The following is a 118,876-nucleotide window of genomic DNA, read 5'->3' as shown; positions in this document are numbered from 1 at the left end:
TACTGATACTTCCAATATCAGACCATCGATATCCATCCAACCAAATATAATAACAATAATAATAATAATAATAATAATAATAATAATAATAATAATAATAATAATAATAATAATTAACTGTGTGATTATAAAAAAAACAAAGCACTTAAATAAATATTATTATTATTACAATTATAATTTTAATAGAAATCAAGCAGAGTGGCAGAGAGAAAAAGTGAGAGAGAAGAGAGTGTGTGAGAGAGATTGCAGGTGAATTTCGTGCATCTGTGCCATAATAAAGCTGTTGATGTTTACTCCTTGTGCCATTTATTGTTATATTTCTCATTTTAACATTTCTCTTTCCCAGTTTGCTAAATTGATCCATGGCACATTTATCAAAATTGCCCATCTACATTAACAATTACATATGCGGCATTTAGCAGACGCCCTTTTCCAGAGCGACATATAAAAAAGTGCTTTAAGTCTCTAACTCTAACTAGCCCATCTGTACCTATTGAACTAAATAAAAATAATACTTGGTCTTTTGCCAATCTTGGACTGTCCACTCATTCAGGCTGATTCTGTGTCCATGATCTCGCCAGTTTCCTGTTCTTGACATAAGGGAATGGAACCAGATGTGGTGTTCTGCTGTTGTACCTCATCCACCTGAATGTTTGCTCATAACAGTTGCAAAGCATGCTTATTTGAGTTACTACAGACTTCCTGTCAGCTCAGAGCAGTCTGGTCACCCTCATAACCTCATTAAGGTGTCCCATGTTGTAATTTACAATTAATTTAAATTATAGTACTGGAGCCCAGTTCTGTTGAGCTTGAACTGAAAGTAGGGGGCGGTATGCTCCTCAATTTAACCCCTGATTATCATTCGGAAGTGTTGAGTTTGTGCAGCACATCAATAGATTACACCCAGATACACTATCCGTGCAAAAGACACTTGACTTTCCCAGACTGTAACCACCATGTCGGATGCACATAACTCTTTTTTTGTGCGGTAACATAAGTTCACTCAAAGTAGGAAACCAAAATCTGTTCCAGCAAAAGATATGAAGATATGGTTTACATGGGCTGAACTGGAAGATCTTGAGTTGCCTGCTATAGAGCTCTGACTTCCACCTTATTGAACACATTTGGGATGGTTGTGAATGCTGACAGCACCCCAGGCCTCCTCACCTCACCTTGATCAGTACGTGAATTTACTAACACCATTGTGTCTGATTCTGCAAAAATCTTAACAAACACACTCCAAAATCTTGTGGAACATCTTTCCGAACATCTTTTCCGAAGGTTATCATAACAGCAAATGGGGACAAAATGTGGAACGGGATGTTAAAAAAGAACATACAGATCTTATGGATAGGTGTCTACAAAATTCTGGCCCTTATAGCATATTCCAGATGAGAACATAGGAGCATAGGAACACTTATTCATACTAAGAAAGGGCAACAAAGTAAATGTTTCGGACTTATATCTCACACCGAGTTGCTTCTGTAGTCTATAAATATTGGAATTCCTGTTTAGCAAAAAAACCCAAATTACTATCACTTCAAGAAACATAAACAAAAGTCTAAGTCGACCTTCAACATCACTGGGACATCTTTGTTTTGTTTAAACTAATGGGGAAAAAGTGGTTGCTTACCAAACCCAGCTGCATCTTGTCAGAGTCAGCTGTTTCTGAAGTCATTCTTTCATCCTGGAAACATGGGATTGAATACAGCTTTAAATTCAACAATAGCACTTCAGTGCTATCGACTCGTCCCTCCTTCTCTCAGGGTAAGAGTTAGGTATACAAGACTCTTTTCTGTTCTGGCACAGAGGTGGTAAAATAAACCTCCCCTAGATGTCTGAACATCTGGGTCAATACCTATCTTTAAAAGATGGGTGAAGGCCTACCTTTTCCTTTAAAACTTAAACAGAGCTTTTTTTTCCCAGTTTGTTTGATATCTTTATGTTTTTATTTTTTTAACATTTGCTATTATTCCTCTCAAAAGAGTTTGGGCTGATGGTATCCTAAGTCTGTAACCTAGCGAACCAGTGTTGATTTATTCATCGTCAGAAAATCAAAGCACTTTTCTACGTCTCTTTAGATAAGAGCATCTGCTAAATACTGCAAATGTAAATGTGACAATATGTCAATTTTTCTTTCCCACAAAACACTTTTTGTAACTTGATTTTTTTGTCCAATCCTACCATACTTCGGTGCTGTACTGTAAAATTAGCATGCATCTCATTTAGTTAGGCAAGAGACTCTCTTGCCTCTAAAGCTCTCTATTTTGTAGAAGAGAGACCAAAGGGAATCCTCCCCGTCTGTCTGTCAGATAAATGGCATAATTAAAGTATCAAGGCTGATGAGTTTGCTTCGCCAGAAGGTCACGAAAGACGCTTTTTTACCAGGCACTGTTTTCTGCTCTGCTATCTTCAAAACACTATTGAGTGCACTTAACGTCTGCAAACTGCACAAACACGAAAGGTGATCCACCCTTGCAGTGCCAAGGAAGGTTGTTCCTGTCAGTGCCTTTCATTACACAACTCCAGAGCTGACATCAGGAAATGACGGGTACTAGAACCTCCCTCCTTCCCCAGGGAAGGCTGAGGAGGGGGGGATTAAATATTAATCCTTTAACTTTTTGCCGACCTTGAAGAACGGGCTAGTGCATAAAATGGCAAAAGTGTCGATGGAGGATTCAGTGCCAGCGTGTTTTCTCTCGGTGCTCAAAATAGACTGAAGATACTGACAGTTGAATGCAGTCATGCTTCTGAATAGAGCAAATGAATTGGTTCCTAGCGGAAAATTTTCCCTGGTTTACAAAAAAAAAATGACACCAAATATAGCCTGTAATGGAGGAGCTTGTGCTCAGTTACTTAAGTCACAAGGCTGCAGTCGAGCTGAAACATTTAGTTCGTCTCAAATGCAAGTCCATTAACTGCTCGTTCAACCCTCCTCCCCTTCACCTTCCCCCCAAACTAATCTTAGACAGCGTCTGCACGTGTGAAGAAGTAAAGAGCAGTTTCTGGAGGAGAGAAAACGTCAGGCCATCTGCGGTTTTCAGGAGGAACAAGCTAAGTGGCCTAATTGCGCTTTGATTGAATTGGAGACCTTGTAAAAGCCCTGGATTTCTGATGGTACATGATGGAGCTGGAGACAGGGTCAAGTGTCAGTGTGACCACACACCTTACTGAGCAATGCTGCAGTACACTCAACACCATTACACATCCAATCCCATTGGCTTTTAGTCCATTATCATATCACGAACCCTGTGCCTTCCCTTAGGCATCTCTGTGTTTACTGTTAAGCCCTTGGAGTGTGGAATAACAGAAGCTCAGATGATGATTTAAAAAAAAGAATAAAAAAGAAGCAGGCGTTATTTACGAGCAAGAATAACGATGCGTTCCTGCATTCTGACGTGTGTCTAGTGAGGAAAGCGTAGATGTTGTTGCGAGCACCTTTTAAAACGTTCAGGCGGCTTCAGCTTTCTGCCAGTGGGTATTTTGGAAAATCACAGGTTCTGCAGCAAGAGGCAACACGGGCGGTGTGCAGGGACTGTGTGGGTGGAGGAAGGGACGGGTGGGGGTACATGAAAGGCAGAAATCTAAAATGTGTGTGACAAATATGTCCACTGTGTTGCCTTGGTTTCCCTCTGGGAGAATCCAGGATCTAAGAACAATCTCAGGCATATTTATAGCAGTAGAGATGTGAGCATGAAAGCATGACATGTAATAACAGGCATAGACATCTTGTTTTAGATCTGGTTTTATTTTATTTTTGATTTCTTCTTTTGTGTCTGTGCAGCCAGCAAGAGAAAGCTTGGACATTCATTTATTAATTTGCCTTTTTTTTTTTTAACCAAACTTATTAGAAGGCAAGGCAGCACTGCCTGCCAATGATCTCATGCAAGCTAGAATTTAATATTTTTATATAAACCTAAATAATATACATTTTCACCTAATGCAAGAGTTTATATTTCTGGTAATTGCGCTTCTTTCTAGAAATCAATGGTTATAAAAATATATACGTATATTTGCCAATAGAACAAGAACATGAAGTAAATAAAGAAATTAGTAAAAATGTCTACAAATAAGCAAATTATCTATTGGATTCATCAGTGCTACTACATCCACTTAATTTACAAATGTTTGTGGACACCTGATCATAATTTTTTTTAACATCCCATTTCACAATCAGTCTCCATTTTCAGTTATAATAACCTTGTAGTTTAAGCCACCCAATGGCCCAAAGATGGAATCCACTGGCATGGGTGAAGGTATGCTGTGTGTCAGTCTTTCTTGCGCTGCTGTAAAAGATTACTGAAATGGATTGCAATTTGTTACATGAATCTGATTTTTTACCTCGAATCCGACTCCAAATTGTAATAAAAATTTAACTTGAATATATCTAATTAAAGCTGATCACCTTTTTGGTTGTATTTCTTCTTTAATTTTAATAGATGGTTCTAAGTGTTCCATCTTTTCAATTAATCATTCATTATGGACCCGGAGTCGCTTAGAGCCTTGTGCTTGTCTAACTATATCTGCTCACTGAGGCAAATTGCCAAGTCTGAATATTAGTCAGAGGTTATAACCTTTTTAAGTATGCCACTCAATGCTTGCTAATGAATAAAGAATAGTTGATTTAGCCACTTTGTTATAACTTGCTAAGTGTCACTACACCTGCTCATGGACACAATATCGCCAGTCTGAATCTTAATCAGAGGATATAACTGTAACCTAATATTCTTTAAGAAGTCGCTCAGTCCTTGTTCATGCATAACAAAACTTTGTTATAACTTGCTAAATCAGTGATAGTAAGAAATCAGAAGGTCCCAGACATTGTGCTATATGTTCCATCCGTTCATTAACCTTCGGTATGTACTGTCCTGGTCATAGATTTGCGTTAATACCAGACTACATAATCTATAAGATATAAATGATTTTAGGAAATTTTGGGGTTGATCAAGAATTTGACATTTATTTGCTAGGCAAATATCAATAAAGAAATTTCAAATCTAAAACAGATAATAGTGAAAAGTTACACAACATGATCAGCCTAAAACCAAATAGTTTAGCAATGCAGTTTACAAAAGAATTGTAAGAGTCACTGTACCTGGCAATAGAGACACACAGAGACTGTGTGGGAAGTTCTGACTACAGAATGATTTCCTAAGTGTTTCACCAAATTTCCTTAAATACCATCATAAACACTCGTAAAATTCAAAGTAATAAATGCTTTGCAACCCCTTTATTGGGACATGAGGTGACCTAAAAACCAAATACCACCTAGAGTAAAAAACCAACACCTGATAAAGATCTTCTCCAGGACAACTCTCATATCAGAAGTAGAGAATCTTTTCCTCAACCTGAGATCCTTATTTTTTGTCTGTTTTACCTGAGATGATATTTCCAATCACATTGAGACCTTTAAAATGATACCAAACATGTAAAGGTAACATTCAAGGCGTTCCTAAATTGTAATAATTACAGTATGAAATTATATAGTAGCTTAAATTTCAAGAACTTCCAAGTCACCTCTCCATGACCCAGCCATATCCCCAGGAGGGAAAGAGGGGGGATCAAGGATGGGTGAGAAGGCAGCTGAACAAATGGCTTTCTCTCCTCAGATTAAAGAGATCTCCTCTCCTCAGGTCCAGCCTCATTAAGATGCATGGCAGTTCTCAGGGTCTGACCTCATGGAGAGATCTGACATCCCTACAACCTCCACTCTTCTGGGAAGATCTTCCACTAGATTCTGGAGTGTTCCTGTGGAGATTTGTGCTCATTCAGCCACAGGAGCATTTGAAAAATCAGGTACTGATGAAGGTGAGGAGGCCTGGGGTGCAGTCAGCATTCACATTCAGTCCAATGGTGTTCAATAGGGTTGAGGTCAGTACTCTATAGCAGGTGACTAATGATCCACTCCAACCCATGTAATGCAGATCTTCATGGAGTTTTCTTTTTTGTCCATATACTGTATGTATATATATTTTTTTCTTCAGTTTGAATGTATTTATTTTTATTGTTTTACAGCACAGATCAGGTGTAAAAGTCCTGTACTGTGATGTTTTCTTTTTGTGACAAATAAAATATTAACCTTAGGACTAGAAAAAAAATTAGGTAAATTTGACTACATCTTTTTCTAAAGGAGTCATTTTTGGCAGCATGCAGTGAGAATCTCACTTTCAGAGCCACTTGTTTATCTCTCTGATTTGCTTACATGTCACATCTACAGCAGTCCTGCATCATAAGTCGGCTTGGTAGTGGTTAAGCAATCAGTGTGGCACATTAATCTAATTAGAGCCAAAGAGCACCAGTTTCCTGAAGTGGTCCATGTCCTCAATTAAACCGTATAAAAGGCGTCGAAAAGACAGCAGACATGAACAAAGTCACTGTGAAAGTCAAGAGATGAAGAACATAAAGAACATAGTGGCATTTATTGAAATAGCCAATCCAGACCACCTGCCATTCCACTGTAAATGTTCAAATATCTGTCACTTAGGGATTAAATCAGCTGGAAAATCTTTTTTTTTTTTTTTGCTTTTAGCATTTCTGATAAGCTCTTCCTTTGCCATTTAGGGAGGAAGGAAGGCCCTAGTGGAGAAAAAAAAGGTCATTTAAATTCCATCTGCATCACGCAGTTGCCCTGCTCCCATCAAAAATTTTTTGCTCCCTGCACAGATACACTATCACCATGAAAATCTCAGCCTTTGGTGCTGACAGCAGGGTGCACACTGACTTTTTTCCCAGCCAGCTAGATCTCTGTGTGATGGCCTTTTCTCACCAGCCAACTCTATTTCCCTGCTGGTCCAGAAGCTCTGGCCAACCACATCAGCCAAAACACATGGAACTGCACAGCAAAAAAAAAAAGCTCCCTCCATAATTTACTACCGATCAGGGAATTACAGCTAAGAATAAAATAATAAACATGACTTCCTCTTAATTCTTTCTGAATCCATGAGAACCAGAAAAGAACAAAACAATTATAACCCACATCAAGACCATTATTTATTTTTAAACTGAGGAAAGAGATTTGTAGTTTAAACTAAAATCTCACATGGACATCACACTGAACATAAGGTTCTGATTAGTATTTCCACCACACTCCTATTACACAAACGAGAAGTACTACAGCGTTGTTGAAGCCTTACATCAGAATTTATTTACTTTCTGTAATCCCACTATGACAAAATCACAGTACAGGAAATTACAGGTTTATATCAACACTATTGTTTCTATAGTAATGGATCATTCACAGCGATTTATTCGTCATTTTCCACTAGGAAATGTTTGATTTTGTGCAGTGAACGTCTGCAGGGTGAAAAACATTGCAGATTCTTGCTTGTGTTCCATACTCACATCACTCAATCCTTAATTTCTTCTCAATAATCACATGACCCACACATTTAATGGCCTAATTAAAAACTCTAGTGTATGAACTAATACATACACACAGACATACACTGATCAGGCATAACATTATGACCACCTGCCTTATATTGTGTTGGTCCCCCTTTTGCTGCCCAAACAGTTCTGACCCATCGAGCATTAACAGCATTAACTTCTGCAGCAGTTTGAGCTACAGGAGCTCGTCTGTTGAAGGGACCAGCCTTCGCTCCCGCCGTGCATCAGTGAGCCTCGGCCGCCCATGACCCTGTCGCCGGTTCACCATTTCTTCCTTGGACCACTTTTGAGAGATACTGACCACTGCAGACCAGGAACATCACACTATCTCTCTAAAGATAATGTGGTCAAGCAATTGAAATATCACGATTAATCACAACCACATTATCTGCTCTAAATGTACCTTAAATTACTTTTTTTAATACTCTAATCAACATGGCCATGGACAAAATATGGATACTTAATGCAAATGCATGTTTATTAATAATGAAACTCAGAGCATGTTAAAAGTATGTGTGTAAATGTTTTAAGGTAATTATGGTATTTTTGATTATGTAAATCAGGAACCCAAACTGAGCTTTTGTTTCCACACGGGCAGGTTTAAAAGCCGATTTTGAGACTTGGTGAATCAGTAAAACAAAATGTTTAGTAATTAAATAATTTTTTGGGGGGAAATTTACTCATTAAAAAAAAAATATATATATATAAAAAATCTGATCTTAAAGGACATTGTGATTAAATTGTTGCAGGTTTTAATTTCGACTTTATATAATTTTTTTTTTAGTAAAAATGATTAAACAGAAATGTGCGCTGCTTTAACCACGCCTTTATAAAAATTTGTGCAGTTAAAATATATAATCGTTATATATTAATATAAATTCGTTTTAACAGTACAAATCAAATCTTTTTTGTTGAAATTACCATGTGATACTAATTTATTAAAACTGCCCCAAGACTTCCAGCAGCAAAAAAAAATTGTAAATGGTCTACAAAGAAAAAACAACCACAATGAGGCATGAACTTGTACAACATTTACTTGCTGAAATACAGGTCACAAAAACATGGCATCTCTGTATAAATGACGGTGCACAAGTTAGTCATTTTACAGATGAAGTCCGTTTGGTTCTGTACGATACAGCAGTAGTCCGTATAGCATTAGAGACCATCTTTATCTCCATCTTCCAGAAAGATGCTGCAATTTCACTCAAAAAAAAAATTAAAAATTACAATAATTACAGCAGCATTTCCACTCTAATTACAGACAAGATGAAGAAAAAAAAGGCAAAAATTCCCAAAGAAAATATACAAGCTCCGGTATGTACACAGCAAATAAACAGGCTAGATAGAAAATGTGGGACAGATCGGACCTGACTCATCATGAGTTGAGACACGAAAGAGATTTGTAGAATCCATCGTGAATTACAATACAGCGCCGAGAGAGAGATTAATTTACCACAATCGAAATGTCAGACAGATTAAGCAAGTCACAGATCTGGTGCTCGTAATCAAGCCATGTTCTAGTCAGCGAGAACAACTCCCCCACAACATGGAGTTGGCACAGTTGCAGCTGTAATGGTAATAATTATACAAAGAATTTAAAAAAAGAAAGAAAATAAAATAAATAAAAATATGTTTGAGCACAGGTCCGGCCTGCACCAGACTGTCTGGTGTTCAGTAATAAAACAAATTTAAAAAAAAGTAAAGGAGAGCAGTTGTCAAACTGTACCAGCTCCCTCTGCTGATTGTACAGGGGCAAGTACTGAGTGAACTGGGAGAGGATTGCGGGTGGGGAACAGGAACACACCGAATAAACAGCAGAAGGGGAAGACAAAGTAAAGTTCTTGAACAGGGTGGAAGGGGCACCGGGTTCAGTTTAACCCACATGGTTAGTGAGAAAATGACACATTGAGGACGCATCCTCCAAGTGAAAAACAACACAGTGCAAGAAAACTGGATCTCGTGACTGAAGAAGTGAGAAGGCGGAGGGGACGAAGAAAGGTTTAACACAAATACTAATCTAACATGGTGCCCAGCAAGAGGGGTGTGGGTGTGGAAAGAACATAGATGAGCAGAGCAGTCTTTGTTGCTGCTGCCTCTGGGACAGACGACAACCACCTGAAGATCTAATCGCACAAATACATGACGCAACAAGACGGTTTCCAAGAACCAAGAGAAAAGGAAGGCCATTCGTCATAAATGCTACTCAACTATATATACACACACACACACACACACACAACACAGTTCATCAAAACAGGAGTCTGATTAACAAAAAAAGAAAAAGGGGATTTTTTTTTTTTTTTTGCTTTGTGAGGTACTTGCGGTCTTGAAAAAGAAAACTTAAAAAATGTAAATAAAAAATGTAAATAAGTTGAAAATTAAAAAAAAAAAAAAGGAAATAAAATAATTTACAAGCGCAATGAAAATTCATTCACAAACAAAACCTCCCGCTGACGGAACAGAACAGGATATTAGGATGGATTTCCACACGTCCTTCACAGCCAGCCAGAGGGGCTAACCAATGTCACAGATGAGCGAAGGGGTTTAAAAGATGCGTTTCCGTTTCAGGTAGGAGTCAGCGTAGTGACCCCCGAGGCCCTGAGAATGCTGGCCTACGTAACCACCCTCTGGACTGGGCTCTGGAGACGGAATCAGCCTCGAGAAGAGACGCTTCTGTCCTCCTACAGGAGTCTAAAGCAGGAAGAAGAGAGACTGAGTGCACATAAAGACATCACCTGAGGGTATTAATCATTTGTGGCTCGAGGATGGTGCAGATTCTGAAAGCTAACGTACCTTGATTCCACTTCCAGGAGCAGCAGAGAAAACACTGGAGTGAGACATGGGAGGCATTCCAACAGCCTGCTCAAGCAGCGAAAGGAAAAAAATTTAGCAATAAGGCGTCATTACTTATGCTTATGATTTACACGCTTCTTTCTCCTATAGAAACAGTGAGGTACAAGGCTGATGGTATTGGCAGCTAATCAATAAACAAGGCGTCACTCTGCAACTGGTGGAGTCCCCGCCTACATGCTTTAAGATCTAAACATCATTACAATAATGCAGTTCTTTACCTTATTGAGCTGAGTGGAGGGCACGGTGCCAGGGGCACCAAATCCAAAGTAGGAGGAGCCAGGAGGGCTAGATAGGTAAGGAAAGGAAGACGTTCTCTCATTGAGGGCCCCATGTCTCGAGTGCTGCAAAGAACGAGGAGACGTTAATCTCTAAACTACAGCATATTCTACATCATTATATCACTGCTGTGCTGGGACTAACGTTTTATTCTGTAAATTTGCTCTGTAACCACAATAGATGGAACACGAGTTCGAGGCACTGACAATTTTTCCAGTTTCTGGTGGTTTGTCATTATGAGAGCGGCCTCTAGAGGCGAATCACTGACGCCACGTGCACGTTTGTTTTTACATGTGAGACAACACACTGCATGGAGAGCGCTACTATACTTATTAGGTGGTGGCTCAGTGGTTAAGGCATTGGAAGGTCACAGGTCCAAATCCCACCACCACTGAGCTGCTACTGCTAGGGCCTTGACCTTCCACTGCACAGTTGTAAGTCGCTCTGGATAAGCGCGTCTGCCAGATTCCTTAAATGTTATTTATATTTTGTTATATTTATTAATTAATAAACTCATTCATTTCGTTTCACACATTCTCATGATCCAGTACACTTTTATTTTTGTGATGTTCAGTACTATTTAACACAGAGTGGGTGTTCGTTGATTATCGTTTAAATCGGCAAATGCGATCCAACCTAGCTATCGGTAAAAATCCATGATCGACTCGACCTCTACAGAACACCACTCGTGAAAAAACCCTTGCCAACACATCCCTGTTGTACATGCACATAATGCTCTCGTGCTACTGCGGCTGTTATAAGGCTCAGTACTCGAGAGCAATCGAATCGAATGCAACAGAGGTGAAATATTTCCAACACCAAGCCATGAAGATTAAAGTACAACGCTTTATAAAATCAGGAAGCTTTTCAAACATTTCCAGATGAGCAGGACAGCTGGTTACACACTGAAAATTTCTGCTACAGATCTATTTCAAATGGTCAGAACTCTGATCAGAAATGCCTGTCAAGACAAAGCTGATAATCTAAAACGTGCGTTTATATATAATACACAAACCAGGTCAGTCACTTCAGGTATGGATCCAGTTATTAAATATTTTTTTAAAAGAAAAACACGATAACTAATGTGGTGAAGCTTTCGATATGGAAACTGTCAGTCGTAATATGAACTACTGTTTATAGCCATTCTGACAGCTCCTCTTATCACTTGCATCTCGTAACAGAAGTCACATTTAATATATTTCTTGCAGATAAACAGGATGTTGAATTTGCATTGCAAAAGCACCACACTGTTTTCTCCTTTCAATTACAGCACACCAAGTACTGCTTCATTCGTTACTCACTCGATGATTAGCTCCGACTCTATAACATCATGAGCACGAATTTCTATCCGTACTCAACACCAAGATCTGAGATAAATGGACTATAGCCTGAGGCAGTTTTAACCACCGGAGGTCAAAAATAAGGGCAGTCACCATTTGTTAATTACCACTTTCTATTTTTACCACATTTAATTATTCAGCTTGGTCTATGGCAGACTAGCGCATTCATCTAACTCAGCAGTGCATTTATCTAACGTCCGCGCTTGATGCAGGAATCGCCGGCACAGAAGCTGGGATAAGGTTGTCCCTTTTCAACCAAACATGGGGACTATATTCGCCGTTATGCTGTGGAGCTGGCTAATGAAGCGTACAGACTAGCTCAGCAAAAACATATGAATTATATATAAATCACAGCTGTGATGTTATTCGCAGAAGCACACTTGTGCTTTGGTGCTTAGGCAGGATATTATTAAATATAAAAATCATAAAGCTGGCACTAATAATATTTGCATATAAACAAGGACTTAAAGTAATTCAGTGGTTTTGGCTAAGCGGTTTACGCAATTTTAGACTGGATCTGACTCATTAGCAACATCATAATGAGCCCATGAGGCTAGAGATAAGCACACCACATTCAAATATAAATGCATAAACTCGGAGCAAATAAACACATTTAAACTGAGACCAGATACCGACAAAAAACAAATTAATAAATACAACCAGACAGTGGGGGTCCACTTTCTTTTAGTTTGTCATCCTTTCTAATCCCCCCCCCCCCCAACATCAATCCGGACTGAATGAATGACGCAAAGCCATACCGTTGCTCCATAATCCAGATGTCCTGTGCTGTTCATAGTCTCCAGCTGCTCATAGAGGTGAGAGAGGGGGTCCTGTAGGTCACAAATTGGGTGGAAAACATTATTACAGGCATTATGTGCATGCAAGTCCACACCAGGGTGCTGTGATGCGACGAGACACGCCAATGTGGATTACTGCACAGTCTGGAACGTGGTAATCTGCTTATGTTACGACAAAATGACTGTTGAACGAACAACACTAAATATATTAACAGACTTAACGTTGTGGAACGTCGGAGACAAGCAAGATGCTGTTCTCATTTCCTTTATAGACACTTTTTTAATGTTTATTAGGATTAAATTATGGAGCGCCTGCTGTCCAAGTCGCTGTGCATGAGCTGTTTCTATAGATGGATGCAATGTATAAGAAAGAACAAATAACCCATGTTTATGGTACAGTCAGAATTACTTTCCATACTGTGTAGAAATAAGGCAAAAAAACCTCTTGACCAATCAAAGTAAAGTATTCAATTCAAGTTATGCTGACCTGGTGAACCCCTGTTAACTCGTATGAGTCTTGGCAGCGCAGGTTATAATTATAGTTGATGCTCTGGAGAGGCCGCTGGTTAGCCATTCCACCTAGCACTGGTCTCTTCCTGTACGGATGAGGCCTGGAGTTGGCTACACACACAAATGCAATATTGACATTTAAAAACGTTTAAGGGTCACAGAAGAGAGGAGAAATAAACAATGGCATAGCTTACCAGAAGATGGAAATATACTGGGTGCATTCAGAAAGGGGTTTGGGGAGACTCCAATTTCTTTGGGTGGCTCTCCTAATAAAGATGCCTTCACAGAAAATGGAAGTGATGAAAAGCCTTTGATCGAACTCCACAGTATGTAATAATCACAGTTTATATGCAAACAAAGTATTAATCTTATCAATACTACTATTAATTAATTTGGCATTTAAACAGACATTTGTTTCATTATTCTACAGATGGTAAATATTAAAGGTCGACCGATTCAATGACACAGAGTTGTCTGCTGGAACTATTGGCTAAAATCCATATCGATAGTTTTTCCGGCCTGCTGTCATTACAAGAGTGGCCTCTACAGGCGAATCACTGACATCGCGTGCTGTTTGCTTTTAAACGAGTGCTGCACAAAGTGTGCAATATAAATAATTTATTCATTATATTTCTATTATATTCATATTTATTACTTTTTACCCATTTGTGATTCTATTTTTTTATTTTTAGGTTCAGAACTATTTTACATGGAGTGTTTTTAACCCAGTGTCCATATAAAAAAAAATAATAATAAAAAAAATCAGTTGATTAATCAGTTCTCTGCAAATACAAGCAAACATAGCTATCAGTAAAATCCACTATTAGTCGACCTCCAACAAATATACTCGCTACGTTTAACATTTTATATTAGCAGAGCTACAAAAGGAAAAGACCACTGGATGCTTCTCATTTCGATTCTATTCCGAGCTCTACTTTGTGTTAGTTCCAACATATCACCCAGTCAAAAGAGTCTTAAGGAAAGGGATATGACGACATCAAAATTCTACTTGTACAATTAAGTAGTACACTTTGTTTAAATCACAGCATCTGATGCTTAAACTTCTGAAAGAAATCTCTCACCGATGTTATTGTGGACACATCTCCTCCCAGCACACTGCCGAGAAGTGGAATGCCTTGTAGTGTAGGAGACGGGTTTGTGGGAAAATTATTTGCCGTAGTTGTGGATTCTGGCTCCCTTCCTAGTGTCCGTCCCAGGGATGGCGGCTTTATGGGGCCCATAGGCTCAGTCTGCATGCCCAAGCCAGGAGCCAGGGCACCTGTGTCAGACAGAACAGACAGAATTAACACCACTGCCACAGGCAGAAGAAAACATTTTTGTAACAAACAAAAATATTATGCACGGCCCAAAATCAAAGCAAAATGGTTAATACGTTTTCCATACCGTGAGATAGATCTCCCAGCATGTTAACGCCATGTTGAAGAGGAAGCGCAGCCATAGGATTTTCACCAAGCAGTCCTGTCTGCTAAACAACAAAACAACGGCAAAAAAAAGCACATTAGCATCTACGAACAGAGACGAAGTGCAAAAAACTAAAATGACACTACAAAGTGCACCAAACACTCAACAACAAAAGAAACTTGTGTGTGGTGCATCTTGTATCAGTACTTAATAAAGTGCGCCTCTGTTTGCAAGCAATCAGCATTTTCTCTCATCACACTTGACTGCAAAATTCCAGTGCTGCTTTTTGATGCAAAACGTGATTAAGAAAACTAAACCCAGTTTTGAATCAACATAACATTCAAGTGTGTTGCAAATAAATCAGGGCATTTAGCATAAAGAATAGTTTCAGTGCTGTGACTACACCTTTGCTTTCACTTGTTCAGCCAAAAAAAATTAATGAATCCTTGAATCTGATTAATCCAGAGGTTGTGTGTTAAATCTTTAGAACAGTCCGAGTTGTAAATACAAACACGAATATAATTGCGACGTCACCTAATGAGACTCTATTAAAGAAAAATTGTTGAATAGTTGATCTGGGATTTAGAGAAGGAGTCTCAAGTAGCAGCATTTTGCAAAATTTCACATAGATCTTTGGATATTATGGAAAGAAGTCTATCGTTTCTGGTTTCCAGTTAAATAAGACAGAAATGAAAAGAAAGCGAGAGGAACAGGAAGGGGTTGGGGGATAAACTGTCTTTCTACAACATTAAATCCAACTATAAAGTGGTAAATTGTGTGATGCACCGTTCATTAATTAATTAAAACATTACAATTAGTGGCAAATTGGAGCGGTATGGGGGAAACAAAACAAACAAACAAAAACTACCGAGTGTGATTATAGAGTATAAAAATAATCCACTGAAATTATTGAGCTTCAAGCTGTTTATGTTGAAAAGTTTATATTATCCTAATAGAAGGAGGGTTCCCCCCCCCCCCCCCCCCCACATCACAAGACTTTACACTTCAATTTCACAGCCATAACTAGGATAAATGATGCTTAGAACGCCTGAGGGTAGGCTGTGTCTGAGTTTATGAAGATGGGTCTCTATCCAGGCAATTCATTACTGCATATAAAAGGTCTACCTGTTACAAATGTTGAGATCATCATATAAGGATGTCCCTGTCTCTAACTAGTAAGCCACACCACAATCTCACACAGCACCACTCACACAGGGTGGTAGACGGCTTTCTGTACTGTGCAGTACCTGTGCCCAGAGAAGGGGGTTTCCTAGAAAGGCTTGCTAGGGAGAATAGGAGAGTAAGGACTAATGAAACTATAATAAAAAGAGCAACATGGATCATAAGAGGCAACAAATTAAAATGAATGAGTTAAGAAGAATAGACAGTAGTGTCCAATATTATTGAATACCTGCTGGACTTGGTTCTGAAGCAGAAGCTGCACCAGAGCAGCAGAGAGCGTGGGGTTGGCCAGCAGAGACATCGCCGGTGCTGCACCTAGCAGACCTACACACACACACACACACACACAGACCTTTACGACAGGATCTTCATATGATGAGCATATATACATCTAAAGAACATTCATCAGGATCAGTACCTTGTTTGTGTCCCTGATTAAAAGGGGTCAGCAGCATTTTCATGGTCGCCGGGTTGCTCAAACTAGAAAGTATTTGCATGGCACTGGGTTCAGGAAGGAGACCCTTCCCTCGGTTTATAGCCTATATCGAGAAAAAAAATAAAAATTATGAGAGTCGATAAAATCGGGGAAGAAAAAAAAAAAAAAAATAGCAAGGTTGAATTATTGCACAAAAAGAGACCATACCAAAGTCTGAGCAGCTATAAGCGCTGCCAGCATGCTCCTGCCTGGAGGTCCTGGAGCACAAAAGGACACACGAATATGGCTACCTCCAACCAGCCTTCCGTCAGTTAACTGCTGCACCTCTTCAGACATCTCTGGTGTGGAGTACTCCAAAATGGCAAACCGCCGAAAACTGCCATCTTGTCCTTGAGCAAGCTGAGAAAACACAACGTGCACACAAACACGTAAACCACGAAAAAATACAAAAAAAAACAAAAAAAAAAACGCACTTTCACCTACCAGCTGAAAGAAAAAGTTGGGTTTGCTAATGAATTGTGCGATCATGCTAACTTGTGATGGGAGTGAACGAAGGCAGCACATGAATCAATGTAGACCATACAAAAAAAAAAAAAATTTATAATAATAAATAAGTGAAATTTTAAATTTTGCCAGATTTCTCTGATATTTCATCATAAGAACCTTTCATTTTTTAAAACATTTAGAGAATTTGAATTGAACTTTCTTTAACCGAGCCACAAGCACAAGCCAGTGCACACTTAGTGCCGGTCCCAAGCCCAGGAAAATGGGAAGGCTGCGTTAAAAACAACATGAAATGTGCCAAATCAAAAATGCGGATCCCAAACCTAAATCCCATACAGGGTCGCTCCAGGCCCGAGTTACCAATGACCGCTACAGGTATTGTTAACCAACAGGGTACCGGTAGAAATTGGGCTACTGTTGGCCAAAGGAGGAGAGGAGGAAGACTGCTACAAAAAGGGAAAGGAGAAGTGTAGGAGATTGGAGGTCTGGATAGGCACTTTAAATGTTGGTACTATGACTGTTAAAAGGGAGAGATAGCAGATATGATGGAGCAGAGAAACAGTAGACATGTGTGTTCAGGAGATCAAGTGGAAAGGGAGTAAGGCCACGAACATTGAAGGTGGCTTTAAACTGGTCCATCATGGTGTGGATGGAAAGAGAAATGGTGTAGGGGTGATCCTGAAGGAAGAGTTTAGTAATAGGTTTTGGATAGGGTAATTAACATGAAGCTGGAAGTTGAAGGGGTGATGATAAATGCCATCAGTGCTTCTGCGCCACAAGTGGGTTGTGAGATTGAGGAGAAGGAAGAATTCTGGAGTGAATTAGATGAAGTGGTGAATAGTGAACCTAAGAAAGAAAGAAGTGATTGGGGCAGACTTCAATGGTCATGTTGGTGAAGGGAACAGAAGTGATGAAAAGGTGATGGTAGAGAGGAAGGTGATATAAATGCATATTTTAAGAAGGAGGATCATAGGGTGATGTATTATAGTGAAGGAAGGTGCACACAGGTGGACTATGTTCTATGTAGGAGATGCAAGCTGAAGGAGATTTGAGACTAAGGTGTTGGCAGGGGACAGTGTAGCTAGACAGCATTAGATGGTGGTCTGTCGAATGGTTTTGGAAGTAAAGAAGAAGAGGAGGAGAGTGAAGACTGAAAGAAGAATAAGATGGCGGAAACTGAAGGAGTAAGACTGTAGTGTGAGATTCATGGAAGAGGTCAGACTGGGGCTCAGTGGTGGTGAAGAGGTGCTGGATGATTGGGCATCTACTGCAGAAGTGAAGAAAAGAGTGGAGGCAGGGTGAAGTGGGTGGAGAGGAGTGATAGCAGGAGTGATTTGTGAAGGAAGGGTATTTGAGTGAAAGCAAATGTTTGTAGCACTGTGGTGAGACCTGCGATGTTGTATGGTTTAGAGACAGTGGCATGGATGTGGTAAAGGAAGACATGCAGGTAGGTTTAAAAGAGGCAGCTGTAGAGAACAGTAGTATGGAGACGGATGATCTGCAATGGCGACCACTAATGGGAGCAGCCGAAACAAGCAGAATTAAACTAACTCATTATTGGTAACATTTTTGATACAAAAAAAAAAAAAAGGTTAAAGATGTCTACAGATATTAGATATACATTTATTTTATTTTAAGCCTTTTATTAGGAAATAAAAAAATATATGCCTTAATTCAAGATGTAACTGTTCCTCTCAAACTACTAACATTTTTTATGGTCAGAAATAAAGTTCAAATCACAGCAGGCATGAAGCCATACATGCTTTTCAGTGTGCGTTGTGAAAACATGAAAAGGCAGGCTGTGCTTTCCCGTTCCAGAAAGAGCCATGGGCCAGTGGGCCTGCTGACTGACAGCACTCCGCACAGTCAGCTGATCATCTCTGTACAAACTATCAGCACTCATTACCATAGAAACTGAGAACAGCCTCTGAAAAAGCAGGGTAAAGGTTACGGCCCTTCTAGCAACGAGAGAGATCATAATTACGAATAAACAGAAAAGAGAGGGAGCGTGTTAACGTCAGGATTATATAAGGGGCTGTGATCCAGAACAAAAACTGCCAGATGCCAATGTACCTTCACCTCTGAAAGGTCACCATTAGCTGGAGAAAAATCTAATTCAGGCTATGAAGGGCTCTAGAAAACGATAAAGCTGATTTCTACTTAAGGTCGCAACTCCTGAGCTCTGATGGAGGGGGATTAAGAATTACGCTGGAACACCTCATCTTCAAGTTCAGCAAGTGGCGTCTAATCAGTATAACTGCTCACAGCATAGAGCAGTACGTCTGGTGTTTAAATTAATTATATACACTTACGTGTTACATCAAACACTGATTATACAGTACACCTTTGTGTGGAAAAAAAACATGGAAGCGTCCATGGTTTTAACACCATTTTTTAACTTAAAGCATTTAGGTAAAAAGTTAATAAAAATAATGCCATTTCAAACATTCAGACTCCCTCCTTAAGAATAAAGAAAGACCTGTAAGTGTATTTGCATGGTCAATTAGCACCTATTAATAATGAGGAACCAAAATGTTAAGGGGAGGAGGGTGAAATATGACCTCATCCAACCAGTTTCAATGAAGCTCTGCTGGTCCATTTTTTTGTAATATTTTAAAATACCAATTTTTCCCCATTCTAACCTGACAGAAGATGGGCTCAGGCAGGTCAGCCATGGTGTGCAGCAGATCCTGAGCAGTCAGAAGACTGTTGGGAAGGCGGTCCACACAGAGACAGCGCGAGTGCAGCATGGGATAAGTCAACGAACCCACTTCGGTCCAGTGCACGTACAGCATTCGCGAGCCGAGCTGTTTGCCCAACAGCTCTGATTTAGCCCGGGCGGCCGAGTCCTTTTTCATGTATTCCACGAAGCCGTAGCCCTTGGAGTGGCCCGTGTGTGCACTGTGTACCAAAAAGCAGCGCTCCAAGTTGCCAAAGGGCCGCACCAGCTCCTCGAACTGCTGCTGGGTGAAGGCCCGTGGGAGGTTGGCAATACACAGCAGGGCATCTGTAGGCTGCAGCTGCACGGAGATCTCCCGTTCACGCAGCACTTGCTGGTGGAACTCCTTGATTGCGCCCTGGGCCTGCTCGCCATTCAGCAGAGTAACAAAAGCTATAAGAAAACATCAAACGTGCACAGAAGACATGAGCGTTAGGATCTACTGAGTGGAGATGGCTACAAATGCCACAGCTCCAGGTTTAAGCAAATATGCTAGGTTTATAAAGGGACTGTGAATAACAAATGACTTGCCTGTTCCTTTGTATTTGTCCACAAAGCAGTACTTCAGATCATAATTTCTTAATAACTCGTGCACCTCCTAGGGACAAAAAAAGCAAAAGCAAAAAGTGATTATAAAGTTGATGCAGAGCATGAACTAGTGTGTACAGGTGCAGCACATCTGGTTTAAAAGGATCGGCATGATCTCATGTGGTCTTTAGGTAGGACCGAATGTCAAATGCCGGCACAAATCAAAGAAAAATAAATAAATCAAGAGACTGAGAAGACCAATACTGTTCCCTTCTTTGGATTCACCACTGAAACGACAGCTAACAGTATGAAGCATATATCAAAATAAGGGGGAATCTAATTTGCTTATGTTAATATATAAAGAGACAATTTAAAAACAATTTCATTTAACTCTATTTTATTTACAAAATCATTTGATTCAACTCAAAGTATTAGCCCAAACAGTGACAGAGCCAGACTTTGATAGTGTGGGTTTATTGTGATTAAGGCTATAAAAATGTATTTAAAAAATGCTTGTTAATTATATTTTAAGCCAGATGTTAAGGCTTTGTGTAAAAAAAAAAAGTTGGGGGGGGGGGGGGGGAAACTGCTTCAGTCGAGCACTTTCCTTTAACTGGACCTGAAACTTGTTGTTAAAGCGCTTTTGGCCCTTTGTCAACCCAGGAGTGCGCGTGCCCCTAGGCGCGTTCACGAACAAGCCTGCGTGCACGTACAGCCAATCAGGACTCTATATATTTAAATTAGATTATATATTGAACGTGAATATTAACATTTCTGAAAGTCTCAAAAAGACTTCCCCCTTTTTTAAAGCCTCATTGAGTTGTGATTTTGCACCATCTAGGAGTCTCTGTGAAATATTTAACACACCCTAGACAGATTTTGTAATTGAGAAAGCAGCCATATGGATTCAAATACCGGTTTATTCAGCACTCGGGAGCGCGCACGCACACAGATTTGTGAAAGACGAGAACGCGCACCAGAATAGTAACGAGGCGTTAGCTAGTTTGGCTTTAAATATTCTTTCGTTTGTGTGGGAAATTAGAGTTCCGGTGGTCAAAGAATCGTTTGTCAAGCTGTTATGAAACTTTAAATAAAATTTTAGTCGTATTCAGAGGCTTTATTTTTTGCTGCCTAGCTGATGTCGCTAACTCGCTGTAGAATAGTACAGGGGGGTCGTTATTAAACCAGTTTTATTGGAGGTTACTTGCCTGATTGCTGATATCAGCGGGGAGGTTTTTAATGATGATTTTGCGGCGGTTGTAAAACTCTCTCCGAGTTCTCTCCAGCCGACTGGCCACCTCCTCGGGACTCAGGACTGTCAGCTCGTCCTCAGCCCTGCGTTGATACTCGCTCCCGGGTGGAGGCGACCCTCCGTCGTACTGCTCAGTTTCGGACTTCTTTTCGGCAACCCAGTTTTCGGCCTCGGCTTGACCATGGCGCTCAAAAAGCGCACGGTTGGAAACGCTAGAAACGGCGCAGCGCTGCTCTTCCTCTCCTCCTCTGCTAACGGACACGGCGGCCGCCATCGCTCCGTGTGTGTGTGGAAGTCTGGCTTAGAGTTGCTGCGCTCGCTCTCGGCAGTTTAAACAATACACGCGTGCGACAAACTCGGCTGCTGATTGGCTGCCCAGGGAACTGGTTCCACTACAGCGTCCGAGGCGGGGCTAAGCGGGTCACGTGATTATTTGAAATCAGCAACGAGTAGGTCTGTAAGGATTCTGTGGTACTTCCGCTAAGCCAGTAACCTAACCGGAAGCCCAGTTAATTTCATACATAGATCAATAAAGAGTATTAATATCAAAACAAAATCTTATCACCAGTGTAAAGTATTTACTATACTGAATTATTTTAAGTATTTTTTTAAATTTATCAATTATTTATACTTTGTACTATTTTTTATATTATTTATATATTTGTACTTTGATGTTCAACACTGAAAAATAAAATACTTATTTAAAATTTATTATAAAATTATAGAGAAATAAATATATTGATCTAATGAATATAGTTAAATGTAACTAGTATTTCCTAATCAGATAATTTCCCCCTAATATTAAACATTTATTTCTACAAAAAAGCAAAACTGTATTAAAAAAAAAAAAAAAAATCTTAAAATGAGTAATGTCCAGAAATAGGTTCCAAGATATTCTCTTCGGTTTACAATAAACTCATAATACTACTTGCTAAAATTACAGTAACGAGAAAGTTGCAGTAACGAGAAAATTGTACCTTTTACACCTTACATGTTTATTTAGACCTTAAAAAGTACTACACATCATTAAGTTTTTTTCATGTTTTACTTTCACACAGCAAGGAAAGTAGCATTAATATCAATTACATAGGTTCAGTTTTGCATCTAACATTCATCACTGCACAATGAAATAAATAAAAATAAAAAACAAACATGTTTATGGCCTAACAAAGACGTGTGTATGAATGCAAGTCAGACATCACTGTTATCTCTCTAGAAGTCTTGAGTTCCATCTAATTTCACAGTGCTCTAGGAAAGTTGAGTTATACTTTACAATCATTGAATCATATACATAAAAAAAGATAAATGGAAAAAAAAATGAATGGAAAATATGGCAACTTACAGGTCCTGAATATAATTGAATATGATGATTTTAAGACAAAACATCACTGTGGTTAAAAAATAAAAAAAATAAAAAATCTAGCAATATAAGTCAATGGTCTTCAACATTTTCCAGGTCAAGGACCCCTTAGGTGATAGAGAGATGGGGCAGGGAACCATGAAAAAAAAATGTGAGACATAGCCACTAATATTAATAGAAACCAAGCATATTACGTTAGTTATATTATGTGAAGACAGTTAGAACAATGTTGTACATGCAATAGTTTCTGTATATTTTCATGTTTTCATACATATTTGAAAAGTTGTATTTTATTTTAATAGATTTGCAGGTGGACTATTATACATTTACATGAACTTCAGCTTTAATTTTAGAACCTAATATTGAATTTTACTGTCAGGTAGACAATTTTACATTTACATGATATCTAAGTTTAATAGAACTTTAATGCAATAATTATATATTTTTAAATTAAATATTTAATCTTTTATGTTTTTCCCCATGTTTGTTCATTTATTTTTTTTCAAAAACTATATTATACAACATTAATTAGCAGTTCCTCTGCAGTACTGCTTTGGACCACCTGTTGAAGACTCATGATCTAAGTAATAACATTTATTCCTCCCCCCCACAAAAACAAGATTTTCTAAAATCATTTACTGTTTAAAAATGGAGAAAAAATGTTTGCAAATGTTTGGAGAAAAAACTGACTTGCATATCGGTGACTTTGTTCGTTGGAGTATTATTAATCGGACAGACAATTCTCCTTTGCATTTAAGTATTATCAGTGATTTCAGGTCACAACAAAAATAGTACCCTTAGATTATTATTATATGATCTATATGGATTTCTATAGTACATAACATTTACCAACTTAAAACCTTTCAAAGGTTTGAGAAACAGACTTTCAATTAGGCCATGTTGGTGTGTATACTCCATCCATCCATCCATCCATCCATCCGTCCATTTGTCCATCCATCCATCCATCCATCCATCCATCCATCCATCCATCCTTTTTAATCACAATTAATCTCTAAGCATTCTATATAATGCTGGAATCCACTGACTATTACGTGTAGAATTACTCATTTTATAAAAGAGGAAAATAAATACAATAAAAAAAAAAAAGCTTTTAGCATAGATTAACCTTTCACAAAACCAATAACTAATAAGGTGCAGAGAGGCAAAGCCATTAAGCCCTTTTACAACATATTACTGACTTTGGTTTATATTTGCATTTACATTTAAGTTTGTAATAAAAAGAAAAGAGGTGACAATAAAGAAAAAATAGAAGAAAAATAGTCTTTATATACTTTCTGTATATCGGTTTAAGGCAGAGCAGTAAATCATAAAAATAAACATTTAAAATACCAGTAATGTATCTATTTACAACAATTAGTCACAGCAAGATATAAAGTTTCATCGCTGTACTAACTTTAGTAAACACTCAATTTCTTTAACAAAAAAAAAAAAAAAAAAAAAAACATCGACCAAAAAGTGCTTAAGGATCGGAGCGGCCTGACTTGTTACTAGAACACTTAAGCAATGCCTGTTTTAGAGCCATAGCTGTCAATCTGCTCACATCATCAAGAAATGGCATAAATATCTTTGTAAACGTGGTCAGCGATGGTTAATCTGAGCAAGTCGCAAAGCAGGCTCCTCATAGGTACGACGAATTTCCTCCAAAGACTCTGCCAAGGACTGGAATGTTGGACGCTGCGCTGGTGTAAAGTGCCAGCACTGCTCCATCAACATGTACACCTAAAATTAGAACAAGGCATGTAGTTAGTACAGTGTCTGAGATGATCAGCAGAGCCGGCTTGGTAACGTGCTTTTGGAAAGGTTCACGCTACCTCGTGTGGACAGTCCCGAGGGGACGGCAGCCGCCTGTGTTTCTCCAAGAGGCTAATCAATTTCATTACAGTCATCTGACCTTGAACCATCCCCATCATGTCGTTATATTTCTGTAGCAAGAGCAACAAATTGTGTACAATTATCACACTATTTAATAGTATACAGCAGGTAAAATAAGCATTGACTATTTTTCGCAGTAAATATTAAAGTTCTATTGACAAATGTTTACCAGATGTTGGTAACAACCCATGCAACCATACAGGTCCATAAATTATGTATAATAATGTCAAATGACACAGAAATGTATTTTAAAGTTCGTGCAAAAGCCTTTGTTGGTAATGAGGGCTTCACGACGCCTCGTGTATGGAGAAATTAAGAGCACGCATCGCTCAGGCGTGATTTTGGCCCATTGTTCTTCACACACATTCTTCAAACCTTGAAAGTTCCGTGTGCCTCTTCTATGAACTCTGATCTTTAGTTCCTTCCATAGATTTTTAATGGGAAGTCAGGTGATTGGCTGAGCTACTCTAGCAGCTTTATTTTCTGTCACTGAAATCATTTGAAAGTTTTCTTGACTGTGTGTTTGGGATCGATGTCTCGCCCAAATGATCATCATCCTGGTTGATGGCAGCAGATTTTAATCAAGAATGTCTCGGTAAATTTTTCTAGTCATCCTTCCTTCAATTATATGAAGTTCATCAGTACCTTATGCTGAAAAACAGCCCCACACAATTATGTTCCCACCTCCAAACTTCACTGTTGGTATGGTGTTTTTGGGGTGATGTGCAGTGCCATTTCTCCTCCAAACATGGTGTATATTATGGCATCCAAAGAGTTAAATTTTGGTCCCATCTGACCAGACTATATCCTCCCAGTATTTCACAGGCTTGTCCAAATGTTGTGCGGTCAACTATAAACAAGCTTCAGCATGCTTTTTCTTCAGAAATGGAGTGGTGCGTGGTGAGCGTGCACACAGGCCATGACAGTAGAGTGCATTACTAATTGTACCTGCTAATTCCAGGTCTTTCTAAAGCTCTCCACAAGCGGCCCTCGGCTCTTGGACAACATTTCTGAGAATTTTTTTCGCTCCTTTGTCAGAAATCTTGCGTGGAGCACCTGGTTGAGGCCGATTTATGGTGAAATTTGTAACCTTTATACAGGCCATTAGTTGAGACTGAACCAGCTAATATTAATTTGCACTGACATGGGGCAGGATTGCCTTCTAATTACTAATTGATTTCAGCTGGTGTCTTGAGTTTCCAGGCTTTTTTTTTCCACCTCCCTTTCTTCATGTGTGCAATACTTTTTCCGTGTGTCATTTCACATGATTTGGATTGGATTGCATAGGTTGTTACCAACATCTTGTAGAAACCTAATGTCGATAGCACCTTTAGAAATATATTTACTGAGAAAAATGGTGACGTGTTCAATGCTTATTATATACAAGTATAATACACAACAAATCCTCTGCACAAGTATACAAATACTGTATAAGAAACAATAATTATGATGATAATGATCATTATTGGTGTTAATAGTAGTAATTATTATTAAAACAGAGACGGAGATAGAATAGTTTCTGACCGCAGGTGGACTTTGACGATGGTCACAGCGTGTCAGGATCTCATACAGCGTTACACCGAAAGACCAGACATCCGAAGAAAAGGAAAACTTGCTTTCTTTCAGACACTCGATGGCATACCTAAAAATAAGGTGAAAATACAACAATCAGAACAATCAAGAATGTGGTATATTCTGGTACATTCACAAATTTCACAAAATGTAGAATATCTAGAGTTAATTCAGTCTGCTCATGAATTCATATAGTGTTTGGACAAGTCTTAAAGGAGATACTCTGCAGGCAGGATACTCCATGCCTCCTGACTAATTAAGATGTTCCTGGGGAAAAATACTCCCTTTTTAGCTCATATTGATGCGTCTGTGTCTCAATGAAGTCATTATTTTATACTGTGAGAATTACAAGCGTTGTGGGTAAAATCCTGGTAGAAACGGGAGAAGTTCATGTCAAAACCAGGACTTTCGAGTTTAAATTTAAAGAGCAAATTTCAAGGAGTGGAAACTGTATTTATTTTTCGACATACTCCCCTGCTACATTTATACACTTATCCCAGCGTTTCACTAATGACTGGAAAGATTTGGCATAGAAAAATTAGTCTGTATACCTGAACCTTCCTAGGACAGCCTGCTTTACTTCATCATCAGTGCTGAAACGCTGACCTTCAAAGAACTTTTTAAGTGTCCAAATGGGCCTTCAACTCAGTGCGCGAACTTTTCGAAAATACAGAGGTTTCTGAATGACTGTGTTCACCATTCCCACATAGACAGATTTGTCTCTCGTCGACTATCCAGGATCAGGTGTTCCACATGCTGAATGTTCACAGGAATGAATGTTGTGGGCTGGGAACCAGAAACGACCAGGATCGTCACAGACGGACATCTTTGAAACCTTTACACCATTCGAATGTCCTACTGCGGCTGAGCGTCTCAATACTGTCCTGTGCTTGATGTCTTCTGTAGATATGCGTGGGTCTTACTCTTTGTTCAACAGAAGTCAGCACACACTGTTCCATGCATGCAATAACACTGTTTTCTGCCTACTTGATAACCGTTCTGTGGACTGGCCCACGACATGTGTACCGCCTATCAGTAGTAGGACAAACTAGCCTGTAGTACTTATCCTGTAGTACCGCCATTTTTATACCTGCAAAATTAAAAGTCCCAGTTAGACTTGAACACCACTCTTTAAAAGAGAAACCTGAATAACCCAGAAGGTGGTGGTTTGGTGGTTAAAGGTTCTGGGTTATTGATTGGAAGGTCAGAGTTCAAGTCCCAGTATCGCCAAGCTGCCACTCTTAGGCCCTTTAACCCTCTGTGCTCCAGGGACATCGCTGGGATATATAAAGAATTTCACTGTGCTTTAGGATACATGTGACAAGTAAAAGCCTCTTTCTAGTGTATTGACCTTTAATTAAAATGTGGTCTTTTCTGGCTTCTCAATTTCTCTCTGGTCTATTTTCATTTTGGGTAGCAACATTACCCACAGTGCAAAAAACGTAAACCCCAAGCTTGCACACAAATTCAAGGCTGGCTCAGGATAATACCTTACAGTTGGCAGGCTACAGCGATCAGTTGAACAGTTCTGGATCTTGATCAATGATCTGGTGCTGGGTGCAGTGCTGGGATTTCAACTCACATCCTTTGCAACAGTGGCTCAGTGACAAACACAGAGTACTGGTTTCCTGACCACAAGGTTTATAGATTCCCAGGAATACCAGGTGTGCGATGCATAATTCACACTATAGCTGGCAAAATCTCAGATCTTTTTGTGCTGGAGTGTACTGCTTCCATCACCTAGTGCTCACCTTTTTTTCCTCAACTGTACACTCTACTGTTGCTTACAGTGCTGCCAATACACTACAGGACAGGTCGCTATTTCAGTCCCCTCCTTACACCATGATCATTGTGTGATAATCCTTATTTCTCTTTCTCTGTCGCTCCTCTACTCTCCTTCTCTCCTGTTAAACATGCTCCTGAGGTTCCATTGACCAGTGTTCCTATCCCTTTCCTAGTTTTTGGATCTGAGAGATTCAATTCCCTACATCTGGATGGAGTTCTCTTGAACTGGAGACTCACTCTGTGCAGCTGAGTGTGGTTCCACAAGAACAGGCTAAAAATCCATGAAGTTACTGAGCAACTCAAAACGAACGGACATTCTTATAAGGTTTCTTCCTTATACCATTTTAGGAAGTTTTTCCTTGTCACAATCGCTACTGGCTTGCTCATTGTGGATCAACGTAGGGAGCAAACTAAGGCAATAAACAACTTTATCTTTGTAAAGGTCAAACATTTGCTACTGCTCCTTTGGATTTTTTAGCACTAAGACACTAGAAATTTGGTAGTGAGAAAAAAAGCTCTCCATCTCTTGATCTAAGGCAACTAATAGTGATTTCGAACTACAGATAGTTCCCAAACTTACAATGGAGATGCGTTCCGATAATTCTATTGTAACCTAAAGGTCGAGACATTGCCCAGGCTACCAAAGAGTCTTAAAGAAGGTTAATTAGTATGGAGTAAACTGTAATTTGTAAATAGTTTAACAAATTATGGTACATAATTGAGCAAAAAAGAGCAATTTACATTACCATACCGTATAAGATTTACAGTGAGTGTGTATATATATATGTATGTATGTATGTATGTATGTATGTATGTATGTATGTATGTATGTATGTATGTATGTAGCAGGCATGTGGACGAAGTGGAGGGTGAAGACTATTATACTTTTACTGCATCCTAAGTCGAACCTTTGTAACTCTGGGTCCATATGCTTGGGATCATTTACAGATTTTCTCCTATTAAATGACACCGTAACTGCGGTAACTATTTAGTAAGTGTTGTACAAACTTCTCATAGGTGACAAACAAAAATGCAACTCCATCCGACAACCAAAAATCACAAGCGTTTGAAGGAAAAAAACAACAACATTCCATGTGCCTCAGAGTTAAGTTTTCCTCAAGATGAACATAAATCCTCTCTAACTAACCAGAATACAGGGCTGTCTCCATCCTCCCGAACCCGGTAATACACCTCGCCCTCAGGAATGTACTTAGTCAAGCCGAAGTCACCGATCTTCACCACTCCCTCATTCTCCAACAGAACGTTGCGAGCAGCCAAATCCCGATGGATGTATCGTTTCGTGTGCAGGTAATCCATTCCCTATTGAGAAACAAGCAAACTCTTTAATCCATGCGATTTCCCTGATGAACCAGTGAACACACACAGAACGTCTTTGATTACCTGGCAGATCTGTTGGGCGAAGAGCAGATTCTGTGTGAATCCCAGGCGGTGTTTGGGTAAGTAATCGCGAAGGCTGCCCAATGGAAGGTACTCCATGATTAGTTGGACCACCTGACCACCTGAAATATCATAATAACTCGAGATCATACAAAAGAACAACCGGCAATCATCCGAAACAGCGAGCTTGAGTCATTCTTCTCGAAGAACAATATCATTAATAGAATATGTACAAGCCATTAGATTGGAAGGGAATGAGTTGGAGAGCTGAAGAACTCACCCAGTTCAGTGCAGCAGCCTTTATACTTGACAATGTTGTTATGGTAGAGAGATTTGAGGATTTCAATCTCCTTCATCCAAGAGTCGTGGAGGTGATTGCCCCCTTCTTGCTTGAGGGTCTTCACTGCCACATACTCTCCAGTGCCATCGTTAGCAGGGTCATACACGTACAGCATCACTTTACCAAAATGGCCCTGAAAAAAAGAATGAGAGAGAAATTGAGACAAAAAAATTGTATAGGAAAACCAGGATCTTCAGCACAACTTTAGACAGAAGCAAACTAACCTCTCCCAGGTCTCGGATCTTCTTCAGGTGCCGCTTAAGGAAAATACTGGGATCTCTGTCTGGAAGTGCCTCACAGTCAGAAGAAATGTCTGGGTCTGTTAGTAATAAGCAAAACCATTAATGTTTACTGGTGTCAGGTCCTAATGAAATGGACTAATCACTGGTAATGCTGTAAAAAAAAAGTGAGGGGAAAGAGAGCTCACTCTTTATCTGTATTTCTGTTAGTTCCCGTAGAATAGTCCGGAATGAAGGCCTAGCTGCTGACTCATAAGTGAGACACATGCTGATAAAGCTGGCCAGCTCCTGAGATGAAGGGACTGCCAGGCGGCTTTGGGTTTCATAGAAACGCTCTTTCTGTTGGAGGGCGGTTAATGCAGTGTTTTATGTCATTTCACTTTCAAACAGTAAGTGGATTGCACATCATTTAGACCGATGGTGTACCTCAGGCAAAGTACTGCCACTCATGACCAGATCTCCATTGTTGCAGATTTCCAGCAGCGTGGCTCCAAAGCCCCACTTATCCGCAGCACTGCCTATTACAGATCCGCAAGGCACACACTCTGGTGCGATCCACGGGATGCGCTCCACCCGTTCTACAAAGTGGAACACGCGAACGCAAATCAACCCAATGATCACAAAACAGACAAGATGCCTTCGGCGCTGCACCACTCTGTGACCTTATTAAAGGTAAAAAAGCAGGAGGAAGTAAACACAACCACCAGGAAGTGGTTAACATTAGGCTTCCTGTTTCACCACTGACTATGAACTCAGATAAAATACACACAGATATCCGAGAGAAACATTTTAAAGAGGGAAAAAAAAGGTTCACGACTGTCCAGATTATCGTTTTTGCTCCGAGTCTTTAATCAAAGTTGTAATAATCAGTTTTGCAATAAATAAACTATACAAATAGCCTGGAAAATAGGCATAGGATGGAAATTGTGTGTGGGATGAGAAAGGAGCTTTGAAATACAAACCTTGGTATGCCAGAAAGTAGCTTTTTATTTTCATTACATATTTATTTTACAACGAGCAAACAACACGTGACGATGCAAAGGCAAAACTGCCTGAAATGACTTGAGGGCAAAAACCTTTAGAAAAACCAGACTCCAAAAAAAACGCCATTCTGGATGAGATACATAATATCTTCTTGTCGATTTGTTATTTATTTACTGTCTATACCCCCCCCCCCCACACACACACACACACACACACACACACGCACCATATGGTCAAAAGTATTGGGACTCCTGACTTTTCCAGCCATATGTGGTTCTTCCCCCAAAATGGTATCACAAAGTTGGAGGATCATAATTGTATAGGGTCTATTTAAAAGAGATGGCATCAAAATTTCCCTTTAAAAAAATCCTAAACCTGTCCCAGCACAACGATGCCCCTGTGCACAGCCAGCTCGCGAAAGATATATTTTACATGGTTTAAAGTGGAATATCTTGAGTAGCCTGCTATAGAGATCTGACCCTCAACCCATCTGATCACCACTTGTATTAATTGGTACAATGACTGCACCCCAGGCCTCCTACCTGATTTTACTAACACCCTCAAGCACAAAACCGTACATTCACACTCCAAAATCTAGTGGAACATAGGGACTAAATGTGGAATGGAATTTTCACTCTTACACAATATTATACCATAAAGTCATATAGTAAAGTGTTCTTATTCAAAAAGATGTTCAGCAACAAGTTGTGATGTCCTGTACCTCCACGTGAGAGTGCAGTAAGAGCGATGCCCGGGTCGCTCAGCTTCACGAACGGAAATGTGCCCTCCTCCAGACCCTTGCGAGCAACCAGAATATTCTTCGCACACACATTTCCATGAACCAAGCGTTTCGTTTCCTAAAGGCAAAGACATTTGTTTATTTAGGAATATGGTGGTTTAGAACTCAACTGATCGATTCTATAACATAATATGAACTGTTTTATTCTCACAAGATAACAGAGTGCACTGGCCAGCTGTTTGGCCACTGTAAACTTCCACTGAGGAGTCACACGAGCCTTCTCTTTGTGCAGGAAGACATCTAATGGGCCAAACTCGACAAACTCCTCCACCATGATGTCTGTTCGAACACAAAGATGCTCCAGATGTAAGTGAACTGAACTGCATTTATATATAAATAACTAAAGAAATATAATATTGGACAGACAATAAAAACATTAGCGCAGTTAGAGAACCGTGAGAACGAAACAGGTGCGTTAGCAAAAGAGGAAATCCCAAATAAGCTCGCGACTCACTCTCAGATCCTTTGACTGAAACACCATGCACAAAAACCAGGTGAGAGTGAGACACCTGACTCATGAGGCTAGCAGTTTCAAAGAATGCCTGCAAAACAGAAGTCAATATAAGTATTTATCATATTATTTTAATGGGTTTAATCATCATACGATAACCGGAGTTCGTAATGAGACATCATCTCTCACCAGCGCTATGTCCTTGTGGCTCTGATCCAGGATCTTCAGAACCACACGAATGCCTTTTTCATTGGTGTGATTGTTGTTCCACTCGTCCTCATCGTCTTCCACTCCGCTGCGCACCAACAAGCGACCAGAGTATATGTTGGTCCGGGTGCCACGGCCTAAGTGCTGTTCCTGAATATTAAAACGAGATTAAATGAAATTACCGACATGTAAAAATGCCGTGACAAAGTTAAAGCAGCATTTAAAAGGACGTCTGGGTGAAGCTAACCTGTATTAGCTCCTTGTCTTTAATTTGATGGAATCTCAGTTGGCTTAGATTGAAGCTTTCACAGGTTGAAGGCTTGGTCTTGTTCGTGTCCTGTCTAATCACTAGGAGGTTTGACAGCTCTGAAACCATGCAAAGATGAGAAAGATCATGAACAAGAAAAAGATGCGCATTATTCTTCAGGAGATATCAGAAATATTCTTAGCTGGAAATGTTTGCTTTATTTGGATCCCACTGTACTGCTTCCCACACATGGCTGGTACTTTGGTGTGTTGCCCAGGACGTTATTGATGACCAGCCAAGTATATTTTGTCCCATTTAAAACCCATTTTATTTAGTAATCTGAGAACTGTTGGAGAAATCGACATACATTGTGTCTAATTTGGCAGTGGCATGAATACAGCTCAGGATCTGGGGGTAATAAGTCCAGGGGGCTGCTAATATTATTGCACTCCTACTTCTTGAACACAAGCAAATTAACAAGTCATCATCAACAAAGTAAGCTTGCTCTAAAAACAGTAGCATGGGTGATCTACAGGCCTGATATATAAATTAAATAGCACATAAGACATCCTGCTACACCTTTTAATCAGCGCATTATCACGAAACGATCGACGAAATAAATTCTAATCAATAACGGCTTCCTTTTGCAAACACTTTCAGCTGAACAGAAACTGACACAGGAGATGTGAGACTGAGTCTAACTGCATATATTAATCTTACTAAAAATATCTGTAAACATACAAGAAAGGGCATCGGAAAAAAAAAAACATCTTCCAACCGTCAGTACATCTAAACAGGTAGATTTCATATTGTATACCATCGAACTTTCCAGAATATAATCAACTCTTTAAATCACCTGCAGGTCTGGGCAGGCAGCACTTCTTCACAGTGAAGCAGTCTTGGCCAGACTTAAGCACAAAGGTCTTCAGGCTGTCAGTGAGCTCTTTCACATTCGAGAACTCTCGGTCCCAGCCCTCTAGAGTAAACACAGAGCCTTTCTGCACGATCCTGAACTGCTTATGTGTTTGAGCCTGTCCATCCTAGAGATACAAATGTTCAGACAGAGTATTAGAATCCAGAGGCTTATTTATAAACGTACAATAATATTATATGAATGCACCAAAAAGATCATGGTCTCAGCATTATAATGTTTTGGATGAAGAGCCTTTTTAAGTTTCAGTACTCATTCAGCAAAAGTCTACAGTACTAATCATACAAAAGAGATATATATATATATATATATATATATATATATATATATATATACATACATACACACAGTGGTACCTTGACATACGAGTGCTCTTGCATAAGAGTTTTTTGACATACAAGCGGTCACTCGGTCGATTTTTTGCTTTGATACGCGAGCGAAAACTTGACATACGAGCTCGAGACGCCGCTGCTAGATGAGTTTTCCCTCCGCCTCTGCTTATTGCCGCTACACCCCCCCCCCACCCCACCCCGCACACTCACTCACTCACAAACACACACACACACACACACACACACACCCCCACCGGCGTTTTCGTTAGCTCAAGTCGTCTCATCCCCAAGGAAAATACACTGAATAAAACCTTATTATATCTTTACATTCTCTTTTATTATGTTTTTATACAATATTTGTCATTTATAAATACATTTTTCTCATTTAAAAACACGTAACAAAAATAACTGGGGTGGCATTTTGGGGGCTGGAACGGATTAATTCAATTAATTTCAATGGGGAAATTTGCTTTGAAATACAAGCAAGGTTACGGAACGAATTAAACTCGTATGTCGAGGTACCACTGTGCGTGTGTGTGTGTGTATATATATATATATATATATATATATATATATATATATATATATATATATATATATATATATACATACATACATACATACATACATACATACATACATACACACACACACACACACATACACACACTACCAATTTGGACGTCACGACTGTGTGCTTTTGAGGAGAAAAAAAAAAGGAGCCCTCGCCACTCTTTTCGTCAACATGCATCATCGCCGTTTTCCTCGAAATGACACACCCATGTTGTAATCACATGAGCGTGACACAATCATGACGTCCTGACTGGGTATGACGCTGAATTTCCCAAACACAAAGAAAAAACTAAGCCCTTTTACTCTATGAGATCATATGCTGTGTTGACTTTTTCCTCTTAAATAACTGGGACTGTTATACTAATTTCATTGTTCATCCTTAATAATGACCTTGTACAACCTAATTTGACCTGAGGTTTGGATCACATGACACCACCAATGAAATACCAGCACAGGAAAATAAAGTCCTCCAGAGTTTATGACCAGTCATTTAGGTCCAAAATGTGAGAAATGTCTAAGATAACGAGGTTGTTTGAGTCGAATTTCGATTTGCATGACGCAGAAACATTCTGTACGGCAGAAGATTGATACAAATAATACCTCGGTCCCACTCAGAACCGCTAATATGATACGTCTGTAGTCCAGAATGCTCCAGCGAACTAAATATGCGCCGTCCTCGACATTTTCCTTCTTCAGCTTCTGCAGGACGAACTCATCGCTGCAAAGGAAGAAAAAGGAAAGAAAGAGCATGTGAGCACGGTAAAAGGAAATTTGTGCAACTCGATTATAAGAAATGTCACTCGGACACCTACAGTATTGGACCGTGAAGGCCGTTTGCCTCGCTCAGGACCACTCTGGGTGGTGCCACCTCATGGCAAAGGTAGTGGTGAGCGTCAGCCGTCAGGCGGAAGTACCCATCGAGCAGAGACACCAGAGAGCGTGCCTCAAGAGCAGATTTCAAGCGCAAGTCCTGCATGACAACACATTTGGAGACGCACCATACAATATTTCACACGAAAGTTGCCTACATCATTTTTAAAGCGAAACAAGAAGTGTGTCTCCAAAGAGGAAGTCAAAACCATAACATGGTAATTATTAAAAAATAAATAAAAAATGTATAAATATATAGCATTTAAATTCGGAAAACGGCTAAGATCATATTATTCTATAAAAAAAAAATAATAATAATAAACCATTTTCAAGTAGATCTTAATTCATTTCTTTTTTGCAATTTCTACCCTAACAGCGCAGTACCAGTATAATGTTCAGGGTCTCACCATTGCAAAGTTGTCTTGCTGGCTGATGCAGACATTTGCTCCTGTTATAGCAATGTGGGAGATATCAGGGAAGTCACAGAACACTTTCCAGCTCTCTGGAGTGGTATTGTCTTGTTGGCCAGCGTCATGCTTTTCTCGTTTCTTCTTATTCAAGTAGTCGTTTCCCATATAGCTGTTTTCCTGAGCCTGCAAATAAACCATAATTAACCGAAAAAAAAAAAAAAAAAGTGCTGAAACACTCCATGGCAACATAAAAAAACACAAAAAGTACCCTCTGGGCCTGAATCTTCCTCCATTGGATGCCAGTGTTGCCAGACACCATGACCTCGTGTGTGGGCTGAGCGCAGGTCATCTCTTCAGCAGGCTCGCTCGCTCGCGAGGCGTTGAGATACGAGCCGCTGCCGTCGCTGTCCGGCCTCAGGGTGTGGTGGAAGATGGAGAAGGTCTCGGTTCCAAAGTTGGGAGCCAGACGCTCCAGAGTGGACAAGTACTTATACATGACTTCCTGAGAGCAGAGCCTGCCCTGGCCCACTGTATGCTGCTGGAAGCTTCGCACAAAGTCGGCAAACACGCGTCGGATGCGTAACTTCGTTAGAAAGTTGTCTTGGGCGAGGTTGCGAGAGAACGAACGGGGAATACAGCGCAGGAAGCTGAAAAAGTATTTATTTATTTTTTTTTATTAGCAACATCAGCACATCAGGATCAGAATTCATTTTCCTTTACTCACCGGGGAATTACAATTGGATATCATCCTTTTACATTCAGCATGACTTAAAATAAACACATGCAAAAACTGTCTCAAGCTCACACCTGGTCTGTTTGGCCACTTCCTGTAGAGAGGTTCCATTCTGCAGAGCCTTGTGAGATAAGTGCAGCACAGCCATGCCCAAGCTCTCATTTTTAAAGCTGCTGATCTCCTGCTCACCCGACACATCATCCAGCGACATCACGTCGTTCACAAAATCACATTTTGCCTTCACCAGCGAAAAAAATAAACAACACAATAGTGATTGGAAAATATAAAAGAAATGAATTTCGAATAAAAAAGGGGGATTGCTTGGGACTGACCCAAGCCTTAATATGGAGACTCATAGTAGCAAAAAGGAGATATTACAAAAAAAACAAAAAAAAGAAATGAGGATTAACTACTAGACTTTTGAACCTCACTTGAGCAAACAGGTACTCCAGAGACACGAGCTCCAGCAGAGGTGCTGCTCCATGATCGCTCCCTGTCTGAGTTGCGTAACGCGTCACCATCGGCTCCTTCTCGTTAAGTCCATGCCAGTTCCGGAAATAGAACCTGCATATTTTAAAATACATACGTATTTGCCCAAATAGTGCTGTTAGAATATTCATCATCAAGCTCATCTCACAAAAAAATCCCACACTAACCTCATGCGGAAGTGAAGTATCAGGTTCGACTGTTTTTTTGGGTCGAATCTGTGGTTAGGACTGTACCAACAGGAGCACCCGGGGTCGTAGAGCGCAAACAGAACATGGCATACTGGTGTGATCCCTGAGAAAGACAACAAACATGCTATAAATCTTTTACGTCTCCTTAGCGACCAGACCACTCAGGTGCATGCGGACGATCTTACCGACAACTTTTGCTGCCTGGATCGAGAGTTCCTCTGCTGTCACCTCACCATCCTGGTGAGTCAGATAACAATCTCCATTTTTGGTCCAGAACAGGTAAACATGAATCCCTGACTCCTGAGGCGCCTCGCATTGCTCTGTGGACGCCCCTTTCTTTGAACTCTTGAAACATCCACGTCTAGACATCCTCCATTCGCATTCACACCTGCCAAACATAAACTCTCAGTTTATCATGTAGGGTAGAATATTTACATAAAAATCCTGTTAAAACATGAAAAAAGTTTGAACTTCCTCTTCAATGACCAAAGTCAGGGTCCAACTTGTTCACACAGGAATGTCACCTCTAGTACCTTCATAACAGCAGGGAATGTGTTTCAAGACCATCATTAAATAAACAATCACAAGAAGTGTGCTAAAATTGGTGACTTGGTGTTTTTATCTAGATTCCTGTCTATATAAGGTCTAACATCTGAAAATGCATAAGCAAACCAAGAAAAAAAAGCAAAACCGAGCCTGGAAAAGCTGCAGAGCTCAGAGACAGGATTGTGTTGAGACAAAAGATCAAGCTAGAAAAACATGCCTGCTGGATTGAAAATTTTGAAGAAAACTGCTGAGCACTGTCGAACTGTTAATCTTGGAGAAACACGGGACACATCCTAGAACTGGCTGCCTGGCCAAACCGAGCAATCAGGGGATGTGTGAGTTTAAAGGATGGTCAAGAACCTGATAGGCACTCTAGTTGCTTTCCAGCAGCTCAGGGGAAATCTGCAGAAGGTCAACCACTAACCACTGTAACACTTTACCAATCTGGGCTTTAAGGGGCAGAGGAAGCCAGACGAAAGCCTTTCCTCAGTGCAAGATCCTTACACTCTAAAATTAATACATGAACATATTGAATAATTCATTATTCTACAAAGATCTTGAGGAGGTACTTAAAACCACCAGCCTCATATTAATATTAATATTAATGTATGAATGTATTAAAGGACACTTGGATCAATAGTGTTCAAGGGTTATGGTTTAGTAGATGTTTGTGATTGGCGTGTCCGATTTCTCATATCTAATTGATGAGGAGTGCTGTTCTGCTGATGGACACCTGAATGAAACCTCAATGCTCAAGCAGTGCAAACGGAAAAGTGCATCGTGTGTATATATTGTGTACACACGATGCACGATATTATACATGATGCCATTGTGCACTAGCACTACTTCAGCATCGGTTTATACACACGCATACATATACACGCACACACTCCATATAGCAGATACACACATACATAGATACATGGACATCCACACACACATTTCCAAAGAACTTAATGGAAGGAAGTCTATGGCATCAGATTTCCCAAGCACTACCCACACTGAGGTCAAGAAAGCAGTAACGTAATTGCACTTAAAACACACTCATTGGGTGAAAGACAGCACCAGTTCCTTCCATCTTTTTCATTGATAGTCAATTTGATTTACTGTTTCAGACAAGTATAAATAACTGGGTAGAAAAATACAATCGTAAATCAAAACAAATGATATTGTGACTGGAAAAAAAAAAAAACAAGTGGAAAACTGCCATACACCCCAGAAGTCCTGTTTATGTTTGTTTAGACCTCTTGTCTTTGTTTTGTTTGTTTCTCAAGAAAAAGGAAAGTGACAGCACTTGTAAATCATTATGAATTAATATTTAAGCAGTTAACCATCCAAGTGGGCTTGAACGCCTGCACGACGGCCAAATGCAAACTCTGAATGAACTGCCGATCTTAGGGTGGAGCTTTGCATGCATGGGCAGGAATGGGTGTGGGCTCAAGGATAAAAAAAAAAAAAAGAAATCAATTTCGCTTATTCATTTCAATCAAATCTTGCATAATCTTCTGCGAAAAGTCTGCCGAGGTGAGTTGTTATTAATAAAATCAACTGAGTGAGCGGAGTAATGAAATTACTAGATTGTAGCCCTATTTGGATGGGATTAAATTATATGGGATTCTGTGGAAATGTATTATCTTACAATTGCTGCAAAATAATGCAATTCTGTGATTTTGTTTTTTGCGCCGTCCTCCATCCTTTCAGTCCAGAGCACATGCCAGTGATTTTCTATGCAGATGTCGTGTTGCGGTGGAAAATTCAAGTTCGTAGATAAAAAAAGATCCATTTGAAATCCAATCCCAAAAGGGCTATTATCTTCCTCTGGATAAACACAGGAAACAAACTTGGCGTGATCATCAGAAAGTAAAACCGTTTAGCATAGTCGAATGGGCCGGCCAGTCGTTTCTCCAAAACAACACCTTCTAATTAGAGTCGGTAAATAAAAAAAAGCAGATAGAAATAAAAACAAAAAAAAAGTATATTTCCTTTATCACTGTACTTAAGTATACATGTGCTTCATCAGAGTAGTTTCTTACTTTGAACCTCACTAGATTTTAAAGTGCAGTATCTTCCTCTTTACTCCTCTGCTTTTCAGAAATAAAAACATCCTGTTCCTCACTACTGTGAAGTACAGACATGAACTGTGTGAAATGAGAAGCTACTGCAAGACCACAAGCATAACCCAAAGGTCCTGGTGAGAATGTGTGTAGAGTAAGTGTTTTCTGACTGTGTGTCTGTAACTTTAGAAAACTCTCTCCTTATAAAAGGTCTTTTTATAATTGTTTATATATATATATATATATATATATATATATATATATATATATATATATATATATATATATATATATATATATATATATATATACAGTGAGGAAAATAAGTATTTGAACACCCTGCTATTTTGCAAGTTCTCCCACTTAGAAATCATGGAGGGGTCTGAAATTGTCATCGTAGGTGCATGTCCACTGTGAGAGACATAATCAAAAAAAAAATAATCCAGAAATCACAATATATGATTTTTTAACTATTTATTTGTATGATACAGCTGCAAATAAGTATTTGAACACCTGTCTATCAGCTGGAATTCTGACCCTCAAAGACCTGTTAGTCTGCCTTTAAAATGTCCACCTCCACTACATTTATTATCCTAAATTAGATGCACCTGTTTGAGGTTGTTAGCTGCATAAAGACACCTGTCCACCCCATACAATCAGTAAGAATCCAACTACTAACATGGCCAAGACCAAAGAGCTGTCCAAAGACACTAGAGACAAAATTGTACACCTCCACAAGGCTGGAAAGGGCTACGGGGAAATTGCCAAGCAGCTTGGTGAAAAAAGGTCCACTGTTGGAGCAATCATTAGAAAATGGAAGAAGCTAAACATGACTGTCAATCTCCCTCGGACTGGGGCTTCATGCAAGATCTCACCTCGTAGGGGCTCAATGATCCTAAGGAAGGTGAGAAATCAGCCCAGAACTACACGGGAGAAGCTGGTCAATGACCTGAAAAGAGCTGGGACCACCGTTTTCAAGGTTACTGTTGGTAATACACTAAGACGTCATGGTTTGAAATCATGCATGGCACGGAAGGTTCCCCTGCTTAAACCAGCATATGTCCAGGCACGTCTTAAGTTTGCCAATGACCTTTTGGATGATCCAGAGGAGTCATGGGAGAAAGTCATGTGGTCAGATGAGACCAAAATAGAACTTTTGGGTCATAATTCCACTAAACGTGTTTGGAGGAAGAAGAATGATGAGTACCATCCCAAGAACACCATCCCTACTGTGAAGCATGGGGGTGGTAGCATCATGCTTTGGGGGTGTTTTTCTGCACATGGGACAGGGCGACTGCACTGTATGAAGGAGAGGATGACCGGGGCCATGTATTGCGAGATTTTGGGGAACAGCCTCCTTCCCTCAGTTAGAGCATTGAAGATGGGTCGAGGCTGGGTCTTCCAACATGACAATGACCCGAAGCACACAGCCAGGATAACCAAGGAGTGGCTCTGTAAGAAGCATATCAAGGTTCTGGTGTGGCCTAGCCAGTCTCCAGACCTAAACCCAATAGAGAATCTTTGGAGGGAGCTCAAACTCCGTGTTTCTCAGCGACAGGCCAGAAACCTGACTGATCTAGAGAAGATCTGTGTGGAGGAGTGGGCCAAAATCCCTCCTGCAGTGTGTGCAAACCTGGTGAAAAACTACAGGAAACGTTTGACCTCTGTAATTGCAAACAAAGGCTACTGTACCAAATATTAACATTGACTTTCTCAGGTGTTCAAATACTTATTTGCAGCTGTTTCATACAAATAAATAGTTAAAAAATCATTTTTTAGATTAGGATTTTTTTTTTTTTAGATTATGTCTCTCACAGTGAACATGCACCTACGATGACAATTTCAGACCCCTCCATGATTTCTAAGTGGGAAAACTTGCAAAATAGCAGGGTGTTCAAATACTTATTTTCCTCACTGTATATATATATATATATATATATATATATATATATATATATATATATATATATATATATATATATATATATATATATATATATATATATATATATATATATATACACACACACACACACACCTTTATAAGGAGAGAGATTTTTTTATAGAAATATATAATTATTAGTTTTTTACTATATATATATATATATATACAGTACAGACCAAAAGTTTGGACACACCTTCTCATTCAAAGAGTTTTCTTTATTTTCATGACTATGAAAATTGTAGATTCACACTGAAGGCATCAAAACTATGAATTAACACATGTGGAATTATATATGGAATTATATACATAACAAAAAAGTGTGAAACAACTGAAAAATGTCATATTGTAGGTTCTTCAAAGTAGCCACCTTTTGCTTTGATTACTGCTTTGCACACTCTTGGCATTCTCTTGATGAGCTTCAAGAGGTAGTCACCTGAAATGTTCTTCCAACAGTCTTGAAGGAGTTCCCCGAGAGATGCTTGGCACTTGTTGGCCCTTTTGCCTTCACTCTGCGGTCCAGCTCACCCCTAAACATCTCGATTGGGTTCAGGTCCGGTGACTGTGGAGGTCAGGTCATCTGGCGCAGCACCCCATCACTCTCCTTCTTGGTCAAATAGCCCTTGATGCCTTCAGTGTGACTCTACAATTTTCATAGTCATGAAAATAAAGAAAACTCTTTGAATGAGAAGGTGTGTCCAAACTTTTGGTCTGTACTGTGTATGTGTATATATATATATATATATATATATATATATATATATATATATATATATATATATATATATATATAAAATATATATATATATATTTTTTTTTTTTTCATTGTTCTGCAGCAAGAAGAGGAAGAGGAAGAGGTAGAGAAGATTCATGGTCTGTTTACTTCATGCTGATGTTCTGACCAAATGATTTGTTCTCAAGTCCATTTAAATATTCATATTCTGCCATTTTAGGGTTGGTTTTTCTTGCCCAGGATTGTGTGTATACACGTTTATACAGTTGTATGCAAAAGTTTAGAAACCCCTGACAATGTCCCGGATTTTCATTTATAAATATTTGGGTGTTTAGATCAGCAATTTCATTTTGATCTATCTATTAACTGAAGGACATAGTAATATTTCAGTAGTGAAATGAGCTTTATTGGATTAACAGAAAATGCACAAAATGCGTCAAAAACGAAATTTAGACAGGTGGACTCTGGATTAATGTATTTTGGATTATTCCTCCTTACAAAACATCTCCAGTTTAGTTACGTAGGTTTGATGGCCGCCGAGCATGGACAGCCCGCTTCAAATCACCCCACAGATGTTCAATGACATGGTGACAGGTCTGGGGACTGGGACGGCCAGTCCAGAACATTGTACTTGTTCCTCTGCATAAATGCCTGATTTTGAGCAGTGTTTTTGGGTTGTTGTCTTGTTGAAATATCCAGCCCTGGCGTAACTTCAACTCTGTGACTGATTCCTCAACATTATTCTCAAGAATCTGCTGATATTAAGTAGAATCCATGCGACCCTTAACTTTAACCAGATTCCCAGTACTGGCACTGGCCACACCGCCCCACAGCATGATGGAACCTTGCCCAAGTGTTTTTCTTGGAACGCTGTGTTCTTATGTCACCATGTATAACGCCCCTCGTTATGACCAAATAACTCAATATTTGTTTTATCAGTCACAAATCAATTGGCCACCTCAAATACCTTTTCTCATGATGGGATGCACCTGTCTATAAAGTTCAAGGCTTAATGAGCTCACAAAACCAATTGTGTTTTCCAATTAATCAGTGCTAAGTAGTTACAGGTATTCAAATCAACAAAATGAGAAGGCTGCCCAAATTTATGCACCTGTCTAATTTCCTTTTGATGCATTTTGCGCATTTTCTGTTAATCCAATAAACCTCATTTCACTACTGAAATATTACTGTGTCCTTCAGTTATTTGATAGAGCAAAATGAAATTGCTGATCCAAACACCCAAATATTTATAAATGAAAATCATGGACATTGTCAGGGGCTCCTAAACTTTTGCATACAACTTGTATATAGGTTGTGCACATCTGACCATAAGATTATCTTTAGAAAACATCCTATTCCATATTTAATCCACATTTACATGTTATAATAATAAACTCCACTTCTCTGGGAAGATGTTCCACTAGAGATCTGTGCTTCTTCAGCCATGAGGGTGTTAGAAAGTCATGTAATGATGTTTGAGGTCTATAGTTGAGTTCTATAGCAGGAAATCTTCCACCCCAACCCATATAAACAGTATATTCATGGTCAGTAAATCACTGTCACAGTAAATTAATAACAATTAATTAATTAATGTACAATAAAAAAAAATTAATTAATGTACAAACTTAATGTATGTTATAAATGAAACTAGTAGGTATGTATCCTGTACAGTTGAGTTCCTTCAACATTGTGGTAACAGTTTTGGAAAGCACCACATATTTCTGGGAAAAGTCATGTGTCCCAATACTTTGGCCATATAGTGTGGTTCCGATAGAGCACCACTTTTACTTTCTTTTCTCAAGTAGGTTTAAAAGAAAGTGCTTTTTCCACATTTACTTGAGTGGAAATTTTACTCAAGTACAGGAATTATGTACTTCGACCACCACTGGCTTCAACTTGAGCTCGAAACATTCCCAAGTGCTCCTGGTTAAAATAGAATCTCCCAAATGTACCTGTTAAGGATTAATATATGGCTGCTTTGATTTGACTTTATTTTATATTGCATCAAAAACATTTGATCAAAATGTATAAAAATAGAACAAAACCTCAAATTCACATACCTACTAATTTGCCTACATTTACACCGTCAACTTCTTAATAACAGATAACAAGGTGTCAAGTCTCACACAGTCTCTCACCCTTCCAAAAAAAAAAAAAGAAACAAACAAAAAGAAAAGCGCTTTTGGAAGCATTTTCTAAGAAAAAAATGTTGTATGAGGAAGTGTAAGTGTACACGTAGTTCAGTATACAGCTTTACTCTGGCTCATGAGTTTTGTCTGCAATATGCACAGTGAATTAATCTGCAGTCTGTATGCTGTGGTCTAATATACAATGTTACACACCTTTTAGGTTGTGTGACAAAAAAAAGGCAAACATCTGATGTGCATCCCTGACCATTACACCCAAATGTGCTCGTTAAACATCCAATTTCAGACTCCTGCTGTTTTAATTAGGTCCACTCTTCTGGGAAGGCTTTCCACTCGATTTTGCGGTGTGACTGTGGGGATATTTTATATAGATCTAGGGTTACTGATCGGAAGTTTGGGGATTTGAGTTGCCACTTTTGGGCCCTTGAGCAAGACCCATAACCGTCTGTGCTCCAGGGGTGCTGTATCATGGCTGACCCTGAAGTCTGCCCCCAGCTTCCTAACATCAATGGAATATGCGAAGAAAGAATTTTACTGTGCTGTAATGTGACATGTGACAAGTAAATGCATCCATCCATCCATCCATCCATCCATCCATCCATCCATCCATCCATCCATCCATCCAATAATCTATCAATCTGATGTTAGGCAGGGAGGTCTGGGGTGAAGTTGTTTCAATTGTGCAATTTTCCTGCAAAACTTTTGTTGTCATTGTTCCCTATGCAAACTATATGTGAGTGTGTGTGTGTGTGTGTGCTACTCTTGTGCTCTGGATTGTACAATTGTGTACCCTACTATTCACTTTGTGGAGGTGTATAGAGAGCCTTTGTGGAGGTACAGCAAAAGTTCACTGACTGATACATTTCCATTGCAGCAGTTTGTTTGTGTGTGTGTGTGTGTGTGTGTGTGTGTGTGTGTGTGTGTGTGTGTGTGTGTGAGACAGAAAGAATAACTCCCCACACTTTTCTCCTGAACTTCGTTTTAATATCGATCATCTCTTATCCTTTCAAATTTACATCACACCAACACTTCTATTCTCAGCCGACGGTTTGTTCAGTGTATCTGAGCTGATGATGACACTACAACTTTTTTGTTCTTATAATTGACGCATTGAAAAAAGCTTAGCGTTCAGCAGATAAAGACAGGAGGAGCTTGACCGTATGATTTTGGAAAAAGAGCAAGTCTTCTGTGAGCATGTGATTTCTGGCAGCAGAGTAATAAACAAAGCTGTCGTTTGGTTTAGTTTTTTGCATGATTTGCATATGGGAAATGGCACCAGCGGAGAGAGAGGACACAGACTTCCTAGTAAAAATGACACATCGATTCAAATTAATTCCACACCACACTACAATGGAAGTATCAAGATCATCAGGAATAAATAGAATCATATGTGAGCAGGTAACACACACACGCACATGCACGCCTGTGCACGCACACACATGCACACACAGACACACGCACACGCACACGGAAGAGACTTTGTTTTAAAGCCTGGAAACACTGAGAGGGAACATTGTGTACATCTAAAAGTGTCATAATATACCATACACTAACCACAAACTACACCATACACTTACCACAAACTACAACACTAAGCAAAAACTACACCATACACTTACCACAAACTACAACACTAACCACAAACTACACCATACACTAACCACAAAGTACAACACTAACCACAAACTACACCATACACTAACCACAAACTACAACACTAACCACAAACTACACCATACACTAACCTCAAAGTACAACACTAACCACAAACTACACCATACACTAACCTCAAAGTACAACACTAACCACAAACTACACCATACACTAACCTCAAAGTACAACACTAACCACAAACTACACCATACACTAACCTCAAAGTACAACACTAACCACAAACTACACCATACACTAACCTCAAAGTACAACACTAACCACAAACTACACCATACACTAACCTCAAAGTACAACACTAAGCACAAACTACACCAAACACTTACCACAAACTACAACACTAACCACAAACTACACCATACACTAACCACAAAGTACACCATACACTAACCACAAAGTACAACACTAACCTCAAACTACAACAATAACCTTAAACTACAACACTAACCACAAAGTACACCATACACTAACCTCAAAGTACAACAATAACCTTAAACTACAATACTTAACACAAACTACACCATACACTAACCTTAAACTATAACACTTACCAAAAACTACAACACTAACCACAAACTAAAAAATATCCAAACTACAAGACTAACCACACCTAACAATAACCTCAAACTACAACACAAACCATAACCTTAAACCACAACACCAACCTTAAACTACAACACTAACCACACCTAACACCAACCTTAAACTACAACACTAACAACTACAACACTAATTACAAATTACACCTAACACTAACCACAAACTACAACTTACACTAACCACACCCAACCTTAAACTACAACACTAACACTATTCACAAACTACAACACTATCCTTAAACTACAACACAAACCTTAAACTACACCACCAACCTTAAACCACGACACAAAAACTAGGCACAACTACAACACTAACCACAACAATAACTACAACTCCAACTCATACACTAAACATAACTGCATAAATAACCACAACATACACTAACCACAACTCCAACTATACCATACATTAACCACAACTCCAACTATACCAAACACTAACCACAACTCCAACTATACCATACACTAACCACAACTCCAACTATACCATACACTAACCACAACTCCAACTATACCATACACTAACCACAACTCCAACTATACCATACACTAACCACAACTCCAACTATACCATACACTAACCACAACTCCAACTATACCATACACTAACCACAACTCCAACTATAACAAACACGAACCACAACTCCAACTATACCAAACACGAACCACAACTCCAACTATACCAAACACGAACCACAACTCCAACAAAAACATACACGAACCACAACTCCAACAAAAACATACACTAACCACAACTCCAACAAAAACATACACTAACCACAACTCCAACTATAACAAACACGAACCACAACTCCAACTATAACAAACACGAACCACAACTCCAACTATAACAAACACGAACCACAACTCCAACTATAACAAACAGGAACCACAATTTAAACACTAACCATAACATAAATAAGAACACAAACACAAACCATGACTTAGTCTGCAAGTCACTGCATTAGTGAATACTGCATGTGGTGTTATGAGCACATCTTGAGCATGATAAAGAGGTTTATCCTGAGTTCACATGCCATTTATTTGACAGACCATGAAGAAAAACTCAGACAGATAAAAACCCACTTATTGTGAGTCATCAAAAGTCATTAATTTTTTTATAATAGATGTTGTGCAAATGCACCTGGAACTGCAAGTCAGCTTCTTACTTATCTATAGACACAGCCAATTTCAATCTCCTTTCCTTTGTAATGTTCCTATTAAGTCGAGTGGATCTACACTATACAGCCAGTGGGGATGGGCATCTGGCCATCACACCCACAGTGCTTTTCTTCACAAAACTTTTGTGAAGAAAGTGGAAGTGCACGATTGCAGTGGACGTCTCTGTAGACATTCTGTAACATTCTATACCATTCACACAGCCAGCTCTATAGGCATGGCGTTATGGTGGAGTGGAAGAACCCAAATGTTCTGCTGAGGGCACTGACGGTAAACCCCAGAACACTGACTGCATCCCAGAGCTCCTCACCCTGCATCAGTGTCTGATCTCACTAAAGCTCTTGCAGCTGAATGATCACTAATCTCCTCAGCCACACTCCAAAATCTAGTGTAAAGCGTTTCACAACAGTGGAGACAATTAGAAAAGGAAACACATGCAGTTGGCAAACACAACTCTGTCAACACAACCATCTCAACACTCATTATAACCATCTCAACACAATCTCAACACAACTATCTCAAAACTAACCATTCCCATCTCAACACAACCATCATCACAACCATCTCAACACTCACCATAACCATCTTAACACAACCATCATTACAACCATCTCAACACAAACAAACAATTTCAACACTGACCATAACCATCTCAACACAATCTCAACATTCTCCATAACCATCGCACCACAAAACCATCTCAACACTCACCATAACCATCTCAACACAACTCTCAACACTAACCATTCCCATCTCAACACTCAACATAACCATCTCAACACAATCAACACAACCATCTCAACACTCACCATAACCATCGCAACACAACCATTTTAACACTCACCATAACCATCTCAACACAACCATCTCAACACTCACCATAACCATCTCAACACAACCATCTCAACACTCACTATAACCATCTCAACACAACCATCTCAACACTCACCATAACCATCGCAACACAACCCTCAACACAACCATCTCAACACTCACCACAAATCTCAACACAATCATCTCAACAGTCACCATAACCATCTCAACACTGACCATAACAATATCAACACTGACCATAACAATATCAACACTGACTATAACAATATCAACACTGACCATAACAATATCAACACTGACCATAACAATATCTATAACAATATCAACACTGACTATAACAATATCAACACTGACCATAACAATATCAACACTGACCATAACAATATCAACACTGACTATAACAATATCAACACTGACTATAACAATATCAACACTGACCATAACAATATCTACACTGACTATCTCAACACTTACCATAACCATCTCAACACTCACATCAACACAACCATATCAACACTCGTCACAAATATCTCAACACAACAATCAACACAACCATCTCAACTCTCATAGCCTCTCAGCAGCTTCTCCAGACTGAGTCCAGTTTTCTTCAGTGGAGCAGCAGTGAGGAGCAGAACGGTTACTTCCTGGTTCCCGACACCAGACTTTACTGAATCTCTGTGTGTTCGGCGACAGTGGAATAAAGGAAGATACGGAAACTGAAACTCCTCACACTTACCGTCCAACACTGCAGACTGGAGAAAAGCTGGCCAGTGATTCTGGGGGGTTTTCAGGTGTTTAGGTCACATCTCCTTCCGCCACCTGCGACTCTCTCACACTTCCGTCGTGCTGCTCAAGTCGACCCACGGGAGGGCGCGTGAGCGCACGTACGCAAACGAACTGATGTGTAAACACGCGCGACGGTATAAAAAATAAAATAAAAGTCTATAATGCTGAGTTTTTTTATGACGATAATAATAATAATAATAATAATAATAATAATAATAATAAATGTATTATTATTATTATTATTATTATTATTATTATTATTATTATTATTATTATTATTATTACTAGAAATAACACGCTGCTAAAATAAAATAAAAATCAACAGAGGCTGATACCGAAACCCTGGTAAAGTAAATCCTTGGTATTTAATCTTACCTACAGTGTGTGAGGGTGTGGGTGTAGGTTTTCATATCAATAAAAGCAGAAGCCACACCTGAGTGCACTTGCTTAATAAATCAGTCTAAGCTTTCAGTACACTCTCGAGTACATGCACCATTTAAAAAAGTTTATTTTTTTCGTTATTCTCTCTCCAAAATTTATTGTCATTCTTTCTCCAAAAGTAGCATCATATTTAACCAATGAAATACTGTATATAAGATAAGATTAAGAACGATTGATAAGAACTTAAAGCCCAGGACACAGCAGGCTGACGATCGGCTGTAGGGCCACGTCGGGTAGTTTGGCGGTAGTTTTTTTTCGGTGTGTTTACCACCGTTGGCTCTGAGTTGAGTTTGGTCTTTTAATAAAACTGTCAACTGCGATAAGCCACGTTAAGTGTTTTCCTAAATTGTCTATAGGAGAAAAAATGCTTATTATGTATTTGAACATATTTACGTTAATATTCTGGACTCATGTGCTCGTCTGTACATAGTATTATTAATTATTATTGTGTTTACAAAGTTTGGAAATGTAAAAATGCTGTCTAATCGTATTAATCCACGTTAGGTGGGGTTTTTTTTTTCCACGTTCTGCGTTTTAGAATGTACCCAAACAATAACGGAGTAAAGAGAGAACACACAGACACTTGATGTCATTCTTGCTCTTGTCTTTGCAACTTAGCAGACATTTCTGATAAAAGCTACACGAATCCAGCAGTAATGATCGTGAAATGTCATGAGATGAGATGAGATGAGATGAGATAAGATGAGATGAGCAAATCCGCATTCATCTGGGTTAAATAACCCGATCCTTTATATTTTTAGATTAGATTAGATTAGATTAAATTTTGTTGTCATTACACATGTACAAGTACAAGGCAATGAAATGCAGTTTGGGTTTAACCAGAGTGCAATAGCAGCAAGTGCAGGATATATATTGTTTACATGATTTACCTAAGTTAAATAAAATGGTATTATAGGACTATAAACACTCATTTACAGATGTATATGTACAATGAATATAATATACAGATGAATATATATGAACAATGAACATAATATACAGATGGCTATTACTATAAACAAAAATTTACGGCAGGATATGAACCGTGTACATAATATATTACTATTACTGTAAACAGAAATTTACAGCAGGATATGAACCGTGTACATAATATATTACTATTACTGTAAACAGAAATTTACAGCAGGATATGAACCGTGTACAGTATCAGTGAGGGGCAGAGTTCAGTAAAGAGACAGCTCTAGAACAAAAACTGTTCTTTAGTCGGCTGGTCCTGGTCTGGAGGCACCTGAGACGTCTGCCGGAGGCTAGAAGAGAAAACAGTCTATGGGTTGGATTAAAGGAGTCATTAAGAATGCTGCGAGCTCGACTATGGCTGGGAGTGGAGTCCCTGTGATGCGCTGGGCGGTTTTCTCCACCTGCTGCAGTGCCTTACGCTCTGCAACAGAGCAGCTCTTATACCAGACTGTGACACAGCTGGTGAGGATGCTTTCTATTGCGCAGCGGTAGAAGTTCACCAGGATATCCGAGGAAAGCTGGTTTTTCTTTAGTGTCCTCAGAAAAAAGAGGCGCTGGTGAGCATTCTTGACCAGGCTTATATGACACAGGATTCAAGAATCCTTCTCTTCATTTTCTCTGATCAACTAAATCTGTGGGCTGAAACAATTCTTAGAGTAATTAAAATTTTTTGTATCATCTGCCTCTTTCACACCAACTACCTGCATGTCTTCCTTCACCACATCCATAAACCTCCTCCTTGGCCTTCCTCTTTTCCTCCTTCCTGGTGGAAGGAGCAGCATTCTTTATACCGATATACCCCATGTCCCTCCTCTGAACATGTCCAAACCATCTCAATCTCGCCTCTCTCACCTTGTCTCTACATGCCCTGTCCCTAGAATAAACTCATCTATAATCCTGTCCATCGTCGTCACTTCCAACGAAAACCTGAGAGTATGAGAGTGTAATGTTCTCTCACACAAGCGCAGAACGTTCACGCACGGTTTGTTGTTCCAGAGGCGCCTGCCTAATAATACTGTATATAGGAGGATCAAGGTAGCAACATTCAATTTAAAATAAAAAATAAAAAAATGGCAATGCAATATTTAAAATGGAGACGTTTTTCTTTGTATATACATTTACGTTTTCTATTACCATATGTGCAAAGTACGGTGCAAAAGGAAAATGAAATTATATAATTTATGACCCAAATTAATTTAATATGTCTAACATGTCCGAGCAGAAATGGTAGAAAATGATCATTTAAATGTTATTTGAACTAAATGCATTTTGCAGTCGGATATTTGTATATACATTTCAGTGTGTATTTAAAATTGCATTCTAGTATATGTAAAAATGTAAGAGGTAAAAGGTAGCAAAATAGTTATTTGAATTGTCTTTTTTTAATGCACTTAAGCAATCTCAACTCAAAGCCAGATCATACAATGCTCAGAGAAAATGTAAAAAACTCAAAAGTGCATTTCAGACTCTCAGGTCTCAGTAAGAAGGTTAAGTGTTGAAGTTCAGTGCAGTCCAGATGGGATGGAATTGCATGATATGGATTTTCTATCTTTAGACCTCAGTGAGGATGGGTTACCACAGCATGCCCATATGCAGCTTTCAAAACTAGGACAACAAACAAGTAAGATACACCTTATCAACCAGTAGATGGCGCCAAACGCCTAATTGCAGTACACTATACATCCCTGTTTGTGTCCTGCTTTAAAACTGATTTCTTAGGTAAATATGTAAAAGTCAATATTTCATGCTAATTTTTTACAATGTTACCTGGTCAATTATTATTTAAAGTCAAACCAAACGGTGGATGATGTCTATAGGACAATGGTGCCTAAAAGCAATTTCATTACCAGACACTGAGTAATATTGATATCATGTGAATCAGACCAAAAACTCACTTTAGTACAACATTAAAACTTTTATTTAGACTGCAAATTAACATTTAAGTTTTTGTGTCTGTGTGAACATTACAGGAGAAGTGAATACGTTTGATAATCTTAGTACACTGGCAACTGTTAAGGGGTCAAGAGTTGGAGTTCTATTCTGGGCTGCAGGTGAACATATAGTTTTTAAAATTGATGTGTTGTAAGCAGGTAAAAATGGGCAAGCATAGGGATGTAAGTGACTTACGTGTCTCCTCTTCTTTCCAGCACTTCCTAGCATTTGACCTCGGCAAACCGGTGCAGTTTGATATTTTTTATGATACTTTAGCACTTATAAAATTCCAGTGGACAGCCAATTGGTACAATTTAAAGAGATTTCTTATTAAAAGCTAAAAAAAGGAAAAGAAAATTAGTGTTGATGACTAGTATTTTTAATTATTATGTCACCATATCATTATAAATCATACAATTCTTCTACTAATTTCAGCTGCTCCTATCAGGGGTCGCAGATAATCTGTCTCCATACTACTCTGTCCTCTACATCTGCCTTTTTCAAACCAATTACCTCGTCCATCAACCTGTCCATCACCACTGCAAACAAATAAAAGCTCAGAGCCGATCCTTGATGCAGTCCCACATTGAACCCGTCTGTCGTTCCTACTGCACACTTCACTGCTGTCACAATGTCCTGCACCACCCTCACATACTGTGTGTGTGTGTGTGTGTGTGTGTGTATGTATATATATATATATATATATATATATATATATATATATATATATATATATATATATATATATATATATATACACACACAGTGAGAAAAATAAGTATTTGAACACCCTGCTATTTTGCAAGTTCTCCCACTTAGAAATCATGGAGGGGTTTCTCCAGAAATCACAATGTATGATTTTTTAAAACTATTTCTTTGTATGATACAGCTGCAAATAAGTATTTGAACACCTGAGAAAGTCAATGTTAATATTTTCTACAGTAGCCTTTGTTTGCAATTACAGAGGTCAAACGTTTCCTGTAGTTTTTCACCAGGTTTGCACACACTGCAGGAGGGATTTTGGCCCACTCCTCCACACAGATCTTCTCTAGATCAGTCAGGTTTCTGGCCTGTCGCTGAGAAACACGGAGTTTGAGCTCCCTCCAAAGATTCTCTATTGGGTTTAGGTCTGGAGACTGGCTAGGCCACACCAGAACCTTGATATGCTTCTTACAGAGCCACTCCTTGGTTATCCTGGCTGTGTGCTTCGGGTCATTGTCATGTTGGAAGACCCAGCCTCGACCCATCTTCAATGCTCTAACTGAGGGAAGGAGATTGTTCCCCAAAATCTCACAATACATGGCCCCGGTCATCCTCTCCTTAATACAGTCGCCCTGTCCCATGTGCAGAAAAACACCCCCAAAGCATGATGCTACCACCCCCATGCTTCACAGTAGGGATGGTGTTCTTGGGATGGTACTCATCAATCTTCTTCCTCCAAACATGTTTAGTGGAATTATGACCCAAAAGTTCTATTTTGGTCTCATCTGACCACATGACTTTCTCCCATGACTGCTCTGGATCATCCAAATGGTCATTGGCAAACTTAAGACGTGCCTGGACATGTGCTGGTTTAAGCAGGGGAACCTTCCGTGCCATGCATGATTTCAAACCATGACGTCTTAGTGTATTACCAACAGTAACCTTGGAAACGGTGGTCCCAGCTCTTTTCAGGTCATTGACCAGCTCCTCCCGTGTAGTTCTGGGCTGATTTCTCACCTTCCTTAGGATCATTGAGACCCCACGAGGTGAGATCTTGCATGGAGCCCCAGTCCGAGGGAGATTGACAGTCATGTTTAGCTTCTTCCATTTTCTAATGATTGCTCCAACAGTGGACCTTTTTTCACCAAGCTGCTTGGCAATTTCCCCGTAGGCCTTTCCAGCCTCGTGGAGGTGTACAATTTTGTCTCTAGTCTCTTTGGACAGCTCTTTGGTGTTGGCCATGTAAGTAGTTGGATTCTTACTGATTGTATGGGGTGGACAGGTGTCTTTATGCAGCTAACGACCTCAAACAGGTGCATCTAATTTAGGATAATAAATGTAGTGGAGGTGGACATTTTAAAGGCAGACTAACAGGTCTTTGAGGGTCAGAATTCTAGCTGATAGACAGGTGTTCAAATACCATTGCAGCTGTATCATACAAATAAATAGTTTAAAAATCATATATTGTGATTTCTGGATTTTTTTTTTAGATTATGTCTCTCACAGTGGACATGCACCTACGATGACAATTTCAGACCCCTCCATAATTTCTAAGTGGGAGAACTTGCAAAATAGCAGGGTGTTCAAATACTTATTCTCCTCACTGTACATGTATACATATATTAGGGTAACGGTACACATATTCATAACGAAAAATCTTCGGTAAAGTGATATCAGTTTGGCACACACGTGATAGCAAATGCAATCCTTTTTACGTGCAGAACATAGTTAAAATCTTTTCCCTCAGGAACGTGTTAAGAGAGAGAGATAGTTAGCTTTTTTTATTTTTATTTAAACAGATAGAAAATCACTGACTTCTAAAGCATCTCCCTTTCGTAAAAAACAAAAAAACAAAAAACAGATGTCTCTTCCTGTTCTGTCTCTAGGAAGATGCAGCTCTACCTATACCATGTTAATCTGTATTCTATGTGACTCTCAGAACACGCCTCTGTCTCTGTGTTGTGATACGTCATATACATGTAACAGCAGTGGTGCTGAGAGAATGTGCTCAAGAAACAGTTTAGTGAAGAGAAATCAATTGGTTATTATTGGTCATTTTCTATAATAATAATACAATTATAGAAGCTTCACTGTTCTTAATCTGCATGCATTGGTGGGTTATTGGCTTCGTTCTGCCGATCGGTTTAATTGAACATCAGTAGGTGAAGCAGATACATTAGTCACAGTGTATTAAAACAGTGCATCTCTCTCTCTGTCTTTCTCTCTACACTCTCACAACTGGTTTGGATACAAATGTCAAATGACTGTTAATTTTTACACAGATGCAAATTATCTTGCTATCACTAATGCTGCATTCGAATGAAGTCCAAAAGGACATGACATTTGTATCACATAAAAGACGTGGTGTTTTATCTCTCAGTATATCGGTGTGGTTTGGAAACTTTGCAAATGAGATACACAGAAATAAGAAACTGCTGCTTCAGGTATAGAATGTTCAGGGTCCAACTTCTCCTTTATAGAGTGCTTAGGTTCAATTATTTACTTTCAAATACTGATAATATTTTATTAGGCTAGTGTCTTGATTGGTTATTTAATACCAGTGGAAACCTTTTATAAAAAATAATTATTGACCAGTTTTTACAGACTATAAATGGTCAGCCAGAGAATTTGATGGAACACAAATTAGTGTGAAAAAATTTTTCTAGGAATATAGCAGGAGTTATTGAGGTGACATCCTGGGAAACTGCAGTGAAAAAAGAATGCAGCAGGTAATGAAAAAGTGAAACAAAATGCTTTAGCATTTTCAAGCTGTTTTCTGTTTCTGTTCAAATCGTCATCATGTGATAATGTCTGTAATTTTTTCCATTGTTTTGAAACAAACTTGTTCTCTGTTAGCTGCATACCTTAACCACAGACCACAAACTTAGATATTTGAGTAAGAGTACAAACTCCTACATACACAAGAATGTACATTTGCACCTTACACAGTCAGATGTTTTCAAATTATATTCACCCGGCTTTTATATATATATATATATATATATATATATATATATATATATATATATATATATATATATATATATATATATATATATATATACATATATATATATATATACATATATATACATATATATATATATATATATATATATATATATATATATATATATATATATATATATATATATATAGGAATGAGGGAACAGCACTGACTATTGCACTGACTGCCTATAAAAACTTTCTACATTGCTTTGACGTTGTAAACACTTGATGAAAGAGAAAAGAATCGGTATTGCGATTCCTCTGTATGCACATTGACACACTGCGCTGACAAATAAAAACCTTGAACCTTAAATACGACACAACTAAAATAAAAAGTAACTCCTTTTACACAATTTTTTATTTTGGATTTGCTTTTAAATGTACATAAAATGTAAACTACTGCTCTATAAGACTATAATTGACAAAATTATGCAGTTCGGTGTTGTAAGAAATGATGAGGACAGCATGAAGAATGAAGGAAAAATCTATTACAGAGCAGCAGTGACAAAATACACTTCAGGTTCATTTCTTAAGAAGGATACAGGATCATTCCTGCTTAGATATTCTTTTCTGTACTGCGTGTTATGTAAATGGGATTTAGTTTTAAATGATAATTAAGTGTATGAATTGAGAAATGGCCCACATAACCCAGTGATACTATTGTCTAGCCCGATGTCTGTAAATGGTAATCAAGGTCATGTACACCTTTGGTCAATTCATTTATTTTTATAGTGCACAAAACAGCTTTACAGAGAAAAAGCAGTTATGAAGTTGTATAAAAGAGTCTATAAGCTTAGTGCTTATAAGTATATTCCTCATAATTGTAAGTTTATCCCTAGAAAAATGGTCAGAGATGGTCCTTGATGTCCCACTGCCACTCCCATATTAAGAGAGATTAAAGGTTATTCACCTACTTTTCTGCACATATTACATTACAACTACCTCTATGATATTAAGGCCATTTTGGGAGGCATAAAACCTTTATAAGGAAAGAGTTTTCTACAGTTACAGACCCACAGTGAGAGAACCCTTACTCTACACACACAAAATCTCAAAGAACCATGGGGTTACCATGCCACAGCTTCTCTTATAACTCTGTTTTCAAGTTTCAAGTGATGGTGAAGAACGGTACGTATTTCAAAAAATCTATGGAGTGAAAAGTCAGATGTCGCTCATTAAAATGTCAAAGTAAAAAAATTTCCAAACGTACACATGCTTAACAAAATGCACTTAAGTAGAAAAGCTTCGTTATTGCTGTACACATAGCTAATTAAAATACTCAGTGTAGGCTTTATTAACTTTCCTGATCTGGAATCATAATTGCAACTGAATATGTGCTGCTCTGCTCCTACAACAACTCCAACAGCTTCCCACTGCACTTCAGTTACTTCAGCTACTGAAGGTCAGCATTTATACACCAGTGTAAATTATTAAAAAAAAAGTGTGCATAAGTATGAGATAATAAAAACTGTCCTTAGTGAATTAGCAACGATTACGCCCTGATTATCCAATCCCTGAAATAAATATGAATATATATTTATACATGTAAAGGCTTTGTTGCTGCAGACTTGTATGTGAATGTTTATCGTAGTGGAGAAGACAGGCAAAAACTCATACATTTATCAGACAAGTGCTTTCCTGTCCTTATCGTTTGTTGTGATTATATCACAGCAAGGAATTTTGTAAAACAAACATTGTGCAATTGATAAAGCAGGGATGTCTGAGGAAGTTTGTCAAATGAGGTCCATTTGTAGCTTAATCTAAGGATAAAAACCTCTATGTGACATTATTCCTGCCAAAAACTGTTTGAGTCGGAGTGTTTGTGTAGAGTGTTGCCATAGCGAGCTGGCCGTGCTAGGGACATTTTAACCCAACCGGCCAATTCACATAATCTCGGTTAATAGAGAAGACATGACACAAAACAAATCTATCTCACCATACAAATGTAAAGTATTTGTAAATGCACTACTCAAGACACGATTTCAGGCTCAAATGAAGGAAGCCATTTCCTGCTCTGTTCATGCATATAGTCAGGCCAGTGAGGTTCATGCAGCTATGATGCATTAAAGTTCAAGCAACAAGTCAAAGGGGACTTTCCTCTACTGAAATACCACTGGTGTGCTGCTCTGATGAAAAGTGAGCTGAAGTAGAGTAACATGTGCTTCACTTCTAGCAACACACAATTACATTTGAGTAGATATTGCTCCCAACTGGAAAAAAATGCAAGAAAAAATTTAAGCATAGTGAGAACATTTTCCTTAACTACTGCCCCTGATTTGAATTCAAGCTTTGCAAGCTTCCCTCGAACCCTCTGCAACGTCATTAATAGCCGAAGAGGGGGGTGCTTACAATGATTGTTTTCAGTGTAAAGAAGGTTTGCTTTACTGGGGCCCCAGTCCCTTCAGGTCCCCCTTCAGTCGAACTATGGCATGGACAAGAGCAGCAATGCAAAGCAGAGCTTTTGTTAGAAGTCACAGCTCAGTTTTTGGGTTGCCAAGCAGGATCAAGTTGGAATTCCTTTCGCCTCTTCACCAGGACTGTGTAGATTTTAATCTAAAAACATGCTGCAGAATACACTGAAATGCCTTATTCTCTTCATCCTCCAAAAAGGTAAGATAACACAGTTGGATGTACACTGAAGTAGAGATGATATGCACAACTCAATATTTAATTTATAAAGAGCTTGTGTTTAGCAAAGGCAAAAACTTTTTTTTTTTCTGAACATAAAATGAATGTTCTCTGAATTCTAAGTACAGTTTAATGATTTATTAACATTCAAGTAATCAAAGATAATACATAAACTAATGTTCAATCCAGGAAATAACGTAACTTTATCTGAAGGCTGAGGGAAGGTTTTCTCCCCAGTGCAATGTTTATTTTCAGTCAGAATACTGCTAATTTAAATTTGAGGGCAACTTTGTTTGTGTTAACTCGTACACCAGTGCACTCGATGTAGAAGTTAGAAGTTATTCCAAACATTGTATGAGTGTGTACTGAGATCCTGAAAGCATGTCACAGAAAAGCACTCAAAAGACTGATGATTGGAATGTAAAAAAACCTAGAACCAAAAAAAAGACCATAAAACCAGTGCGCTCTCTCTATGTTCGTTTATTGAAATTTTATTGCAGGAACCGAATATGACATAAAATTCTACAAATAGCTTGAAGATATTTAACTGATAAAGTCAGTAGAGTATTTGGAAAACTGTATTTTTTTTAAATACAACAGAGAAAGAGAGAGACTCAGGAGGAGTTTCTAATATCAGGCTTTTGAATTTTATATATTAAAATGAGCATAATATAATAGAATACAGCATATATATATATATATATATATATATATATATATATATATATATATATATATATATATATATATATATATATATATATATATATATATATATGCTCATAAGGCAAAGAGCTACAGCAGTTTTGTCTTTTTTTGTAATTTAAAGAATAGTACATACTGTATCTTGATGTAGTTAAATCTTGCATGCAGGAGATGTTTATAAATATATATATTTCCACTGTCTTTAGCATCAGGTGATGATTGCTCTCTTGAGATTTCTCCCTCGAGAGCTGTGGTAAGGTTCGGAGAAGCAGTTTCGGTCAGCTGTATGGCGTCTCGGCCTGTGCGTGTTTTAGGATGGGAATCAGCCATCGGGGCATCATACACTCAGCGTGACCTCGCAGTCCAGTGGCAGGTGGACAGTTTGATTGATTGGATCGAGGAGCCGATCTGCTACGGGGTTTTCTTCACTGCACCCAGACAGTGTGAAGAGAAGCTCAACCTTGTTCTATACAGTATGACAAAAGACCCTGAATGTATTACTGATTAGATAATATGACTTTATGTATAAAAATAGTAGAATAGAGGTAGAGAAAATATTAATATTATCAATATATTAGAGGTAGTGAATATATTTTCGGTGTTATTGATTTGCCAGAAACTCCAGACAGCATCTCCATCAGCTTGGTGAACCACACCGGAGCCATGGTGGAAGGCAGAGAGTACCAGCTATTGTGTGAGGTACAAAACATCGCGCCAGTCCAGTACCTCACCCTGCGCTGGTACCGAGGCCAGACTGAAGTATACAATAACACATTCTCTGAGCTGTCACCTGCTACCCCGGTACAAGTGTCTTCCACCCTGCTAATCACTCCAAGCAAGGCAGAAGATGGAGCTCCATACAGTTGTGAGGCAGCACTGGAACTGGGACTAGAAGGACCTCAACCTCCCCCCAGAGTGAAATCAGAGCCTCTCAGCCTTAATGTTTATTGTAAATACATCCAGTCATTACCTACAAGCACTGTCTATAGATCAGTATTAATGTTTTTACAAGAACATTGGTAAAGATGATTTTTCCTGATTATTTTCCTTTAGACCCGCCTGAATCATTCGACCCACAGCAGGAAGTCGTCGAACTCGACGATGGCGACAAGATCATGCTCAATTGCTCAGCGGGAGGAAATCCGCCACCTATGTACAGCTGGAGCTCACTGCACCTGCAGGAGATTGATGATAATCAGCCGCTTATTACGACATCTTCCTCAGGCACTTACACCTGTACTGCATACAATTTACTGGGCAAATCGAGCAAGCAGTTCATCATCAAGCTCAAATCCAAAGGCAAGTTTTAATGATGCTCTGAACACATGAAAACATGGGAGGGTCCAGAACGGGAGTAGGCTGAACTCCCTGAAGCAGGACAATAATGACTGCAATTGTGAATTTTTCAAGATACATTTATGATAAATTTGAATGAGTTCACTGAATGAGGTTTTAAAGTTATTTTGTAATTATACTAAAATTACAGTAAAATAAATGTAAAAAAAAAAAAAAGGGGGAAAGACTAAAAATAACTAGATGATAGATAATATGGATAAAGTAAATGCTATATATTAAGGGAGAGAGACAACAGTAAAGGTTCAAGCATACATACAGTACTCTTATATACAGTAGTATGTTGGAGCATATGGAAGTCTGTAGAAAGACATGTATGGGTCTTTTCCTTTTTTCAGGTGTTTAGTTTCACATTGTGTTTTTTAACTGGATGGATTTATGCAGTTATATAGATGGGAAACGTTTACAGTAAAAAAAATATTGCTACATACAGTGTGTTGTATTCCATGTTGCCTTTGCTGTACTCACACTTTGCCCTTTCAGGTGTGAAGACTTCACCGATATCCAAAACGTGTCAGAGCACTGCTATTTTTTATTTTTTTCAGACCAACAAATCGTCCAGTTTCTTCTGTCACATACATGAATATTACATGCATGAATATTTCTAACATTGTGTGTAATGTCTGTGATACTTGATTAATGCATCAACTTGTTTAACATTTAAAATCGTATTTTTAAAATAAAAACAATCTCACACACACCTGTTTTTATCTGTTTTGTTTGGTAGAACTGGATTCACTGTTTTTTAGTGAAGCTGCTTCGGGTTTCCTAGGGTTGACTTAGATCAGGGGTCACCAACATGGTGACCACGTAGCCCGCAAGGACCACATGAGTAGCCCGCGGGCCTTTTCTAAAAATAGCTGTTTCCTACTTTGTTAAATCAAATGTTGATAATTATTATGAGAAATCATTAACATGATCAGTGTTTTCACATAGATGAATATCATTAATTATTAATAATAACATATAACTGGTAGCCCTTCACGTTAATCGGCACCCAAGAAGTAGCTCTCAGTTTCAAAAAGGTTGGTTACCCCTGAATTAGATGCTTCTTGATTCAAGGCCATTACCTAAACACTTTCCCTAAAAACGATACTTAATTTAAGGCACTTAAATCTACAGATAAAGTACAGATATTGTGTAAAAATCTGAATTAAAATAGGAAGCATCCAGCAAAAAAATATGCTCTTGTAGGTAGTTGCTTTAAAATGTATTCAAGGAGAAAAAAAAAAGATTTTAACTGATGAAATTACATCAATGTCCTCCTTTCATTTGAAAAGTAATTTTTATACCTTTTAACTTTGGATTGGCAAAAATTGTGCTATTGGAATGGATGCTAGTCGATCCTAGCATTAAACAAAAACAAGCTAGCTTAGTCAATTAAACCCAGTTAATGTTTGAATGTATAAAAAATGACCTCAACATGCGTTTTAAAATTAGATTGAAGTTTAAGATTTATTATATTTAAGCTAGTTCATAGCTCCTGAAAAATTAAAAGAGACACATCATTTTACAAGTCTTTGTTACTTTGTCTTACTGAAATGTTTTTCTGGGGTAGGGCCAGGTCTATTGGGCATCCTCAACTTCCACACTGCAGAGTAATGGATTATCAGTGTTTAAACAAACACATGAACTACAGCTGTAGTACATTATGTAGCATAAACAATATTACAACTAGTAAACAATTGTTGATTAGACTGAGAAATGTAGAGGGGGTTTTATTATTATAATTTTTTTCCAGGTCAGGAATTATGGGTTATGAGATTAAGTGTGAAGGAGTACGTTGATTTTGAGATTCTTTGCAGTATTTTTTATTGCAAATGCGCAAAAGGCAGCAGCAAACTTCAGTCCTATTGTTTGCACTTATATAGTGATATCATTCTATAGTAATACTAAGAGTAATACTATAACCCAGCCATTAGGGGGGCACAAGCCAGTGCACTCTTAGTGCCGGTCCCAAGCCCGGGTAAATGGGGAGGGTTGCGTTAGGAAGGGCATCCAGCGTAAAACATGTGCCAAATCAAATATGCGGATCACAAATGAGAATTTCATACCGGATCGGTCGAGGCCCGGGTTAACAACGACCGCCACAGGTATCGTTAGACGACAGGGTACCGGTGGAAATTGGGCTACTGTTGGCCGAAGGAGGAGAAGGAGAGGAGGAAGACGTCTACAGAGACGGCAGGAAAAGGAGCAGTGTAGGAGAGTAGAGGTTCTGGTTGGTACTTTAAATGTTGGTACTATGACGGGTAAAGGGAGAGAGGTAGCTGATATGATGGAGAGGAGAAAGGTAGATATGCTGTGTGTTCAGGAGACCAAGTGGAAAGGGAGTAAGGCCAGGAACATTGGAGGTGGATTTTAACTGTTTTATCATGGTGTGGATGGAAAGAGAAATGGTGTAGGGGTGATTCTGAAGGAAGAGTACAGTAAGAGTGTAGTGGAGGTGAAGAGAGTTTCTGATAGGGTGATGATCGTGAAGGTGGAGGTTGAAGGGATGATGATAAATGTCATCAGTGCCTATGCTCCACAAGTTGGCTGTGAGATGGAGGAGAAGGAAAGATTCTGGAGTGAATTAGATGAAGTGGTAGATGGTGTACCTAGGAAAGAACGATTGGTGATTGGGGCAGACTTTAATGGGCATGTAGGTGAAGGGAACAGAGGTGATGAGGAGGTGATGGGTAGGTATGGTTTTAAGGAGAGGAATGTGGAAGGGCAGATGGTGGCAGATTTTGCAAAAAGGATGGAAATGGCAGTGGTGAACACGTATTTTAAGAAGAAGGAGGATCATAGGGTGACGTATAAGAGTGGAGGAAGGTGCACACAGGTGGATTATGTTCTGTGTAGGAGATGCAACCTGAAGGAGATTGGAGACTGTAAGGTGTTGGCGGGGGACAGTGTAGCTAGACAGCATCGGATGGTGGTCTGTAGGATGGTTTTGGAGGCGAAGAAGAAGAGGAGGAAAGTAAGGATTGAAAGAAGAATAAGATATGGAAACTGAAGGAGGAAGAGTGTAGTGTGAGGTTCAGGGAAGAGGTCAGACAGGGGCTTGGTGGTGGTGAAGAGGTGCCGGATGATTGGGCAACTACTGCAGGAGTGATGAGGGAGGCAGCTAGAAAAGTACTTGGTGTGACATCTGGAAATAGAAAGCAAGACAAGGAGACGTGGTGGTGGAATGAGGAAGTGCAGGAGAGCATTAAGGGAAAGAGGTTGGCAAAACAGAAGTGGGATCGACAGAGTGATGAGAAAAGTAGGCAGGAGTACAAGGAGATGCGGCAGCAGGTAAAAAAGGGATGTGGCGAAAGCCAAGGAAAAGGCATATGAGGAGCTGTATAAGAGGTTGGACACTAAGGAAGGAGAAAAGGATTTATACCGATTGGCCAGGCAGAGGGACCGAGCTGGGAAGGATGTACTGCAAGTTAGAGCAATAAAGGATGGAGAGGGAAATGTGTTGACTAATGAGGAGAGTGTGTTGAGAAGATGGAGAGAGTATTTTGAGCAGCTGATGAATGAGGAAAATCAGAGAGAGAGAAGATTGGAGGATGTGGAGTTGGTGAAGCAGGATGTAGATAGGATTAGTAAGGAGGAAGTGAGAGCAGCGATTAAGAGGATGAAGAATGGAAAGTCGGTTGGACCAGATGACATACCGGTAGAAGCGTGGAGATGTTTAGGAGAGATGGCAGTGGAGTTTTTAACCAGATTGTTTACCAGAATTCTGGAAGGGGAGAGGATGCCTGAGGAATGGAGAAGGAGTGTGCTGGTACCGATCTTTAAGCATAAGGGAGATGTGCAGACCTGCAGTAACTACAGGGGAATTAAGTTGATCAGTCACACCATGAAGTTATGGGAAAGAGTAGTGGAAGCCAGGCTGAGAGAAGAGGTGACCATCTGTGAGCAACAGTATGGTTTCATGCCGAGGAAGAGCACCACAGATGCCTTATTTGCTTTGAGGATGTTGATGGAGAAGTATAGAGAAGGACAGAAGGAGCTGCATTGTGTATTTGTGGATTTAGAGAAAGCGTACGACAGGGTGCCGAGAGAGGAGTTGTGGTATTGTATGAGGAAGTCAGGTGTGTCAGAGAAGTATGTGAGGGTGGTGCAGGACATGTATGAGGACAGTGTGACGGCAGTGAAGTGTGCAGTAGGTACGACAGACTGGTTCAGGGTGAAGGTTGGACTGCATCAAGGATCGGCCCTGAGCCCTTTCCTGTTTGCAGTGGTGATGGACAGGTTGACGGACGAGGTCAGACAGGAGTCTCCCTGGACTATGATGTTTGCAGATGATATTGTGATTTGTGGTGAGAGTAGAGAGCAGGTTGAGAAGAGCCTGGAGAGGTGGAGATATGCGCTTGAGAGAAGGGGAATGAAAGTCAGTAGGAGTAAGACAGAGTACATGTGTGTGAATGAGAGGGAGGGCAGTGGAGTGATGCGGTTGCAGGGAGAAGAGGTGGAGAAGGTGGAGGAGTTCAGGTACCTGGGGTCAACAGTGCAAAGTAATGGAGAGTGTGTTAGAGAAGTAAAGAAAAGAGTGCAGGCAGGGTGGAGTGGGTGGAGAAGAGTGACAGGAGTGATTTGTGATAGTAGGGTATCTGCAAGAATGAAAGGGAAAGTTTATAGGACTGTGGTGAGACCTGCGATGTTGTATGGATTAGAGACAGTGGCATTGAGTAAAAGACAGGAGGTGGAGCTGGAGGTAGCAGAGCTGAAAATGTTAAGGTTTTCTTTGGGAGTGACGAGGATGGACAAGATTAGAAATGAGTTTATTAGAGGGACAGCACATGTAGGATGTTTTGGTGACAAGGTGAGGGAGGCGAGATTGAGATGGTTTGGACATGTGCAGAGAAGGGACATGAATTATATTGGTAGAAAAATGCTGAAGATGGAGCCACCAGGTAGGAGGAAAAGAGGAAGGCCAAGGAGGAGGTTCATGGATGTGGTGAGGGAAGACATGCAGGTAGTTGGTGTGAAAGAGGCAGATGTAGAGGACAGGGTGGTATGGAGACGGATGATCCGCTGTGGCGACTCCTAATGGGAGCAGCCGAAAGAAGAAGAAGAAGACTAAGAGTAATACTATATTCCAATCAGATGCACATACTCATATTCTCCAGCTTTTACTGTAAAACGAAGCAAGTAGTTAGTACAATGCATTATTCATTACACACACAGACAATGAAATACAATGCATTACATGTTTTTACTGTAATACAGTAAATTACAATGTACAATGTAAAATTATTTTGCTACACAAATTTCATTCATAAAGCAGCATAATATAGGATACATAATTCATATCTGCTCATTTAATTGATCATGCACAGGGCAAAAATTAAGATAAAAAACAGCACCAAAAAAATTGCTCCAGATTTCTACCACATACTAGAACACAAACGATAAAATATAGTCAAGTCAAATGTATTTCTATAGCGCTTTTCACTGATGTATATTTCTTGTCTTGATGGAGTTCAGATGTTGCTTGGAATGAATCTTCGCAGACACTGTTATTTCTTTGTAAATAAAGTTTATTTAACACAGAAATTCAGCATCTTCACGAGCCTCCTGGATCAGCTCGGAGCCGCCGTATGGATGAATCGACGACTCCCGATCCATGTCTACACACACGCTAAATAGTTTGCCCGTTCTCTGGGTCCGCCTCTTAATGTATAACAGATGTATCTCAGATGTACCAGAGCTCACTTTCCCAGACCATTCATCTAAACATATAGTGAACGGGTCAGAGGTCGTCTCCCAAGAGGACATGCATCCTGGATCATATTCTATACTTCGGCTCATACTGATTTAAGGACGACAGCCCGTCTCATTTTCCCAGTCATGGCTCTTAAGATAAACACTATGGGCCTTTCATACATTTGGCTTAAAGGAAAACATCTGGCCAGACAGTTCAGTATAGGAGCAGAGAATTATCTTCAGCTCCTTCATGAATTTCATCAGAAGAGAAATAATCTGAATTAAGGCATTCAGATACTACATATTTAAGATACTATATCACAACAGACATTGTCTCAAAACAACTTTACAGAAATCAACAGTTAAGGTGAACGGTGTGTATTTATCCCTGATGAACAGCCTTGGCGACTGTGGCAAGGAAAAACTCCCTTAGATGAGACAGTCTCATTATAATAAAAATGTGGTTCTTCGTCATTTTATGCAATTCCAGTGAATAAATGCAGTCTGTGTAAAGCTAATTTGAGTCTTTTCGCAATTGCACGAAATTAAATGACTTTTACAGCTTCGTTCTTGTGAAGTGATGCGTTTTCAAACGAAAATGTTTGTGTTAAAAAAAACTTCACAGATCAGCCATATCATTAAAACCACTAAAAGATGATGGGAAACCTTGTTAGGTCTTGTGGGCAGTGGTTAATATAAGTGGTCAAAAGTAAGACTACTGGTCAACCAGTGACAATGGCATGTTTGCCCGAGGGTCATTGATGTATGTGGGTTTACACCTGCTAGTACGCCTGCTGAAAACCCACAACAGAGCTACTGTAGCACAAATCCATAGCTGAAAGCTGGCTTTTTAAAATTATAGCCAGCATTATGATTAAATAACTGTGAGAAAAAAGAGCAAGAACACACACTGTATCACAGCTTGAGGCATTTTTATTTTGAACATAAATAAGCCGCACCTGTCTATAATGTCTACATTGAAACTAATGAACTTTACACAGGCTTTAACAAAGGACAGTGCCTGTAACACGACTTGTATCTAAACAGTAGCCTACCAAGAAAGTCATTGCTCACTGTCTTCCTCCTTCCCGTTCACAACTATTTCTCTCGGGAGTTTATCTTTTGGTATCGTCGTGCATTATCTTTTGGTATCGTCGTACCTGATTTAATATAAAGAGTTTAATTGGTTCACCTGAATCCGTTCGGCAATTTCATTGGTCTAATGTTATGGGGCTCAGTCTTTGGCTTGAAGCTTGTGAAACTGGGAAAAACCCAGGAAAAATCCATATATTAGCCGCTTCGTTGTTTAAGCCGCGGGGTTCAAAGCGTGGGAAAAAAGTAGCGGCTTATAGTCCGAAAAACACGGTATATAAAAATGCACAGTATATTTAAGGTTTCAACATACAACATACTACACTATGCAGGCAAAAGTGTGTGGACGCCTGACCATAACGTTCCAACACATCCCAAAGGTGCTCAATAGGGTTGTGATCGCATCCTTTGTAAGCCAAATCTTAATATGGTGCTCACATTATACACAGGAATGAGTTTGGAAAATAGAAAGCCATCACATCCAAAGACATACAAAAGGCCTTTAAATTTGTGAGAACAGTTCAGAGAAGAACCACACAAGTCCGGTGTCCTAATACTTTTGTCCATATAGAGTACACAAAAATAAAAATAATACATACACATAAGTACATAAGGATCAAATGTATCAATGAAGATAATCAAATGTATATGTCTAACATTTAAAAATCCGTACCGTTACACTGATTGGACAAGCGATGTACCAAGAATGTTGATATTTAGAGACATTTAATTGTGTTTCACTCTGCTTGTCCGTGATCGCTACAAACACAATTCCAACTCTAGTAACAGGTCATGATAGTGAAATGTGTAAACAATTACATACGAGATTTCAGTCAGAGAGCATTACACTCCGTCAAGTCCCTTGAGGAACTATTTTCATTGTTGGAGCAAACAAACAAAATTCCTGGCTATACTTTATAAATAATGATAATTTCTCATTTCTTGTTTGAACAATTATTTTATTAAAACAATTTTAGTCACAATGAGTCAATCAGTCCAACAGCACGTCGTCGTGTGGCTATGCTAAATTATTTACCAAAATAACAATGTGAACTAGAACTAGAAAAGGGAAATGCGTATGAAACAAATATATCAGAGATAGATCAATAAAACATAAATGAAATGAGTAAAAATGAAGGTTTCACAGAAATATTAATTCCAGTCATTAGGCAGAATGCAGGGTTTCAAACCTATGTTTGTCTAAACCTTCAGTAATTACAGTCACATTAAAAACAGACAAAAAACCTACAAAAGAAACATTTCTGAAACCATAACTCAGAAACCCTTTGCCACTCATTGCAGTATAAGATTTAGCATTGGGGTAAAGCAAACGGTCCTGGAGCACCAGAAAACAAAAGAACATGCATTCTAATTGAGCTTATTTTGAAAGTAACTCTACATCTTCCACTTTCTGATCAGCTGGAAATGGGATGCTGTTGTTAGCCGCCCTTCCATGCTTTCTTTTCCAGTATGTGAATATGACTGCTGCAATCAGCACAAGAGCTAAAAATATTCCGATCAACAGACAAACCCAAAAAACGGTGTTGGGATAAGCTGTAAAAAAAAAAAAGGTATCATGAACCAAAGCAGAAGTATTACTACATCTTTAACACCACATCAGCAGAATTCAATAAATTCTATAATTCACTATTTATTTACATTTTTAGCTTAAAATAAATACATGACATAGTAAGTTCACAAATATATAGCGTTTGTCTGATAGTAAATAACAGAGGTGTAACGGTACACGTATTTGTACGAGTGGTTTTTCGCATGCGTGAAATCGCGGCCACTTCGAGTTTTTTGATGGTCTTTTGCATTTTTCAGCTTCAAGAATTTCTCTTAAAAGAAAATCCTGACAATTCTGCATATTAAGGGAGTGAATGAATGAAGGAAAAAGGCCATTTGTTAAAGTATGCTGAAATAACTAGAACAGTTACGTAGAACACATCTTTAGAAAATGTATAATCTATAATAATATAATAATATAATAATCTTTAAAATGTAAAACACACATTTCTTCCCCTTAAATGTACTGAAGCTGAACCGAACCATGACTTAAAAAACTGAGGTACGTACCGAACCGTAAATTTTGTGTACTGTTACATTCATAGTAAATAAACTAAATAAAGGAAATAAATACAGGAAATCAACATCACATGAAAACAAAAGAAATCTTTAACACTCACGTTTGACGATAAAAAGTTTCGTTGCGGTGCCACGTTGGTTTGATGCAGTGCATTTGTAGTTTCCGGAATAATTAACGGATAATGTGGGGCCTTGAAATGTCTTATCTGAATGTGGTGCCTTCCAAGTGTACTCAGGAGGGGGGTTTGCTTTGACAGTACAATTTAAGGTGGTATTTCCTGCTTCTATGGTCTCTGTATCATTAGCAAACTGTGGCTTGTCTGAAGAAAGAAAAAAATATTACAAGGTGTCAGCTGATCAAAGTTAGTCAGCAGCACATTAATTGAATTGAGCCAAGTGCTGAATGTGTAAACAGGTAAACATGGATGTGAAAAGGTCCTTGAGCACAGTGATACAACAGCCTTAAAAGAACGGTTAAAATAACAACACACATTGCTAACTTTTCTCAGAAATGGACCGACAAGTTTCAGTAACAGAAACATTATAACACATTAGTAGTTACCAAGAAGACAGACAATATGGGAAGGAGGTAATGATACACAAAGTATGATAACTCATGCTAAGGCAGAACTAAAGTACAATCTTCAAGTACCATGGATCTGCCCTTAAATTATTTTGGAAATATCCCAACTTACAGTGTACTGTAATCCTGCGAGGTTCCGATTTCTTTGTAGGAGGAGGCTGTGGTCCCTCTGGTCCCAGTTCCAGCTTTGCTTCACACCAATACTCAGCTCCATCATCATTTCTGCTGGCCTGGATTGATCTGTTCAAATGTTTCTCAACTGGTCCCATAGTATTTTCATTAAAGGTGACATTTTTCAGAACAACCTGTTGTTTGTACCACATGACTTGAAGGTTTCTAACCGGAGCAACACTTTTAATATCACACTGAAGCGTACAGGTCTCCCCTTCGTTTAGTGGCTCTGAGCATTTCTTCACATCGATAGAATCTGGAAGCTCTGTGGAGTAGAAAACCGTCTTAGTACAACACAAATAAACAATGCTAATGGCTAGTGATAAATGAATGAAAGCTAGTGTTTCTAACGGGCAGCTGTCCATTTAATCAAAGCCATTTCTGAGCCATCATTTGGATGAACAGTGTCTTTATATTGGTCGCATGCAGAAGACTAAACAGAGTAGACACACACAAGGGTGTGTGTCCGATGTACAATGTAAATGTGAGCATGTTTTATTTATTTCGTTGCCTTATAACATTTATGTTTCATGCCACAACACAAGTAGTTCAAAGTCATAAGTCATTTAAAAGGCAAAAATGCATTAGACAAAGCATCTTTGGACACTATAAATATCTATACATAATCACTCAAAGACAAAGAGAATTAAAAGATATCAACTTAACTGTAAATAACAATGTTGAGTTCCTTTTCCAATTGGTCACCATTTTCAAAGCTCATGTAGCAAATTGGCTTTAAGTCCCAATGTGCAAGGCTTTGCACTGACCAGGTAATCTGCTGGACACCTTTAACTAAATCCACACTTCCCTGTGAAGCTTCCCAGCCCATTCCTCCATGTTTCTGTTCGGTAGAGGAACAGTTTGCTGAAGCAGCATCTCCATACTTCACCACCAATTTAGAAGGCGTAATCACTATTGATTCAGCAGCAGCTAGAAACATATTCAGTAACAAATATAAGTTAGATTGCAGGATAATTATCTAGATTTATCAACAGTGAATCAAGGCAAATGGACAAATGGACACAGTCAGCTCCATAATTATTGGCACCCTTGTTAAGGCTGAAAATGTGTATTTATTAATCTTAAATTGAACATAGAGAATTGAACCTTTAATTGAAGTTCATTTACTATTAAAAAATAACCAAATACATCAAATCAACAACCTCCTTCAAGGTACTCTGAAACCCTTAGTGTGAAGCAAACATCAGGCCAGCTGTTTACAGTGTGAAGAATGAAAGTATAAGACAGAGTTCAGCAGGAGAATAAGGATCAAAGATCCTAAATCGTACCTTTGAGTATAAACCACGCGGAGAGACACACTAACCGATATAATCCGACATGTCCCATGGCCAAAAAATGTCTAAAATATAATCCGTGAAGGCGAGCTCAAAACGAATCGAGAAATTGAATAATCCCGGAGACAAACCGCTAAACGCACACAGCACACAAATCCTAGGTCTGAGACTATTATGCGCGTTCACACCAGCCACTCACTCTTTGCGATATCCTTCCGCAAAATTAGTTTTCCTATAGTCTCAGGAAGGCATTGTTTAACCAGAGTCACATGCCTAACTAAGTTCATTGACAAGTCACAGCACTTACTTACACCAGGCTGTGCTTTCTAAAGCTACTTTCACTTTGTCACAGTAAATCATTTTCTCATTTACACATGGGGGATCTCACCATTTTTGGCAATCTTACTTCCTATTGGTTTAACCCAGTGACCTACAGAGTAGCCATGAAACCAGTGACCTTTATACACTTCATGTAGACTATTTATGAACTTCATTAAGTATGAGGTTTATAAATAGTCTACACCAGATTTATTCTTTACATACTCTGACTTACTACTAGCTATTCATCCAATTATTTATCCACATGGTACCTTTTAACAGTATTAACAATAAAAATTCACTTAAAGTTATGTTTGGTGAATCTGCTGTAAAACAGAAAGACAGGGATTTATTTTCACTGGTACTTGTCTTCCACTTTGTGTACAGCTAAAGAATACATAAACTATACCTATGTATACAAATACATATACTATACAAACTACAAATACATATGTCACTTCTTTGTCCTGTTTGTAAATAACATCTTTTTGCTATACTTTATCTCGCATTCATGCATGTCATTGTTAGCGTTAGGTTTATAGAAAGAGCTCTAAATTGTGATTGCTGAGTTCTGTCATTAATTTTGATAATGACAATTATTATTATTATATTTTAAATAATACGGATTACAATGTTGTTAACTAAATTCAACAACTTTTTAAATTTGAGTTAGAATTTTAAATCATTTTTAAATAATTGAGTTAGAATTAAAAAATTGAGCTTCTTTAAAGTAAACCATTCAGAAAGCGTAACTGCAAAAAGCACACGCAAACAAATTTAGTGAAATTGAAGCAAAAAAATATTGGGTTTATTTTACAAACAGAACTAGCATGCTTTCCCGTGGGCTCACCACCTGCAGGATGGACCGTAAGGGACGGTGCTGTGAGGATTGGGCAGCAGTCGAAGGCGGGGGCCTGCTTAGACTGCTGCCCCCGCGACCCGAATTGCGGATAAGCGGGAGAAAATGAATGAATAAATGAATGAACTAACATGCTAATAAATATTTACATCATTAAATTATTTTGTACACATAACACAATCAATATTATTAATGTTTTTGAGTTCATTAATATAAATTATTTAATTTACTAAATTGAATGTGTTGGCCCTGTTATAACTAACAAACACACAAGTCTCTATAGTTCTTATGTACTATATATATATATATATATATATATATATATATATATATATATATATATATATATATATATATATATATATATATATATATATATATATATATTTTTTTTTTTTTTACTGTCCAGGCAGGTACGCACGACATTTCGAAAGATTCATTGGAAATGCTGTGGAAGAGCTGTAATTTGCAAGTTTGCTGTTTTTTTCTAGAGAATCAGGAAACTGATTCAATATGTACGCAAAATTTTCCATCATGTTCGCAGTACATGTGAATGTTAAAGGCATACAGGAAAATGCTGTAATAAAAAATAATATGTTTCCTGGGTTTAAACAAGACTACATTAACTGTGTAACATCATGGAAGTGTGTGTGGAGGGGAGAGAGAGAGAGAGAGAGAGAGAGAGAGAGAGAGAGAGAGAGAGAGAGAGAGAGAGAGAGAGAGAAAGAATTTGAACTGCCTTTCATCTCAATAAACTGCTCTACCTACTGGGGGAGCTGCACACTAGCAACACAGAATATGTGTGTATACAGTATATACCGACTAGGCATAACATGACATTATAACTGGTGAAGTGACTAACACTGATTATCTCTTCACTGTTAGTGGGTGGCAGCAAGTGAACATTTGGTCCTCAAAGCTGATGGCTTAAGGATTTTAGCGAGTTTGACAAGAGCCAAATTGTGATGGCTAGACGACTGGGTCAGAGCATCTTTAAAAATGCAGCTCATGTGGGCTGTTCCTGGTCTGCAGTGGTCAGGATCTATCAAAAGTGGTCCAAGAAAGGAAGTGGTGAGCCGGCGACAGGTTCGTGGGTGGCCAAGGCTCACTAACGCACGTGGGGAGTGAAGGCTGGTCCATGTTGTCCGATCCAACAGACGAGCTCCTGTAGCTCAAATTGCTGAAAAAGCCCCATCTCATTCTGAGGATGCTATATGCATAATCAATATGGCTTTTTAAAAATGTTATTAAATAATCACTACTGCATTGTTGAACATATGCACGTTTTTTATTAATTTTTTTAAAATCTTGATTTCTTAATTTTTTCAATTACTTGTCTGTTTTATAAGGCTATAACTAAACTAAACCCAAAACGTTAATATTTGTCATGCCACGAAAGCAGCCTTTTGATCCCTTTGGACCAAGCTAACTTTGATGAATAAACGGTGAATATTTTAATTGTCAAAACACTGAACTTTGGAGTCACGGTTAAAGATTTAACAAATGATTGTGTCTAAATGCGGTTTAATCCAGGACTATTACTATAATGAAATCGTTGTGTTGTGTTCCTCCTTCCCAGCCACCATTGACCCTCTCCAATTTGCATACAGGAAAAACAGATCGACAGAGGACGCCATCACTTTAGTGATACACGAGGCTCTCACACACCTGGTCAAGAAAAATACTCAGAATGCTGTTCATCAAATACAGCTTTGTCTTTAACATTATCATCTCACATAAGCTCATTTCAAAACTGAAAGAATTAGGATTGACTCACTATTTAATTGTTTTTTTGACTTTTGGACGTGGTCAGAATTGGGAATAACTACCGATACTCCTCCACTCTGACTCTGAGCACTGGAGCACCAGGGTTGGGTCTTAAGTCCCCTCCTGTTCTCCCTGTTTAAACACGATTGTGTTGCCCAGCACAGTTCCAACATCATCTTTAGTTTGTAGATGACACCTCCATCTTGGGCCTTATAACTGATGGAGATGAGATGGCCTACAAAGATGAGATAAGAGCACTATCACAATGGTGCAGTGATAGCAACCTCTGCCACAACATCAGCAAAACCAAATAAATGATAGTGTACTTCAGAAGGGTACAGAAGGTCAATTTTACCCCTTTACACACCAACTGAACTATCCTAGAAAGAGTCAAGAACTAAAAAGAAAAGTAAAACTAAAAACTTTCGAGTTAACAACTCGAAATGTTCGAGAGAAAAACTAATATAATTAAAATTGTATTCAAACTGAAACAAGGAAATACTTAATTTTAGCTCGGAATCACAAGATCACTATATCGGATTTTTTTTTTTTTTTTCGAGTTAATTTGGGTTGTTTTCTTATTCTAAGTTTAAAATTGGAATTTTTGACTTACAACTTGAAACTCCCAAGTTTTAAACTCGGAAATCCCCACCCCCTTCAGTTATTTTTTTTACAATCTGATATTGGCAGTGATACACCGTCGTATTATATGCATTTCCAAGTTTTAAACTGGATAATTTCGAGATTTAAACTCGAAAGTTTTGATTTTTTTCTCGGAAATTCCCTGCCCCTGCCCTTCCAGTTTTTTTTATCCCATACTGGCCCTAACACACCGTCGCACTGACATCTGAACATATGACAAATAAAACTTGAATCTTGAAATGTGTGTTGTTGTTGTTCAAATGCTGGAGGGGGCGGCCATGTTGAATGACGTCCCTTGCTGAACTCGGGTGGTTTCGAGACTCCTGAACTGTACCGAGTTCTCAAGTAGGAATTCCAAGTAGAAGTTGAAAGGGTTTTCTTAGGTTTCTTTAGTGTGAAATTACGAGTCAGTCCAATATAGCAATAGATAAAATCATGCAAAACGGGAAAAACGCGTTCATTGGTAGTTTTACATTCATTTAGTTGTCACTTGGTGTTTTTGATTTTCTTGTACACCCACGATGGTTCTTTTTTCCCTTTAGAGGAATGTGTTCACTCGGGCGTGTGGAGACAATGAAAAAATCCAAGTGTAAAAACTGAATACGTTAAATGCAGTACAAATCAATCAACAAGCACCACACAGTAAAATATAATAATCACATCATAATCATCCCCCAGTCTACATCAAAACATCCCATAGACTCTGAATACTTTACAACTGATATAGATTTGATTTATTTATGTTTTGACACGATTACTTGTGCGTGGTTTGCAATAGGGCGGTGGCTGTCACGTGTCACAGAGTCTCACTTTTGCGCTTCAACTCGTCCGTATATGTCAAGTTTGGGCAGGTACCTGAGCCACGCCCAGCCAGGTGAGGAACCCGGAAGTGCCCTGCTTACAACCTTAACGACAAGGGCCACTGAATACCGAATTACAATAACGTGCTTTCAAACCAATATGAGAGAGGAGAAGTCGTGATTACAAGTGGAATAGTGTTTCTTTGTGGAAACAAAATGAGTTGGCTGGTTTTTGGACTGCTCCTGGTTCTGACTGCAAGTGTTTCAGGTGAGTCAAACAAACACAAGCTATAAGTAATTCCCAGTCCAACCTATGGCTCGTTTCAGTTTGAGCTTGGAGTTGAATTCTTATCTGTAAAAGCTTATAGGTATTTAAATTTAAATTAGCTATAGAATGTTTATATGTGGTTTCTTCTTCTCCTTCTCCTTTTTTTTCTTCTTCTTCTTCATTATCACCTCCACCTCCTCCACAGGTTTGGGGTGCTCGCAACGTTTGTAGAAACCCCCCCTTCAATATGAACTTTCTTCACCCATATATAATATAAATGTATAAATCTGTAAAAATTCCACATTTAGATTTGTCAAAAATGCAGCAATAAATGTTCTTCTTAATAGTTTCTTGCAGCTTTTCCAGCACATTGCATGGGGTCTTCAAACTGATTCTCCTTCTGTTATACAGTTCTGATTATGGTGTTTGGAGAAAAGATGCTACCATCAAATGCAATCAAAATGATCTGCAATCAGCTTTATCTGGACAAATCTGCTAAGACTTTCATGCATTGTTCTTTGAGCATGCCAGTGGATCATTCAAAAATGTTCACTGTAGTAGTAGTGGTGTTTTTATAGTGGTTCAAGTGATAAACACATAGTAATGAATCTCAGATCTATCTATCGATCGATCGATCAATCGATCGATATATATATATATATATATATATATATATATATATATATATATATATATATATATATATATATATAAAAAAACAGCCAGGGAAATGAAACACTCATTAAATATGAACAGAGATGTGTTCTCTTACTGCACAGCCACAAGGTGCAGTATAAGGTAGGTGTGCATCTAAAACAAAAGTCCTATCACTGAATACACAATGTTTAAAATAAAAGACAACAGTGCTTCTATACTTTCCCTTTAAAATACAGACTCATTGAAAAAGAGTGCAAACCTACAGGTGCTGTACAAGTTTGTGCACTATCTATCTGGCAGGTCTTGCTTATAAAAAACAAAACAACAACAATATTGTAGGTACAAGGCAGATGTACTATCTAAATGCATAAACAAACAATGACATAAGTGTGTTATGTATACAACAAAGCTCCCTGCTTGAATGTTTTCCGATGATGTTTCGAGATTCACGTGTGTATGTGGTAATCCCGTGTCACAAAAGTTGTCAGACCGGAATGCCCGTAACGGCGATTGTGCATGAACAACACAAAGTTGTACTATTGAATGTCAAGTCTTCTTTACGGTTTGGCCCAATACAAACACAGTTATTGTAGTATAAATGGATCTAAGGTCTGGTTTGTTTGCCGTTTCATGTTTATTTTATGATTGGGAACTTATCTGAAGATTCATTTGGAGATATTTGGATTTAGGATTATTAAATAAACAACCAATTATGCATTTTCAGTTTTAACATATGAAATATAGTGTATTTTTAAATGTCTGGATCTGGTTTCAGTCAGTGATTAAAATGCTTATGTGGTGTTATACAATGTGTAAATATGTATTTATACACATAGCATATAGCATTAACTCCACAAGACTCTGAATGTGTGCTGTAGTAACTGGAACTGATGTGTTAAGAGGATGTGGTGACTTAATGGACCAGAATGTTTGCCCACAGATGCAAAGAAGGTGGCTTGGTCTGATGACATAATGGGGAGGGCATCAATTTTCTAGGAAAGACATGGCACCAAGATGAACTATGGGGAAAAAGGCAAGGCGGTTTGAAGCAATATGATGCTCATGGCAATGTTCTGCTGGGAAACTTTGGTTCCTGGCATTCAGGTTAATGTTCCACAGTTGGGACAGACAGTAAAATGGGTGTTCTTTCAGGATCATGGTGCTACATAGAACAACATAAACAACATAATACACCTCATGGCAACTGTGTTTTTTAATATCTGTGGCCTTTTTTAGCTGGATAAAGCAACCTGGCACACTGCAATAATTGTTCAGGAATGGTTTGAATGACATGACCAAGAGTTCAATGTGTTCACCTGGTCTTCAAATTCCCCCAGATCCCAATACGATTGAGTCCAATCCATAGAGGCCCGACCTTAAAGGATCATACCTAGATCTTAAAATAACACACCTTCAAAGATATTGTGGAGTCTATGCTTCACTGCATTGAGGCAGTTTTGGTGGCACTAAGGGAACTATATATAGTGCTCTTAATCTGTATTAATCTTTTCACTTTGTTTTTCAATTTTCTTTTCACTTTGAATGTCTAGATGTGTGCCATCACAATGATGCAATATTTGCACAATCGATATCTCTCAAGCCTAGACTTGTGAGAAGTTCCAGCAATGGCTTAAGCTCATTTTTATATTACTCGTGTGTGTATGTGTGTGTATGTGTGTGTATGTGTATGTGTATGTGTATGTGTATGTGTGTGTGTGTGTGTGTGTGTGTGTGTGTGTGTGTGTGTGTGTGTGTGTGTGTGTGGAGAATTTTGTTAATGAAACGATCATCTAATCAGCAGTGTTGTTCACTCTATACATTTCATCCTTGTTTGTTCTTTCAGAGGCAAACGCAGTAACTGTAACCACTGGACCTTACACGAAGGTGACCATAAGCAGACCGACAGAGGGCCCTGACTGTTTTGTATGTGTAGGTGAAGGCTCCGCACAGGCTTGTAATTTACGAGCTGACATTAATCAACTTCAAACCCTTCAGGTGTCCTTCAACTGCAGCAGACCTCAAGACATCTTCACTATCGAGATTAATAGGGACTTTGGTAAGTGGCAACAAGGGAGTTTACTAGTGGGACTAGTTGGATCTTTTCACAAAGTTTAAACTGTCTAAAAAGCAGCCACTAAAGAGAGAGAAAAAGTTGTTTACCATAAAAAAGTTGTCTGCTGGTGAGCAGAACATTTTCAAATGTGTAGGCGTCCATTATGAACAGCTGCATGTGTGATAAATGGTGGATTTCCATTTATCACACATGCACATTTATCACACATTTCAACTTTAGACCTTATGCCAGATGTCCCATTGTCAAAGGCCCTGTTTCTTATATTTGTCATTATTTCTTCATTATCTTAATTATTTCATCAACAATGGCTGTTTTCTGCATCTTAGACTGTTCAACGAGCTGCAACTATGGTCCCATACAAGCCGACTGGTCCTTCTTCCAAGATTTCAAAAGAGTTTTTACATGGGACCTAAGATTCAAATCATCCACCAGGTCATTTCAGCTGGAGTTTCCAGGTTCAGGAATGAGACAGATCCAGTCATCAGAACAATGTCCGGACAATCACACATACTCAATCCTAATGTACTTACGGGCAGGACCCATGAACCTTGGCAAATTCTGTAAAAATGGCACAATCACTCGCATCCAGATTCTTTGGAAATGGCGCTTAACTCTGGAGGTTCCCAAAGAAACAATCCTGAGCCCATTCTCCTTCAAATACTCAGAGGTTGTCGGTAAGGAACAACAAAACACTCATTTAGTCCCTCAATTACTAACTAACTATATCCCAGGAACTTTGTTTATAATTAAACACTTTAGTAATGATCCAATTGTCCTTATATGCTAATGTTCATTCACACATTTCTACATTTTTCTAATGACATTTACAAAGTAGTTCTCACCATATACAACAGATAAAGACTAAATGAATAAAACAAATCATATATGTTATCAATATAATTATAACATGTCAATGTCTTTCCTGTAGGTTCAGTGTTCGCTGTAGATGCCGTCCTACCTCGTGGCATCTCAAACACAGACTTCTTCAGTGCCGGTGGCTTCCCTTTTGCGTATACAGTGATGTGGAACTTTGTTGTACCACCCAGGCATAACTTCACTGTTGATTTTGTGAAATACAACAAGCCAGAGTGCCAAGGCAAACCAGTTAAAGTGATATACCAGCAGGCCAACATGGCTCCAGTGGAAAAAACACCGACTGATGAGCAGCCTGCTAATTATAATGGAAACTTCAGCTTGTCTCTGACAAATTGTGATGGCAAAACTGCTGGGGGTTCGAGTGATAGTGGGCTCTTACTCAACTTCAGGGTCTCTGTGTTTAGGGGTGGAATTCCAGGTTGGGAAATAATTTTTTTCTCCTCAATTGCTTGTTAAAGTTGATTTCATTGGTCAAAATTCATGTCTATGTCCAGGTTATTTTATGAGTTATTAAGTACAGTGAGCATGGTAAAGATTCCTCATTCGTGTCATTTTTGTCCTGTTCAGATTTGTGTTCAGTGGATCTACAGAATGATAAAGGCCTGAGCCTTCAAATCGAGAAGAAGAATCAGGCTGAACTCTGTGAGATTGGTATGGATAAAGTAGTGAAGGAGAAGATTGTTGTGCCAGCCGGCTCCAAAGTCAGCCTGTCCTTTTTGGACTGCCTGAAGGACGATCTCATTCTCACAGCCACCAAGACCATTGGTAACCTTTAGTAACCTCTTATTTAGTTTCAGCAGTGAGTAAACGTTTGTGTTTTGGCAGTCAGTAGTGGTGATAATCAAACCGGAAAATGCAGATTTTAAAGTTTTTAAAGTCTGTCACACACGGCGAGTTTATTTTTTAAATTAATTTATCTGAAATGGTTTAAATATTAATAAGGAGTTTTGGCCCATTTGACCATGCATAATTGACCATGCATAATTGACCATGGATAATTGGTGTTATGCATTAGTTTTGGTGCAGACATACAGACCGACCGAAGATAAAATTAGGACACGTTTTGATTCAATTTCCTTTAGTTAAAATATTTTGATTACAATGGACATTGTCACAAAGCAACTTCACAGAAATAAATGAACTCCAAATATGAAGTGTAAATAAATAAGTTTATCCCTAATGAGCTCCCAGAGAAACAGTATGAGGGAAAAAGCCTTGAGAGGAACCAGACTCAAAATCTGGTTGCCACCAGATAATCAGATTATAAATTCTTCCCTTTAACTGTATACTATAAATTCATAAAGTTAATTAAACATGAGCTTATAAGCTTATGATTTTAAACATTAGAGTATTTAGTAAATCATTAGCTTTATTTCGTGTTGAAATAATCCACTGTTCAATGAGAATTGGGTGTAAAGCTGTTTGCAACAGTTGAAGTCCTCAAGGTCAGTCATTTAATGAAAGAAATGCCAAAATTGGGCCTAAGTGCAGTGACATGCAGTGTTTGTATTAAATATGGATTTGATCTTGCTTTGCACTGATCCTTTTCCCTCTCTCAATCTTTCAGAGTGCCAGAATTTGGCCTCTTGTCCTTCAGTAGCTGGGACTCTCCTTACTATACCGTTGGTAGACTCCTGCCTGCCGCCTTCACTTAGCCAGGTCACCTGGGTCTTGAACGTTCCCGAGCGGGGCAGTGTGGAGCTGAGTGCACCTCAGGGCAGCCTGTATCAGTCAGTGCCTGGAGATCAGGTGTGTGATCAGCTGCTGTCTGCACAGGTCTCTGCAGCCAATAACTTCAGCATTGGCGATTTCTGCTCTGCTGGCAAAGGCATCATTCAGAGGATTCAGATCTCCTCCAGCATCACAGTTACTACCAGTGCAGATGGGAATAAGGACCTGAGACAAGTGATTGCACCTCTTCTAAATGCATCCTTTAATTCAGAGATCGACGGTAGGTTTGAGCGCACTGATTACTTGGTATGATTTTCTTTCTATAAATCACAGTCTAACACCTCATTTTTTTCCTCAGAGACCTTGATCTACACTGTCTATCCACGTATCTCCACCCCTGCACTCATTATGACACCCAACTGGCCTGGGGAAATGAAGCCAGACTCCACCTTATCATATATTGTAAATGTTCCTGAGGATTACAGTGCTCAGCTGCTCTTCAGTAACGTCACTTTTCCAGAATGCCTAAAGAATCACGCTGAAGTCCATATTCAGGAGCTAGGCTCAGATCTGGAAGTAGGCTTCAGGGAGGATGAAAAGTTAGGTCTTGAGCACAACATTTTGAAAAGTTTTTACCTCAATATGTCCAACTGTGAACCTGAGAAAGGCATATTTGCCATTCTGAGCAAGATCTCTCTGCAGAAGAAGCCCAGTAAGTCTTTGTAGTTAAAATGTTCTTGTCATGTTGAGAGATTTAGTGATTGAACAGTGGATGGACACTTAATCAACACTGCTTATGTATCTTGTAGGCAAACTGCTGAGCATCATTTTGGGGGTGGTTGGAGCACTGTTGGCACTCTTGATCATCATTCTTGTTGTTGTTTGTGTGTCAGTAAGGTAATGCATAGCTTTTGTTCCATACAATAATATGATGGATTCTAATGGTGTGTATGTTTATATGGTGTATAGGTTTACAATATTGATATATGTAACTCATTATTAGGTTTCATTTATCAAGTTGTATAGAAGTGTTTGTGTAGGCCAAATAGAACAAAATATTTTTGAAAGGTTTCAAAAAAGTGTTGGAAATTGGGATGGGCATCTCCATAACTGAGGCTGATGTAATTCGCATCTCAATGCATAGCCTACGATACGATACGTATGAAGCAGCTACGGATGAGATACAATTCGCCCCATTACAATGCAGTGCTTTCTGATTTCCTTTCGATTCAACACGATGCGTATTAATGCAATACGATTTAATAGAAAAAATATAATGCTATGCAGTTCAATATGATACAGATAGTTCATTCACTTTTATTGCTTTGATTTAGACACAAAGCAAATCATACAATTACTTAAGGCCCTTTCACAGACAGGCATTTGTAGTGCAAAAAAATAAATAAAACCAGACCTTTAATAAAACCAAGATACAGCTCTACCTCTGCCATGTTAATCTGTATTCTATGTGAATCTCAGGCCTCCGGCTCTGTTGTGTTGTAATACATATTCACGTAGCAGCGATGGTGCTGAGAAACGTGCTCGAGAAACAGTTCAGCGAGGAGAAATCAATCTACATATCAAATTTTAGTCACATTTATATATGAATAAATCTGTTTTATCGATGCAAATATGTTAAAAACGATGCATCACGATACAAATGCCAGCTTGTATCCGATACACTTTTTTTTTTTTTTTTTTTTTATCACTTACTTTGCATCACATCGTTAGCTTTTATGCCGATGCACTGAGGTGACTCGGTGAATCTTACCATCACTAGTTGAAAATATTTATCTTCTTACACCTGCACATATGTTGATTTGCATTTGGTGACACAAAACCCACACAAGGGTGAATTTCAGACAACTAAAATAAATAAGTACAGTACACATAATTTTTTATTTTTATTTTAAACAAAGCATCTTGGTGACCGATTTAAAGTTAAATGAACTGAAGCCTTCCTATCTGTAGATCTACACCAAGTGAGGAGCATGAGTAGGATATTAATGTTTATCTGAATGTATGGGATTTCACGAATACCAATTATTGTGTAAATGCCCCCAATGAACGATTTATAAGTGAAGCCTTTAAAATTGTGTATATTAAGCTGTAGAGAGACTAAATCTGTTTTTCTCTGTACACGATTGATTATCTCAAACCTCTTAGTGCACCTTTAATTTAAAACCCAAATACTGGTTTTTATCTCCAGGAAAAAGAAGCGGCAAATCAACAGGTCCTCTATCTACATTCCCAAAGGAAACGTTTCTCTACCTGGCGACGTCTTGTTCCCAAAAACACGAGCTGACAACGATTCCCACGTGTACACTTCTATCGATGATACCATGGTGTATGGCCACCTTCTGCAGCAGGACCTGAGCGGTCCCGGCCATTTCAACGGCCATCAAGTAGACGGCTATAAAGCATTTTCTGGCCCCGTGGACAAGACGATTAAGGATACTCTATATGACCCGACTGTGGAGCGAGGACCTGACAAAGATACGTACCATCCTTTCCTGGCTCCATCTGAAACTTTTATTCCATCCAGGCCTCGCACTCCACTGGGTCGTTTGGACTCCATGGATTATGAGGACCGCAGGATGGTGGATAACACACTGTATACATTCAAAACCCTGGGTGATCCAAATCAGATGAACCGCTCGGCTGCAGAACCGGTGTTTTTGGCAGAGCCTGATGATAATTCTTGGTCAGAGTCTGAGCTGGCTGATCCAGAATATGGGGCCACATATGAGGAGGCTATGTAGGATTTATTTCATGGTGGAGAAAATGAACCCTGTCACACCAAGGTGGAATGTTCTGATCTAAGGTCAGGTGGTGCATTTGATTTCTCATGGGAAGCTATGAAAGCGGGCTGTCCTGCTGCTCAGGGGCGCATGAAGGTCATAAAAGCAAGCCGCATTAGCATGTCTATACTGATCAACAGCACCATTACGATACACCCACGCCATGTTCTCTATATACATGGTTTGATGGATGTTTTACAGAGAAACGAAGCAGAACATGCTGCTTCTGTAAAACTCAAGTGTTTTAGTTGTTTGTCTATATAGCTTTATTCCCAAATCCCATCTACTGACTCGAAAAGTTGGATTCTTTACCTGGTTATTCATAGATTCTGTTCATGGTAAAGGGAATGAGAAACTTGGAAAGTTTCAGAAGTTATATTGACCTCAAATGAAACTTTGAATCTGGAATTTCTTTTTTTTTTTTTAATGCAATAGCTTATTTGCCACGTGTGTTCTTAATCGTTGCCAGACTTCATCTGAAGAATATCGAATCATTTGGATTTGCAGATTTCTGTTAGAAATATTTTGGTTTTAGTTACTGTTCACTTTTTTTAAAATAAATTTTAAATTCTTGAAACCCTTGGGTCAAATTTCACTTCATCACAGTGTACGCTCTGCAGAAAAGATGATGGAAGATCAGCAGTGAAACTGTGTAATGAATCTCTGTTTGAAACAAAAACACACAGGCAGTGTTTCCTTCATCAGTGGACATTAAGCAGAAGAGTAGACTGATGTTCTGTGGAGGTGCTGAAGAAAACGGTTCCACCATTTAAAAATGAAAATATTTATTTGAGTTTTGAAAATAGAAAGAAAAAAATACAGGTGGAAAAGAGTGAAATGCTATGCCAGGAAGCCCACTTTTGTTCTCTCTCTACCAAGACTCTCTTCTTTTTGCAGCAGCTCCATCAGTGGTGCATGAACCATCTTCCCCACTCGCTTTCCTGTCTAATCACACACACACCAGAAGTAATCAGACTCAATTCCAATGCTTTACCAAACTGTATATCCATTTCCAGGATTAGAGATAAAATATAAAACATAAATGACACTAAAAAACTATTTTAGATCTTCAAGTTCATTTCTTTTAATCTGCTTACCTCTGTCATTTCAAAGATACTGTCTGGGTCCAGACTGCCTCCTCCAAGCTTCCGGACACAAGTTACTGTTCCTTTGTGGGTGACTGAAATCAACAGACTGGCGACTGAGCAGGCTTTCTCCAGCAAGGTCGCATCCACTACGTGCCTGTGGCCGATCTGTTGCATACAAGCACATAGACACCAGTTCAAAAGTTTCAGGTCTTTCCCTTTGCATCACTTTCTTTTTTGCTAAACCAAACTTGATTTTACTTGTAGCTTTTGTGTGCTGAAACCACGTTTTAACAGCATTGTAAATTACATTTGTAACCTAATTATGTTGAAATGGCCCATTTTCTTAACATTATATAACCACTGTGACAAAATACAAGATCAACACTGATCTCTATGGATAATAACATTTATTATAGTGTTCAGAGGTCAAGCGATGGTGGATTTTACCTATACAGAGAGTTAGGATGGATCGTACTTGCTAATAATCGTTTTAAAAATGGATACTAGATAAAAAAAAATTAAAAATATATATTCAAAATAAGTTGAAACAGAACACTCCATATAAAATAGTAGTGAATTTTATTACAAACATAAACACTAATAAATCATGGAAAATGAAAAATTTAAATATATTAATAAATAAATGTAATTATATAATAAATAAATTATGAATATTACATATTCTATAGCGCTCTCCGTATGGCGTGCAGTCTCGCGTGTAAATACAAACTCAGTGTTTCAGTGATTTACCCCTAGAGGCCGTTCTTGTAATGACAGCGGACCGAAAGCCCGAAAAATCGCCAACTAAACAACTTCCGCTTGTTCCGTTAATCAACTTCAGAGACTTGCCATACAAGTGTAACTTTGCCCTTTGGAACCGTGTTTTTTTCCCTTCCTAAAGCACTTCCTGTAAAAGAATTTAGACTGAACATCTGGAAAATCGACTTGGATCTTCTGGTGTTAAATAAACAGCAAGACTAAGGGTGTAAGGATGCAGCGTGGCATGCAAATTAGAATTTTTTTTTTTATACCAAATTTGGAGCTCTGATTTAAATTAAAAACATCCTCCAGGCACTAATGTGCTCATTATGTTTTCATGGATCATTATCTCAAAGTGGATCATTTAAATTTAGTTCTAAGAATCGAACTGAATGATCTCATGGCCAGAGTGTATCGCCGCACTTCTAGAATACACTACACCATATAGGAGTGAAGGTAGTCCAGGATATGGACGATGTAGAACAAATAAATGGCTGAAGCAGGAAGCGGTACTACGTACGTACCTTACACAAGGTCACTATGCAGGGGACGTTTTCCACGTTGAGGCGCATGCAGTCATAGGGGTCATCAGACAACTCGATCTCTTTTCCCCCTTCCTCGTCCTCCGATATGTGAACTTTGGGTATCCTGTTTAAATCAAGTCATGATTTTTGTCATTTCATTAAGTGGTTTTATGCTAATTCAGAACACAAGACCAGGTAAGCTACAGCTTCTCTTGATTATAGAGGTTTGTCTGATTTAGTGAATATTACACCATTTCTCCTTCATTTCAACATTTTGGTCAGTAAATATTGTGAAAACAGGAGCGAATATTTCAGTCGGCACCTTTATGAGGTGGAGTTGAGATTAAGATGAGAGCATAAAACGAATGACTGTGCAAGTACACAAAACATTATAATCATACTGATATTCTTGAGCATATATCAAGACCTTCTTAAAGGTCTTAAAGCTCTGACTTATCTTCTGAACTTCTTTCAGGACTGTGAGTGCAGTGTTGCACTTAGATACTTGCAAAAGATCATGTTTAGTGTGATCACAGTGTGAATCCTGATCGGCGTTTTCAGCCACGGGTTCCACGTAAGATCAGAGACTGTAGGAATGTAATAGTGTTGTTGCATACCGTGTATTGAAAAGAGCTGCTTTTATGGCGATGGACATTGCATCAAACAGGTTTCCATCACACTGGAGGAGCTGGGAACAGACATAAGGGCATGAAAACGTCAGGATTCCAGTGATACAGCTCCAGGTAAAACATACATACATACTTTAGATGGACAAATGTTTGTGGACACCTGACCCTTAGATTTGTATGTGCTTTCTGAACATACTAATCCCTAATGAATACCTTCCCTTCTATCTCTACCCTTCTGGGAAGATGTTCCACTTGTTAGTAAGGAACATCAGTTAACAAATTGGAACGCTGCCTGGGGTGCAGTCAGTGGTCCAATTCATCCCAAAGGTGTTCAATAAGGTTGGGGTCAGAGTTCTATAGCAGGCTAGTCAAGATCTTCATGGAGCTGGCTTTGTGCACAGGGACATCGTCATGCTGGAACGGGTTTGGGTTTTTCCTTGTTGAAGGGAAGGGAAAATTAATACTGCCACGCCAAAGACATCGTATACAATTGTGTTTGTGCTGGAAAAGTCAGGTGTCCCAATACTTGTGTATATATAGTGTATGTACACATACATATAGACAGACACACACAATTCTGATTGGCTGGAGTAGTTCAGATCGCATATTTCAGCATTATACATTAGAGGTCGACCGATTAATCGGTTTTGTCGGACTAATCAGCACCAATAGTTGATTACTGGAACTATCTGCTATCCATACAGATCATTTTTCTGGCTTCCATACTGTTGTCATTATGAGAGTGGCCTCTAGAGGCGAATCACTGACATCACGTGCTGAGACTGCGTGCTGCACGGAGAGCGCTATATTACATTTATTAATTATAGAATTATATTTATTGATGAATATATTCATATTTATTTCATTTAGCACATTTTCATGATTCAGTTTTTTACTTAGTATGAATAAAGTTCAGTACTATTTTACTTGGAGTGTTTTTTTTTTTTTATCCAGTATCCATTTTAAATCCATTTTATCCATTTTAATCGGTTGATTAATCAGTTATCGGCAAGTACGATCCAAGCTAGCTATCGGTATTGGTAAAATCCACTATCGATCGACCTCTATTATAAATAAATGCTGTTTTTAAACCTCTGTAACCACAGTAACAATAGTCCTAGATGCTGATGGATTGAGAATATTACTGTGCACATTTCCTTATGACCATATTTAGCTACATGGATTTGTCCTTCTCTCTCTGTCCCATCCAGTATATATTCCCATCTCATTCCCATTGTTCCAAAAATAGATTCTGGAGCTTGACCAGGTAAACGTGCTTAATAAACAATAAACGGACGTCGCTCCCCTACATTGTGAGTTATAAACACCTCCAAACAGTGTTTGATATTTATTAAAGATGTTCAGTCAATATCATGTTGAGAATTTAAGAGTATCCAGAATGTAGGGTGATCTTTATAAAGTGCTAAAGTGCAAATTCTCACCAGTACATCCACGTACAGAACCCAGCAGTGTTCTCCGGGGCAGATACAGAGGCTGCGCAGGTCCAGACTGTGTTTGTTATTAAAGACTTTATACAGATTGTTACTCAGCTCCACTCCTAGCTCCTCACCCCCGCGACCCTCGAACTCCGGTGTGGCGTTTGCTGAGCTGAAACAGAAGCGGAAAAAAACAGTGTACACGTCATACCACAGAAATGTCTAATAATAGTTTGGTCAGATCATATTTTTTTTTCAGATTTTCCACACATTTAATGACATTTTGAACTTATGCTGCATCTTAAAAGCCAAAAGATAAACAAGTGGATTCTAAATATTTACTTACCAGTCTACAAAAAACTCCAGATAACCCTCATCTGGCACCATGGGCTTCGGCTTCCCAATCTCTGCTTTTATTCCCACAAGAATATCTGTCTGTCCCTGTAACCATTGAGAAATCATTGTGACACTTCATCTGAAACATTACCACGCCTAGTTTATTATCTACAAATACTCTCAAACAAACAAACAAAATGCTCGAGTTTAAAAGGAAATCTAGAATTAAATCAGTTGTCATACACTTGCATAATTGGGTGGATGTACCAATCTAGAAGGTCGTACAAGTGTGTCATTTATACAACAGAGCAGTTGATGGATAAGGGCCTTAGAGCCAATGCCTCCTATCCTAGAGGATAAAGGCTGGGGGGCCAAGCGGTGGCAGCATGGTGATGCTGGGATTTAAACTCAGAATCCCAATGTTGTAACCACTGAACTATGATTTATTTATGGGCCTCTTATAAGTGATCTAACATTCCCCTCAGAGGAAAAGATGTTACCAGTGTCCATGCAAACATCTAGTGATCTACTGATTCAACCTGTACATATCTTCATCCATAAATAGATAAATGTTTATTGCTATGGATAAAGGCATTTGCCCAAATGGTGTCAATGTAAATTTGTTACTGATTGCAATGAAGCATGTATGCATGTGTGTGTGCGTGTCTGTGCACACGCTTGTGTTTGTTCAGAGCAACGCATTCGGAGTTTTTGAGTGTGAACAAATGTAGATCACAGCCACAAGAACGCTTTAACAGGCTGACTGGCAGATCCATATACTACTATTACTACTACTAAGATTAGAACTACCCAATCAGCAGCTTTATATCCAGATATTACTGTTACTAAGACTAAGACCATTACTACTACCATCACCTGTAGTACCACCACTATTAAGTTTAAATTGCTAATTACTAATACTAACTACAACCACCATCGCCAGCTTTACCAGGCTGACTTTGCCAGATCCAAATAATTTTTTACTAATATTATAAGACTAGTACTAATACTAATACTTCTACTACCATCACTACCAGCAGCACTGCCATCTACTTTGGTAGATCCAGCTACTCCTACTACGATGATTTAAACTAGTACTAATATTACTACTATTACTACCCCCACCACAAGCAGTAGGTTTACCAGGCTGACTAGAGCAGATCCAGATAATACCACCACTACTACTACTACTAATATTACTAAGACTAGTACTAATATTACCACCTCTAGTACCACTACAAATAAGACTAGTATCAATACTACTACTAACACTACTAACAGCAACAGCAGCAGCTTTACCAGGCTGATTTTGGCAGAGCCAGATGTTAATACTATTACTACTACTACTAAGAATAAGACTACTACTAAAAATAGTAAGACTAATACTACAAGTCAAGTTTATTTCTATAGTGCTTTTCACAACAGACATTGTCTCAAAGCAGCTTTTTCAGAATTTAAGAGTTAAGGTGAACGGTGTGTATTTATCCCTGATGTGCAGCCGTGTTGAATGTGGCAAGGAAAAACTCCCTTAGATGTTATGAGGAAGAAACCCTGAGAGGAACCAGACTCAAAAGAGGAACCCATCCTCATTTGGGTGACATCCAGAGTGTGATTATAGACTTTAAACAATACAGAACACTGGAGAGTGAGAACTAACATGAACACTGGAGTGTAAGATTATAAGTAATTATCTTTCACAGTCTTATACAGTCATTGTGGTTATAAAACTAGGATCTACTGAGCAACTCATAAAATAGCTCAACATTTGCGATCATCACAGATCCAACACCAGTTTCTCCATGCCAGAGCCTTTAAACACCCCAGGAGGTCCAGTGTCCAAACTCCACATGAAGTGGGATCCAATTGGCACTGGTGCGTCTCTAGATGGTTTGGGATGTTTGTGGGGTCGGCATCTATTTCTTTAAAGGTCAACAATTTTCATATGGTGGGACCTGACTGGGGCTGGAGCAACCTCAGGATTACTACTAAGCCTAATATTAATACTACCACTACCAGCAACAGCAGCAGGAGAGCTTTACCAGGCTGACTTTAGCAGATCCATCACTGTTGGACACCACGTCCGTCTCGATCTCCATATGTCTGTAGTCCTCACACCCCCGGCCGTCCACTCTTAAATCATCCTGATCCCAAACAAAACAAACAAACCGGAATATAAATACTCACAGCATGGACAAGTCTAATTAGCACCATTTAGTTCATAGTTGATCATAAAATTACAGTCCTAAATAAACTGATTCATGCTAAACATGATGTATAGCATTTCGCCTTCAAATCACAATAATCTTAAATGTGTAGTTAGATGTGTTAAATGTTTGATTGTGTGTTTACTGACCCGAACTCCATGCATAATATACACTTTCTCCGCTTCACCCACTTGCACGGTTGCCATGTTTCAAACGCACCACGAGCTCGGAGGCCGAAACCAAAATAAGTGCCTGCAGGACATGTAGTGCACTGTGTAGTGCGCGAGAGCTGATAGAGCCAAACAGCAATGTAGTGTACCTGGTTAGGTTGCATGCACTTGTTTTACATACCACCAGAACCGAACAACGTCATCAAAAAGCGCCGAGCTAAGGGACGCGCTGAAGCGCATGGATTTCATTTAGTTAATAATGCGAGAGGTTAATGTTAAAATTCACTCCAAATGGTGTTTATTCGTGTAAATACTAATTGTCAATAAAGTCTGCATTTGATATTCAAGTATTGTTGTTTTAATTATATTAGAAATGTAAAAAAAAAAAATACTGTACTGCATAATAATTCTTATAGGAATTGGAGAGTACACATGTTGGGTTTGATATGTTTTATTTTGTAACTGTCTGTATTTAAGTCTAATAGATATCTGATAAATAATGTGCTCATACAAACCAAGCCAAAAATATAAATAATTAAAAACTATATAACAAAAAATAAAGAGGATTAAAAATAAGAAGAATCCTGGCTCACACCTTCTCACTCCAGACCTGTTGGTGGCAGTAAAACACCGCCGGTCAGCTTCAAACCAGGGGAAGAAGTCTCCATCTTCCATGTGTTTCAGTCCTGCAGTAGGTAGGTGTATTTAATATTTTAATGTGTGGTTCACTGTTTAAGTGGTGGGAAATCTTTTTTATTATTATTAATATTGTTTGTTGCCTTTATAACGGATGATCTGATCTGATAGTGACGCGGGTGTCATTGATTTATTCCCAATACCCACAATAATGGTAATTATAGTAGTATTTTATAAAGAATTAAATATACATTTGGTTCAGCACCGCGTTGCATGTTATGACAGCTGACCAGTAAGAAATATTAATATTAATACTAATACTATTAGTCAAGTTTCAAGTCAAGTTTATTTCTATTGCGCTTTTCACAACAGACATTGTCTCAAAGCAGCGTTTACAGAATTGTACTACTAATAATTATAAAAAATGTACTACCACAAATACTACTACTAAAACTATTACTATAAAACTACTACTACTACTACTACTACTACTACTACTACTACTAAAACTATTACTATAAAACTAACACTACTACCTATACCACTACATCTAAAACTATTACTGTAAAACTAACACCACTACTTATACCACTACAACTAAGACTATTACTATAAAACTACTAAAACTAACTATTACTATAAAACTAACACCACCACCTTTACTACTACAATTAAAACTATTACTATAAAACTAACACCACTACTTATACCACTACAACTAAAACTAAATATAAAACTACTACAATTAAAACTATTACTATAACACTAACACCACCACCTATACTACTACAACTAAAACTACTACTACTACCACCAATACTACTGCTAAGACTATTACTATAAAACTAAGACTAATACCACTAACACCACTACCTATACTACTACTACTATTACTATTAATATAAAACTACTACGACGACGACTGAAGACCTACCTCTCTGAAATACCTAAATTAGCACCTTCCATGTTTGTAGAATTCCAGAGTTATATTTATATTAAGTTTGTAATCTTGCGTAACAGTGTAGATTTATTCATTACTAGAGATTTAAAGCACTTTTGTACGTCGCTCTGGATAAAGGCATCTGCTAAATGCTGTAAATGTACTACTAAAACTATTACTATAAAACTAACACCACCACCTATACTACTACAACTAAAACTATTACTATAAAACTAACACCACCACCTATACTACTACAACTAAAACTATTACTATAAAACTAACACCACCACCTATACTACTACAACTAAAACTATTACTATAAAACTAACACCACTACTTATACCACTACAACTAAAACTAAATATAAAACTACTACTACTAAAACTATTACTATAACACTAACACCACCACCTATACTACTACAACTAAAACTACTACTACTACCACCAATACTACTGCTAAGACTATTACTATAAAACTAAGACTAATACCACTAACACCACTACCTATACTACTACTACTATTACTATAAAACTACTACCGCCACCACCAAAACTAATGCTAAGACTATAAATATAAAACTAAGACTAATACCATTTACACCACCAATACTATCTATACTAAGACTATTAATACTACCACCAACACCTATACAACTACAACTACTAACATTATTACTACTACCACTAAAACCACCACCTCTAATACTTTAACTAAGACTATTACTATACTACTACTACTAAGACTATTACCACCACCACCACCACCAATATTACTGCTAAGATAATTACTATAAGACTACTAAGACTACGACTACTGCTGCTTCTAGTACTACTACCACCACCAATACTTTTAGTACTACTTCTATTACTACTACTACGACTATTCGTAAAACTACTACTGAAACCAGTGCTACAACTACAGCTAGTACTATTTCTACCATGACTAACACTACTTTCTATTATCATCACCACTATTACAAGCATCACCACTTCTACTACTATTACCAACTTTTATGGTACTAATATTACTACTACAGTTAGTATAAGTACTACCAGTACTAAGACTAGTCCTAATTCTAACACTAGTAAATATTTCTACTGTTAACACCACTATCACCAGCAACATAATTTTTACTGGTTAACTACTACTATTACTACTACTACTCATATAAGCACTATTAGAACTACCACTCCCAATAAATCTACAACTTTTACAAACACCACTATTACTACTACTTATACTAGAACTATTTACTACTCCTGCAAATGTTTCTACTATTCGTGTACTTGTAGTCAGCGTTATCGGTTCTTTTTAGGTTCTTCAGAACGTGGCTTGGAATCCCAAGTGGACCATATATTATTTGCAGATTGGTTGGTTGTCCTGATTTTTTGCATATCAAAGTCTGAAGTAAGTTTTGCTAGAGGAATGAAGGAAGATATTTAGAACAGAACATAGACAATTTAGACATTTTTTATAAATCATTGGTCATGGCAGCAAAACAGTATTATGTATTTTCTATGGTATGCATGAAACAGTCGAGTGAGTCTTCAGGGAAACAAAGAATGATATATTCTGATGAAATTATGCCCTTTTATTTAGCTTATTTATTTAGTTAGTTAGCTATATTATTTATTTAGACCACAACATTGCACAAGAGAGACATTTAATGAAGAACAGAGAAGTGTGTCAGGTTTGACAGTATTGATCAATGTTTTTGCCAAAATCCTATTACTGATCATTAGTGTTCCAAATGTTGAATCACTAATTACTATTAATCCCAACGTCCAATCACTGATCACTATTAGACTTTAGGAACAGTGTTAAACAGGGATTGATCATTGGGAATGGTGGTGACCAGTGATTGGATGTTGGGAATGGTGGTGACCAGTGATTGGATGTTGGGAATGGTGGTGACCAGTGATTGAATATTGGGAAAAGTGGTTGCAGTGATTGGACATTGGGAACAGTGGTGACCAGTGATTGGACATTGGGAACAGTGGTGACCAGTGATTGGACATTGGGAAAGGTGGTGACCAGTGATTGGACATTGGGAAAGGTGGTGACCAGTGATTGAATATTGGGAACAGTGGTTGCAGTGATTGGACATTGGAAACAGTGGTGACCAGTGATTGGACATTGGAAACAGTGGTGACCAGTGATTGGACATTGGGAACGGTGGTGACCAGTGATTGGACATTGGGAACAGTGGTTGCAGTGATTGGACATTGGGAACAGTGGTGACCAGTGATTGGACTGTTGTTGCTTATATTATATTCATTATTAGATGTTTTGGTGTAATCTTATCATCTGTGTATGTCTTTAGTTTTCCAGACACCAAGAGCTCATTAAAGCCCTTGTAATCGCATTGCACAGACACAATGCTAAGTGACACAGAGGCTCAAGAGCTCCTCTCTTTCCTCCGACTGGACACGAGGGCAGATGTTAAGGGCCAGGCAACGGAATACATACTTGGACTGACAGGAACACGTGATGGCTGCCGTTACCTACGGACAAAGCCTGACTTCCTCAAGGCTCTGGTCACGCTCACAGCAGATGTCTCTATCGCCATAGTGAAGGACTGTTACCATGCCCTGGTCAACCTCTCAGCTGATGAAACACTGCACAAGCCCTTGGTGAAGGAGACAGGCATTTTACCCATACTGCTAACCCACCTGTTTGACCCGGAGTATGAGTTCTCTGACCGCATCTGCTCCATCCTCAGCAACCTTTCCAGGCATGAAAAGACGTGTGTGGACGTGTTGCACGAGCTGCAGAAGCAGCAGATCGGCATGGCCAAGATAGTCGAGATCTTCTGCACCGAGGGCTTTAATAAGAGAGCATCGCTTCATTACCTGGGAACACTGCTGTCCAACCTTACCCAGTTACCTGAGACCAGGAACTTTATTCTGGACAAGGAAAGGTCAGTATTGTTCAGTAAAGCCGGTGGAAAAGAATATATATATTTCTAAAAGAAATATATAGAATATAAAGAAAAATATATACAGGACCTACAGCAAAGTTTCTACTGTGCAATTTTTTGCTGCAGGTGTGTGATACAGAGGCTTCTTCCATACACACAATACGAGGCATCAGTGACTAGACGTGGTGGAGTTGTGGGGACTCTCCGAAACTGCTGCTTTGACTACAGTAGGTTTTTGAATTATTTACATTTCTTGGGTCATACACATTTCTAGAACCTATAGTCAGAGTATTATATTCAGAGTACAGCAGTGACTCCGAATATGAAGTGAGAGTTGCTGTAAAACAAAGAAAAAACCATGCTTGTAGACTGCACTGCAATTTACACCCTTCTGAGCACCCATTTTGGCATGCTTACTTAATATTAGAGCTTTTGCTATCGATTATTTTAGTAATCGTTTATTCTACTGATTATTCCAACAATTAATCGAGTAATTGGATAAGAAGTACTTTTTTAATGAAAGAGCAAATACTAAATATACAAAAGAAAATAAGATGGGTCTCGTAAAATGAACGTCATTTGTCTCCTTTTTTGGAAAAACTAAAATTTTTATTGCTAAAATAAATTAACAAATTAAGTAAATGTAATGTAATTTTTATTCAATTATTAATTCAACTATGTACCTGTAGCAGGCAACGTTAAAACAGTATATTTGTTTTGTATAGTGCCTGACAAAAGTTTGAGACCACCTAGTTTTTATGTTTTTTGACACACATGCATGTGGTAGCTCAGTGGTTAAGGCATTGGGCTTTGGATCAGAAGATCACAGGTTCAAATCCCACCACCACCAAGCTGCCACTGCTGGGCCCTTGAGCAAAAGCCCTAAAACCCTCAGTTGTAAGTCGCTCTGGATAAGGGCGTCTGCCAAATGCCGCAAATGTAAATGTTCCTTTCGTTCATATGCAACAAACTAGAAAAACTGGAAAACACACAAGAATTGGACAGTGAATAGGTGGAAGAAAATTGGAGATTTTTACTTCTAACAGAAGAACTTGTGTAAGATGGAGAACAGGAGAGATGATGTGATCAGACTGCCTCACCCCCACAGTCACACATGGAGGGTTGGGGTTGCTTTAGAGCAGGGAAGGCTGGAGACTTATTCTGGGTTAAAGGAAAACTGAACTAACATGGCTGCCATTCCATACTTTACCACCATGCAATTCCATCTGGACTGTGGTTCATTGGAACCGAAGTGCATCTCCAAACTCTAAGTGTTATTTAGAGAGCAAACAGTTGTCTGGAGTGTCAAACTGCTCTGGGATGAACTGGATCACAAGCTCCAAAAGAAATCTCCAAAAAGTGAAGAACATCTTTGACAAGTTTTAGTGAAAATAACCTGTACCATCTGTACATTTTATATCCTTGTCTGGTAAATGTAAATCTTCCTGCCTATTAAATTAACTGGTTGCATATAAACAAGAGAACATGCATGTATCTCTCAAGAAAACTTCCAAACCTTTGTGGGTAATCTATGTACTGAATTAGTTATTAATTTATTTGATCACTTTTAATCATTAAAATCTTGGAGCTTGTCAGTTAATTGTTTTTTATTAATATCTTCATTATTGGTTTATTTATTTATTGAATAAATTTTGAGGTTAACTGAAGTGTAAGAAAAATGAGATATGGGGATCCCCAGGTCTCAGATTATTGAGGTCTTTTCATCATTTGTCTGTTTTATCCAAACCTCAGTCATCCCAGACTTGGATGTGTTTGGCGAGTGGAAAGTTCAGGACTAAAAATCTCTGGCTCCAGTGTAGTCACTGGGGAGGTAAAAATCCGTGGATTATATTGTTCAGTTATTACTATTATTACTGTGATGAAAGGAAGATTGCAGAGAAATTGCTTGAGGCATTTTTCAAGTGCTACGGCTTGCACTGTCCAAAAACCCAAACTGTTACAGCTGTTAAAATGAGATAAAGTTCATAAGGGTCTCCAGTTTGTCCAGTTAAATGAGGTGAACAGTACGAAAGTGTCCTCTTCAAGACAGTAAAGAAGGCTTCAGTTAGCCTATTTAATGTTTTGTAGCAGTTTGGATGTTATATCAGCAGGAGAACATGGTGTATAACAGCAACAGATGAAGCATGGTGGTGGTAGCAAAGTAAAATTTCTTAATTAAATCAAAAGAGCTAGCACTGTCCTTTTAATGAGTTTTACTGGATGTCCCTTTAAACATGACACTCCAAGTGTCCAAGTAGATGGGTAGATAGATTAGATAGATAGATAGATTAGATAGATAGATAGATAGATAGATAGATAGATAGATAGATAGATAGATAGATAGATAGATAGATAGATAGATAGATAGATAGATAGATAGATAGATAGATAGATAGACTCACACTATGTGTAGAGAATGAGGGGTATATAAGTGAATATATAATATGAGTGCACTCTATTCGTATTTCCTTCACAGCCCATCATGAGTGGTTACTGAATGATGAGGTGGATATTTTGCCCTTTCTGCTCTTGCCGCTGGCTGGTCCCGAGGAGCTATCTGAAGAGGAGAACGAAGGTAATTTGTAGTTTAGTGGTTTAACAGTTAGACTTCTGATCAGAAGGTGTGAGTTCATAGCCATAGCACTACCAAACTGCCAGTTCTGGGCCCCTGAACTGCTCAGTGTATACATGGGATAATTGCAAGTCACTCTGGATAAAGGCATCTGCCATATGCCATACATGTAAAAGTTCTATTTTTAGCTCTAAAGAACACATTCAACACATCAAAGAGGAGTGAAATGTTTCAGAATGGGTAAGAAGTGTTTATTTTTATTAGGTTTTAAACCAAATAATATAAATGTGTTTTATCACATTTTTTTTTATTTAATTAAAATAAATTTTTTGTATATATATATATATATATATATATATATATATATATATATATATATATATATATATATATATATATATTTCATTTGTTTCCTTTTTCTGTCTGCTTGTAACTTGTAAAAGTTTTTTTTGTAATGTTCGCTATAAAATCTAAAATGTGTTTAGGCTTTCTTTCTTTCTTTCTTTCTTTCTTTCTTTCTTTCTTTCTTTCTTTCTTTCTTTTTTACCGTTTACACTTGCAGTTGCCTATATCCGTCAACAGAGGGCAGTGTTTAAATATCATATTAGGCTGTATGCAATCTTGCACCTTTTTTTTTTTTTTTTAAACGTGATTTATTTTGTAATGAAATTATGACGTAATTTTTTTTTTTTAATTCGTGTTTAAACATTGACATGTTTTCTCATGTCAATGTTTAAACATTTACATGTTTTCTCATGTCTACCTAGTGAAAAAGATTTAGAACTTATAGTTTCTGATCGGGACATTGTTCAAACAATAGGGTTCCAAAGCTTGAACTTTAATACAAATAGTGTCAAGCCGAGTCTCTGCTGTAGCGCACAACTAGAGTCGCATTGCATTCTGGGACTTTGTGTCCAGCACTTGTTTTTTTTTTTTTTTTTTTTTTTTTTTTCTGTGCTTGAATTCCCATAATGACAAAATTAATTATTATATAAAGATAAATAATAGATAAATGGTAGCAGTTATTGTGTGAAATTAGATTGTTTAGGTGCACGCGTTTCAGGCCTTTTTAGTTTTCCTTTAACAGCACGATAATGTGTCCTAAACAACAGCCAGAAATATTCAGTTGATTCTAATGCAGAATGAAACATGGTTTTATTTTTATACCATATCTTTGTGGAATATATTCACAAATCTCCAAAGCCATGCTTCAAAATTAAGTAGGAAGCTTTCCCAGATAATGGGAGCTCTTTATAACAGCAAACACAGGAGGAAAAATCAGGAGCCTGTGTTGATTACTGGATTGTATGGGTTTTTTGTGTGTGTGAAGGTTTGCCTGTGGATCTGCAGTACCTTCCAGAGGACAAAAAAAGAGAGGAAGACCCTGACATCCGCAAGATGCTTATCGAGACACTATTGCTGGTAGTAAAACAGTTTTCGTATGCTGCTTGATGTGATTTCTATGTACAATGCTTCTAGTGCTTTATTCAAATAATAAACTCGGTGAAATGTTGCTGCTGTAATGTTTTTTTCCGAATCATCACAGCTTACAGCCACCAAAGTGGGACGGCAGATTATGAAGAAAAAAAACGTTTATCCCATAATGCGCGAGTTTCATACGTGGGAGAAGGAACCGCACGTGATTTCGGCCTGTGAAAAGCTTGTACAGGTAAAAACGAACGATATCGAGCTTAAAGTTCTGTCATGAAATCTTAATTCACAAAGTCCATACAACATGAATCAAGTTTCCGAGCTTTACCTTGCTCGCTCATTGGCTCACATGCCAACAAGTTTGTGTCTGGTTGTTTTGCTTGGTTTAACCCCAGACAGCAAGCAGACGGAATTCAGTACGGCCAAACAGATTTATTGGCTTGACTGGAAGGAAAAAAAAGACGGGATGCACTAAATTGGTGGAAAAACTCCTGGTTTTGTCACTGGGGCATGGTGGCAGGAGTAATATGAGAGCTTGGTTCCATGGAAAAAAATGTCAGAAGGTCTTTTTAATAAAGCTTGGTGTATTCTGTAATATGTGGGAGATCCCGTTTGATCTGAATCCACAAGCCGAGCTCAAGTCGTTTTTGGGTTTTTACCCAGCTGTTTTAATCACCGTCGTAAACCATTCAGCGTGCAAGGCTTGATATGAAACTAATATTTACTTAGGATTAATGGTGTTTTACTGGCCTTGTGTTACAGGATTATACAATATATTTTCCCCGTCTTGTTAGGTCTGTCTAATTAATAGCAATCTTGTAAAACTGGTGTTTGGAAGTTCATGAATCCTCCTCCTCCTGTATCCCACACTGTTCTCACTCAACTCAAATCTATGCTATTAGACATCATCGTGATGTTGACAGGGTCCGCCAATATTTCTGATTCACATGTTTGTGGGTGTCCCAGGTTTTGATCGGAGACGAGCCAGAGGAAGGGATTGAGAACCTAATGGAGGTGGATATTCCTGAGGATGTGGAGCAGAAGCTAAAAGACTTGGATGCCAAAGAGCAGGAGCAGATTGAGAAAGAGCAACAGGAGCTGCTCAAAGTGGAAACGGAGAGGTGTCGCAACTCGGAGCCGGAAGGATTGGAACGATGAACAAAACACACACACACACACACACACATATCACTAATTCCTAACGAGCCAATTTTATAATCCTGTCACCCAAAAATTCCTGTCATGGTTTTGGTGCTTTGCTGTTTTAATATTATAAGCTAGTAAAGGGGATAATGTTGATTTAAAGGCACAGCTTTATGACGAACCCCCGGAGTCCCCGGAGAAAAAACTGGATCTGGATACTAATTAGAATATCAGCTGTGGAGACAGAGCGCATGCTGACTCGATGTAAAAAAACAAAACAACAGAAAAGTCTTTTTTTTTGTTTGTTTTCTGTACACAGATTGAATAATATGAATATTTTATATTAAAAAAGATTTTTTCTCTGTTTTGCTTGTAATCAATTGGTGTATTGACTGGTGTTGTGACTACAACAACTGTTCAACCACTTTCTCACATACTCGACATTGGGCATAGACTTGTCAAAATTGCCAGTGCAGTTTATTATATATTAACAATATTTAATAGTAGGTCAGTGTGAAGTTATATATATGGGTAAAATAAGATTGTGTGCCAGAGTGTGTGTGTGTGTGTGTGTGTGTGTGTGTGTATGTATGTGTATATATATATATATATATATATATATATATATATATATATATATATATATATATATATATATATATATATATATATATATATATAAAAACCTGAACAATAAAATGAAAAAAGTGCATATGTAACAAGAAATTTAAGATTTCATAGAGTAATACACTCTATGGACAAAAGTTTGTGGACACCTGACCTTAAGATTCATATGTGCTTTTGGAAATTCCCATTTCACATTTCATCACCATTCACTGTTATAATAACCTCCACTCTTCTGGAAGAAGGTTCGCTCAATTTTGTGAAGATTCATTCAGCCACAAGAGTGTTAGTCAAGTCAGGTGCTGATGTAGGTGAGGTGAGGAGACCTGGGGTGCAGTCAGCGTTCCAGTTCATCCCAATGGTGTATTCTAGGGTTGAGTTCAGGGTGATATAGCAGGTCATTCATGATGTTCACAGACATTCACTCACTAGTGCCATCTGCTGGACCCAAAATATTTTATCGTTTAAAAGGCAGTAAGAAAGTGAAATCCTATTGCATGTAGGATTCGTTTCCTAATGAGGAAAAAGAAAAGACAATCATTTAGTCCCTGTAATAAAAAGAAACATGCCCCAATAATCACTGTGTAAATCCTGGATTTCTGTTTTATTGTATATATTGCTGTAAAACAAAAATAACAGTATAGAGGTGAAGCAAAATCCAAAATATGAATCTAGTAAAAAATTGCCTATCATAGTGCTTATCTAGGAGGAGTATCTATCACAGAGGAGTGTAGTTAATAACTTCATAAACTTTATGTAACTCAAGGAAGAAAACAATCATGGTTTCATTTACAGGTTTGATATGTGATATGTAATTGCAGATATTCTAATAAAGACATTGTGGAATTTTTTTTTTTTTTTTTAAAGAAAATTGTGGTGAATTTTACATCCAACAGTCTCATCATTATCATGATTTTCCTTTGGGTACAAGAAGTCAATATAAATAAATTAAATCATTTGGCTTCTTCCATACAGTTCACTGCAGCAAAACGCAGGAGAGACTCAGGAGTGCATTTGTTTTTTTTCTTGCTTGTTTCCTAACCAATAATTTGTTGTTTAAAACCACTAAAAGCATAATATTTTGCCATTTCGTGCTTTTTTGCAGAGGTGTAAAAGGCTTTTGTAATGTTGCTCATGCATGCATCATCGAGTGAATATATTCAGGAGATGGAAAACATGATTTCCAATCGTGCCTAAAATGTTAAAGTGATTAGTTGTAATTACACGTGTAAACGCCTGGCCCCTTCCTGACACGTCGAAACCGCAGGCCTGTGCGGAATGACACAGCGCTTCCTTGTGCACTGAAAGGCGGATGGCGGGAAAAGTAGGTTTTAACGGCTTTCACACGTGACAACAACCAGGTTAATGAAAGAAGAAGCACGGTGGGTAGACTTTGCGCAGGTACGCGACATCACATCATTCTTTCTTTCCTTTTTCTTTTCGTGTTTTCTTTGGCACTGACAAACGAGAGAAAATGACAGTTTGTTTTAAAGTGTGGCGATTAGTAGCCTACTGGCTCTGGAGGCTTTCAGAGTATAACTGACAGGTACAGTTAATCTTCAGGCTGCTTTCAGCAACGACTGCAATCCCTCAGCGGAAGACTTTCCAGCGGTCGAAAAAGGGGAAATTACCTAGAGAGATCTTAAACTTTTTGAGGGATATGGCTGGCTAATATATTCTTTTGACAGCAGCCAAAGGAGGCGGTTTGGAGCTGTCGAAAATCCAATTATCATCAGACTGCGAGAATGTGGTTTGGAACAGTAGCCGATACGAGCGGTTTGGTTTCCGGTGCAAAAAGATGACCTTTGAGAGAATCGTTGGAGAGAGTTGTTCTTTCCATGACATCCGGTTCTAACATGAACCTAAATCTGTTTTCAGTGAACATCTATTTTATTTCATGGCTTTCCTGAAGATAGATAATAGCTGGTCAAAACTCTTTTCCTTGGCCCCATGATCAAGTCCATAGTGTCTCCACTAAGTTTATTATGTTCAGGGTATGTATCATCAGATCAGGTAATGGACACTGCTTCCACACTACTTCCACTGTCTTCACTGCCAACAAAAGTGGGAACAGGCCTACAATTTTATGTAGGAGGTATTCAAGCCTACATCGGCGATATAAAAGAATAGTATTGAAATGTTTTATTATTCAAAGTCCTGTCACGAGTGCTTCATTTTACTACCTCCGCCGAAGTTTTTTTCTTGTTTGTCCAAAATTTTACGTAAAAAATATATTCAGAATGCCTTCTGGAAAAGAAAAACGAAAGGCGAACAAAGAAAGTAAGGCTTAGATACAGATTTACACATACATGTTGTTCTGATCAAATGCATACACAGCAGGTAACAATTGCTTTCACTCTTGACTGAATAAAGACATTTTTGCAATGAAAGCCTTTAAATCGCAATCATTATTATCATCCTGACATGCTGTAATTTGCATGTCCACTCATTTATCGTGGGCTGCACAGTGGCACAGAGGTTAGTGCTGCTGCTTCACAGCTCCAGGGTCCCCGATTGAACCCAGAGCTCTGGTTTGTGTCACATATTCTTTCCGTTTGCATGGGTTTCCTTCAAAGTTCTCTGGTTTCCTCCAACTGTCCAGAACATGCAGCTAGAAGGACTTGTACGGAATATTTCTTAATATTGCAATCGCAAGCAGTTCAAGGTTTGTGGGATTTATCTGGAATTTGTATTGTGTCCAGCAGATGGTTTTGGAAAATATTTAAATGGGGTCAAGTTTAAATATCTGAAATAGTTTTTCTTATATAGCTTTCCCTGAGATTCAAGTATATAATGAGGTATACATACTGTATACTGGGCATTTGGTGCCAGTCAGATGAGGATGGGTTCCCTTTTGTGTCTCAAGGTTTCTTCCTCATGTCATCTTAGGGAGTTGTTTCCTGCCACTATCACCACTGACTTGCTCCTTGGCTTGCTCATTAGGGACAAACTTACAAATATAAATAATAAACGTATACATTTTATTAAAACTTCATCTGTGTAAAACTGCAATTAGACAATGTCCATTGTTAAATATGCTACACAACAAAAATAGTTCCCTCAGGAACTCCCTCAGTGGCATACTGCAAGTTTATTTAGTCTCCGCCTCACACTTTAAGCGCATCTTTTAAATTATTATTAAATTTGGAAATGTTATTGATCATTCAATTTAATCAATATGATAAAAAGTATTGCATTAATTGTATTTATTCTATTTTATTTTATTTTTATAAAATATTATAAAATTTTTAACACACACACACATATATATATATATATATATATATATATATATATATATATATATATATATATATATATATATATATATATATATATATATATACAGTACAGACCAAAAGTTTGGACACACCTGCTCATTCAAAGAGTTTTCTTTATTTTCATGACTATGAAAATTGTAGAGTCAATTATCATACTATATATATATATAGTATGAGTGTGGTAGTACAGTGCCTTCTGTAGTCCCACTCCACACTCAGCATTCATTGGACAAAGTAGTTATTGACAATGGAAGAATTAATTTATATTACTGTATAAATCAACTCAAAACCAATGTTGGAGGAGTTCTCCCTGACCCCCTTCATCCACCCCAGTCTTTTACACTGCTGCACTCAGTAAGGAAAATTCTCCATATGCAGTTTGAAACCTGAGGTAATTTCAGCAGTAATTTGAGGATTTGGTTAATTATTTTAAATGAACTCATTTATCTCCAAAACCTTTCCTTTAGTAGATATATGATAGTTTTCTATATTTTGGATAAAACTACAATATCAATTTCTCTTTCTGTATATATTTATTGAAGAATACTATAAATAGAGAAAGACTGTGTGTCAATCCTTCTCACTGCCAAAGAACCGAAAACAGACGTTCCCCTTCTTCTCTTCACCTTCTGAGTGATGATTTAAACATACCTTTAATACAATGAAAAAATCTTTACTTCAATGCAATTTAGCAGTGAAGTCACATGTGTCCCAGCCAGTATTACGTCCCCTGAATGTCCAATGTTGAATGAAAAAAGTTTAAAAGAAGACCTTCTTGTTTGATTAGGTGCTCTGGTGTGTAGAGTGTAGGAAGGCCATGGGGAGGTACAATGTCAAACAGGTGGTAAGAGTATTAACCAGGAAGCACACAGAAACCAGATGGACTCGAGCCACTGGAAACAGACTCCTACGCTTCATCCAGCAGGGCAGTCTAAATGAGGAAGAAAAACAAATTATGTGAAATCAGTCAAAATCAAGCTACTACTTAAATAAACGTCCGACTTGCGTATCATCATATACTGACAGATCTGTGGGCGAGAAAAGGGTCTTTGGGATGTTTGATATTTGTCATTCCGGTTCATCTCCACACATGAGGTTACCTAGAAACCTGCAAGTGGTTACCTGAAATACTCTGAGATGGTCCATGAACATGTCGAAAACATCCAAACTATATGTGACAAGTATTTTTATGTATCTGTATAGATCTAACCTGTATGTGTACAGGCCACAGACTTAGTCCTATGGCCCTATTCTTACATCGGTTTCCAGTCAGGTTTTGGATTGTAATCATTCTCATGCTGACATAGAAAGTTCAGGCTCCTCAGATTTATCTAAACTCCTAATATTTTCCTTTTCTTAGGTCTTTTAGTTGTTCCTCAGTAATGCCTGTGCTCTTTTGGCAATAGAAATTTCTCTGTTTAAGTTTTTATTTTTGATTTAACTTTTACTTGACTGTTGAATGACTTTTGAATGGAGTTGTTGATGAATGAATTGAAACACCTGACTTTTCCAGCCATAAGTCGTTCAGAACATTGTGTCAGAACATAATTGTATGTTTTTGGATGTGTTAGTATACCCAAACCTGTTTCAACATGACAATGCTTGGTGCACAAAGGCAGCTCCATGAAAATATGGTGTACATGGATTGGAATTGAAGATTTTGAATGGAACCTTTGGAATTAATTGGAATGCTCACTGCTTCCCAGCCTCCTCACCTCACCCACATCAGTACCTGACTTTACTAAAACCCTTTAATGAGCAAAAATCTCCATGACTAGATTAGATCTAACCAGAAGTGTATTTCGTATCATTGTAAAATATTTCTAAATGTAAAGGTCAGCTATAATATATGATAGATATAAATAATGACTGATAAATAAACGGTACACGGAAATGGGATTATATACAACGAGGACAATAAAGGAGATATGCTATACAGTGTTTATGAGAAGGTTAAATACATGTGCAAAATGCAGTGTTGGACAATAATGAAGTGAATGTAATTTGTTACCATAATTAAATAGTAGTTTTTTCCCTTAATCATACACGCAGAAAGGATAGGCGGGGGTTGGATGACGTCATGTCAGTAAGGAGTGCTGAACCCAAATGAAAACTATGGATGAGAAAAAAAAGGTCTAAACCCTATGAAGCCCAATTCAGAAAAAAAGAAGAAAGAAGTAGGGGGATACATGCAGAATAAAGGATAATGCATTTAATGAAATAAGCTAATAACTGTATAGCACTTAGTTTATGTTGTGTTGCCTGTTATGCTTTTACACATATACTTACATAAACACTATTTCTTTTATCTGCATAGCTTTATAATTTATAGTATGTGGTTTATCATAATGTGTGTAGCAACAGAACAATCACAGCCTGACTGGTTTAGTTGGATTGTAGTTAAACAGCATTTATAGATTTGGTTAAATCTAAAGGTTTTCTGGACCTGAACTGAGTTCAGTAAGGGGGAATCTCCAGTGCAGCTTAAAAGGCTCATGTTAACCACTAGACCACCAGGGGACTTAAAAGGCTCATGTAAAAGACATATATTATAAAGATATAGATGTTGTATGTATGTATGTATCTTATAGCTACAAATAGCCAAGGAGTTTTATGGTTCTTGGTTCTAAGAGTTTTATATATTGTGCATGTATATTTAATTGTGCAATAAATGCATTTAGGGTGATATTTATACATGAAAGAAAGCTCTCAGAAATGTCTCCAAATTTGTGGACTGCTCTGAGAATATTTCTTACTCACAGTAGCTGAAGCAGAGAGGAGCTTTTCAAAGCTGAAACTAATCAATGGGGGAGACTTTGGGTCATGGCGTGGTTCAACCAGAGCGTCATTCAAGCGAGAAACGCCATTGCCGGATGGTGGTATCTACTCAGCACGAACATACAGTTCAGCATCAGTTCAACAGCAAGCAGAACATTTTGAGAGGAATAAATGATGGAATAAACCCCTGACTCTAAGTTACCACAGCACCCGTGGCCTTATTTGTGCAATCTTTTTTGAAGTCGTAGAAAAGAACATAATGGGCTCATGAGAATTTATTAGATATCAATCAGTGTTCGACTCATTAATATCATTCTATCAATAGACTGAGAGTTGCTTTAAAGTCTTTCCACATAAACTGAGTTGATTCAGCAAAGAGTCTTGTGATAAAAATGATAATAGGAACATTATAACCATAATAAATCGTACTAATTGGATACTTAAGTACTTCTGAAGGCAAATACTTTGAACGTTTACTCAAGTAAAAGTTTAAAGGGAGCATTTTTCCTGGAGTAATATCTTATACAGTATGTGCAACATATGCAATGGTTATTATAGTGCAATCTTGAGTATTGCAATGTTTATAAAGTCTATTGTGAACAGTGCAGCATAAAGTAAGGTAGAGTGTACCTTACACACTGCGTAACTATAAACGACAATCTAAAACCTAGTGGAACATGTTCCCAGAAGAGTGTAGGTTATTACAACAGCAAATAGAGACTAAATATGGAATGGGATGTTCAGAAATTACCAGTCTTTTGGGCAGATGTTGACAAATTTTGCCTTTACAGTCTATGTATGCTTATGTTTTATGATTTGTATTTATATAATTGTGCTGCTTGAGAAGCTACTTTTAAAGGCGCTATATAAAATCATGCTCTGTGTGAAGTTTAAATCTGTAATTGGCTTATAAAGGTCTGTAGTATAGACCTGAGCTCTTTACTTAGCCCATGAATAGTCACACAGCAGTCACATGGTTTGCCAAACCCAGCAAGACTCCACGACACCATGCTGACACAGCCTCTGCCTATTAATCACAATAAAGGTATTTTTTTTGTGCCCACAAGTGCAACTAGACAGGTGACAAATTAAAGGAAAAACCAACACTTGGGCAAGTAAGGACCTGGACCACCATGAGCTGTTAGAACAGCTTCAATGTGTATTGGCACAAATTTGGTCTCTGGAATTAAACTAGAGGGATTAACACCGTTCTTCCAAAAGATATTCCTGCAATTGGTGTTTTGTTAATGGTAGAGGATCTGTCTGACACCTAAGTCCATAATCTTGCATTGCTGCTCTGAGATCTGGTGACAGTGAAGACATTTGAGCCCTTGTACCCTGTAGATGGGGCGGAGTCGCCTTTTCTATGAAGATAAAAATGTTTTATCACAGTATAAATGAATGCAGTGTGTTTCTGTCTTCAAAGTGAACAAATAGACCCTATGACCCCACAGCATAACAAAGCAAGTAGAGTTTCCATGAATTTTCTATACATCTGTATTTAATGTAAATTCTACAACCCAACTGCTTTAAGCTTTTAAGGAGCACCTCTACTGTTTCGATGATGGCTATAGGTTACATATAGTTACTTACAAATGATGGATAAATGTAATAAGAATGTTTACCAGTAATATCACTCAATATCTAACAAATTGATTGTAATAACCATAATTTACTTAGAAATATTCTTCGGTTTTACAAGACGTTTCTATGAAGTAAAAGAGCTTGATCTACACAGCACACAGATTTTTCAGTCAAGCCAAACAGCAGTGAATAAAGTTCTTGGAAAGCTGGATTTATATATTCAACATCCCGTGTGAACTAAAACCATTTTATGCACCACAATAGGTGATATATTTCTCAATTCCTTTTCACATTCGGCCTGCATTTGACACATCCCATATCATAAACATTGCTGTTCATAAATCATGGTAACAGCAGTGTTTTGACTTTGAGATAGAGCTCCTGTTTCTCGCTCCATGGGTCTCTGCCGAACGCCTGGGCTCCACTTCATGGCTACCTCTGGCAATCACACAAGCACATCGATTCAGATAATCTTGCAACCCCAAAGTTTCAATCTTACTCCCCTTTTTTTTTCAAATGTAAAATGTTAACATTTGTTAACTATTGTATGACATTTCTCAGGTTCACTTAACACATTGGGGAAAGATGAAGAATTAAACAGGTTCAGCTCCCAACCCTACTCCTATCACTCTGACTGGCTAAATTATACATTCATTTCCAAATAAATAAATAAATGATTACAATAATGTTGCATCTTAGACTTCTAGTTAAATGCTAAATGGTTACAATGTAAAAAAAAAGAAAGAAAAGAAAAGTCTTCTCATGCTTATCTATTTAATATAAATAAAGTGTATTATCAATGAATAATAAACATTGTCACAATGAAGATTTATTGAAAATAAATAGATTCAGTATATAATTTAATTTTCTTTAAACTAATAAATGTTAAACAAGGCAGAGGAAATGGTGGCAAGCAAAACGTGAAGGCAAAACCTTGAGAGAAACCAGACTGAAAAAGAAACACACTCTTATCTGGGTGAAACCATATTCAAAAACTATATAATTCACTTTTCAAAAAAGTACAATTTGTTAAATATAAATATGTATATTCATAATCGATTTCATTCTGAAAACCATATGTATGTTAACATTTCACCTCTCTTAATCATCCTGCTGAGAAAGCTGAATCTTTCAAAGCCACTGATGAAGCAACGGATCTGTTCTTTGTACCCCAGCACAGTTTTAATAAGTCAGCTGTTTGGTCAGCAAGTGTGGTGCTGGAAGGGTCAGTATGAGGGCAAAGAAAAGTAATTGACATTATTGAGCCCAGTGGTGCTGTAGAAAGACCAAGCAACCTCTGTTTATGACATTCCACACAGATTCTCTCTTCTGCTTTTAAATGCTATCCGAACCATCAGATTGAAGTGGTGGGTGGAAGTCCCTTTCTATTCAGTCCAGCTCAGGTTATACAAGTGTGGAGCATTGAGCAGATCTATGGCAGGAAGCCACAAGAGCATTGATTCAGACCGTTTGAACGAAAGAACTGATATTCAGACACCAGTGCAATTTCCCATGATCTTAGACCGTCATCCATGTCAGTCACCTGAGCTCCAGTCAGCATGGATCGCCAGTATTTAAACTTCCCTCTAGAAATTGAGAAGTAACTGATATTTGGTTGCTTGGACTAGACTGTCTTTGTTATTTCTAGTCATTGCATTTTTATTATTCAGAGATTTTATTTCATATAATGTGTCCAGTACGTTCCACAGAAGTGATAAAACCTGATCTGTGACTGTAGAGCTTCTCATGGGAGCAAAGGTCCATACTCCACCATCATGTTCTCAGCAGGAACTGGTGTGACATGCACAGTGACTTATCAGAGAAGTGTGGGACTGTGACAGCTTTAGCGTGAGTCGTATTTGAGAACGCTCGGAGGGCACACGCCGGACGGGTGGTCACCGACAAGCATCTGCCTCCCATTTAGCACATAGCGTTCAACCGGACCACCTCGGACGTGATATTTGGTTTAACAACCCTCTGGAGGCCTTCAGAGCAGGGCTTGTTTCAGCACAGGTCTCACGACTCTCTTAAGATGGTCAGATTGATTCCCTTCGATATGAACTGTATTTCGTTTAACCATACATCAGGTGTTGGATTTCCATAAAGGTTTATGACTGTAGTAAATTTCAATAATTGTTGAGCATTTATTCAAATCTGGTAAATGTATTGTTCTCTGTTTCTCACCCTCACCCCTCTAGTGTCAAAGTTGCTAACAATACACCTGTGTCTTTCAAAAAGACTGAAACTAATACCAATCTGATCCTTTTACCCTATTAGGATTAATGTATATTGAATGTATACTCATTTTATATATTACAAAAGGGGGAAAATAAATGTAAAAAATCCCCATGTGCTCAAACACTTCATGAGGTAAATAATAAATTGAATACCTAATTTACTTGATTGGATTGGACTGCATTAAGGGATTTCAGAAACGCAAATGGATGGTAATTGGGAGAAATTATGGGGTGTTCTAGCATTAGGCTTTTAAATCCACTGAATTGCAGGATGAACAGCAATCTCTATAGTCACCTTATAATGTCACAGAGAACCCTTATATCTGGCTGTTACAGAACATCATGATGCAATATTAGACGTTTTTTCCCACTGGGATGCAAATTTGACAGTGGGTAATATGGCCCTGTAACCTTTGACATCTTTGATCAACTCCCACGAACTCAGTCATGATGGAGTAAAATGGGCCTTTTCCTCAACACTCCTGTGATTATAGCCAATTAGAAATTAAAGTGTTAGTTTGCCCCACTCCAGCTAATGTGCAACAGATGAGCTTTAAACACTTTTCATCCAGTTCATTTGTGCAATCCAAGTGCTGGACCTGGAAACTGCAACTTATGACTGATGTGACGTTGTCTGAGCAGGACTAATTGTGTACCAGCGGAAAGTCAACAACTGCATACAGTTTACTTCAGTCTTATACACAGCAACCTGTGATGCATTTCGTGTTCTGACACTGTTCTCTCATGCCAGTAACCTTTTCAGCAATTTATGCAACAGTAACTTTTCTGTGGGATTGAACCTTCTAGTCTTTTTTCCCCATGCATACTCAATGATCCCTGACCCTGTCACTGGGTCTCTAGTTGTCCATCCATAGACCACTTTTAGTTTGTACTAACCTTTGCATTTCTAGACATCACAATTTGGCTCATGTTAAAGTAGGTCAGGTTCTTACACCTGCCCATTTCTCCTGCTTCTAACACATCAACTTTAAGAACTGACTGTTAACTTGCTACCTAATATACCCCAACCCATAACAAGTGCCCTTGTAAGAAGATAATCATGTTTTTTCTCTTTACCTATCAGTGGGGTGTAATGTTATGGCTGAATGTTGTATACATGTGGATCAGCCATAACATTAAAACTACTGATTAATATTAGAATAGAATGTTTCTAAGTGAGGGTCTCACAAATATGCTGATTAGACAGAATTTGAGTTTGACACTCCGGATATACACTTACAATTTTCTTTACATTTATGGCATTTATCCAGAGCAACTTACAACTGAGCAGTTGACAGTTAAGGGCCATGCTCAAGGGCCCAAGTAGAAGCTTAATGGTGCTGAGATTTGAACTTGTGAACTATCATTTACCGATCCAGTTACTCCCCTTCCCATCTAAGTACCTTCTGGATCTAAAGCTGGTGCTTGTACACAAAAAAAATGACATAAAGTGAGCAGCCATGTTGATGACTCCACTAGCTGAACACAGCATTGAGAATCATCCTAAATTATGAGCTCTTTGCAAGTTCTTCCTAGTTTTCCTAGTTCCTGTAAGTTAAGCAGCTGAATTTTTTTTTCTCAACAGCAAAAACAAACAAACAGAGCATGGATGTCATAAAAACTTTGCTTCCTGTCTTTAAAGACCTTCTGCACGATTCATTAGGAATCAACTCCCTGCAAGGCATAAAGAATCCTGAAGTTTGAAGCCTACTGAGACTCAGAATGAAAAGTTGGTTCCTGAACAACATCAACACGTCTGCGTGAGAGAATCTGAAAGCTTAGAAATCTGTCTTAATTTTATATGTGTGCATGAAGGTGATCTCTTCAGCTGGGATTTTACGTGGTGTTACAGAGAGAGAAAGAGAGAAGCTCTGTACCGTCTTTCGCCTCCAGCTTCCTGTTAGAAGAACACTTTCTGAATAACATCCAGGTAAGGATTTAGGGGGCTTTTAGATTTACAGCCAAGGAACGGGGGGACCTCACAGCTGGGGTGGGGATTATCTTTGAGCCAGGGCAAGAAGGTTTTGGAGGGAATAAATCAGAGGGTCTCGCATCATCTAAAAAAGACAGAAAGGAAACAGAGAGAACAGGTTAAAGAAAAAAAAAAAACAAGTGATCATTGTAACAATAGTGATGAAGAGTGACAGACATGAGCTTTCTGGTGGGATGCAGTGTTTGCAATGTTTAAAAAAATACACATTACACATACTGTACTGTTCAAATGTCTTATTAAGAAATTGTAATGAACCGCTTTTACATAAGCAAAAAAACAGTAATAAACTATACAAAGTCAAGATGACATGATAATCCTTCGTCCTTCTAGTTTTGAGTACATTGTGTTCAGTTTTATGCGGAAATTGTCTGCAAAGCCTTTTCCAAGTATTTCAAAGAATTTTACACGTTTTTTCTTTGATTCGTTTTTGTTTTTTTCAGCTTATACCCGACAACCTACATTCATTTTTTTTGTCTGAAAGGTGGTCATTAAATACTTTAAATTAGACTAGATTCAACTTTACTATCATTGTGCAGAATACAATGCATCTAAACAAAAATATGTATGAAATGTATGTGTATATATAACGGTGTGTGTGTATATATATATATATATATATATATATATATATATATATATATATATATATATATATATATATATATATATATATATATATATATATATATATACACATATATATATATACACACACACAGTACAGACCAAAAGTTTGGACACACCTTCTCATTAAAAGATTTCTCTTAATTTTTTTGACTATGAAAATTGTAGATTCACACTGAAGGCATCAAAACTATGAATTAACACATGTGGAATTATATATGGAATTATATACATAACAAAAAAGTGAACTGAAAATATGTCATATTGTAGGTTCTTCAAAGTAGGCATCAAGAGAATGCCAAGAGTGTGCAAAGCAGTAATCAAAGCAAAAAGTGGCTACTTTGAAGAACCTACAATATGACATTTTCAGTTGTTTCACACTTTTTTGTTATGTATATAATTCCATATATAATTCCACGTGTTAATTCATAGTTTTGATGCCTTCAGTGTGACTCTACCATTTTCATAGTCATAAAAAAACTCTGAATGAAAAGGTGTGTCCAAACTTTTGGTCTGTACTGTATATATATATATATATATACCAGGTGTATATGTAATAAATACATGCACCTGCATACACTGAATATACGGTAAAAATGTCCAGTGACCATCAGGTGACTATCCAGAGACTATACATATACAGTAATGATAGGGAGGTGATTACTTCCCTATAATTAAAGGGAAGTGGTTAGTGGTTACGATGTTGAACTTTGGAGCTGAAAGTCTTGATTTTAAATCCCAGTAGCCCCAAGCTGCCCCTGCTGGGCCATTATACAAGGCCATTGACACTCAATTGCTCGGTTGTATAAATGAGATTAAATGAGTTGCTGAATGCTGTAGATGTAAATTATACAGTAAATGAATTGACATGGAAACATTTTGCTTTAACATGACGTTTTTGCTGTAAAAGTAATAATGTTTGAATGTTTTTGTTTGTTCTGATCTGATCATTTAGAATTTATAAAAATAATCACCTAACACAAAGTATGTATTATAAATTAAGATCCCAACATTTTTGCACAGTTCTTCTCCCTTTTCTTTTTCTTTTCATTGTGTAAAAAAAACAGTTGAGAATAAGGTACAAAAGCATCTGCTGCATCTTGTTTAAGAAAAAAATGGGGTTCATGGCCACATGTAGACACATTTTACTTACCTCCATCCTGCACATCCTTCACAGAGCATCACAGAGTCATCAAGATTTAAAAATGCCTCTGAAATGGGGTCATTAATGTCATTACTCTTTCGAAAGATTCACAAATACGCTTTCACGTTTATACTTACACAGATATTGGTCAGTCAACTCTAAAGTGAATAACCACAGAGTATGTTTCTGCTTGTTGTGACACTCTATTATCTACTTATATACTATACATGACACAAGACATGACATAATTGTATGGCATTAGCTTATAGACAGTATTAAATAAAAAGTCATTAGGAAATTAGGAAGGTCAAACAGTGTTGATACGGTTATCCCGTTTGGTATTGCGGTTAATGACACTGTAAAACTGAGTCCTGTACAGTCTTCCTTAAATAAAAACCCATCAATGAGCAGAACAGAGCTGGATGTGACGAGTAAAATTATCCTACCAGATCAGCAGTAATAAACCCAAGAGTGCTGCCTTAGAATCATAGAAAAACAAACCCAAACCCGGTCCTTACACTCACAGGAAACCAGCACAACATGTGTTAGTGTAGGTGTGAGGGTGTCCTGGAACTTTTTGTTAAAACACACGCACACACACATACACACACGAAGAGGTCAGTGTGTGTCCGGATAATAAAAGACTGCTGCTGGGTGCCGCCAGTACTCGTTACTGCACACGGAGGGCAGGAGTCTGCCTCTCTGGCCTCTCCTTCAAAGCCGCCCCTTTCCATATCAAATGTGGTGCTTAAAGTAACCAGAGAGCAGGCTTTTACTTTTCTCTAAATTAGCTCAGGCAACTCAATTTTGGTGCGGTTTCACTTCCACCAACGTCTGCACAGCTAGCGCACCATGATGTCATCGTTGGGTTGTAAGCACATGTGGAGAAAAATAATAAAAAAAAAAGAAAAAAAAAAAGAGAAGGTTTCCCTATTTAGCAGTAATTTGTAACAGATCTGAATTAAGCCGGTTGCCAAGAGTTCACAGAACCGTTTTCCATCCAATTAAGAGACTGTAAACTCCCAAAGTTTGGGATTTTTGCAGGTGCTCCAAATTGGGGTCAAAGAGTATCAAACCCGATTGCCTTACGCTAAATTTCAATAAGACAAACAGCGGCTTCAGTTTCTTTTGGCTATTCATAACTAAGTAGAAAAAAAAACAGACAGTTATGCAGGAGCGTGTTTTTTTGGACGACATCTGCCAAAGTCTTCAAAGCTGAAGAAGGGCTCCATTGTCAGGAAGGACAACGCAGTCAGTTGGAATAAGATTGAGGATCTGTGAGCGAGATGGTTGGCCTGCTTCTGCTTCTAGTGCTTTAGATTGTGTTGGCCACAGCATCCCTAAACGTCTGGGACAGCATCCTTGGATCCTGGTATCTCTGCAGTCTGTGCTTCTAAGCATTATTTCCTTAGTAGGAAGAATGGGGAAGAGTCTGAACACCACACGTGATCTGAGATCCTCTCTGAAGAAGTGGAGCTGTAACTCGAAAGGTTTTTTTATATATATCATGACAACTTTTATCACCGCTGGAAGGAAAGCCATTACACTCTGCTGCTTATTCAGACATTATTCATAGCTTAAATTGGTAACTGCCGTCAGCTTCAAGTCCACAGCATAACAAAAAAAAAAAAAAAAAAAAAAGCAAAGCCAGCTTAGCGGTATTATCAGGGGAGTGTGGTTATGAAGAGATTTGTGTCGGTTTGCTTCTACATTAACACTAAAAGCGTGACTGTGTCTAATACTCAGTAAACCTAGACTCAGACCCATTCAAAACCATAATTGTCTTGGAATTACTGTCATCCAGATTCCAAAGTGAAAACCTCATCTTTTGACTGTGGTTATGATTAAAAAGATACATTCAGTATGACTGTGTGTGTGTGTGTGTGTGTGTGTGTGTGTGTGTGTGTGTGTGTGTGTGTGTGTGTGTGTGTGTGTGTGTGTGTGTGTATGTGTTTTAGGGGCAGGGCATAGGGTTCCTCAAATGTCATGATAGGAAAATAATTTTAATGTGCCCTCACAATGTCAATAATGTGTTTGGCTGCTACTGTTAGGAATTACAAAAAAACCCTTTTGGCAATGAGAAGTTGGCTTTACGTTCTGCTCCGTGGATGCCAAATCCAGACTGTGTGTTGATACGTCTCAGTAGGACAGTAGCAGGATGCAACATTACTGCAGGTTACATCACACCAGATGGCAACACCAGTAAAGAATTTGGTTGCTGTTTCTGACTAAGACAAAGCAGGTCTGAAATTTGTAAATGGAAAAACAGCTCGGTACATAAACAACATACACGAAATTATAATGTTCACAACCCCCCCCCCCCCACCCCAAAAAAAAAAAACCATTAACAAGGTAAACAGGAAATATCATAGACATGGAGCTTCGATTTTAAAACCACTCAACATAGAGAGTCCTATAATAAGTAAATATATTATTAAAAATAATGATTATATTGTTTATATATAAACAATATAATAATAATAATCATCATTATCATCATCATAAACCTCAACTAGTGGACTAAAAGAAAAAAACATAAAGTAAAGTAAGTAAGTAAATTATATTAACAGTAGTAATAAAATAAACTTTTGAATTTAATTTTAGTTTAGTTACTTGACTTGATTTCTATATTTCATAACCATCCATCAAGTTCTAGATCCAAACTATCTAAAACATTTTTACCATGTCACCATAGCATTTATTGATAATTGTGTTCAGGACAATATTACTGTGTATCATCAAGTGTACACATGTGTTTATTAAAACCTGTGTTTGATGTCTCGGGTTGATTATGTTGCATGCGTGTTGTCTCACATTGTCTGTATTGTCTTGTATAGTCCAAGCTGAATGTATAGTATTTATAATCTGTACTTTGAGAGTCACTAACGTTGGATTTTTTTTTTTATCCATTGCAATTTGATGAGACTG

General features: G+C 38.3%; 7 protein-coding genes across 12 annotated transcripts; 3 read left to right on the top strand and 4 right to left on the bottom strand.

Annotated features, from left to right (window-relative positions):
- Positions 1-8,402: 8,402 nt before the first annotated feature.
- raver1 (ribonucleoprotein, PTB-binding 1) lies at positions 8,403-21,608 on the bottom strand. Of its 4 annotated transcripts, none has more exons than XM_083524426.1 (15): positions 21,162-21,601; positions 19,957-20,023; positions 19,349-19,818; positions 16,410-16,601; positions 16,185-16,305; positions 15,996-16,090; positions 15,796-15,867; positions 14,567-14,645; positions 14,245-14,441; positions 13,357-13,441; positions 13,140-13,273; positions 12,614-12,685; positions 10,458-10,580; positions 10,180-10,245; positions 8,403-10,077 (listed from the first exon to the last, which is right to left on the bottom strand). In XM_083524426.1, the coding sequence occupies exons 1-15, from the start codon at positions 21,477-21,479 to the stop codon at positions 9,931-9,933; spliced, it is 2,238 nt and encodes a 745-aa protein (XP_083380552.1). In that variant the 5' UTR covers positions 21,480-21,601; the 3' UTR covers positions 8,403-9,930. The 4 variants fall into 4 exon arrangements, with proteins under 4 accessions (XP_083380552.1, XP_083380553.1, XP_083380554.1 ...); XM_083524427.1 differs by having other exon boundaries at positions 15,832-15,867; positions 21,162-21,600; XM_083524428.1 differs by lacking the exon at positions 15,796-15,867 and having other exon boundaries at positions 14,567-14,648; positions 21,162-21,608.
- A 572-nt stretch (positions 21,609-22,180) lies between these two features.
- tyk2 (tyrosine kinase 2) lies at positions 22,181-49,606 on the bottom strand. Of its 2 annotated transcripts, XR_014530536.1 has the most exons (25): positions 49,448-49,606; positions 37,192-37,394; positions 36,986-37,109; positions 36,761-36,893; positions 36,404-36,567; positions 35,865-36,243; positions 35,594-35,779; positions 35,129-35,286; positions 34,917-35,034; positions 33,337-33,520; positions 32,481-32,599; positions 32,216-32,383; positions 32,030-32,117; positions 31,727-31,854; positions 31,498-31,633; positions 30,219-30,370; positions 29,981-30,131; positions 29,778-29,872; positions 29,494-29,686; positions 29,217-29,335; positions 28,963-29,135; positions 25,983-26,100; positions 24,398-24,508; positions 22,908-24,305; positions 22,181-22,672 (listed from the first exon to the last, which is right to left on the bottom strand). XR_014530536.1 is itself a non-coding variant. In XM_083523225.1 (24 exons), exons 2-24 carry the CDS (start codon positions 37,373-37,375, stop codon positions 24,165-24,167), a joined length of 3,522 nt encoding a protein of 1,173 aa, XP_083379351.1. In that variant the 5' UTR covers positions 37,376-37,394; positions 49,448-49,606; the 3' UTR covers positions 22,181-24,164. The 2 variants fall into 2 exon arrangements, 1 of the variants encoding a protein (XP_083379351.1); XM_083523225.1 differs by having other exon boundaries at positions 22,181-24,305.
- A 9,325-nt stretch (positions 49,607-58,931) lies between these two features.
- LOC310716935 (cell adhesion molecule 4) lies at positions 58,932-61,943 on the top strand. Its single transcript, XM_083524584.1, has 5 exons — positions 58,932-59,169; positions 60,099-60,365; positions 60,509-60,841; positions 60,946-61,191; positions 61,729-61,943. Exons 1-5 carry the CDS (start codon positions 59,121-59,123, stop codon positions 61,851-61,853), a joined length of 1,020 nt encoding a protein of 339 aa, XP_083380710.1. The 5' UTR covers positions 58,932-59,120; the 3' UTR covers positions 61,854-61,943.
- A 6,558-nt stretch (positions 61,944-68,501) lies between these two features.
- Positions 68,502-72,375, bottom strand: LOC310716253 (intercellular adhesion molecule 1-like). The gene is made up of 5 exons (XM_083523264.1): positions 72,151-72,375; positions 71,528-71,791; positions 70,803-71,126; positions 70,209-70,427; positions 68,502-69,573 (listed from the first exon to the last, which is right to left on the bottom strand). Exons 1-5 carry the CDS (start codon positions 72,206-72,208, stop codon positions 69,398-69,400), a joined length of 1,041 nt encoding a protein of 346 aa, XP_083379390.1. The 5' UTR covers positions 72,209-72,375; the 3' UTR covers positions 68,502-69,397.
- A 4,206-nt stretch (positions 72,376-76,581) lies between these two features.
- cdcp1b (CUB domain containing protein 1b) lies at positions 76,582-85,466 on the top strand. Its single transcript, XM_083524396.1, has 9 exons — positions 76,582-76,810; positions 79,311-79,523; positions 79,868-80,215; positions 80,470-80,835; positions 80,985-81,182; positions 81,985-82,368; positions 82,447-82,800; positions 82,898-82,985; positions 84,298-85,466. Exons 1-9 carry the CDS (start codon positions 76,759-76,761, stop codon positions 84,848-84,850), a joined length of 2,556 nt encoding a protein of 851 aa, XP_083380522.1. The 5' UTR covers positions 76,582-76,758; the 3' UTR covers positions 84,851-85,466.
- A 191-nt stretch (positions 85,467-85,657) lies between these two features.
- exosc7 (exosome component 7) lies at positions 85,658-92,159 on the bottom strand. The gene is made up of 8 exons (XM_083524608.1): positions 92,015-92,159; positions 91,701-91,802; positions 89,672-89,766; positions 89,332-89,497; positions 87,878-87,948; positions 87,261-87,384; positions 85,987-86,142; positions 85,658-85,834 (listed from the first exon to the last, which is right to left on the bottom strand). Exons 1-8 carry the CDS (start codon positions 92,069-92,071, stop codon positions 85,730-85,732), a joined length of 876 nt encoding a protein of 291 aa, XP_083380734.1. The 5' UTR covers positions 92,072-92,159; the 3' UTR covers positions 85,658-85,729.
- A 465-nt stretch (positions 92,160-92,624) lies between these two features.
- hgh1 (HGH1 homolog) lies at positions 92,625-102,059 on the top strand. 2 transcript variants are annotated; one of them, XM_083524553.1, is made up of 7 exons: positions 92,625-92,730; positions 95,941-96,537; positions 96,664-96,764; positions 99,014-99,112; positions 100,440-100,531; positions 100,656-100,778; positions 101,507-102,059. In XM_083524553.1, the coding sequence occupies exons 2-7, from the start codon at positions 95,996-95,998 to the stop codon at positions 101,696-101,698; spliced, it is 1,149 nt and encodes a 382-aa protein (XP_083380679.1). In that variant the 5' UTR covers positions 92,625-92,730; positions 95,941-95,995; the 3' UTR covers positions 101,699-102,059. The 2 variants fall into 2 exon arrangements, with proteins under 2 accessions (XP_083380679.1, XP_083380680.1); XM_083524554.1 differs by having other exon boundaries at positions 92,638-92,726.
- The last annotated feature ends 16,817 nt before the right edge of the window (positions 102,060-118,876 follow it).

Source organism: Silurus aristotelis (genome assembly GCF_946808225.1).
Source record: "Silurus aristotelis genome assembly, chromosome: 21".
NCBI classification, from domain to species: domain Eukaryota; kingdom Metazoa; phylum Chordata; class Actinopteri; order Siluriformes; family Siluridae; genus Silurus; species Silurus aristotelis.
The sequence above is the reverse complement of the archived record's forward strand: the minus strand, read 5'-3'. Positions and strand labels throughout refer to the sequence as shown.

Excerpts from the sequence above, each read along its gene's own strand:
- LOC310716253 (XM_083523264.1), bottom strand. The coding sequence starts at position 72,208 with ATGGGACATGTCGGATTATATCGGTTAGTGTGTCTCTCCGCGTGGTTT. Across the intron at positions 71,792-72,150 it reads CGCGTGGTTTATACTCAAAG|CTGCTGCTGAATCAATAGTG; the intron begins GTACGATTTAGG and ends ATATGTTTCTAG. Across the intron at positions 71,127-71,527 it reads ACTCAACATTGTTATTTACA|AGCTTCCAGATTCTATCGAT; the intron begins GTTAAGTTGATA and ends TCTACTCCACAG.
- exosc7 (XM_083524608.1), bottom strand. The coding sequence starts at position 92,071 with ATGGCAACCGTGCAAGTGGGTGAAGCGGAGAAAGTGTATATTATGCAT. Across the intron at positions 91,803-92,014 it reads ATATTATGCATGGAGTTCGG|GATGATTTAAGAGTGGACGG; the intron begins GTCAGTAAACAC and ends GTTTGGGATCAG. Across the intron at positions 87,949-89,331 it reads TTCTGTACGTGGATGTACTG|CTCCTCCAGTGTGATGGAAA; the intron begins GTGAGAATTTGC and ends GTCTGTTCCCAG.
- LOC310716935 (XM_083524584.1), top strand. The coding sequence starts at position 59,121 with ATGCTGCAGAATACACTGAAATGCCTTATTCTCTTCATCCTCCAAAAA. Across the intron at positions 59,170-60,098 it reads TCTCTTCATCCTCCAAAAAG|CATCAGGTGATGATTGCTCT; the intron begins GTAAGATAACAC and ends CACTGTCTTTAG. Across the intron at positions 61,192-61,728 it reads CATCAAGCTCAAATCCAAAG|GTGTGAAGACTTCACCGATA; the intron begins GCAAGTTTTAAT and ends TTGCCCTTTCAG.
- tyk2 (XM_083523225.1), bottom strand. The coding sequence starts at position 37,375 with ATGTCTAGACGTGGATGTTTCAAGAGTTCAAAGAAAGGGGCGTCCACA. Across the intron at positions 35,035-35,128 it reads GGCCTTCACGGTCCAATACT|CGATGAGTTCGTCCTGCAGA; the intron begins GTAGGTGTCCGA and ends CTTCCTTTGCAG. Across the intron at positions 24,509-25,982 it reads ATCGTCAAAGTCCACCTGCG|AAATATAACGACATGATGGG; the intron begins GTCAGAAACTAT and ends CTCTTGCTACAG.
- cdcp1b (XM_083524396.1), top strand. The coding sequence starts at position 76,759 with ATGAGTTGGCTGGTTTTTGGACTGCTCCTGGTTCTGACTGCAAGTGTT. Across the intron at positions 76,811-79,310 it reads TCTGACTGCAAGTGTTTCAG|AGGCAAACGCAGTAACTGTA; the intron begins GTGAGTCAAACA and ends TTGTTCTTTCAG. Across the intron at positions 82,369-82,446 it reads CTTTAATTCAGAGATCGACG|AGACCTTGATCTACACTGTC; the intron begins GTAGGTTTGAGC and ends TTTTTTCCTCAG.
- hgh1 (XM_083524553.1), top strand. The coding sequence starts at position 95,996 with ATGCTAAGTGACACAGAGGCTCAAGAGCTCCTCTCTTTCCTCCGACTG. Across the intron at positions 96,538-96,663 it reads TTTATTCTGGACAAGGAAAG|GTGTGTGATACAGAGGCTTC; the intron begins GTCAGTATTGTT and ends TTTTTGCTGCAG. Across the intron at positions 99,113-100,439 it reads ATCTGAAGAGGAGAACGAAG|GTTTGCCTGTGGATCTGCAG; the intron begins GTAATTTGTAGT and ends GTGTGTGTGAAG.
- raver1 (XM_083524426.1), bottom strand. The coding sequence starts at position 21,479 with ATGGCGGCCGCCGTGTCCGTTAGCAGAGGAGGAGAGGAAGAGCAGCGC. Across the intron at positions 16,306-16,409 it reads TTATAGCTGCTCAGACTTTG|GCTATAAACCGAGGGAAGGG; the intron begins GTATGGTCTCTT and ends TTCTCGATATAG. Across the intron at positions 14,442-14,566 it reads GCTGGGAGATCTATCTCACG|GTGCCCTGGCTCCTGGCTTG; the intron begins GTATGGAAAACG and ends TGTCTGACACAG.